Below are 144,179 nucleotides of genomic sequence, written 5' to 3' on the forward strand. Positions count from 1 at the left end.
TCACCAAGTCTGTGCATAGCATTACAACCACACGTGTCTGTGGGCCTATGCGGACAACTGCCCTCGGCCTACGCTGCGCACAAGTAGGCACAGTATTGGAACTAAACATCGATTATTCAAAGGCAGAATACATGTCATTGCACGCAAGGCGAGGTGTAAGAGGATGACGTGTTGCAGTCCGTAGGGAGTAGGATCATCGTTACGGAGGTGATCAAACACTACCGACAACTGCCCTTGTGTCACTAACTCTGTGCATCACGAGCCAACGACACATGGCTGTGGGCCCCTGCTGAGCCATGGCTCCGGACTGCACTGCGGACAAGTAGGTCACATGTGGAACTGAGACATGATTTAATGGCAGATTCTATGCCATTGTACACGCATCATCGCAGAATACATCCCCTTTCAGCACTGGTGCCACTGACTCTGTGCCCCGTGATCCATGTACACTCCCTGTTTGAACTTTGGTGGCGTGTGAGACTATGGCCTGGCTGTTGTCATCATCATCATGTAACTGATACTGATTTGCTGTCAAGTAGGTGGCTGTAGCATTCATCTCCTACATATTGCCTGTTTCTGCTTAGTTCTGCCCTCTGCATCAGGCCCTGGAAGAACACCTTCCACTGTCCCCTGAAACACTCTGCGTTATTAACCTTGGACATCGATGAGGACCCGCTCAGCTCTGGTGTCCCTATCACACTGCACCGTAAGTCACCGTCCCGTGGCGGTGTGCCTGTGCCGGCCGCACTGCATCCGGGGCCACTAACTCTGTGCACCACAACTCATGGTCCTGTTCTGCTTGGGTACTGTGCTGTGGACAGTGCACGCAACAATGTTACCTCATGCAGTGGGGAAGACCTGGGACTATGATGAGGAAGATGTGTCAAATGTTCGGACGGCAGAAGGCACAGACAATGACACAGCAGGAGGCAACAACCCCAAGGCAGGAATGCAGACTGGAGGTGGTAGTCAAGCTACACACCCGGATCTATTACTGGGTATTGCGCTGTGGACTGCAGACGCAACTGTCACCTCAGGCAGTGTGGGAGACCTGGGACATTGAAGAGGAATGTGATGCAGGTGTAATACACCCCACTGCATCTGCATCAGGACTAACACGAAGGGACACAATCCTAGCAATTTCTTCACATGAGCGCGCTCATCTCTAGTGCCCCTACCTCGGTGCACTGTAACTCACGGAACCTCCTGACTTAATTTTAGTTGACCTCTATCCTTGCTCCGTCTCCCTCCATGTTGCTCTGCAGTTGACTCTGTTATGCTGGTGTTTTCTGTTTCCATTGCACTTGTGTCCACTGTTCAAGTTGTTGCCAGCACTAAGCACTCCGTGCAGGACTAGCTTATACTCACCCCACACACATCCAGCACAGGCGTCACTGTACATGTGGCCTTGCCAATAAAGGGGCCGGGCGCATGTGCCCGTAGCCAGTTCAACAGGATATATGCGTGTGTCCTTGTGGTCTTGTTGTATGCATGGGGGCCCTGGGCCCTACGACATTACATTGTGCTGTGTACAGCGTACGCAGACTCACCGCAGGCAGCGGGTTAGAACTTGGACATGTAGCTTTGTCTTCACCCACTCAATTCGTACGGGGAGTGGACTGTGCCGTCGTACGCAGAGCCAATGTGGGTGTGTGACTGATTTGTGCGTGCCCCTGGGCATGGTTCTGTACTGGGAATATGCATTTGCATGTGTCTCTATGGCAGTATGGGTCTCCTTTGTGGGGTGTATGTGGTCCCTGAAGGATATTGAACACCCATGTATGTGTTCTAGTTCACCTTCCATGGTTTCGGACCACACCCGCACCTGTTGGGCCACCTCCTTTTTGGCATTTTGACACCTGGCATTGGGATGCCATGTGTGGGTCGGTGAAGTGTTGTGAGCCAGCCGTGCTTGCGGGTGCTCCATGCTGTGTGGTCTGTTGCAGGAGTTGGGTTCTCCTCTTAGAAGCTTGTCTGCCCTGGTCCTGGTGGTGGGTTGCGTGGAATGGCCATGGGCTGTTGTAGGGCGTCGGTGTCGAAGGTGTGGTGGTCGTCTCGGGTATCACTAATGGTTTGTCTGGTCTGACCTACTGGAGGTCTTGTTTGTCCCTCTGCAATGTGAATGGGAGATGCATGTTGACATTCTGTTGACATTTGTGTTGGCGCATTGTTCTTGTAGACATGCAGTCTGTGTGACAATGTACATTGTGACTGTTTAGGCGGTGCTGGCAATTTGAATTGGGACAGTGGGCATTTGGACTACATGACTATTGTGAGATTGTACCCGTACATATGCATCTTACATTTCCCTGCTCTGTCCAATGTGATTGGCCTGTTTCTGTGCATGGGCGGACCCAGTTGTGTCCCCTGTTCTGCAGTGTCGGCGTTGCACTTTGTGCCATATTGTCATGAGATGTGCTGTGATTGCTATGTGTGTGTGCTGCAGTGTGCCACGGGGATAGGGGACAAGTCCCTGTGTCATTGTGGTTGTGCAGTGTACTTCACATCGTTGTGCATGTGTGCCACTGTGCCCATCTTCCCCCGTCCCCCGGTCCCTGTTGGATTCTCACCCTGTTGTTGTTGTGTCAGGTCCTCTCGAGCTGTGTCTGTACTCCCACCTCCTTGCACCGTCTCCACACTGATGACTGGCCTCCGTTTCCTCCAGCTCCTCCTGTGGCGCAGTACTCCCACCTCCTGTCGCCGTTGCTGCCTTCCTGTTGGCAGCGGCTTTGGCCCTGGTTTAGGTTTTCACGTCATGTCAGTGCCTTTTGGCCTCATCCATTGTCCTCCTCGACACTCCGGCTGCATTCCAGGTGGTCTGATTGTGGGACAGTTGCTGGTGGTGATCTGTCACCTTCGTGACGCTGGTCTAGTTTTCCTGCGGACTGCACCCCGTCTTCCTCTCCCTCATCTCCTTGGCCTTCCCTGACCCCGTTGTTCCTTTTTGGTGGTCTGTGGGGCTTGGGGAGTTCGCGTTGGCATCTGCGCTGGGTCAGGGTGCATCCATGTTGCTACGCACTTTGGATTCTTTCTGATATGTATTTTTTGTAGTTGTTATAATGCATTTTCCCGCCCGACGCGTGGGATTTGCAGGCCTGTGGCTGGTTTTCGCTGCTTTTTGAATTGCGATTGGCTTCATCTCAGGATTTTTTGCGTTAGCGTTTCGCATTTTAGCGGCTTGAGGTTGATTTTAATGCGGTCAGTTGACATGTTATCTGGTGACTATCGCATGGTACCGCCATGTTGTCAATACCTGGTTAACACGGTGTAAAATTCCCGCAATCGACTGCGATGTTGGAGGTTGCGTTAAGTAACTTTTGCGATGGTTATCACACGTTCTTGAGAATATGCTCCATTGTTTCCTACAGGAGTTCAGTGAGGTGCATGTAGTAGATGGGTTGGATTCCTCCAGAAGCATAGCGGAATCTCTGCAAAACACAAGATTGGCTCCCACAGGAGTTCAATGAGAGGCTTGCAAAAGCGTTGTCAAAGATGCCTGCAAGATCTCAGTAAATTCCTGCAGAACATAATGTTGTTTCCTGCAGAACCTCAGTGAGGGTCTTGTAGAAGGATGGTTGGATCCCAGTAGGAGTTCTGCTGAATCCCTGCAGAATAGAAGTTTGATTCCTCCAGAAGCTCAGTGACAGATTTTCAAAAGCATTGTTAGATATCCCTGCAGAAGCACAACAGAATTTCGGCACAACAGAATATTGGTTCTTGCATGTGCTTCTTGAGGTACTTGTAGGAGATCAGTTGGATCTCTTTGGAAATGTAAGTGAACCTCTGTAGATTAGAGGATTGGTTCCTGCAGGAGCAAAGCTCAGTGACAGTTTTACAAAAGCGTGGTGAGTGATCTCTGCAGGAGCTTGGTTGAATTCCGACAGAATGGAATATTACCTCCTACAGGAACTAGGTGAAGTACTTATAGCAGATTGGGTTGATCAGTAAGAGATTTACAAAAGCATTGTTAGATATCCCTGCAGGAGCTCAGCTAAATCTCTGCAGAATAGAAAACTGTTTCCTAGAGGATCCCAGTGTGAGGCTTGTAAAAGCATGGATTGAGATCCCTGTAGGCAGGGCCTTCCTTTGTACAGATAGAGCCCCAGGGACAACCAAACTGATGGCCTCACAACACTGGGAGTACGGACACAGCTAGAGAGGACATGACACAACAACAACAGGGTGAGGATCCAACAGGGACTGGGTGGACGGGGGGAGATGGGCACAATGGCACACATGCACAACGATATGTAGCACACTGCACAACCACAATGACACAGGGACTTGTCCCCCATAACCGTGGCACACTGCAGCACACACACATAGCAATCACAGCACATCCCATGACAATGTGGCACAAAGTGCAAAACCGACACTGCAGAACAGGGGACACAACTGGGTCCGCCCATGTGCAGAATCAGGCCAATCACATTGGACAGAGCAGGAAACTGTGTGATGCATATGTTCGGGTACAATCTCACATCAGTTATGTAGTCCAAATGCCCACTGTCCCAACTCAAATTGCCAGCACCGCCTAAACAGTCACAATGTACATTGTCACACAGTCTGCAAGTCTACAAGAACAATGCGCCAACACAAATGTCAACACAATTTCAACATGCATCTCCCCTTCACATTGCAGAGGGACAAACAACACCTCCAGCAGGTCAGACCAGACAACCCATTAGTGATGCCCGAGACGACCACCACACCTTCGACACCGACACCCTACAACAGCCCATGGACATCCCATGCAACCCACCACCAGGACCAGGGCAGACAGGCTTCTAAGAGGAGAACCCAGCTCCTGCAACAGACCACACAGCATGGAGCACCCGCAAGCATGGCTGGCTCACAACACTTCACTGACCCACACATGGCATCCCAATGCCAGGTGTCAGAACGCCAAAAGGAGGTGGCCCAACAGGTGCGGGTGTGGTCCGAAACCATGAAAGGCGAACTGGAACACACACGTGGGTGTCCAATACCCTTCAGGGACCATATACACCCCACAAAGGAGACCCACACTGCCATAGAGACACATGCAAATGCACATTCCCAGTACAGACCCACGCCCAGGGGCACGCACAAATCAGTCACACACCCACATTGGCTCTGCGTACGACGGCACAGTCGACTTCCCTTATGAATTGAGTGGGTGAAGACAAAGCTACATGTCCAAGTTCTAACCGCTGCCTGCGGTGACATGTCTGCGTCCGCTGTACACAGCACAATGTAATGTCATAGTGCCCAGGGCCCCCATGCATACAACAAGACCACAGGGACACTTGCATATATCCTGTTGAACTGGCTACGGGCATGTGCGCCCGGACCCTTTATTGGCAAGGCCACATGTACAGTGACGCCTGTGCTGGATGTGTGTGGGGAGAGTATAAGCCAGTCCTCTCACTGCCACCTCTAGGTTGTTGCTGCTAATGATCTCAGCAGGGGGGTGGGGGCATTTGTGTTCACAGATCAGGTCTTAGCTGATTATCTCAGAGCAGTGACTGCCTGTGAACACATATTTTCCCCTCACTTGCATCACCTGTGCCATACCCGATCTTCTTTCCATCAGTGCCAAACTGGATGTGTGGAGGCAGGGAGAGGTAAAAGTCAGTATGAAGCTGAATGGGGAAAAAGAGAAATTGAGGTTTGGAAAAATGACTTTAAAAATAAATTGTGATTTGCATAACAAATTAGAAAGACAAATCTGCCTTGGGGTTTAAACATGACACACAGACATTTGGTGCTTAAAACATGAAAACACAAGGCTTTGATATTCAAAGGCATTTAACTAGATGCTTTCCCTTTAATAAATCATGCCCCGGTTTTCGAGTAGCAAAAACAAGGTATGCTGTTCCTGGGAAGGGTGTTGACTGGAGGAAAGAATTGAGTGGTGTCCCAGGTGCCAGGAGGTTTAGAGGACAACAGGGGGAATTGCTTCTATAAGGAGCAATGGCCCTCACACACCCCGGAAAGTTTCATGCTTCAGCATCGGGCAGCTCCTTGTTGGACCGGTGCAGCAAAGCCAGCGAGGGGGCTCTTTGCCGGAGGCCTTCTCTTTTTGCCGATGTGTAGTTGCAGGGGTGAGGGGGCAAAAGGATGATATGAGTAGATATGGGAAGGTGCAAGTGTGAGCTAAAAATGGCTATAAGGAACAACCCACAAGATATCCTTTATTGACTGGGTTCTTATGCTATGATAAAAACAAGGACTATGAACTCGTAGCTGGAGAGGGGGAATTACAATCTCTCGAGCTAAGAAGAGTGTATGGCAGTGAGGGGGGTCAACATGTTTCATGCCTATTTAAAGTCCAAGGGATCTCTGCATTTCGTCAAGACCAAGAGAGCCTCGTCTACTCGAACAGGGACAATTTGTGTGTGTGTGTTCTGTGAAAAGACATCCCTTAAAAAAGGACTTGTGATGCAGTCCAGTATAAATAGATAGATAAATTGTCTTGTGGATACATCTGGAGGGAGAATAAGTATAGACACGATTAAATCACCAATCCGATGAGTGAAAACCCGAGTTATAAACATGTGGGGCATGGGGAGGGTGTGTGTAGGTGGAGGCCTATGTCCCATAGTTGACTGAGTAATCGGGGCTGCACTTAGTTTAATGCAGATCAAAAATATGTGACTCATCCACCCTCTATGATAAGTGCTCTCAGTAGAGCTAGTAGGCTGGTTCTACTAGATACAGTCATGAAAGCTCAGAAATGGCTGTAAAATTGGGAAAGAAGCCGCAGTGGCCATGGTGGACTCTGTGTGGCCAAGCGGCGGCTCAATGGAACAGGGTGACAAGGGCACATGCATGGGCCTATGAGGTCAGAATCACAGGGTGGTGGTACATGGTATAATCGTGACACTTCTGCCTATGGTATGTCATTATTTAGACCTATTTGGTGTGTAGCAAAATGGTACACCCAGTGCTGTTCTGTGTGAAAAAGGGCTCTAGTGGTTATGTTGGTGTGAGCCTCGATTATCGTCCAGTACATGTCGTTTGGAGTGTGGCCCATTTCAGTGTAATGGGTGAGAATTTTGGTCGTAGTCCTACCGCACCTCACATTACTGCGGTGTTCGGTAATTTTGGCTTTGGCTGCCCTTGTAGTCATCCCTGAGCAGAATTTTTGCAAGGGCAAGTGATGACATATATGCAGTTCTTCGTGTTGCAGTTGTTGTGTTTTTTTTTAATCCATGTGTCGGTAGGGCTCAGATTGATCTGTTTAGAGGAACGTGTCACTGCACGCTCCACAAGGGTAATACCCCGTCACAGGGGGTAGACCCCACAATGATTGTTATGGTCTTAGTCTAGGAGTGGTTGGTCTTGTGTGCACGATAATGTCCTTAATTTTTGCAGTTTGTTTGTAACCACACCGGGATTTGGAGGGAGACATGGCCTCCGTCTGTAATATTGCCCAGTGTTTCCTAATGGTTTTTTGTATGTGATTGGACTGTGGTGTAAAGGAAGTGACGCAGGTCATGACGTCAGTGGATTCTCACCTGTAGGGTTTTAGGAGACCCTCTCAATTGTTGTTCCTAGCTCTCTTGTAGGCTCTTTGTACCAGTGTTGGGGGTATCGTCTTGCTACTAAATCTGTATTCAAGTATTAGGCTTGTCAAAAGTCATTGAGGATGCAAGCGTAGGAATTGCCCAAAAGGAAGGTTGTCTCGCAGGTGTTTGGATGGTGACTGTCATATCTCAGTAGACTATTGCTGTCTGTTGGTTTCTTGTATGTTGCTGTTTTTAGGTGTCCTCATGTGAGTGAGATTAGCAAGTCAAGGAATGGGATTTCTGTTGCGGTGACATTCTTGCTGAAAATCAAATACGGGTTCAATGTGTTAATCCAAACACAGAAATCATGGCATGTAGTTGTGGTACCCTGCTATAGAATCAGTATGTCTTCAATATACCTACGCCACACCAGAATGTTGGTCTGATAGGGGTTACTGTCCACAAGGATGTGTTTTGCCTCGAAGTCTGCCACATAGAGGCAGGCCAGACTCGGGCAAAGGTACTACCCATCGAGATACCCTCAGTCTGATGGTACAGTTGGTCCTCAAATTGGAAAAAATTCTCATTCAGTGCTACGGTGACGCACTCAATAATGAAGCTCACTGGGGTGGGAGAGGTCCACTCCTCTGCCATGAGGATAGTTTGTATGACTTTTAAAGTTGGATCCTGGGGTATGTTTGCATAAAGAGCCTCTATGTTTAGAGTGACTAATAGATCAATAGAGGCATCATCTGCCAGGTCCCCGAGGAGATTAAAAACGCCAGTTGTGTCCTTTAGGAAGGACGGGTTTTCATCCCCAAGGGCTTCAAATAGTGATCACAAAATTGTGAGAGTGATTCGAGTGTAGACCTGATTCCTGATAGTATTGGTCTACATGGTGGGGGTCTGGTGTTCTTGTGGATTTTGAACAGGGTATAAAAATACGGTGTTCTGGTATGATTATTGATAAGGAAGGCTGACTAATGGGAGTGTAGTAGCCATGGTTGGACAATCTTAGCCCTACACATGGATTCAAAGAACCCACACCAACTGCAACACGAAGAACTGCATATATGTCATCATGTGCCCTTGCCAAAAACACTCCGTAGGGATGACTACAAGGGCAGTCAAGACCAGAATTACCGAACACTGCTGTAATGTGAGGTACAGTAGGACTTTGACCAAAATACTCACCCATTACACTGAGATGGGCCACAGTCCAGACAACATGTACTGGACAATAATCGAGACTCACACCAACATAACCACCAGAGCCCTTTTTCACAAAGAACAACGCTAGGTGTACCATCTTGCTACACACCAAACAGGTCTAAATTATGACATACCATGGGCAGAGATGTCATGATAATACCATGTACCGCCACCCTGTGTTTTGACCCCTCTCTCTCCTTGTTGGCCCTCATAGGACCGTCCATGTTCTCCCTCCAGGTGTATCCAGAAGGTAATTTATCTATCTATTTATACTGGACTACATCGTGAATTCTTTTTTCAGAGATGTCATTTCACAGAACACACACACACAAATCATCCCTGTTTGTGTATACGAGGATCCCTTGGTCCTGATGAAATGCTGAGATCCCTTGGACTTTAAATAGGCATGAAACATGCTGACACCCCCTCACTGCACATACACTCTTCTGAGCTCAAGAAGTAGTAATTACCTCTCTCCAGCTACATCTTCATAATCCTTGTTTTTATCATAGCATAAGAACCCAGTCAATAGGGTATCTTGTGGGTTCCTTATTGCCATTTTTAAGTCACACTTGCACCTTCCCATATCTACTCATATCATCCTTTCGCCCCTTTTGCCCCCTCATCCCTCCAAATTCACATCCGCAAAAGAGAAGTCCTCCAGCAAAGACCCCCTTCGCGGGGCCCGTTGGGCATTGCAGTGCCAGCCCAACGAGGAGCTGCCCGATGATGAAGCATGACATCTTCCGGGGTGTGTGAGGACCCTTGCTCCTTACAGGAGCGATCCCCCCTGCTGTCCTCTAAACCTCCTGGCACCTGGGACACCACTCCATTCTTTCCTCCAGTCAACACCTTCCCCAGGAACAGCATACCTTGTTTTTGCTACTTTAGGAAGCTAAAACATGCACAAAAAATAATTTATAGTTAATGTGACTAATTTAGCTTCTGTCTTAACTATAGAATGTGTTTTTTTTAACTTACAGTAATGATGAAACGTGTGCAGCATTAATGTGTAGTTTGTTTTAAATAAGACAACATTTAAAAGTGTAGAAAACAGTGACAGCTAACTAGAAATAATGGTTTGTAGAAATACTGCTTGCTCGAGGAGCTTCAACTTGACCTGCCAGATAACAGTAGAATGTGCCTTTCGTTTGTGAAATAGAGATGCCTCAGCATGTAACCTTTATGATATGGTATAATTTGCTGGTAAAATGTTATCTTTTTAAACAGAGCCCCATTCATAACTGACTAAAAAGCTTCATTTATTTGCCACAGGGTACAGAAAGCACCTGTATTTCAAAATGTATTACCATATTACATATATATATTCTAATGACTTCCTGCTTAAATAAAGTTTCTTTGCAGCTTACAGACCTTATATTCAGCTAAAATAACAGTTACTTGATCAGAAGGTTTGGAATAGAAGTCTTTTTACATAGGATTCGAGCTGTGAAAAGAATGTGCCTTGGGAAGGATTTATTCATTTTCCATAAATAAAATAGCCAGCTCACACGATGGATGATGTGGTAGAACGCTGAGATGTCCATTGGATGAAGACAAGGACAGTCCACATGTTTTGTAACATTAAAATATAGCTTTATAAAACGTGTTCCTAGTTTAGGAGCTTCAGAGAGAGATTCCTTTAGCACAGCACAGATTCCACTGGAGAGACGAGAGGCAGATCAGCTGAGAATCAGAGGAGACACATCAGGCTGTGTTCTTTTAACATTTATTAAAACCCAAGCTTTATACTTTGACTACTTGACTTTGTGAAAGCTTATTTGCTCTATGCTTCATTTTCTCTTTATTGGAAATTCTGTAATTGTTAATTATTGATTTTAGCTTCATGCTACTCTCACTCTTGCCTTTATTTTTGAGCTCTTCATGGGTTCTGACTGACATCATTTGCGCTCCATTTCTTAGAATAGGAACTCTTTCTTTTAATGAATGTGCTGTATGCACATTATAATATCATCTGCACTAACTTTATTTTTCTAATATCAATTCTGTAACCTGATTGATATTTGACTAATGAATAAAGAATCAGAAAAACCTACCATTTAATAAGAAAATAAAACCCTTTAAAACTACTCATACCTCTCATCATTGACTGAAAATAAAGAACTTGACAGTTGATTATATACATGGCCTGTGCAGTCTGATTCAGCTCTGTTCAGAACACGGCAGCAAAGGTCCATTTACCTGGAGGGAATCCATCAGGATTTCCAAAGAACTAAGAGTCTGATAAGAGTTTGGCAGTGTGGGAGCAGGCCGCCATGCCAGCGCCCCACTCCGGCACTGCCAAACTCAACCGCCGGCCACCCACCAGATAACAAGGTTCCTTGTGGTCTGATGGGCGGTCCCACAGCAGTGCCTCTTAGAAAGGCACCGCAATGGGAGCACCAAAGTCCGTTCCTGCACAGGATGGACTTAACTCGGATGACTGCAGCCAGATTTCCCCAGACTGGAACACATACTGGACAGTGGACAGTGGCTACTTATTTATGGTAAGTCAGGATAGCGTGACGCCATAAATAGAACACAAATACCCTGAGCATTGAGTGGATATAGACTGACGATTGGTTTTGGTTCCTGTCCACCCAAACCTTGCAGGGAATAAGTCAGACGACTATTGTCCTGAGGAGACCCAGAGACTCAACAGGGGTCGAAGCGTCAACATTTGCTTCACATGTTTATTCTAATTAACAATTGTTTCACATGCTGCAATGTGGTACACACATGCTTTTTCTCTTTAAATATATAGAATCAGTGAACTTTTTGTTGTTTTTGTGTCTGATGTGTATAAATTGTATTTGTTTTTCACACTGGAGCACTGCATCACCTGCACATGTGTTATTAACTATAATATTATTTACATATATCATTCTTTGAAAAGATAATACAAAAAAAATAACCACAGAAACTATTGTCAGTGATTTTTGGTCAATTTATCACACTTGCTTCTATATGAAAGGCTACCAAAGTGTGTAGGTACCGCTTAGTGTATATGAGTAAATATATTGAATGGTGGCTCCCCCAAACGGATTGGAGAGGATTGCTCATTTTTTTCTAAAAAAGAGTCCCATGGTGGATGCTGTTTGCATATAAATCAGTTATGTCAACAGGCCTCCAACACAGGCCCAAATGGACAACAAACAAATGAGAGCTGCGCCAGGTGGGCAAAGGGCCCCCGGGTGCTCTGTTTGCTGTCCACGAGTAGGAAAAGGAAGGACTTCCTTCCTTCTCGGGGACTGCCACTCCAACCAATCCTGGAGCTGCCGCTCATGCTGTGAAAGCAGCCCCAGCATTGGTGGGAGCTGGCTCACCCAGCGCTCATTTTGAGGCTGGGGGCCTGTGCCAGAAGTCCCCAGCTGTTTCACAGCCTTTGAATTGCTGGGTCTACAGTGCGCATGTCGGGCTGGCCATCTCAAGACAGCCGGCCAATCAGTCATGCGCACTGTAGACCACTGCTGTAATCCTTCATTTGCAGGATTTAGCTCTTCCCCCACCCTTGCGCTGTACACAGAGTGAGCTGGTGCAGTTGAAAATACATAAAATGGCATTGGCATGCCATTTTATTTAAAAAAAATTGCATTACTGAGCTCGCAACGGCGGGGCAACGCTCCCCGGGAGGAGCCACCCCTGGGCCTAAGGCAGGCCCTGCCTGCAGAAGCTCATTTGAATTCCTGTGAAACAGAATCTCGGTTCCTGTAGGAGCTCAGTGAGGAGCTTGTAGCAGATTGGTTGGATCCGTGCAGGATACTCATAAATGTCAGTAGAAGAAGCATTAATCAACTATACTATCAAAGTGCTGCACAGAAACACTGACCGAGCCAATAGGTCTGGCTTCTTAAGTAGATGTGTTTGTGGTGTGTTTTGTTGGTCGGTGGTTATCTGCTAGTCTTTATTTATGTTTAATATTGCATGCGTTTGTTGTAGGGACATTATCGACTACGCTTACAGCCGCCTAGTCTTGCTTTGTTTCAGAAGTGGCACTTCATATAAATAAAATCTTGACACTTGTCATTTGTGGTGTCGTACTACAGGCCCAGACCCACGTGGTCAAATGAAGACTCGGGACACATGTACTGGTGGTGTTGCCGTCTACGCTGCCGTGGCCCTTCTGCCGACGCGCAGGCGTGACGTCATATTTATTAGGGGGAACAGGCTACGTGACCTGACGCGCACGCAATCGCGTGTCACGTCAGATGGGCTATCGCGACACTACATTCCTCCCCAACACACAAAAAAAACAACAAACAACAACCTACGGTAGGTGACTGCACGCTGTGGCATGGAAAACAGTCTCTCAGTGTCCCACAGTCCTGCGCACATTATTGGCATTCTGAACATAAAACAAAGGGAACAAACTGAAACAATCTTACTTGACATAGTCCCGTAACCTACAGGAGGGCGCAGGGTGTGGTCTCAGGTCATATCGCACTCCCCCACGGTCTCTACCCCCGGGGTCACCATCAGCGTCGCTCTCTCTCGCCTGGGGTACATCAGCCGCTTCGGGTGGAGCGTGCTCTGGCCGGCTCAGCAGCGGGTCAAGTTCATGACCTGGGGATTCTGCTCCTCCACTCGCCTGGTCCGCGGGTTCTCGGAATCGGTGTTCCCGCAGCCTGTCCATCGTGGAACTGTCATGGTGTCGTTCACCCGCCCCAGGGGGCCCTGGAATTTTCTTGAAGAAAGACACATTCCTCGTGATCTGGTCGGCGCCTTTCCGGGCTGTCACACATGTGCCTCGAACTTTCTCCACTGTCCATGGCTGAGGTTCAAAGTTCAACCGAAACTTGCTCCCTGGCATCCGATTGCGGATCAGTACAGTGTCACCTGGGGCTAGGTGGGAGGACACAGCCCGCCGGCGGGCGTCGGCTTGAGCGAAGGCTCCGCGTCGATGTTCATCAATGGCACTGTCATTGGGAGTTTCAGGCCTCCACTCTGGGTGATGCGGTATGGAGTCGGTGACAACCCGCCCCATTAGGAGGTGTGCCGGTGCCACTCCCGTAACAGAGTGGGGCGTTTGGCGATAGCTGCGGAGAAATGTGAAAATTGCAAGTTCCACAGGGTGGCTCTTTTCGTGAGCAATCCGTATCACCTTATTGAGTGTCCTCATGAAGCGTTCAGCTTCTCCGTTCGCTTGAGGCCATCGGGGGGTGATCCGCCGGTGATGGATTCCAAGGGTCTGTAGGTATGCCGCGAAGTCCTGGCTCTGGAACGGTGACCCGTTATCGGTTCTGATCTCTTTGACTATGCCGTGCGTTGCCATGATTTTCTCCAGCTTCGGGATTACTTCTTGAGCACTCAGAACAGTCAGTATTTCCACCTCTGGATACTTAGAGTGATCGTCTATCGCCACCAGGGTGTGCCGTCCGTCTGGCAAACTGCCAAAATCGACGCTGATCTTCGACCATGGCTTCCGAGGGCGAGGCTCCATCACCACAGGGGCAGGCCGGGGCACCTCTCCGGTGACCTGGCACGCCGGACATTCTCGAACCGTAGCCTCCACTAGTTCGTCCATGAGAGGGAACCATACTTTGGTTCTGAGCCGGGACTTAGTCTTGACCATGCCCTGGTGACCAATGTGGGCTAGATCCACTACTCTCTGGGTGAGGGACGTCGGAATAACTAGCCGGTGGCCTCTCAGCAAACATCCTGTATCGTCTTCCGTCAGCTCCGTTCTCACGTGGTACAGGCTCTCCATTATTTGCTTCGCCCGGGGCGTCAGACTTTTCCACTCTTCTCGGGTGCGAGTCCAGCTGTTGTCTCGGACTGCCACTCTCGCTCTTTGGAGGCACTCGTCTTCGCTGGTGGCCTGAGACAGGCTGGCCATGGACACTGGCCGGGGACACGACCGCGCTGTGACGCAGCGGACGTATTCCTCTGTTTCTGCCGCCTCCTTCATTTCTTTTGGAGTCGCGGTGCGAGGGTGGCGAGATAGGTAGTCTGCCGGGTTACGGGCGCCCGGCTGGTACTCAATCTTGCAGTTATAGTCCTGAAGCTGCAACATCCACTTCTCGATTCTTGGCGGCGGCTTGGTGGACGTGCCCGCGAACAGGGATACCAGTGGCTTGTGGTCCGTGGTCACAACAAAGGGTTTTCCGTAGACGTACAGGTGAAAATGGCGACATCCCCAGTGAATGGCGATCGCCTCTTTTTCTATCTGGGAGTATCGTTGCTCCGTCTCCGTGAGCGACCGGCTGGCGAATGCCACCGGGGCCCATTCCTCGGCACTTGTCCTTCGTTGTAGCAGGACCGCGCCCAACCCGACTGGACCTGCGTCAACGGCGATTTGCGTCAGCTTGGCTGGGTCGAAGAAGGCCAACGTCGTGGCTTCTGAGAGGGCCTGTTTGACTTCTTCAAACGCTCGAGCCTGGTCACTGTCCCATGTCCAGGGAGTGGACTCTTTCGTGAGCTCCCTTAGTGGCGCCGTGAGGTTCGCCAGATCCTTGATGAACCGGCCACAATAGTTCACCATTCCCAGGAAGCTCCTTACTTCCGTGACGTTGGCAGGAGCGGCCGCTTCCTTGATATCTTTGACCTTGTCCGGGTCCGGGTTGACACCATCTGCCGAGAAGGTGTAGCCGAAGAACTGGATCTTCCGGCACAGGAACTCGCACTTCTCCCTATGTAGGGTGAGACCTGCGTCCTTTATGCGTCGTAGCACCTGCACCAGCCTCTCATTGTGCTCCGCCACGGTAGTGGCATGCACCATGATGTCATCGCTGACATTGATCGCTCCGGGAATTCCTGCGATGAGCTCTTGTATCACATTTTGGAATACTTCCGCAGCGCTCGACACCCCGAAGCTCAGCCTCGTATACCGCCTCAGACCTACATGCGTGGAGAAGGTGGTTATGTTCCGGGATTCCTCGTCCAGCACTAGTTGGTGATATCCTGAGCGTAAGTCCAGCTTTGAGAACCACTTGGCGCCTGCCATCTCTCCGACAATGTCATCGATTGTTGGGGTGATGTGTCGCTCCCTTTTGATGGCGGCATTGGGGAGCCTCATGTCCACGCATATTCTGACAGCGCCTGGCTGCTTGGGTTTCTTCGCCACGACGATCGGTGACACCCACGGGGTTGGCCCGGACACCTTCTCGATGATTCCCGCCGCCTCAAGCTTCTTCAGTTCAGCCTCCACGAGCGGCCTGAGATGGAACGCTATGCGGCGATGCCGGAGGGCTATTGGCTGGACGGTGGGGTCAATGTGTAGGTGGACTTCTTTGCCCCGGAATTTGCCTATCCCGTGAAAGATGTCTTCGAATTCCTCCAGGGTGTGGTGTACTGATTCTTGGTGTACACCGAACGCAAACGTCACCACTCCGAGGTCTTCTGCCGCCCGACAGCCCAGGAGCATGCCTTGTCCATCTTCAGTGACATATACATTCGACGTGATGGAGCGCGTCCCATGGGATATCACCGTCCTGAACTTCCCCCGCACCTTTAATGGCTCCTCCTGGCCATAGGCGAACACCGTGATCGTCGAGGGCTGGAGTGCGGGCTGTGGGCGCATGGACTTGTGCATGGCAGCGGCCATGATGTTGATGCTGGCTCCTGTGTCCACCACCGTCATGACGTCCTGTGATCCTACTCGGATGTTGCATTGCGGCAGTCTTCTAGTCCGGCGGGCGGCCATGCCTATCATGTGCACCCGGTGTATGACCTTTTCTTCCTCTTCATCATCGTCCATGTCGCTGGCCCCCTGGCCGCCTTCCTCAACCGTGTTGACGGCTTGGCGGGGCTTTCGGAATTTCTTCGACCGGCACACTTTCTCAAAGTGATTGAAGCGTCCACACCCCCTGCACTTGGTCCCTCGCGCTGGACACTCGGACGGGGTGTGAGGCGAGCCACCGCAGTACCCACAGGACTTCGGTTGTTCTTGAGTGGCCGGGCCTGGTCCTCGTCGGGGCCACCTCTGTTTCGGTTTGACTGCTACGGCGTTGACCGGCTCGGTTTTCACTGGCGCCTGTAGGGCCGCTTCCATGTTCGCGGCGCGCGCTTTAGACAGTTCCTTTGTTCGGCCCATCGTCAGGATATCAGCCAGGGGCTTGCCGGACTCCTCCAGGATCCTCTCCCGCAGCTTAGCGGACGCACAGCCCTGTATTATCTGGCCTCTTATCTCCTCCGTCTCATCCCTAAACCCGCAGGTGGCCGCTAGGTTCTTTAGGCGGGCGTAGAACTTGTCGAGCGACTCCTCTGGCAGCTGGCGCGCTTGGCGAAATATGAAGCGTTCATAGTCGCGATTTGCCATTGGCTCGAAGTATTCATTGAGCGCAGCTATTAGCGTCGTGTGCGTCTTGGGGGTGGCCTCGCCAAGCGTCTTTACGATGTTGTGAATCTCCTTCCCACCTAGGTGGATTATCATTGCGCGTTTCTGATCTCTGTGGACCTTCGTGGCCTCGAAGAAGATGCGCACTCTGTCCTCCCAGTCTCTCCATCGGGCCGCCACCGTTGACGGGGACCCCTCGACAGAGAACGGCTCTATTGGCGGGATGGTCGCCATGTTGCACGTGCGCGGCTTGCGCTGGGCGGGACCTCACGCTCACGTGTGTTCTTGCGCTGGGCGAGACCTCCTCCACCCCTTGACAATGGGGTTCTCCCAGGTGGCTCCCCCGTGAGTTGTAGGACCGTCCCTTCTGTGCTGTGTGGGACTCCCTGAGGGACCTCCGGGAGGCAGGGCTCTGGGGACCTGGCAGTGCTGAGGGCTTCTTATGCAGGCAGGGGCAATCACTGTGACCCAAAGGCTGTTCATGCAGGCAGGGGCAACCAAAAGCTTACTTCTGTTGGCAGCACGTGGCTCAGGCGGTCAGTCGCTGTGTCCTCGGGACTGCACACCCGGCAGGCATTAAAGGGCACCGCAGCTCCTTCTCCCCCTGGGCGACAGTCAGGAGACAGGGAACGAAGGATGCTCTCCACTCCCCAGGCGAGGGGGCGGGGCACGCGAGGACACCGAAGCGCGCTGGGGCGACGGTGCAGGAGACGGCCCCAGCGCGAGCCAGCAGCTGATCAGGAGCGCTCCGGCGCTTCCGCACGTGTCCACTCCAGAGCCCGTGACGCGGGGCAGCAGCGCGCGAACTGGCGGGGCACGAGCACCGCGAGCGAGGAGCGCTCTCCGGCCGCCACACCAACCAAACGCACGGAGCAGGAGCGAGGGCACGTTCACCCTCGTCGCCAATTTGTGGTGTCGTGAGGTTTAGGGTCGCTCACACACACACACGTACTACAGGCCCAGACCCACGTGGTCAAATGAAGACTCGGGACACATGTACTGGTGGTGTTGCCGTCTACGCTGCCGTGGCCCTTCTGCCGACGCGCAGGCGTGACGTCATATTTATTAGGGGGAACAGGCTACGTGACCTGACGCGCACGCAATCGCGTGTCACGTCAGATGGGCTATCGCGACACTACAGTCATTATACAAAGATCACACTCATTAATACAGTCACGACAGTCCAACCAAACATATAGCTTCATCGTGAGTCGTATCAGGTAACAAGTTTGTGCATTTCCTCTTCTGAGGCACTACACAAAATAATTGGATCATGAAGTGCGTTTTATTCTCACTAGTGTCCACTAGATGGTAGTATAAGCCTAATATATCTCTCAATGACGCTCCGAGCCTAGCAACATCAACATCCTCACGTGGAAGAACCTTGTTAAAAATGTCACTGCCGAGAAAATTCCTGCAACCTATTTGTACAGAAAAATATAAATCCATTTACTGGCCTTCACGGAGCTAAATAGAAGTTTGCCCCTCGGCTTAGGTATTAGCAAGCGCCGCAAATTATTCAGACCAGCCAGCACACACAACGCTGCATGCAATCTGTCTTCATTATGCTATTTTAGAAGAATGAATTTCTGGCATTGGCTTTGCCTTTTGCGACTGTTGGCTGTCTGGGTTGCTTGTTACCTCGTGATTATGTGATGGATAATAGGCTTGGCTTGCTTTGCTACATGGCACAGACTCAGAGCATGGGCTGTTTGGGTTGGACGTTTCTCACTGTTCTAGGAATCTCCAAGCCCATAAATGCCAATAACCCCCCCCCCCCCCCCCCCACACACACACACACACACACTTCGAGCGGGAGACCCCCGATGTTTGAAGCAATAACTGGTTTTATTTAGGTGTCTCCCCCTAAAATTGTCTCTGCTGCTTCAATATTAGGCAGTAGGGAAAATATATTCCCCCGATTTGTTTTTTAAAATGTTCCACATCCCGGTTTGAAAATGTTGGCTTGTATGGAAATCTTATGTGCTATAGTTTTGGTAAGTTATGCACAGTGGCTGAAATGGATATATAGAAGTGCATGCACTCAGGGGCATATTTACAATAAAATGTCAGAGCGCTGAGTTGCTGCAAATTTGGCAGCACCGCTGTTGGACCTAAAGACCTATGGTAGCTTGGCTCAGGTGGAAAGGCCTCATTCCAGGTAACATGTCGTGCTTGCATCACACTCACCTCAGCACTCCAGCGTACCACCACTAAAAACGACACTACACCATGGAGTTAGAAAATAGTTAGATAAGCTTTATCTTGTCCTTTTATCATGTTTTTCTTTTCTTTCAGGGGAAACCAATCGGTTTTCTTTTCCATCACATTAGGGTCAAAACTTTTCAGTGTGTTTAAATTGGCAGTGCTAAAATACCTTAGATCTGGTATGAGTTCAAGCACGCCACCTGGTGGTCAAACACATCACAGCAAATTTTTATAGTGCGTTAAATAGTCATTAAATATAGCACTGCACATAGCCATTTCTTAGCACTTTAAATAGAGTCATTAAATATAGCGCTGCACATAGCCATTTCTTAGCACTTTAAATAGAGTCATTAAATATAGCGCTGCACATAGCCATTTCTTAGCACTTTAAATAGAGTCATTAAATATCATTGAGGCGCCATACGATTTCCTTTGGAGCCATAGACATTCCCAGTGAACACAGCGCTTCAATTATGGCTTTTAATCAGGGGGTCCAAGCGCTGATCATTGAACCTGATACCTCCTTGAGGGACTCGTCTTATCCGGGGAGGCAGTTACTTTCAATTCTGAGGAGCCAACGTTTAGTATTTCATCAGGCACAAGTTCAGGGGGCCATGGATCGGCCAATTCCCCACTCCAGGGTAGTTGCAGGGCCAAGCGGGCCCAACAATCGAATTCCCAGGAGGAGGGGCGTGCACTGGGCCTCTCCCAGGCCTCCCGCCCTCCTCCCCGGGGTTTACCTCAAGCTTCGGCCTTACCGGCCCTTGTGAAGATCCTCGGCCGGACGGGGACCACGATCCTCAGTGCCCCCTCCACCAGCCGTGCAGGTTTCCCGGCGATGTCCGGGTCGATCGCGCCTCTCGGGGCCTCCCGCCGTCGATGCACTGCGGCCAGGACGCGCCCGCAGCCGCCAATGACAGTGCGGCCTGCGGGGGCGCGGCCCAGTCAGCGAGTAGTGAAGCGGCGGGGGCGGCGTTTGGCAGTCCGCCCCCATCAGGTGACAGGAGTCACTGGCTTCAGACCTACGCGGCCTCGTCTAGATCGCTTGGCCTAACGAGGCCTTCCCTGAACTCTGGCGGCCTCCACAGCCCTGGGGACTGCGTAAACTCGGCTGTGACGACAGCAACGGGGCCCCGGGCTTCTCCGTGGGCCCCAGCGATAGCAGGGGCAATCTTTCTGGCTCCCAGGCCACAGTGGTGAGTTCTTTCAGGACCCCCTCAACGGGGGGGTGTGGAAATTAAGGGTAGGCCTACAATTTGAGGGGTGATGATCAGTTTGGCACCAAGCGCCCCCTACTCTCACAGATAAGCCCCAGCTCGGGGCAGGCAGGCTGGGAAGCGACAAGCCACACGTCAGGAGCAGACCAAGATAAGGGGGTTCCAGGCAAAGTCAGGGCAATGGTGGATGGTCACTCTCTTCCCCCGTTCTCTTCAGGAGTCCTGGCCAGGCGGGGAGCACAAGACGGTTAACGTGATCCCAGGGTCAGAGGCTAAAGGCAGGGCTAGGTCACAAGGTAGGGGGTAGTGTCAACCGAAGGGGGGAGAAAAAGCAGGCCCTAAGAACAGTCAGTTCCCCCCTCCTGCGCTCCTACCTCCCCACTCAGGTGCCTTACTCCTGACTACCTCACGTCACACAAAATGGCCGTCGCACCTCACCTCTATATATAGCCTGGGCCCTGACTGTCCAGAGTGGTCCAGAAGGTTCTGGAACTCCTCAAGCCAGCCTATGGCCCAGGTTCTGAGGTGACAGTTTAGGCCACCATTTTGTGGAGGAGCTCTCTCCCTCCCTCCATTTTAGGGAAGCACCTTGCTCCACACCATCAATTAGTGATAATGGGGCACCCAGAGCCTCTAAGTCAACACCAAAAAAACTAGTGGACAGAAAAATTAGTGGGTAAAGGAAGAAAAAAATGAGGAGGGGACAGCCAAAGGACTGGCAGGTCTAACACGCGTCCCCCCCAGCTGAAAGTGGGGAGAGCTACCCAATCCCTTGGGAGTTCTCTTCACTAAGGCGGAAATACCTGGAGAGACCGTCAGCATTGGCGTGGTCCACTCCAGGGCGATGTTCCACCCTAAAGTCCATTCCCTGTAGGGAGATGGACCACCTCAACAACTTAGGATTCTCGCCCCTCATTTGCATCAGCCACCTGAGGGGCCGGTGGTCGGTCTGAACCAGGAAGTGCGAGCCAAACAGGTATGGCCGCAACTTCTTCAGAGCCGACACCACCGCAAAAGCCTCCCTCTTGATCGCACTCCACCTCTGTTCCCAAGGGAGTAGTCTCCTGGATAGGAAAACCACAGGTTGGTCCAGACCCTCTTCATTGAGCTGCGACAGCACTGCCCCGATGCCATGCACCGACGCATCCGTTTGGACGATGAACTCTTTGGAGAAGTCAGGGGCCCTGAGGACAGGTGCCGCACACATTGCTTGTTTCAAGGTGTCAAAGGCTCGTTGACACTCCTCGGTCCAGATTACCCGTCGAGGGTGCTTCTTTGATGTAAGCTCAGTCAAGGGAGCCGCGATCGCTCCATACCCCTTGACGAAGCGTCGGTAGTAACCGGTGAGGCCCAGAAAGGCTCGGACCTCCGTCTGAGTCTTGGGGGGTTCCCAGGCCATGATTGGCCTGAAGGGGTTGCACCTTGCCCCGACCCACCAAGTGACCTAGGTACACTACCGACCCCTGCCCGATCTGGCACTTGCTGGCCTTGATCGTCAGGCCCGCCTGCTGCAGGGCCTGAAGGACAGCCTGAAGGTGACACAAATGGTCCTCCCAGCTGCTGCTGAAGACGGCGATGTCATCCAGGTAAGCAACTGAGAAAGCCTCCATCCCGGAGAGGACCTGGTTCACCAGCCACGGAAAGTGGTAGGGGCGTTCTTGAGCCCAAAGGGCATTACGCAGAACTGGTAGTGTCCCTCAGGTGTGGAGAAGGCTGACCTTTCCTTTGCTCCATCTGTCAGGGAGATCTGCCAGTACCCGGATGTAAGGTCAAAGGTACTCAGGTATTGGGCAGCTCCCAACTGGTCAATGAGCTCATCCGCCCTCGGGATAGGATGAGCATTGGTCTTCGTCACAGAGTTCAGTCCCCTGTAATCCACACAGAACCTGAGTTCTGGGGTAGTGCCCGGCGGGCAGCTTTAGGTACCAGTACCACCGGACTGGACCGGGGACTGCTTGAAGGTTCAATTACTCCCAGCTCCAGCATCTTAGTGACTTCACCATGGATGCTAGCCTTCACCTTATCCGACAAGCGGTAGGACTTGGACTTCACAGGTGGGCTGTCCCCTGTGTCCACATCATGGGTACACAGATGAGTCCTTCCCGGGATAAGTGAGAACAGTGAAGCGTACTGCTCCAGAACCTGGCGGCAGTCTCTCCGCTGTTCGGGAGTTAGAGATGGTGAGAGGATCACTCCCTCTACTGACCCATCCTTCTCTTGGGACGCGAAAAGATCAGGGAGAGGTTCACTTTCCTCTTCCTCTAACCCATCAGTCACCATCATCAAAGTGACCTCTGATCTCTCTTGGTGGGGCTTGAGGCGGTTGACATGGAGCACTCGATGGGGCTGCCTGGGGGTCTTAAGATCCACCACATAGGTGACCTTGCCCTTCTTCTCAATCACCTCAAAGGGGCCTGACCAGCGATCCTGGAGGGCGCTAAGCTCTCCAGGCTCCATGACCCACACCTTCTGGCCACGCTCCAGCTCCACCGGGTGAGCATTTTGGTCATACCATTCCTTCATGACCGTCTGGCTGGCTTCTAGGTTTTCGGAAGCTTGCTTCCACAACCTAGCCATTTGGCTACGAAAGGCCAGCATGTAGCTCACCACATCCGGGGGAAGTTTTCTGGGAGTCTTTTCCCATACATCCTTCACCAGGCTGAGGGGTCCACGAACAGGGTGTCCATACAACAGCTCAAAGGGGCTGAAGCCCACTCCCTTCTGTGGTACCTCCCTGTAGGAGAACAGCAAGCAAGGCAGGAGGACGTCCCATTTCCTCCGCAGGCTCTCGGGCAGACTCCTGATCATGCCCTTCAAGGTTTTGTTAAACCTCTCCACCAGACCATTGGTCTGAGGGTGATAAGGGGTGGAGAACCGGTAGGTGACTCCACACTCCTTCCACATAGCCCGCATATATGCCGACATGAAGTTGGTACCTCTGTCAGACACAACTTCCTTGGGGAACCCCATCCGGGTGAAAATCCCCATCAGGGCCCGTGCCACCGCAGGTGCGGTAATGGTCCTCAGAGGAATAGCCTCTGGGTACCGGGTGGCATGATCCACCAGAACCAGGATAAACCTGTGACCGGCAGATGTTGGTGGATCCAATGGCCCCACAATGTCGATGCCCACCCTCTCAAAGGGGATGCCAACGACAGGCAGTGGTTCCAGGGGAGCCTTCAGCTTCACCCCTGTTTTCCAACTAGCTTGGCAGGTGACACATATCCTACAAAAAGTGTCGGACGTAATCTTCATCTGAGGCCAGTAGAAGTGAGGGACAAGCCGAGCAAAGGTCTTGTCCTGTCCCAGGTGTCCTGCCAAGGGTATCTCATGCGCCAATTCCAAAAGGAAGGCTCGGTAACGCTGGGGAACCACCAAGGCCCGGGATGATCCATGCACCAGAGCCTTGGGTTCGCTATAGAGGAGACCATCTTCCCAATATATGTGGAAGTTCCCCGAATCGTTACCCGCTGCCTGGACTTCGGCCTGCCGCCGTAAGCCCTCAAGGGTGGGGCACTCCTTCTGGGCCCGACAAAACTCCTCCCTGGTAGGTCCTCCCTCCACCTGCCATTCTGCAGGGGTAGGTAAGCCCTCCAGGGAAGTCACATCCCCCTCTGTGGACTCCGGGGCCACCTCAGTTGCCCCATCCATCTTACGAGGTGCAGATGCCGGGGCAGGCTTCCCCTGTCCCCGTTTACCCTTTTTGGCAGCTGGTTGGGCCTTTGTCACAGGCTCCAACCTCTGTGAACTCCCCCTCCGGGCAGTCACGGACCGCGTGTTGGCACAAGTCCACTCAGGCGACCCCAACATCTCCATATGAGCCCTGTACTCGACCTCCTTCCAGGCCGTATGTTCAAGGTCATTTCCCAACAGACAGTCGACCGGCATGGCAGGGCTTACTGCAACTCGAAGAGGACCCGCAACCCCTCCCCACTCAAAGGGAATCTGGGCCACCGGATAGTGACCCTCTCGGTTGTCAGCCATCACAACCGGGTGGACTACGTTGGGAACCACCTGCTCTGGGGACACAAGCTGACTCCTTACCATAGTCATGCTGGCTCCTGTGTCCCTCAGAGCCTCCACCCTCTGGGCATTGATGGTGACCCATTGCCTGTACTTGGTAGTATTCGAGGGCACATGGGTCTTAGGAACCATCTCGCAATCTCCCAGGGACACTAATGTTAGCCCTGCCCACTCACCTCCCTTATCTAGAGGCAACTCCTCCCCGAGCACTACACTCGCCACCCCAGGGGTCTTTCCTCCAGTGGGAGGGTGTGGTCTCTTGGGACACTTGGTATCCCCCTTGTAGTGCCCAATCTCGCCACACTCATAACAACGGACAACCCTAGGCTGCTGACCACGGTCAGGATAAGGGGGTTTGTGGGGCCAACCTTAGGAGGGAATCCTGATCCCTTTCCCTGCGAGCTCTTTTGGGGGCCTTTAGGGAACTCCTTCTTTTTGTCTCCCCCTCTTTCTTCTGGGAAGCGCCCTGCCCAGTCCCTTGGGAATTCCCCCCAGTTCCTTTTGAAGACACCCGGGTACTAGCCCAGATGTCCGCCTCCTCTGCAAGCTTCCTAGGGTTAGTCAGCTTGCTGTCCACCAGGTGTTGACGCAGCTCCGGAAAACTTTTCTCGAGGAGGTGCTCCCTCAAAAACAGGTTATACAACCCCTCGTAGTCTATTACCTCACTGCCCTGCACCCAGCCCTCCAAAGCCTTTTTGGCGTAGTCCAGGAAGTCCACCCAATTTTGGGTGGCCAGCTTTTGGCTACCCCGGAATCTCTGCCTGTACTTCTCAGGGGTCAGCCCAAACTTCCTAATCAAGGCGAACCTCATGGTGGGGTAATTGGTATGCTCCTGTTGTTCTAGGGCTAAAAGGGCATCCCTCCCCACCGGAGGCAACTACTTGTACAGACCACCCCCCCCACCGAGCTTCCGGGATCCCATGGGCTCGTAAGGAGACCTCATAGGCAGCCAACCACTTGGCGATGTCGTCCCCAACACCGTAGCTGGCAACTACGTCCTTTGGCAAGTGGGATCTAGGTTCCCTGGGAACTTCTTTCTGTACACTGCCACCAACAGGACTACTGGGGGTCCCTAACTAAAGGGCCTTGTGATCCAATTCTTTTAAATGGAGCTCATGAAGGAACCTCCGCTCTTCCCTCTCCTTCTCCAAGTGGGCTAATTCCATCCTGAATTGCCTCTCCTCCCTCCTGTCGGCTAAGTCGGCCGAAGACAGGCTTCCCCCTGAAACGCTACTACCGGCGCTTTTAGGCGCCCTGGGTCCTGCAACCATATTGCTGCTCTCAGTGGGAAGAAGTGACTCTGCCCCTTCCGTGGTGTCCTGTCCCGGTCCCTCCTCCTCCCGTCCCCCGCTAGGGTGGGCCATCACCCAGGCTCTCAAGCTAGTTTGGAGCTCCTCTCTCTTTGCTCCCCGCTTGAAAAATACCCCCCTCTCCTGGCAGAATTCCTTTAACTGGGATACAGTGTACTCTTCTAGACTACCCAGCTCAAACTCCATCTTGCCAGGTGGGGCCCTAAACAATGCGGAAAAACACTCTCAAGGTAAGAAAAACCTTCTTTCAAAAGAAAGCTACACCACAGGACAGGGAAAATCCAATCAGGGAGACAACCTGGAGAAAACTCCAATAAAAACAAAAATCAGGTGTAGGGTGCGTGGCGCACACTGAATTGCTGATAAGTGGACGCAAGCACAAGCTCAGAATCCCACCGCTGAACACCAACTTGTTGGACCTAAAGACCTATGGTAGCTTGGCTCAGGTGGAAAGGCCTCATTCCAGGTAACATGTCGTGCTTGCATCACACTCACCTCAGCACTCCAGCGTACCACCACTAAAAACGACACTACACCATGGAGTTAGAAAATAGTTAGATACGCTTTATCTTGTCCTTTTATCATGTTTTTCTTTTCTTTCAGGGGAAACCAATCGGTTTTCTTTTACATCACATTAGGGTCAAAACTTTTCAGTGTGTTTAAATTGGCAGTGTTAAAATACCTTAGATCTGGTATGAGTTCAAGCGCGCCACCTGGTGGTCAAACACATCACAGCTAATTTTTATAGTGCGTTAAATAGAGTCATTAAATATAGCACTGCACATAGCCATTTCTTAGCACTTTAAATAGAGTCATTAAATATAGCGCTGCACATAGCCATTTCTTAGCACTTTAAATAGAGTCATTAAATATAGCGCTGAACATAGCCATTTCTTAGCACTTTAAATAGAGTCATTAAATATAGCGCTGCACATAGCCATTTCTTTGCACTTTAAATAGAGTCATTAAATATAGCGCTGCACATAGCCATTTCTTAGCACTTTAAATAGAGTCATTAAATATCATTGAGGCGCCATACGATTTCCTTTGGAGCCTTAGACATTCCCAGTGAACACAGCGCTTCAATTATGGCTTTTAATCAGGGGTTCCAAGCGCTGATCATTGAACCTGATACCTCCTTGAGGGACTCGTCTTATCCGGGGAGGCAGTGACTTTCAATTCTTAGGAGCCAACGTTTAATATTTCATTAGGCACAAGTTCAGGGGACCATGGATCGGCCAATTCCCCACTCCAGGGTAGTTGCAGGGCCAAGCGGGCCCAACGATCGAATTCCCAGGGGGAGGGGCATGCACTGGGCCTCTCCCAGGCCTCCCGCCCTCCTCCCCGGGGTTTACCTCAAGCTTCGGCCTTACCGGCCCTTGCGAAGATCCTCAGCCGGACGGGGACCACGATCCTCAGTGCCCCCTCCGCCAGCCGTGCAGGTTTCCCGGCGATGTCCGGGTCGATCGCGCCTCTCGGGCCTCCCACTGTCGATGCACCGCGGCCAGGGCGCGCCCGCAGCCGCCAATGACAGGAGTCACTGGCTTCGGGCCTACGCGGCCTTGACTAGATCGCTCGGCCTAACGAGGCCTTCCCTGAACTCTGGCGGCCTCCTCAGCCCTGGGGGCTGCGTAAACTCGGCTGTGACGTCAGTAACGGGGCCCCGGGCTTCTCCGTGGGCCCCAGCGATAGCAGGGGCAATCTTTCTGGCCCCCAGGCCACAGTGGTGAGTTCTTTCAGGACCCCCTCAATGGGGGTGTGTGGAAATTAAGGGTAGGCCTACAATTTGAGGGGTGGTGATCAGTTTGGCGCCCAGCGCCCCGTACTCTCACAGGTACGCCCCAGCTCAGGGCAGGCAGGCTGGGAAGCGGCAAGCCATACGCCAGGGGCAGACCAAGATAGGGGGGTTCCAGGCAAAGTCAGGGCAATGGTGGAATGGTGGATGGTCACTCTCTTCCCCTGTTCTCTTCAGGAGTCCTGGCCAGGCGGGGAGCACAAGACGGTTAACGTGATCCCAGGGTCAGAGGCTAAAGGCAGGGCTAGGTCACAAGGTAGGGGGTAGTGTCAACCGAAGGGGGGAGAAAAAGCAGGCCCTAAGAACAGTCAGTTCCCCCCTCCTGCGCTCCTACCTCCCCACTCAGGTGCCTTACTCCTGACTACCTCACGTCACACAAAATGGCCGTCGCACCTCACCTCTATATATAGCCTGGGCCCTGACTGTCCAGAGTGGTCCAGAAGGTTCTGGAACTCCTCAAGCCAGCCTATGGCCCAGGTTCTGAGGTGATAGTTTAGGCCACCATTTTGTGGAGGAGCTCTCTCCCTCCCTCCATTTTAGGGAAGCACCTTGCGCCACACCATCAATTAGTGATAATGGGGCACCCAGAGCCTCTAAGTCAACACCAAAAAAACTAGTGGACAGAAAAATTAGAGGGTAAAGGAAGAAAAAAATGAGGAGGGGACAGCCAAAGGACTGGCAGGTCTAACAACCGCGCTCCGACATTTTCAGAACGCAGTGATGCACCGTTTCCACCAGAAAACGGCACACCCCTGTGTTTCCCCTAGCGCTGGAGCAAAAAATACCTGCCTAGCGCCAGCGCAGGCACCCTGCCTCCATGTTGCAAGGGTGCTTGAGCTGCAGGGACAATTGTTTATGTATAGGAAGGGACACCTTCTTGCACATAAACAATAATGGCGAGTTGCACCTTCTATGTGTACTGCAGAACTCAGCACATATGGAAAGAGGAAAAACAAGGAGAAAGTAATAATTTCTCCTTGCATCGCTATTCTAACGCCTGCATTCCATGTCATTCATTTTTGGCGCTGCCTCAGCCTTGTAAATCTGGGGCAGCGCAAAAAAAACGATGGGTGTTGTGGTAGAAGGCCCACAGCAACACCCATTGCACGCCCCTTTGCAGCAGAAGGCTGCTGCAGAAAGGGGCTTACAAGGTGGCGTTAAGCCACGCAAGTTATGGAAAATGGCACTGTGCCACCGGAGCATAAAAAAAAACAATGCTCCGCTGGCAATGAGGGCTTGTAAATATCAATATCCTAGCGCACCTTTTTGCTACTGATAAGTGCAGGTAGTCTCCCATAACAAGTATTAACCCGCTTCTGGAAAGTGGAGGTACTCTTCCTTTCAAATTAAAGACGTGAATGTGATGCTGGTAGTTTTGGTTGTATTGTGACTGTGATTTTGTGTGTCCCTATTGAAGGTGTAGTGAACAAGTGTGTAATGAACTTGTCCATTCGTAGAAGAGGATCTTGTGTTATAGTTTATTAGCATTTCATAAATAAGGTACAATAAATATATAAAAACATTGCATATCTTAAAATACGTTATAGTAGAGAAAAAATAACGAATATAATTGTAAATATAAAAGCAAATGTATCAAAATCCATAGAATAGTAGAAAAAAGAAGGAAATTAAAGGCAAAACATATTATATCAAATAAAGGAAATACAAACAGAGAGTCTTGGATGTGACAAACAGCCCGGTGCCAGGTGCTGATCTCATGCCTGCTCCCTGCGCTGAATATTTGTACAAATTGTGGATTTGTTTAGCAGTGCGGTGGTTGGAGGCGTTGCTGCCACAATGGTTACGAGGCAAGCAAGGGGTTTGTGAGGGGATTAGCTGCACAAAAGTTAGGGCAGGTTGTCTAGGGACAGAGGCAGGCTATATTAGGGAAAACAAACAAAACCCTCCACCCCATGGTACCAGTGACACATTTCCCACCAGGTTGTCCTTTTTTGTTGTTAATTGTTCATGCAAGAATGCCATGTAAGAAAATGGTGGATTTGGTGCGTGGAAAGATTAGGATGACTAAACATTCAAAATTAATAAAAAAACAGGGCAAATTATATAGGTAGAAAAAAAGTCAACAAAATGGCATTGTTTCCTTTTTAATACTTTTGATTTGCAGTGTTACAAGAAAAGAAAAATGGTATAGGATAAAGAAGACAGATCAAACAAGCTGCCCATAACCTATGTCCATCGCACCACTTACAGCATTGCGTAAAAATTACAATCAATTCAGAAATTGGAGAGAGCTTAAGGGCACTACATTGAGAGCCAGGGCTAGAGCCCGAATAGGCAACATAGTAAGGACAATTTCCGCAGCAGCTGGACCCCTTCCAACAGTAGTAGTTAAGGCTGCTTTAATCCTCATTGTCTCAATCTCATTCAGTCATTTGTAAAGCACACTACATACCCGCGAGGGTCTCAAGGCGCGGGGGGCGCTACTGATGGAACAGCCAGGTCTTGAGCATCCTCCTGAGGGTCAGCAGGTCTTGGGTCTGTCGTAGGCTCAGTGGGAGGGTGTTCCATGTCTTGGCGGCGAGGTGGGAGATGGATCTCCTGCCAGTGGTTGTTCTTCGGATGCGCTGGATGGTGGCGAGTGAGAGGTCGGCAGAGCGTAGCTGGCGGTTGGGGATGTAGAAGGAGAGCCGTCTGTTGAGGTAGGCTGGGCCGGTCTTGTGGCGTGCCTTGTGTGTGTGGATGAGGAGCTTGAAGGATATCCTCTTGCTGACGGGGAGCCAGTGCAGGTCCCTCAGGTGGGGGGTGATGTCGCCGTGGCGTGGTACATCGAGGATCAGTCGTGCCGAGGCGTTTTGGATGCGTTGTAGTCGTTTGATGAGCTTGGTCGGGGCTCCCGTGTAGAGGGTGTTGATGACGAGGGCCTGAGTAACTGTCTTTCTTGTATCTGTCGGGACCCATCTGTAGATCTTGCGGAGCATGCGGAGGGTGTTGAAGCAGGAGGAGGAGACGGCGTTGACCTGCTTGGTCATTGAGAGCATTGAGTCGAGGATGAATCCCAGGTTGCGTGCGTGGTCGGTAGGTGTCGGGGCCGTTCCCAGTGCCGTCGGCCACCAGGAGTAGTCCCAGGCTGAAGGGTTGGAGCTGAGGATGAGGACCTCCGTCTTGTCCGAGTTCAGCTTCAGACGGCTGGTCTTCATCCAGTCGGCAACGGCCTTGATTCCTTCGTGGAGGTTGACATTGGCGGTGGTGGGGGTCCTTGGTGAGGGAGAGGATCAGTTGAGTGTCGTCGGCATAGGAGATTATGTTGAGGTCGTGCTGTCGGGCGATGTGTGCGAGCAGGGCCATGTAAATGTTGAACAGAGTCGGGCTGAGGGAGGATCCCTGGGGTACGCCGCAGATGATCTCGGAGGCTTCAGACTGGAATGGGGGGAGGCGGACGCTCTGGGTTCTGCCGGAGAGGAAGGAGGTGGTCCATTCCAGAGCCTTGTCTCGGCTCCCTGCGGCGTGGAGGCGTGCGCGTAGTGTGCGGTGGCAGACATTGTCGAAGGCGGCGGAGGGGCCTAGGATGAGTGCTGCGGTCTCGTCGTTGTTCAGCAGGGTCCTGATGTCGTCGGTGGCGGTGATGAGGGCGGTCTTGGTGCTGTGGTTGCTGTGGAACCCTGACTGGGAAGGGTCCAGGATTCTGTTTTCTTCGAGGTATCGGGTTAGCTGTCTGTTGATGATTTTCTCGATGACCTTGGCCGGGAAGGGGAGCAGAGAGATGGGCCAGAAGTTCTTGAGGTATCTTGGGTCAGCCTTGGGTTTTTTCAGTAGGATGTTGATCTCGGCGTATTTCCAGCTCTCTGGGAAGGTTGCGGTTTCGAGGGAGAGATTGATGACGTTGCGTAGGTGGGGTGCGATGGAGCTGCTTGCTTTGTTGAAGATGTGGTGCAGGAAGGGATCTGACGGAGAGCCGGAGTGGATTGTGCTCATGGTCTTGATGGTGTCATCGATGCTCACACTGGTCCAGGCTGGCAGGGGGTCGTGGTCGATGGTGTGCGGGGGGTCTGTTGTGTTGCTGTCTGTTGGGTCTGTCTGGGTGTTGAAGCTGTCGTGGATGTCTGCTATCTTGCGGTGGAAGAAGGTGGCGAGGGAGTGTGACGGCGGGATGTCGTTGGTGTTGGAGCTGGGGTTGGAGAGTTTCTTCACGATGTTGAAGAGCTCCTTGCTATTGTGTGCGTTGTTGTCGAGGCAGTCTTTAAACGAGGTTCTCTTGGTGGCCCTGATGAGGTGGTGGTGGTTGCGGCAGGCGTCCTTGTGTGCTGCGCGGTTGTCCGGAGTTTGTTCGCTGTGCCATTTCTTCTCTAGTTTCCGGCAGGCTTTCATGGAGGCTAGGAGTTCTGGGGTGAACCAGCTGGCCCTCTTGCTGGTGTCTCTGTGGGGGTTTTCTTCAGCGGGGCGAGGGTGTTGGCGCAGTCTTTGATCCAGCGTCTGAGGCTGTGGGCAGCGTCGTCATTGTTGGAGGGTTCGGTGGGTGGGCTGAGAGCGAGGTTTGCATGTAGTTGGTCTTCGGTGATTTTGCTCCAGCAGCGGCGGGGGATCTGTTGGGTGTGGTGGTGTGTGGTGGGTTTCTGGAAGGTGAAGTGGATGCAGCGGTGGTCGGTCCAGAGGAGTTTGGTGATGTGGCTGACGGAGACGTGCGGGCTTGAGGAGAAGAGTCCCAGAGCTTGACGGCATGTTTGCGTGCGGAGCGGGTGTTCAGTAGTATGCATCGCAGGTGGGTGCGGTCTTTCTTGGTGGGTGGTTCGTCGTTTCTGAGGCTGGTGTAGCTGCAGTTCCGGCAGGTGAAGGGACTGTGTGTGCGTTTCAGGGCGGCCTTGAAGCAGGTGTGGGTCCGTCCGGGGTTGAGGGCGTGGAGTGTGCTGGCATCGTAGCGGCGGCGGTCTGTCTGTGTTAGTATCCAAATCTGATCCCGCATCTTTACCTTTGAAGAAGTGTAATCTTGATCCCATATGAAGATAATGTAGGTGTGTAACATATTCACACATAGTCAGCACTCAAACATACTCTGTCATGACTAATGTACTAAAGGGAAGAGAGTATTATATGTTAAAAGGTGTTTTGCTTGAAATAAATGCATTTAGAATGTGATTAATAAAGTTGTGTGACAAGTTATGAATTAATGCCACAGGAGAAAACAACATGAAATGTTGCATTGTGAGATACTTAATTAGGTTGTGTGCAGCTAATGTTAAGTATTTATATGCATAATTCACCTTTAGCCTTCATTATGAAATGTATGTTGCTGAGTTGTTTCTATTGCAGGTGTGGATAAGTCTCATTAAGGAGAATAAAGAAGTTTTGTGCAAAGAGATAGCAAAGCATGAGAAGGAGTCAGAGGAGGGACTCACAGGAACGAGCCAGGAGAGGAGCTCTCATGGGAGAGAAATGGCCAAGTACGAGAAGGGATAATGTGCTATCTGGCTGGGAAAAGTAATGAAAGTATCCAGTTGTGCCAGAGCTATGGAAATTTCCCAAGGAGGAGCCACATGAGAGTATTACGTCGACGGCAGATGATAGTCTGTGCTTTGTTTAGTTAGGGAGAGAGTCCATCTTGGGTTTCCTTAGGGAGCAGACCTATGCTACTGCTTCCGTGGCTTTAAGCACTTGACCCATTTTCAGAGTTTTTCTATTGAAGGCTCAATCACTGATACCTTTCTTCTTTTCTTATGTGATTATGTCCTTACTCAGATACTTTAGTATAGGGTTGCCCTTTTAAGGTAGAATAGGGAAAGTTAGGTACTCATGCTTGTAAAAGTGAATCATCTGATGCAATTTAATCTTCATTTCTTCTTTCTGATTACTGTTTTCATTATTTTAGAGTTAGTAATTTGCTCTGTACTACATAGGGACCATCTCTTAAGTACATTTGGACTTACTTTGACCTTTTTGTATATTTATGCGAGTACACTAAGACTAATCTATATTGATTTGTTTCTGAACTTATAATTAAACCTTCTAAACTGAGATCAAGAAGTCGAGTGGATTAAAGTGTAGCCATGTTTGTTGCACTGTATTGAAATGATAACCAGTGATTTGATTCCTTTCACCGCTCACTCTACTAGAAAGACCTGTCCCTCTGGAGAGAATTGTGTAAATAGGTTTAGACTTTAACAACTTCATATGATTGAAACAACCCCAGCACCAATGCCCATTTTGCAATATCTTCCTGGGCTTTTTCATCATATCTAGCCAGCTTAATGTGTTGTTCTTAAGCCACAACCCACTCCAGGACATCTCTAAACCACATTTCTACCTGAGATGCCTGTGTACGCATCCAACAAATGGCCACCCTTGTCTCTGCTAGAAGAAGGGCAAGTTTCATAAATGTATAAGCCATTTTCCGATCTTTAGGCTGGATCAACATACCCAAGAAGCATGACTGTGGCGCAACTGGGAGCCAAAGCCCTATAGCTGCTTCGATCTGGGGCATCCCTTCCCCCAATACTCCATGAGTTTTCAGCATGCACAGGCATGTGACCACCCTGGGTGTATACATTTTACTTAGGGTATGTGGGGTAATGTACATTCAGTGAAGATAGTGGAAGTGTATGAGTTTGAATATACTGTTGCAAGATACCTTGCGGACCAACACACAGGCCCGATCCCAATCTACATCTGAGAAATGATCATACGATTCTGCCTCCCATGCATGTTGTGTCCTCAGTGATGGCTTTGTGAGATCTCCTTGGAGGGCCCCATATAAGAGCAATATCAGGTGAGTTCCCCACCCCAACGGAGAAGCCCACCCAATACTTGTGATGGTATCGAAGCAGCTGGAAATATGCACCACACCTCTCTCGCAGCATTCCCTAGTTTCCTATAATGCAGGAACTGACCAGCCCTCAACTGAAAGGTGTCCTGCACCTCTTTGTAAGGAATGAAGACTTCCCCGGGGTAGAGAACACCAGCCACAATGTGAACCCCCCTCTTCCACCTCTCCATGGACATGTGTGTGTCTATTGTATGGAATAGAGCTAAGACCCAAAGTCGTAGCTTCCGATCAAATAGTGCTCTAAGGGGGAGGTCTGTGACCACCCTTTCCCAGACCACCACTGTGTGCCGCACAACGTAGGGAAGTGGTCGGTCAGCCCTCCTCCACTCATGAGGAGCCAAGCCAATGGAACACATATGGTTGTGCCTCATAGTAAATGCTTCTCCCAATTTATCTGCATCTTTCAGCCATTTAGCCACATATTGTAGATAGGCTTCATAATAATGATCACGTTACATGTCAGGTACTGCTAGTCCTCCATCTTCCATAACTCTCTTCAGCATCGGCAAAGTCACTCTACTGAGGTGACCTGCCCACACCAAAGAAATAAGCAAGCTATCCAAGCGTTTAAACACATCCTGATATATGAGGCACAAGCAATTTTGTACAGTGTAAAGGTAATGTAGAATGATGACCATCTTGGCTACAGCCACCCTGCCCAAAATAGAGAGGGGAAGCGTGTTCCAGAACCTGGCTGACCCCCCCGAAGACCCTCCAACACTTTCTCTATATGACAATGTGTCTGTCGTGCTGCGATGTGAACCACCATTCCTCCCAAGTGCCTAAAGCTGTCGGTCTCCCATCGGAAACCAAGCACCGCCAGACGCTCTCTAGGGGCATCCACCATTCCCCCCAGGGGAAATAAAAGCATTTGATCATGATTGACCCATAGGCCAGAGACCTCTCAAAAAGCTGGCTTGTGTCACATCAGACTAGATACTGCATCCGTGGGATAGCGGACTTACACAAGGACGTCATCCGCATATAGCAATATGACATGCACAGTGTCTCCCACAGGAATCCCTCAATCTCTCATCTCTCACCATGATAGGACAACTAGGGACTCCAATGCCAAAGCAAAAAGCAGCAGTGGCAGGGGGCAGCCCTGATGGGTGCCTCTTCCCACTGACCAGTTGTTCAACACTGAAGTGCCTACCCGAAACATAGTCAGCGGTGCCGTGTACACTAACTGCACCCAGTCATGGAAGGAGGGCCCAAAAACCAGTGCCTCCAGCACACCCATTAAATATGACCAATCCACCGTATCAAAGGCTTTTTCCAAGACGATTGCCACTAGCGCCATTTCCTGCTCATTGCCTGCGACTTCATGTAACACATGTGTTAGGCTACAAATATTGAGAGCTGTACTCCGACGTGGGATGAGCCTACTTTGATCATGTACAAGATCACATATCATCCATTGGCACCTGGTCACCAACAACTTGCAGAGCACCTTAATGTCTGAATAAAACATGGTGAGTGGGCTGTATGTCAACGGGTCAGGTGTATCCCTTCCGGGTTTGAGCAATATACAAATAAATCTCTCCCACATGGAGAGGGGAGAATCTTCTTCCTCCTCGCCACCTCGAATACTTCCAGTAACCGTTCCAAGAGGAGTGCGGAGAAGGTTTGGTAAAATTCTACACACACCCCCCGTGCCTTTGATCTATTGAGTTCCATTATGGTCCATTGCAGTTCCTCCAGTGTGAGGTCTGTGTCTAGTTCCTACACTCTCTCCACCGCGAGACTAGGAAGCATCCGCTGGTGAAGAAAGACCTCCACTGCGTCTCCCACCCTGGGTTCCCTAGCCCAGTACACCTCCTGGAGATATGTCTGAAAGGTCTGTAGAATGTCAGGTCGTGCATTGACCATCTGTCCACCCTGGTTCCAAAGGTATAAGATAGGAGTTGCTTCCTGCCCCTGTCGAAGTGTCCAGGCCAGAAGTTTCCCTGATTTGTCACCCTCACTATGTAGGTGCTGCCTGTACTGAGTACTTATCTAATCTGTCCCAAAGAGTGTGCACTGTAGGTAGTTTATTGTTTAGTTAATTAAAACCATAACAATGTTTTGCAGTAAAATTACAATATATAAAAATAGTTAAAAATGTCTTACATTTAAGACAATCTTATGTGTTTTAAACAGTGCAATTATGCCCTTCCAGTCATGAAATGAAATTTAGATTTATAACGCGCGCTAATACCCGGAGGTGTCTAGGCGCAGCGGCTCTTCGTGATCTATAAGCCTGCGCAGGGAGTTCAGAAAGTGAGGACAGGCTAGTTGTTAAAAAGCTGAGTTTTAAAGCTTTATGAAAAGCCAGGAGATTGTTTTCTGTTTTCAATGCTATTGGAAGTGCGTTCCACAGTCTAGCTGTGCTTGCAGTGAAACTTCTCCCTCCCCAAGAGGCCATTCGGGCTCGAGGAATTACGAGGTTTGCGGATGTTGTGGAGCGAAGCTGCCTCCCTGGAAGATACCACTACTTGTTGTCAAGAAGTCAGGGCTGAGTCCATGAAGTGCCTTAAAGGCAATTCAGAGGGCCTTAAATTTGATCCTTCTTTTAACAGGTAGCCAATGCAAGGTTGGTAATGCATGAGCCACTGATTGATGTTTCGGGGTATCAGTCAGCAGACGAGCTGCTGCGTTTTGGAGGACCTGCATTTTGTTGAGGAAGTGTGCTCGTTTGTTAAGGAACAGCTCACTGCAATAATCTATTCTAGATAATATAAGCGCTGTTAACACTGCTTTCTGGAGCTCAAGTGGGATAAAGGGAAGGATCTTTCTGATGGTTTTGATCATGAAGAAACAGGTGGAGGTAATTGCGTTGATTTGCCCCTCGAAGGATAGCTTGGAATCAGAGTAAATTCTGAGGTTTTCCACCTTAGAGACGGGGTGGGGATTTCACCCATTTCCTGTGGCCGCCAGCCTGGTTGCCAGAAAGAGGTGTCACGACCAAAAAAAAGCACCTCAGTTTTCCCTGTGTTTAGCTTGAGGCAGTTTTGGGACAACCAATGTGCGATTTTGCGTAGACACTCTTGGAATCTCCGTGCAGTGTCCGTAGGGTCTCCAGAGAACAACGCCACAATTTGTGTGTTGTCGACATAAGTGACTGTTTTGAATCCAAAGGACTTTATGAGCAAACAGAGAGGGGTGACATACAGGTTGAAAAGTGTTGGGCTCAGTGAAGAGCCCTGCGGGACCCCACAGGGCAAGGTGAACCAGGACGAGCTGTGCCTGTCAAGCTCCACCCGTTGTTCTCTGTCAGAGAGAAAGGACTTCAGAAGTGCCAGAGCCTTGCCCCTGATCCCAACCGAAAAGAGACGGCTAACAAACCGATTGTGGTCAACCATATTGAAGGCCGCTGAGAGGTCCAGAAGGATCAGAGCTGACTTCCCACCTTTATCCAGAGCCTCTCAAATTTCTACGACACATTGATCAGGGCCAGCTCAGTACTATGTTGACTTCTAAAGCCATATTGCGCCAAGTCTAATATCTTGTTATCCTCCATGAACTTGGTAAGTTCTTTGTTCATGGCCTTCTCAATGATCGTAGCGGGCAGGGGCAAACGAGAGATAGGCCTGTAGCTATTCGCATCTAAAGTATCCAGGTTTGGTTTTTTCAACAGCTGGAGAATAGATGCCTTCTTCCAGGCGACTGGAAAGTATGCAACCAAAAGCATCCGGTTGAAAATACCTTTAAGGTAGGGGACCGTAGCCTCTGGGACCATGTGGAGAATTTGGGGGGGCAAGGGTCCCAGGGTGATCCTGATCTTGTCTGACTAAACATTGTCCTAACCTGCAATTCAGAGATGGCTCCAAAGTTGTCGAGGCAGGGGATAGTGTCTGCTGAAAAGCCTTCCTCGCTTCAAACTTCCATCGTAGTGGTGGGGGGGTCCTTTGGGTTGCTTTCCTACTACTCCCTGAGTGGAAATGAAGGAGTCCGAGACTGCTGACTTTAGCTTGAAAGACAAGCGCTAACTGGTTACAAAAGTCTTGGTTTACTCCTGTATTTTGCTGGGCGGGGAGTTTACTCTGTTTCTGCACCGTGGCGAAATGTTTTTTGGTGGAGTTAAGGGAGGCACTTATTTTGGTGGAATAAGATTGTTTTTAGTAGTTCAGAATTTTTGTTTTATAGTCTGCAATGGCTCTTTTGTACGAAGCATTGTCCTCGGTTTCGTAATGCAAGTGCCACTTCCTTTACAGCCTACGGCTGACTTGCTTCTGTTGTCTCAGACTATCATCAAACCATGGCTCGGAGGGAGAAGTCCTTTTAATAATTGTAGATTTAAGGGGCGCTATGGAGTCAACATTATTGGTGATTCAGACCTGGTCTGGAGTGGTCCAGATTTCGCGTAACTTTTGCATCCAGTGTACTTAAATTTACCTCATCGAAGACTATAAAAGTTAAAATGCATAAACTCCTATTGGGCTGCTGGTTTCACAGCCTGGTCATGCAGTCTAAAAATGTTATCAATCAATGTGCAATTCATTTGGGGGTCTTCCGGTTCTAGACCTTTCGTTATAGCAGCTCTACAAGTCTGTATTCCTCTGTTGATGAGAGCTTTACTTAGTAAAGTGACGCATGCTTGATGTAATTTCGGGCATTTAAAAATTATATGAATGAGGTCTTCTTTTTTACCACCACAAAGTTGGCATTTTGTGGGCCCTTTGTATTTCCAACTTCAGAGATCCTCTACTGATGGTAGCTTTCCCATGCAAAGTGCCATCAATTGCTTTTAGATGTGCCGCGAAGGTAGGATTTAAGTAGGCAGCAGGTTTAGGGTTTTGTAATTACTGATCACCATCCAGGCGTGAGATCTATGACTGAAGGTGTTTTGTCAAGTAGCAGGATGTGAAGTTTAGCGACCTTTTTTAATGCTTGTTTAACTGTTGTAAAGGACAGATTTTTATTCCATTACTCGACTTCACATGTTGTTAATGCTTTATTGAGGTATTGATTGTACACTGACTTTTTATCATTTTCTAGTTCTCTCCATAATTATTTATTAAGTACGGAGCACGCGAAGTTTTGTTTCAATCAGTACCAAACCTTTATTGTTGTGTACATTCTCCCTATAGTTTCATTTATGAGCCCATATTCAAGCTGCACCTGTGCCGGCGATGCTGACTGTGGTAGTTGAAAAACCTTTTTGTAGGTAGATACTATCAATTTATTCAAAGTGTCGGACTCTCTGCCGTATAAAGTGATGTTAGCAGATGTTATGGTGGGTGGCATTTTGGCCGCTATAACGGAGAGCAAGGATTTATAAAATGGACTCTCTAATGTATTTGCCAGGGTCCTAAAAGCAAATGTTAGTGCAGGGCTCTCTGTGCCATGTCATTTTTCTGTTCTTTATGATTCAGTCTGTTGTCAATGTAAAACCCCAGGTACTTGTAATAAGTTACTACTTCCAGAGGTTTACCGTCAACCCAGATGTTCTGATATTGGGTTGGACGATTGCTGATGAACATTGTCTTGGTTTTAGATACATTAATTTCTAGTTTATTAGCTGTTACAAATATCATCATTTCAGAAAGCGATCTTCGGAGGCCAACCTTAGTTAAGCTCATGAGGATCAGGTCGTCTGCGTGGAAGACATGAGACAAAGGTAGCTTTCCCAGTTGCGGTGGATGGGAGCTAATCTTATCAAGCCTGTGGGACGAATCCAACATGAACAGATTAAAAAGGTGCGGAGCCAGCACACATCCTTGTTTCGTGCCCTTATTTGTGTTGATTTTTCTTGACACTTTGGAGCCATCACCCAGCTTTACTCTTAGCCGAGTTTGAGAGTAGAATAACATTATGCCCCTTAATATTCTTTCTGGTATATTCCAGGCTATAAGTTTGTTTCACAGGAGCTACCAATCCACACTGTCAAAGGCTGCTTTTAGGTCAACAAAACAGAGATGCAGATTTAGTTTTTTTCACTTGTGTTTTTCTGCTATTAGGGAGAGAGATAAAATATTGGTGATCATTCCGATCCCCTTTCTGAAGCCATTTTGGTTTATTGCGATCAAATTAAGTTTGTTTGACCAGTCAATCAGATCTGCCAAGATCAGTGAGGCGTGATACTTTGTTTCAACGTCTAGTAACGCGATAAGCCTGTATTTATCGGATCGGTTCTGTCTACCTCTTTATATATTGGTGTGACGATTGGGCATTGCCAGCTTGATGATATTCTCAAATAATTCTACCTCTTTGTAAAGTGTGGCCAGATGGTTACTCCAAAATACTGGATCGTGTTTAAAGATTACTTGAGGGATGCCATTTGGCCCTGGCGCTCCATTACCTCTATCTTTACTTATTATGGGGCCTATGCATCAACAATGCCATTTGCGATTCCTTATTAGCGAAAAATAAGGAATCGCTACTAAGGAATAGCAAAAGGCTATGCATGTAGGAATCGCTATTCAAATAGCGATTCCTTAATATTCCTTATTACCGATTCGGTAATACCGAATCGGTAATAAGGAATACCTACCCATTCATTCCTATGGGCTTGGAGGCCCATAGGAATGAATGTAAAGCCAGTCTGTATTAGCGATTCGGTATTACCGAATCGCTAATAGCGGGAGCACTTTCAAGGGTGCCAGGGTGTCAAAAGGACACCCTGTTGCACCCCTGAAAATGATATGTGCACATATGTTGCACACACACATGCTCTAAGGGCATGTGTGTGCGCAACATGAAACTTTGAAAAATGCACAAAAGTGCATTTTTCAAAGTTTTTGCAAATTACCATGCAGTTCATCTTCATGGTAATTTGCTCCCCCTATTTGCGAAATCGCTAATTTTTTAACTTTGATGCATTGCATTTAAGCAATCTCACTTTGGGATTCCTTAAATGCAATCGCTATTTAAGGAATCGGTATTTAAGGAATCCCTATTTAAAGAATCGCTATTTAAGGATTCCTTAAATAGCGATTTCTGCTTTTGGGTTGATGCATTGGGATTGGGTATTTTTTACTTAATACCGGGAGCTATTACCGAATCGGTATTTTACCGACTGGATTTTGGGTTGATGCATGAGGCTGTATGTTTGTTATTTCCTCTACTGAGTGTAAGGGCAGGTTTGTTTTGTTTTCCTTTACGGTGTCCACTCCTTCCTTTTCACAGTGCTGTTTTGCTGTTAGTCTCCTCGGCGTTGCTCAATCTTGATAATTTGAGTCGACCAAATGCTTGGGAGGCAGTTGTACAGGGGTTGTATTCTCTGAAAATCTAAATCTCGTTGTTAGAAAACTCAGCACATTCTTGTTCTTGTATGTTTGAGGTTATGCTGTTCACTGGCCTATTCAGGTTATTTATCATTCCCCAAAAGATGCTTGAGTTGGATAGCCAATGAGTGTGCAGTTCCTGCTGCGTCTCTATAAACCCCTGCCTGTCCTACATCACCAGTCTCCCTTCGCTGATGCACTGCCAGTTGTGCCTTACACCTTGCCACCCCTGCTCTAACATTTACTTATACCCCATATGGCCCCTATGCTAGCCACTATTATTACCACCTTCATAGCCTCCCACTCGTTGGCTCTGCTGGTCATGGTATCTCAGTTGAGCTCTATGTAGTCTGTTAGTGCACCTGACAAAGAGGCCGTACATATGGTATTAATGAGGACCCTCCAGTGGAAGCCGCCAACTCCTTCTGGCATTCACCCATGTCCACCACAGGTACCTGAGTAATACTGAAGCATGGTCAGACAGGTACCTCCCCAGGAGTGCTGAATCCCCCAAGGCGGCAGGAGTGAGCCCTGTCACCGGTATGCGATTCAAGCGGCTATAGGTATTGTGCCTCAACGAATGGCAGGTATATTCCCAGTTTAGCGGATGTAGTACCCTTCAACTATCTGAAAGGCCCAAGTTTTAGATTACATTAAAAAGTGACCTGGTCATCTACTGCTTTGTTCCCATATGGGGCTGATGCATATCCCTATCTCCATCAGTCACACAGTTAAAGTCTCCTGCCCAGAGGATGGGGGGAATCAATACTATCCTGGAGCAATTCCTGCATTCTCCTAAAAAAAGTGACGATCATGCGTGTTGTGTGCATAGGTATTTAATATAGTGAGGGCCTTCCTGTCCAGTGTACATATTGTCCCTTCTCCTTCTCATTTATTCTTCACGAGGTTGCATCATGCCATGCTCCATCTTGAATGCAGTGTAATGTGGCATCTAGCCATGTGTTGCACGTCTTCGGGGGAAAAGGTTTGTGGTGGCAGCCTCTCACTTGGGGTGTGTGACTCTCTTCTTGCCTGTATCAGGCCACTGGTGACTCAGTCTTAAGCAGTGTGGGGGAAGACACTCTCGGTACAGTCTTTGGCCCACTGCAGCGTGGTGCTGGTGCATTGAAGGTGTAGAGGCTCTCTCCCCTGCATTCAGGCCACGCTAGGCCTTTCCACTTCTCTTGGCTCTGGGGGGCACTGGTGGCTCTGGCTACATGTGTGGGGTAGATGGTAGACATGTCCTTAATTAACTTGTGGTAGGTAGCATTGACAGTCTTCTTACTCATGGCACCAGTGGCATTGTGGCGTCATGCCACGTGCTCCTCCTTCCAGTGGTACAGTGCTTACAACTCAAGACTGCGCCGTTCCGGCACTTAGTCCTGCTGAGATTCGTGCTTTGTTGGCAAGTTTGTGTAACGCTCTCAATGGTAGGCCAGTGGGTGCCATTCAGTGCTGGGACTGCAAACTGGCACAGTCTCTCTCATGTGGCGATGCACTTTCTCTGCGCCTCTCGAGACAGTGCCTTCTGTTGGCTCCCTGGGTGCCTGCTCCTCTCTCTTGCAGTGGTGGCTGTTCACCAGTAGGGGCCATGTAGCGCCCATCTCTCTCACTGGGGCCTTTTCTTGTGTTGTGGCCTTTCTCTCAGCGCATACACTTCAAACCTTCTCTGAGGAAACAGATCTCTGCCAGCAGGCCGTGGCAGTGGTACTTGCTAGCTGATAAGCAGGGCCTTGAGGGGGGTTAAAACCTATCTCCGCTACTGTTCTCTCTTTCTTTTGCGGGGGTGTTTCTTTTTGGGATGAGCTGCCCCTGTCTTTACTGGACTCTTGGCAGCTTCCCTGGGTGGGGCAGCTTTGAGCTTCTTGTAGTTCTTTTCTACGTGCGCTCATGGAAACAGTCCAACTTGAACTGCCAAGCTAGGGCTAACCTGGACCGGAAACAAGCATCCTGGGACCTGTTTCGGGGTAACACCCCTCATCAGCCAGGCTAGCTTTAATCCAGTGGCCAAGTGAGCAAGGGACCCACGTCTGGGCATACCCTGCCAACTTAGTGCAAACAACGCAAACACAAGGAGATGATGGACGGAAACTTTCCAGAGACCCCCAGTAACAGATCTGGGTTTAACCCATCATCTTTCTTTAGCTCACTTCCCCAACCCAGTTCAGACCCGGCCATATGCAAATCAGTCCTGACCCTGTTCCTCATGAGAACAGTCCAGCCCGAACTGCCAAGTCAAGTTTTCCCTGGATTGGACACAAGCATCCTGGGACCGGTTTTTGTGTAACACCCTGCATCAGTCAGGCTAGCTTGAGTCCAGTTTCAAAGTGAGCGAGGGACCCCGGTCTGGGGATAACCTGCTAACTTAGGGCGAACAAAGCAAACGTAGGGAGATGATGGACAGAGCTCAGCAACTTTTCAGACATCGTGGCACTCGGTTCTGTCTCCACTTCAGCAGCCTTCGCAGGCCAGTCATACCGTGTGAAGCCACAGTTCCTCTACCTCATAGGGCTCTTTCACTCCTGGGCTCCGGTCTGTGCTGTCTGATTTTTGCACCACTATCCTTCATGCTCTCAGTCTTGTTCAGAAGCACCCCCTGCTGGTGCCCTGCGTGCCCAGTATTCACTTGGGGCGCACGTCGCTATCTCCTCTATTGCAGTGGTCTCTAACAACAACTGGGGGTGTGCTAGCAGTGCACACTCTTTTGTCCTTTGTGGACATGTTGCCTGGTTGCTTCTTGACATCAGTGGACTCATGGCAGCTTTGTTAGCTGGCAGCATTAAACTTCCTGGGGCTTCCTACCTTGGGATATATCGTCCCTTACCCCTTCACAATCCATGCTCCTGGGTGCTGCCACCAGCTTCAACCATGTGCTAGGCAGCCTTCTAAGTGCTACAGGCCTTTTCTCTCCCACAGGTGTCCTCTGCTGCTGAAGTGACCACCCAAGGCCACTAGGAGTCACTGCAGTACTCTTCATTAGCCCAATCTGCTTTTCCCCTCGAGGTCCACTTGCCTAGCTATTTTTTGGTTTGTCGTTTCCTCTACCCACTGCCTTGGAGCATGGCAGTGCTAAAACCGAGCTTCTTGGGAGCTAATCTCATCCCACCACATCTCTTTCAGCCTGGGCAGTTTAAATCCTCCAGGGGCCTTGATTCAGACCACACGCTCTTGCAGCTCCACCCCCAGGCCCCAGTGAAATGCCACTCCCTTCCTCACTGAATTTGCGGTTGGCTGCAAAACGCTTCAGGCCTTCTGGTGCATTGGAATTGCCGGTTGTGAGGCGGCATAGCCGGCACATCACATCTCCCTCTGCTGATCTGAAGCTGGGCTTCACACAACTCCTCAGATGATGGTGAGTCCAGTAATAGGTCTTTCTGTAGCCCCTCCTCTCACCAGCGGGCGGGCCCCCCGCTGGGCCACCGCAGAGACAGGTGCTGGGCTCCCACACTGGCACAGCTTCGTGGCACCAGGGTCAGACATGGGGACACCTCTCGCCTGCCACATCACCTCCTCCAGTTTTCCTCCAGCATGCGCTGCAGGGAAGCTGTTCTCCTCACCCACAGGGCATCCACACCTCCTCACGCTGGCTGTCCTCTCACCGGGACTGGGGGGCATTTTATCAAGAAACGGCGTTACAGTTATCGCCGCCTTAGCGGCAGAAAACTGCCGCTAAAGCGGCGATAATGGGTTTGATAATATACCCTTGAAAATTCCCATAGAAGCCCATGTTTTGGTGTGAACATTGGCTTCTATTGGAATTCTCTGCGGCATATTATCAAGCCCATTATAGTCGCTTTAGCGTCAGTTTTCGGCTGCTAAAGCGGCGATAATTTTAACGCCATGCTTGATAATATGCCCCTTGGTGAGTAATGACAGGGTGATGCACCTATTCTCGGGGGACACAGCTGCTCTTTTCTTCCTTGGCTGCAGCAGTCATTTTCTACCTGCGGGCTGCGTTATTCTCCGCTGCGGCACCGGTGCTTCTCTGGGCCGCTGCAGCTTTCCTCCCACTGCGGGCCATGCCTTATTTCGCAAGCACAGTCTTTGTGAATTTGAGGGAGGTGATACTCATGTGGTGACACGGCCACAGGCCTGATTCACACTACCCTCACCTGCGTGGCTTCACTCGCTGCTCTGTCTGCCCGGTGATGCCCTTCTGACTTCCTCGCTGTGAACAGTCCACTTTCCGGCCACTGTCTTCATGCATCAGGGGGAGCCCCTCATGCCCGATGTGGCCTGCTCACCGGCGGGCAGTGCTCCTCTATGCTGTGCTAATCCACAATGGGCCTCCACCACAGACAGGGTAGGGGCTGCTACATGTGCCCAGCTTCTCCACTTCGCCTGTAGTCTCAGTATACCCGGGCCTTACTACATGCCTAGCGGGTAACCAGATGCTGCCTACGACCGCTGACAAGGGGGTGCCCTCAATGCGGGCTACACTCCCCCCTCACTAAGTATCAGGGCCACTGCTGCACTTGGGTCCAACCCGCTCATTGCCAATGTAAGGGTCGGGGCCTTAGGCCCCCATGCAGTTATAATCACCACGCAGACACAGTAGTATACTATCTGAAACTGGTCCAGGGCATGTGTCTCCAGCCCTTTTATTGGCAGGGTCACCTGACCAGTGACACCTGTGATGGGTGTGGGGTAAGTGTTGAAGCCAGCCCTCAAGGAGTGGTGGGTGAAAACACATATTTTACAAAGACTAGAACGTGACCAGCCGGTCACTACATCGATGTCTTTCAATCATTTACTATGTGCTTGCTGCTCCTTCTATGTGCAGGCAAAACATTTTATTGGCATACACTTTATAAATGTCTGCAACTAAATGTTAAAAAAAGCTGATGTGTTTGGGCATAGCACAAGAGAAGTGGATGCTTTTAATATGGACAACTTATGTTTTTTTGCAAACAAAAAACGCTTCCAAAGCTTCGCTAGGCAGCTGTAAATTACATCATCCCACTTTGAGGGCTTGCCTAAAGTGCACCATTCTTATTCCTGAACATGGTGGTCACAAACATACTTAAATATTCCATTCAGTGGCATGCTATAGGCCCGCCCTTTACTATGTTGATGTTTAACTTTCATTTCGCAGGTGCCTTTAATTTTTTCATTTTGAAAGTTTCTATGTGTGGGATACTTTCAAATGAAAAAAGAAAAACATCTGCAGCATAAATGTGATAACTGACAGAGTAAGAGGGTCTTCAGCAATCCTGTTATAGGCTGCACTAAGACATTTTAACTTTCAATGTTTCAAACATATCTAAGTGAAATGAGACAGCAGAATCTGTACAACATAACTGGGTATTTGTCACCCAGCTACGAATCTCCTATGCATATTCAGTAACTTACTCTAATTGGTGACCATCACAGGAATGGTGGACTGCTGGGGTCAGCTGACTACCATGTCCATGATCACCTTTTAATAAAGTGAATGAATGAATTAATTAATTAATCTGCGGGTTTGACTTTTGGCACTTGTTGCATTGATTGAGTTTATATCTAGGCCAAATAGATTAGCTGGCTGACGGAAGAACAGTAACAGGTGACAGCGGAAGTGGGGCTGGGCGGATCTGGGAGGAAACAGCACCCAGTCATGGGGTAGGTGGCCTACAGGTTGAAGGAGGGTTTGGGGAGTCCATGAAGTGGGAGGTGGGTGGAAATCCTACTATAGCCAAGGGGGGGGGGAGTGTAATAATTTTAGTTGATTTGAAGTTAGGACTCTTAGGGAGGGGAGATCTCTCTGTTCTTAAAGGAGTGGAATGGTGAGTTGTTTTTGCTTAACACTAATGAATTAAACAATGCTTGAAAAAAAATAGGCAGTCAAAACTTGCATAAAAAGCTGTAAACCTGCTGTGATTATTTGTTGCAAGCAACTCATATTCCCCTTAATAGGTTACCCAAGTTCTACATGTTTAAAACATGGGCTGATTATGAATATTTCACTTCTGTGGGGGCAGCGCATAGGGGAGTGGCAATTTATATAAATAAGAAAGCTTAAGTAAGGATTCATAAATGGCAGTCAGATACGGAAGGACGATGGTCCTGGGTAGACTGTCCGATTAATTAACTGAGGTTATTTTTTATTTATTATTTTTAGAGTTTTCTATAGCGTGGACCAGACTCAGGGTAGGGTATCCGAGCGCTTTACAATGAGTACACAGAACGAGTAAAACAAGTAGCAAAATAAAGCAGTACATAATATCAGCATGTTTTGTCAAAGATCGGAGGGAAGTATAAGGTTGTAGAGCGGAAATGGTTCCTGGTTCCTGTGAGAGTTTACGGGAGGAATTTGCACATCAGGAATGATTTTGCTCCTCTTTTGAACAGAGGAGTAGATTTTTCTGATGTAAGGAGGGAGTGAGTTCCATATTCTTGGTGCTGCTCCGGAGAATGCTCTGTCAGATGTTTTTTTCTTGCTGAAATGTGAGGGTTTCAGGAGTAGGTTATCGACGCTCCTAGAATGTCTGAGTCATCCAGATAGGGTACGTTTTTGGGATAGGTACTGTGGCGTATTGTGGTGAAGCGCTTTGTGAGTGATGCATGCCATTTTTAGGTGGATTCGAGCTTCTTAAGGTAGCCAGTTGAGTGCTTTCAGGTGTGGTGATATCTAGTTACATTTTCTAGATCCTGTTAGGAGTCTTGCTGCGGTGTTGAGGCAGGTTTTTAGAGGGGCGTTTGAGATTTTGGGAAGCCCGGCGAGGGTGGTGCATCCGTATTCCAGCCTTGAGATGACTAAGGACTGAACTGCTGTTTTGAGGTCCGGGTTTTCGATGAACGGTTTCATTTTAGAAGGTAACTGAGGTGAAGGCGTGCGTTTTTAGCTAACAGGTTGATGTGTATTTGCAGTGTAATTCCGAGTGATTTGGTGGAGTCCACCAAAGTTGGCGTGCAGTTCAGAGCAGTGATCAACTTGGTCCATTCGTTTGTCTCCAGGGAGTTATTGGGGCAGGGGGGGGAGATTAGAAGAAATTCTGTTTTTTGCGAGTTTTTTAGGAAGTTGGTCGTTAGCCACTGGACGGTCTTTTCGAGTGCAGGGTTCATTGTCTTTATGTCTTCAATGGAGGAGATCTTGATGTAAATTTGAGTGTCGTCCGCGTACATATGGTAGGCAATGTTTGCTTGCTGAAGTAGTTCAGTTAGTGGTTCGACATATAGGTTGAATAGGGTGGGTGATAGGGTGGAGCCTTGTGGTACTCCTAGAAGGTTTGGTGAGGAGGGAGAGAGATTTTTGTTCACCATGAACGATTGTGTTCTACTTTCCAGAAAGGATTTGTACCATTGAAGGACTGTGCCAGATAAACCCATCCTGTTTTCCAGTCGTCGTAGAATTTTGTCGTGATTGACGGTGTCGAAGGCTGAGGAGAGGTCGAGCAGGACTAGTAGGCAGGTTTTGTTGCGGTCAAGAGCTAGGAGGGCATCGTATCTGAGCTGACTGGTCGGCATAAGACTGCATGCACGGCTAAGAGGTTGACACAGGGTCTCTCCTGCCAATTCTTAGAGACTGCACCAGAATTGACAACGGTAGTACAGCTAGCTCCTGAGTGAGCATTCATCATGTAATTTGCTGCACAGTTTGAATGCATGTTAAACTAAGGTGGCCAAAGGCCCAGGTATTGATTAGCAATTTATACATGCTTACGAACTTCTGTATGCGATGTAAGTTACTAAAGTGTATACTCTTTAAAAATAATAAAAACAGATTTGATAAAAAAAATTTAAAAAAAGGAGCTAGGAGGGCATCGTCAACTATGTGCAGAATGGCTGTTTCTGTACTATGGCCAGGCCTGAAACCTGATTGGTGGCTGTTCAGAAGGTTGAAGTCCATGATGTGTTGGTTCAGTTATTGCTGAACACATTTTTCCAGGACATTGGCTAGCATAGTTATGGTTCGGAAATTATTGGGGTCGGCGGAGTTTGCTGTCGGTTTCTTTAATATAGGGGTGACTTGGCCTGTTTTTAGGCAGTCTGATGCTAGCGATGCGTTGATGATTTTGGTCCAGAGAGGGGAGATGGCTTGGTAGATGTGGGAAAGGCAGTTTGAGGCGAATGGGTCGTTGAAGTGGTTGTTGAGTTTAGTAGTTGCTAAGGTTTTGGTGATGTCATTAAGATCGTAGAGTTTGAAAGTGGACCAGTGAGAGTTATTTTTTGGCAGAGGTAGCCCAGGTTGTTCAGGGTTTTTGGTTTGAATGCTTTTAGGGGTGGCTGAGTTAGTTGCTGCCGTGTTAAGCTCAAGTTGGAGGGAGTTCGCTTTTGCTGTGAAGAAAGAAGATAATCCTTCACTGCTAAATTTCAAAAAGTTTCTTAGGTCTATTTTTGGCATTGTCTAGTTCGGATGTATGTCGTTACAACGCACACTTTTACAACGCATGCACTTACAACGCATTTTTTACAACGCAAAATCCATTACAACGCATTGCATTACAACGCATGACACTACAACGCATTTTTAAAAACTACCTTTACAACGCATTCCATTACAACGCATACTACCTTTACAACGCATACCATTACAACGCATAATATTAAATTGCATTTAAGGTAAGTATTAGATAGTATAGGGGTAAAAATTACTTTTCTAACTCCAGGGGGTGCAACAGTAGGGTAAGTGTTGGATAGTATAGGGGTAAAAATTACTATTCTAACTCCAGGGGGTGCAACAGTAGGGTAAGTGTTGGATAGTATAGGGGTAAAAATTACTATTCTAACTCCAGGGGGTGCAACAGTAGGGTAAGTGTTGGATAGTATAGGGGTAAAAATTACTATTCTAACTCCAGGGGGTGCAACAGTAGGGTAAGTGTTGGATAGTATAGGGGTAAAAATTCTAACTCCAGGGGGTGCAACAGTAGGGTAAGTGTTGGATAGTGTAGTGTAATATTATGCGTTGTAATGGTATGCGTTGTAAAGGTAGTATGCGTTGTAATGGAATGCGTTGTAAAGGTAGTTTTTAAAAATGCGTTGTAGTGTCATGCGTTGTAATGCAATGCGTTGTAATGGATTTTGCGTTGTAAAAAATGCGTTGTAAGTGTAGTGCGTTGTAAAAGTTGCGTTGTAAAGGTTGTTCCCCGTCTAGTTCTGATCTAAAGAAGTCTTTTTTAGATTGTAGAATACGTTTTTTATAGGAGTTTCTAGCTTTCCAAAGTAGTTTAAGATGGAGGGGGGATGGATGTTGTCTCCATTTCCGTTCTGAAGATCTAAGTTTACGCCTTTCTTCATTCAGGGCTCTGTTAAACCATGGGTTTTTGTCTTTGTTTGGTATACTTTTGAGTATTGGTGGAGCAGCTTGGCCTAAGACCTTGGTCATCATGAAGTTGTAATGATCGGTGAGGTCATTGACGTCTGACATGTTGTTGGGGGGGATGAGAACTTTCTCACAGTGGGATGCTAGGTTGTTCCAGTCAAGGCTTTTTGAGTTTCTTATCCATTGTTTAGGCTTGTTTTGCTGCGGAAATGTTTTCTTGGTAGTGGAGGAGATATGGAAGGTGATGATGTGATGGTCTGACCAGTCACACGGGGTGATCAGGATAGATTCAATCATATTTTGTTTAGAGATGAGCCTGTCAAGAGTAGCATCCTTAGAGTGAGTGGGCTTTGAGATAGCTTGGATAAAGAAATGGTCCGCTAGGAAGGTTTTGAGGGCGATGACCTGCCTGACTAGGGGGTTTTCCCAATGGAGATTAAAGTCGCCGAGGAATATGTCGTTGGAATGAGGGGTAGAGTTTGTAGTAATGATTTCCATATGTTGGTCTGTAAATCCTGCATTCTTACCTGGGGACGGTAGAGGATATGAAGTATGTGGAAGTGGTTATCAGAGAATTTGACAGAGATCCCAAGGTATTCACAGGCGTCCATGGGTTCAGAGTGAAACTTTGAGATGGTGAGGTCAGATCGATGTATGCAGACTAGTCCTCCACCATTTTTAAGAGGTCTGTCTAGTCTGATGATGTTGTAGTCTGGGGGGACTAGAAGGTCAAGACATGGCGAGGACGATTCGTTGAGGATGGTTATGTCCGTTTTCATATTCATTGTGAGGTCGGCAATGTCCGAGGCGTGTTTTAAGGCTGAGCGGCATGTTACCATTAGTTAATCTATATGTTCCAGTTGAAAATGATCCTGCCCCATTTGTTAGACTGTTCCTAAGAATTTCTGAAGTGTGCTAGACTGGAAATAATGAGCGCATTATCTAAAGCTGTGCCCCTGGAGAGGTTTGGTCTCGGCTATGCCACCTAAGGGGTCCAGAGGTATGGAGAACAGGAAGCAACCGCAGCAGGCAGTTGTTTCCAAGTCAACCTCAAGTTTCTTCAACTTACAATAGCATCCAAGGGGAGCTCTGAAGTAGCATTACCTCCTCTAGCTTCTCATTCCATCTCATCTGCCTCAGCACCGGCCTTTCAATTATTGCGGAATTCGGGCAATGACCAATGTATAGCAGAAGGTGGCATGCCTCAGTCTGGCATGATTACAGCTGACGTCATTATTAAAGGTGTGCTGGTGGCTGATGACATTCTTGCTGCACAGGATACAGGTGTTACTGGAAGGCGAGATCTGGCAAGAGAATGGCCTGTATGCCCTAGGAAGGCTTTAAGTAATGATTCTATTGCCGATAATAATGGTGAATGTTCAATATGTCTTGAGGATAAGAAGAATCAAGCACCAAGTTTAGCTAGGCTAAGTTCAATACCTTGGATTACTGTAGCGACTCTTACAGAGACAATTGCTATCTCGGCAGGCACCACTCACTGATTGGCCGGCCCCCCAGAGAGGGATGATACTAATACTACTACTAATTTTAATATTTCATTGAACAAAGAGAGTAGAACTGGCCTTCTAGCATAGAAGTCTATAACATCTGAGGAAACAGGTGCTGAGGCTTGAAGTAGGGTCGCAGGCCATTTGACCCCTACTATGGGATTTAAAAACTCAAAGGGCAAACAACTAGGGGATCCTGTCCCCCGCAATATGTTCAATTGCTGTGCGGAGTTAATGCCTCTAGCCCTGTGTTGCTGCTGCTCAAAGAAGTTCTGGGTGAAATTAAAAGTTTAAGGCAATAACAGTTCGATTTTGCAAATGAAATTAAGTAATGCTTGGGGAAGACAGAGGGCCAAACGAATCAATTTGCTGATTGCTTTGAGGAACTGGAACGGCGGATTTCAAGGTGCGCAATACATTGGAAATCATCTCACTTCAGACCCAGAAGTATAAGAAAGAGATCAGGTCTCTTTGTGAAATACAGGAACAACTGGAAAATCACTAGAGGTGATCAAATCTAAGAATTGTAGGGATGCCCGAAGGAAGGGAGGACAACAATCTTTCATTCTCCCAGAATCTACCCAGGATCTAACTATACCATAAGGTGCCTTCTCAGATTCCTCACAATGCTAAGTACCCCAGAGCTAATCTGGTTAGCTGATTATAGGGTTAAAAAATATATTTTCTTTAAGGGGAACTGTAGGAAAGTAGGATCTGCTTCTTATAGTTACCCCCACTTCTTGCTGATGTATCACTGTTTTCGACTTAGTCTGACTAGGATCCTGCTAGTCAGGACCCCAGTCCCACGCTTTCTCCTCTAAATTGATTGCATGTACTTTAGGTACACTCCAGATTGGATTCTGGGGTACCCTTATAAGTCCATAGTATATGGTATACTATGTACCCAGGGCCTAGGTACCCCAGAGGCCTCCCAGGGGCAGCAGCATGTATTATGCCACCCCTGAGAGACCATTCAAAATTACACCACAGGAATGCTACAGCAGCCTGTGTAAGGTGGTGCATGCACCCCATACTTAGATATAGGTTCACTATATCTATACTAAATCACTGCACATATAAACCTATCAGTCACCCCTATGGCAGGCCTTATCAATCCTGAATGCAGGGTGCTGGGTTTTATGTGAGAGGGTGCACCTGCATGAGCAGACCCCTTTTACAGCCTTCGGAACCTATTTTTCCGGGTTGTATGTGATGCAGCCAACCATATATATTTAAGTCCATTATAACCTTGCGGTAAATGCTAACTTTAAAACGGCTGCATAGAAACATGTCGTGTTTGGTGTCAAACACATTGGAATCATACCTCCCCGCCAGTAACTGGCGAGGGAGGTATGATTCCACCCTCCTAGAGGGAGATATGTGACACACCGGGCTACCCGTTACCAGCTTTCTCGACCTGGGCATCACAAAATGGATGCTGCCAGCCACAGACACAAGTCTGCCCTCCTGTTGCTGAGCCAAGCTTGAGCAGGGGAAGGCTTGACAATAGGTTTCCTGTCACAGGGAGGTGGGACCACCTCCCAGACAGGCTTTAGTGTATTGGGGCTGGGTGGGTGCACTCGGAGAGTGCTTTGAAGTCTGCACTGGGGGCACATTTGGTGTCCCTGTGCATAGTCTAGCTCAAACCGGTTGCAGGAGCCATTTGCTCCTGCTCTGGTGCGAAACTGGACAAAGGACATGGGTGTAGCCACCCCTCTGTCCTGACCCTCCCATAGGTGGGTCCCCAGAGTTTGTCCCACCTCTTCCTTGGGTATAAAGTAGGAACCCCTGACTACAGGACTTTATATTTTACCTGGACTAAACTCTGCTACAGAAACCAAGTACTTCGACGATCTACACTATGCTGGATGACTGAAGAATCTCCCTTGGAGTAAAGGAGTTACTCTCCTTCAAGGCAGGCACTTTTAAGGCATCTGACCAGTTTGCATCTCCCGAGCTCCTGAAGACTCTGAAGATTTCTGCAACACAGGAGGTGGGTTCCCAAGGTCTCTGAGGTTGATCTGCGCTCTCAGCAATTCTGAGGCCCGTCTCCCTCGTGGGGACCGTGCATCCCGAACCCTTGTGCACCGCATACATTTGCAGCAGCATATGCTTTTTTGGCGATCCCTGAGGCTGTGCTTTGGTCTACGTGTAGTCCTGACCCTGAGCAGTAATTCCACTGAAGATTTCCGGCCTACACTCCACGAGTGTTCCGTGGGCTGGTATTTTGTGATTCAGCTCGAGGTCCCATCGCGATCCCTGGTCCGTCGACCGGTGGGTCCCTGTGAAGATAACTTTGACATTCCGTGGGCTTTCCTGGTTGCTCCAGATGTGCCCCAGGACCTTGCTGGTCCTCACCAAAGCATCTTTCCTCTGCCCACGTGGGTTGCAGCAGCCAAGGCTTGTTGGTGTTCAATCCGGACACTGACCCCCCAGCGCTCGACATCTTTTGTGGGACAGCTCACCTCCGGACTTTGGTCATAGTTGATGTCTCCTGGTCTCCGTGGCTGCAGAGTCAAGCTTCACCTCTTCTCACCTGAAGCACCCGACATCGGTGGGCATTCGTCTATCGTGCACCTGGTCACCCTGAGGTGACCCAGACACTGTCCCCTCTGCTTTCAGGTTCTTCTTAACTCGGATCCAGGCTTGGATCCCATCAGACACTTTTCATCTTCCCGGCACCGTGCTCACTACGCCACTGGAGTCAAGCTATCCTGGCTGAAGAGGGGTGAAACCCCGAAACCGGTCCTAGGATGTTTGATTTCGGTCCAGGGAAGACATGGCTTGGCAGTTCGGGCTGGACTGTTCCCATGAGGCACAGGGTCAAGACTGATTTGCATATGGTCATGTCTGAACTGGGGTGGCGTGTTGAGCAAAATAACGATGGATTAAACCCAGATCTGTGACTGGGGGTGAATGTTTTGCCAATGTGCAACATTCCGTCCATCATCTTGTGTGTTTTGCTGTTCGCCCTATGTGGGAAGGGTATACCCAGACGTGGGTCCCGTGCTCACTACGCCACTGGAGTCAAGCTGTCCGGGCTGAAGAGGGGTGAAACCCCGAAACCGGTCCTAGGATGTTTGATTCCGGTCCAGGGAAGACTTGGCTTGGCAGTTCGGGCTGGACTGTTCCCATGAGGCACAGGGTCCAGACTGATTTGCATATGGCCATGTCTGAACTGGGGTGACGTGGTGAGCAAAATAACAATGGATTAAACCCAGATCTGTGACTGGGGATGAATGTTTTGCCAATGTGCAACATTCCGTCCATCATCTTGTGTGTTTTGTTAGTCAGGAATTTAACATACGTTAAATTCCTGCGTTAAGGCATAGTTAACGGGATTTAAAATATTGCTACCCCTCGTTGATGATATCACGAAGCTGGGGTAGCGATATTTTCCCATGGTGTTTTGTCAAGCACGCCTCCTTTGCATTTCATTAGAGATGCAAAGCGAGGCGTGAACAAAACGGGAGCTGAAACAATGAAGCACGCGCTAGCGTGTCCTTGCAAATAATGTGATATAATTATCGCCGCTTTTCGGCCGAAAACAGCCGCAAAAGCGGCAATAATTATGTCACCAGCCCTTGATGATATGCCCCCAAGTTCTTCGAAGATCTACACTATGCTGGATGACCGAAGAATCTCCCTTGGAGTAAAGAAGTTACTCCCCTGCAAGGCAGGCACCTTTCACGCATCTGACCGGTTTGCATCTCCCAAGCTCCTGAGGACTCTGAAGATTTCTGCAACACAGGAGGTGGGTTCCCGAGGTCTCTGAGGTTGATCTGAGCTCTCAGCAATTCTGAGGCCCGTATCCCTCGTGGGGACCATGCAACCCGAACCTCTTTGCACCGCATACATTTGCAGCAGCATATGCTTTTTGGCAATCCCTGAGGCTGTGCTTTGGGCTACATGTAGTCCTGGTTGCGAGCAGTAATGCCACAGTTCGTCCTACACTCCATGAGTGTTCCGTGGGCTGGTATTTTGTGATTCAGCTCGAGGTCCCTTCGCGACCCCTGGTTCGTCGACCTGTGGGTCCCTGTGAAGGTAACTTTGACATTCTGTGGGCTTTCCTGGGTACTCCAGATGTGCCCTGACTCTCCATAGCTTGGAGAGTAACCAGGACCTTGCTGGTCCTCACCGAAGCATCTTTCCAAGGCTTGTTGGTGTTCAATCCAGACACTGACAACCCCCTCCCCCTCCCCCCACCCCCCCCAAACACTCGACATCCTGTGTGGAACAGCTCACCTCCGGACTTTGGTGGTCCTCGACGTCTCCTGGTCTCTGTGGCTGCAGAGTCAAGCTTCACCTATTCTCACCTGAAGCACCCGACATTGTGAGCATTTGTCTATTGTGCTCCTGGTCACCCTGAAGTGACCCAGACTCTGTCCCCTCTGCTTTCAGGTTCTTCTCTTCTCGGATCCAGGCTTGGATCCCATCGGACACTTTTCATCTTCCCAGCAGCAGCATTTTTTCGCATCACGCCATTGAAAAATACGAAGGTTTCCGACATCACTTGACCCCTATGCACCCGGCTCCTCTGGGATAGGTAACACGGGCACCAAGGTACTCTCAAGGGTGATGGCCTTAGAACCTTCTATGTTTGTCAGGGTTTGCTTAAAGTCCTCTCCAAAGTGTCCTTAATCTTTAAATTTCCAACCGCGACTTTCTCATAGAGTTGTACGCAGTTCGCGCCTGTGTTCACACACTGCACCCGTCTTCCGTGGGTCCCCTGTGTCACTACCTTGGGTGGTTCCTTGGGGTCCCAGCGATTCTACGCACTCTAGGCACTGTGTCTAGTCAAGTTGGGGTTGTTATACCACTTTCTTAGTATATGGTTCGGTCTCCCCCTGGAGCCCGCTGTGTATTGTGCTATTTACTGTCGTTTTAGTGATTTAATGTGTGCTTTGTTCTCTAATCTCAAAAAGAGGTTAGTAGAGAGTGTTTAGTAATAAATACATATGTTTTATATATCCCTGGTGTGGTTCTCCTTTCATTTGGTCATTTAGGAGGTTAAGATCTGGTAAAACAAGCTGCTTTACATTCCTTCGAGACTTAGCCTGTTGTAAATGATTGATCTCATACTGAATCGCTATTTAGAATGAAACCTACAAGACACCCCTTCCAGATAGCGGTTTGGTTTGGAGTTGCAACCCACTTTTAGGCGTCTGTAAAAAAAATTCTGACTCCTAAAATGCTATTAGAACATGCCAAAAAAAGTGTTTGCGGTCACAAACAGAGATTTTGCCTGTTTGCGAGTGTAAAAATGTTTACTACATCTGAGCCAAGGTTTGTGGTGCCGTCATAATGAAACAATAAAATAAATGAAATATGAATACAATAATGTATTATCAACATATAATTGTGTCTTCCAACTTCAATAGACAAAGAAAACAACATTTGTAGGTATATTAGAAACAGCTTCCCTCAGCTTTCTTACGGGGTTCCCCGGGGGTCATCCTTGAGCCCAATTTTATTTCACTTGTATGTTTCCCCTCTATCAAAACTTATAGGTTCTTTGGGGTTCCAGGTAGCTTCCTACGGGGATGATGTCCAGATCATTGTGTCTATTTCTGATGACTGGGACGAGGTGGCAGACAGGTTTAGAGCTTGTATGCAGGAGATCAGCAGTTGGATAATATACAACTGGCTGAAAATGAATGGGGGAAAACTGAGATCTTGGTGTTTGGAGCTGATAGCTCCATCTGGACCAACCGCTGGTTGCCAGAAACAGGTGGAACTCTCCCTACACCTGTGGTTGCGGCTAAAAATCTGGGTGTGATTTTTGATAACACCTTGTCGTTCAACACCCAGATTATTAGAACGGTGAGTTCCTGCTTCTGGAGTTTTGGCATTCTGAAGAAAATATTACCTTTTCTTTCAAAAGAGTTTAGGGTGTTGGTGGTCACTGCTCTTATCACCTCCCTTTTAGATTACTGCAACGCCCTTTATTTAAATGCCAACCAATATAAGCTTCAAATTATCCAGAATCCTGCCGCTCACCTGGTTCATGGCATACCCAAGTGCTCCTCAGTTAGGGAAGGACTGAGGCCTCTTCTTTGGCTGCCAGTAAAGAAGAGGTTGTGCTTTAAAACACTCTGCTTGACTCATAAAGCCCTCCACTCTCAGGGAATGAGTTATCTCAAATCAACCCTGAATTGGTATGTCCTGAAGAGACCACTACGTTCAGCTGACCAGTATATGGTAACGGTTCCTCGGTGTAAGAAAGTTAGGTAGGGGGAACGAGCCTTTACTGTGGGAGCTGCCACGCTCTGGAATGCCCTTCCGGCGCATATCAGCTGCCTTCGTTCGCACCTGTGGATTCACAAGCAGGTGAAAACTTGGCTTTTTGTTGATTAATCATGGAAACTGTAATGTTTGTCTGAAGTTTAGAAAAACGGATGGAAGCAATTGCAAATAATTTGAAATTAGGTAATTTCTTAATTGTATGGATGCATATATGTATGAATGTATTGCAATGTCCCTGTGGTCTTCTTCATTTGGGTAGCACATTCCATCAAATACCGATCAGTATTGTTTAACAGATTAATAAAACCAGAGGGAAGATGAAAAATATCCCCTTGGGATACACTTGAATTAAAAATATAACAGCTTCGCTTCTAACCTAACATTTGTAGGCAACTGTAATCAAAATAAATTTCCTAGGAGAGGAAATCATGAACTAAAGTCAAGGCAATAGGAGTCTAGCATAGTGCACAGCAAAAGTTGCAAACACGACCGTGAGGGCACTCATTGACACCGGAGCATCAGTGAATGTAATGGACCTGCTCACACCCCGTCTTCTGTATCTGACACCAAAGCCAAGATCAACACGTGTGGTGGCACAAAGCCTCTGCCACTTCGTGAATTCATAGAAGTGGACATCACCTGTGACAAGTAGGCCACCAGAGTAAAACTCCACATAACGGAAGGAAAGTAGGGCACGCTGCTGAGTTGCCACACGGCCAAAGATCTCAAACTTGTTATCTTCGCAAACCAAATACACAAGTCTCATTCAGACTCCATCCTGACGGAATTCCCACAGCTCTTCCAATAGCTAGGCAAGCTAAAGCACCAACAGATCCCACTACACATTGACACATCAGTTAAACCTAGTGACCTACAACATCGAATAGTCCCATTCCATCTAAGGGCTCAAGTCGAACGAGAATGCAAGCGCTGAAGGACCTTGGGATCATTGCAAAGGTCACCGGCTAAACTCCCTGGATGTCGCCTCTGGTCATAGCGCCCAAATTGAAGCAGCCAGGAGTGATAAGGCTCTTCGTAAACATGCGACTCCTGAACCAGGCCATCTAGAGGGAGTGCCATATGATGCCCATGATGGACGACATTGTGGCCGACCTTAACCGAGCCAAGTGATTCTCTAAACTCGACCTCAACTCCAGATACCATTTGCTGGAACTAGCCCCTGAGAATAGGTACATCACGACCTTCTCTCTGCACATAGGCCTCAGAGGTACAAGAGACTGAGCTTCGGCGTGTCATCCGTGCTGGAGGTCTTCCAGAACGCCATCAAGGAGACCCTGTCCGGACTGCTAGGGATCATCAACCTAAGTGATGACATCCTCATATTCTTGAACAGCCTGGAAGGGCATTACATTTGCCTAAGAAAAACGTTGCGACATCTATCAGACAGCGGTCTGACTTTGAACAAGCACAAATGTTCGTTCTATCAAGACTCCATTGAATTCTTCGAATACATATTCTACTAGGAGGGTCTGCGAGTGGATCTGAAGAGAACCCTGGCCATCCAAGTCGCACCCACCTCCAGAAACTCGACAGAAGTCCCCAGTTTCTTTAGAATGACCGTGTACTGCAGGCACTTTATAACCAACTTTGCCTCTCTGTCTGAACCCCTGCGGGCACTCACATGCACCAGGGTGTCCTGGGACTTGAACCACATGATGGATATAGCCTTCAAAGCAATCCAGGATGCCCTCATGGACAAGACCACCATGGCTTACTTCCACCCAAAGAAGAAGACAGAGGTAACTGTTGATGCTAGCCCTGTTGGCCTTGGGGCCGTGCTCATGCATGAAGGCACTGACAGAGAGCAGACACCAATAGCATACGAAGGCACTGACAGCGAATGAACACCAACAGCATATGCAAGTAGAGCCCTATTAGAAATTGAAATGTGATACACACCGATCGAGTGGGAAACTCTGGCAACCATGATGGGCCTGTCAGCATTTCCACCTCTACATCTGTGGACAGGAGTTTAGAGTAGTGACGGATCATAAGCCTCTTCTTCCTCTGTTCATGGGCACTACCCGGCTAGCTCGACGGAGGATCGAGCAATGGTCGATACAGCTATAGGCCTACACGTTTGATATTGTTTACCACCCAGGCCCTAACAACCCGGACGTCTACTTGTCACACCTTCCTATGCTGGAAGTGACCCCGCATCAAACCCAGGAGGAAGAGCGGACCAAGGAGTTTGTCCAGATGATCATCGAGGACGCCTGCCCGATGGCGTTAACTCTTGAGGAGATTAGGAAAGCGACAAGGCAAGACGAGACTCTGGAAAGGGCCAAAGTTGCACTGGCCCAGAGTAAATGACAGCATTTCCTCGAACGATCCAGATCACTAACCACAGACGTCCAGTCGCAAGACAAAAGCTGTGGAGGGTCCGGCATGAACTCAGTGAATGACAGCATGGATTACTACTACAGGGCCAAATGATTGTAGTCCTGAAAGGTCTGTGGAGCAGGATGATCACTTTGGCTCACCTAGGCCACCAAGGCACAGTGAAGACTAAAGCCCAGCTCCACAGCAAAGTATGGTTCCCTGGAATGGACACCCTCGTCGACGGGGCAGTGCACAATTGCCACTCATGTGAGATAACGAGTGGAGATCAGCTGCTGGCACCCTCTGTCACACAAGAACCGAGCCTAGAGCCCTGCAAAAAAGTCAGCATCGATAGTTGGAGTTTTCCTGATGGATGAAGCACTGTGGTGGTGGTAGACTCGCACTCCAAGTACCCAATTGTGGAAATGGTGCCGTCCATTGCGTTTCCACAGGTCAAAGCGGTGCTAGACAAGACCTTTGCACCAAAGGGTCTCAGAGAGGAGCTAAAGTCGGACAATGGTCCACCTTTCCTGTGGCACGAATTTCAGGGCTTCCTCACATCCCATGCCATCAAGCACAGAAAAATCACCACGCAGTGGCCACAAGCAAGCAGGGAAGTGAAAAGATTTATGCAGACTCTCAATTGCACAATCCAGATAGGAGTGGAGCAAGGCAAGGAAGCAGAATGCTGCCTACACAGATTTCTAAACACTTACTGGCAGACTCCTCACTTCACCACTAACTGTGATCAGCGTACCTGTTGTTTTGGAAGCCCACGTGGGACAGCATCCCTGTTAGTCCAGAGTGGCACCCGCCGGACTTTGACTAGGTAGCCACTCAAGCCAAGTGGGAAGTCACTAGCCAGAAGGCGAGTGATGCACGCCGGAGAGCACAAACCCCTACTCTGCAAGTGGGTGATGAATTGATCTTCAAGGACAGATTCACTGGATGTGAGTTTAGGACCCCCTATGAGCCTGAGGTCTGGAGGGTTATATCGGTGAATGGCAAGATGATTACATCACAGTGAGGTCCGTGCACAGTCACCAGAACTGTTTCCTGGTTTAAGAAAGTAGTCGCCACTCCATAGACAGTCGATGATGCAGTCGAGATGACGGCCAGAGAAGGGTATGCCAGCGAGAAATTTCCTTCTCCAGAAAGAGGGAGAGAATGTCTATCGCCCTTGGTTATTGTTTATTGCTTATGGTTATTTCACCAACCTTTTCAAAGTTTGGGCAACAAATACAGGTAACCATAGTCAAATTCTTGTGAATGACACTAATCAAAATTCAAACATGCTCAATTTTGGATAAAAACAGCTACACAAATATTCTATGCAATGCGAGTTCGTTATAGCAATTAGTTGGAGTTTACACTTAATCAAAGTTATTTTACCTGGTGTTCAAACAGGCATCAATGTATTCCTTGGTTGCAGCAACAAGGATATATTACAAAATGATTAAAACAACTACATTTATTGATTACTTTTGTTCAATGAAATCTAAACAATATGCTTCAAGATATAGGAAATTGATAAAAATGTAAATGCAATATGGTGACGGCCAATGCAATCTTATTACCCTGTGGAGAACATGAAAACGGAAGCCCCTGCCAGCAAGGAAGCAAGTCTCTGGATGGAGATAAAATGAGCATTGGCCCGCCAAGACAGGAGTCCAGAAACAACTCTTGGAGCCAGACATAATGGTTCCGGCCTAATCCTACCCCCACACAATCCGAGTGAGAGGCTGGTTGTTTTGAACTCAATAAAGAATAGGAGGGATGTAGAGAGCCACCCGGCCTCTACACAAAATAGTCCTCACTTGTGTCACTCCCCGGGCTGGACGTGGCCTGAGGGGATAAATAAATGGGCGTAAGACTGTGCTGGGTCTTCGCCAATACATGAGCACTGTGTGTATGTACATCATTGAGGCGCTACTGCGAATGGGCCTAAGCGGGGCTGGGAGAGCCTTCTACCCCACTACAGTAACCTGCTCCAGGATGTTAAACCCAGAATCAGGACCATACTCTTTTACAGATTAAACACTGACCACCACCATTGCCTGTCTCCTGGATGTCCCCAGTCCTGTTCCTTCAGGAGAACGATCCCAGTGAATACAGACAACATCCTACATGCTCAGCAGGACAAAGTGGACATGAAAGCAGGAAAGATGCTACTCACCACCATACTACTCAGGGCACAAGATGGGGGTACACGCAGGTACACGGCGTCCACCCACTATTTTCTCAGGATGAACTCCGTACACCCTGCCAAGAACTTAGGCCCCACAGAAATATGCTGAACTTGTCCTGGTGTAATTTTCAGACACCGGGACACGTTCAGCAGCGCCTGCCCGTTGTCTGCTTTCCATTTCCAGCAGCAACGTGCAGGCGGGCGGGGTTTTTTTTTCCACCTCCAGCGGGGCCGAAGTTAAGGGGCCATCAGGCCTGCTTTTGTTTGAATATCCTGACTGGAGGCATCGTGGAACCTCACAATTAAATGTAAATGCCGAGGAAGGGAACACAGCTTGTTATCTCTTCACAGGTACTTAAGAGAGGCGTGCTTTTGCCTTTGTTCAATCCCTGTATAAAAGAGATGCATGCACTGCAAGAATTTCAGGTGTGTTGGTCTGGCCAGTATTCACACAAATAACAATTTCAGTAGCACTATTTTATTCCTTTTATAGTGCTACGCAACCCAATGCAGGGTGTCAGAGCTCTCTATGTAACATACACATTATACATTAACATGTGTAAATCAATGTACAAGATGAGTTACATGATACAGGCTTACAAGGTGTAGGACTCACATGTCCTTCATAACTCAATGTGCTATATTACAAGGATTCAAATAAATGACCTGCAGGTAACAAAAGGATCTCTGTGTTAAAAGTAGGAACCCACTTTACAATCTACATAAAATAAAAAACTGTAATCTGCTTGTTACACGATGGGCTTTGCAGGAGACACATTAATCTTACACTACTTTGATTCAAATCTGAGACTTCACAAAACACAAATCTCTCCAGCAAATGCATTAACCTCCAGAGTTATCTCACCATTATTACTATTCCCTGAGATTTACTGGGCACCTTCACAGCAGATGCCTTAACCCAATCAAATATTTTAAACTGCAGACTTTTGAACCAATTAAGCAGAACCGATCTACTGCCATGCTTCTCCTTGTTGCCAATTTCTTTGTAACAGTGTTTAAAATGTTTTTATTAGTTAAGGCCCAGATTTTGCGTCAGGATTGCCCTACTTTTTTGGCAGAAACCCAACACCAAATCTCATTTGTTAAATCTCATAATGTGCTTAAATGTACTCATGATTTACCTGATAAACATAGGTGTGAGGTCAGTTCAGTTCAGTTCAGTTCATAAGGCTTTATTCGGAGCTTGGACACAAGTCCATAAAAGCAAAACAGATAAAACACAATACAATATACATAGCCATTATAAAAGAACATACAAGTTACATAGTTAAAACATACAAATAATTAAAAAAGCATACTAGGTCTTGCTTTGATAGCTAATAGGAGGAAGGTAGCAGTAAAAAAACAGACATCAGGATAAGGTTTAAAAAGCAACTTCATGGCATCTTGCATATTCCTGACTCCGTATTTTAACAGTATAGGCTTAAGGTAAGCTTGGCGTAAATTACTGTATAAATTACACAGTAATAAAAAGTGCATGGTGCTTTGGACTGATACATTGTCACAAGGACAGGGGCCAACCGGTTGTTTTTTAATACTCGGGTAGGCCACCAAAAGGTGCACTATCCCAAACCTTAATCTTGTGATGACATACCGGTGAGAGGGGCGGGTGACTATACTTAAATAAGACTGAAATCCTACTGTTTCACAAAATCTATCGTAAAACAGACATGTACTTAAGTTATTACTAGTCCTTTCCCGTTTCTCTAACTTAAAATTCATGAAAACCGATTTCATCGTTTCTTTGGGCAGACTGGAGGGGGCATAACAGTCATCTTTGAGATTAATGCCAAAAATTTCTAAATAACTATTTGAAACAAATTTAATCCATGGGATCTTTAGGTGGCCATCAGTGGTAAGACAATCTCCAATAATTACTCTGGTTAGGGATGTCTCTTCCTTTGACCACACTGAGCGCCACAGCATTAAAGGCCTTAATGTTAATAGGTCTGAAAGATGGAAAATGCCTAATTCTCTGTGGACCAGGTCATTAGTGGCTGATTTTGGCAGGCACAGTAACCTTTTGAGGAAAAAAATTTCCTCCACTTGCAAAATCCCTGCTTTACTGTGCCCCCAGACCCCGGCTCCGTAAAGAGCCACCGAAAGACATCTCATCTGGAAAACTTTTAGCATATCTTTAATCCTTTTATCTCCAATATTGGTGGCAAATTTGAACACCCCATAGGAGCTTTTCGCCATTTTTGCCTGAACACCATTGATCTCTCTCATCCAACTGCCCTTATTAGTAAAAGTAATACCAAGATAATTAAAAGACTCCACAGTTAGCACCTTGTGGCCATCAATAAAAAAGGCATGGGGTTTTTTACACCCTACACCACATTCCATAATAAACGTTTTAGATTTATTAATTAACAGCTTCCTATCCTTAATGAACAGTGAGAATCTGTCCATCAGGCGCTGTAGGCCGATAGGGGTCCTAGACAGGATTACTGCGTCGTCCGCATAAAGAAGTACGGGGACACTGAAATCCTTAATTTTTGGTGCGTCAGCCGCAACTTCCTTTAAAACTAAATCTACTTCATTAATAAAAAGAATAAAAAGTAAAGGAGCAAGCACGCACCCTTGTCTGATGCCCCGTCTGACCCTAAACGTGGGGGTGCACTCTCCTGCCTGGCCATAACGAACGGTCGAATTTAGTTTAATGTAGAGTCTCGCCAAAAAATAAACAATAGACTCCGGTGCCCCCATTTCTAATAATTTAGTCCATAAAATATTGTGGTCCACCATATCAAATGCACTGCTTAGGTCGGCAAAGCAGAGGTAGAGGGATCCTTTTTTTGCCTTTGTATATTTTCCGATTATCAAGTCAAGGTTGAGGCATTGTTCTAGTGTTCCTCTGCCCTTCCTGAAACCATATTGGGAATCAGCCAGGATATTATTGGTCTCAGCCCACTCTGTCAGCCTAACCATAAGTACCCGACTCATGATTTTCACAGAGGAGTCCAAGAGGGAAATTGGGCGATAGTTCTTCGCTTCCCCCTTGTCTCCTTTCTTATGGATTGGTACAATTATTGATTCCTCCCATGTATGGGGAACACCGTTGCATACAGCGGCATTAAATACCTTTGCAAGCAACGGACCCCAAACCTCTGGGACTGTTTTATATACGTCAATGGGAACCCCATCAGGTCCCTGGGCCTTCCCACCCTTACTAGATTTGATGCTGTCCCACACTTCGGCAGTGGTAATATCCAGGGGGATGACAGGCCACCTTTCATCGTGGTCTCCCCTGGATCTAGCCGAGTCAAAAATCAAGGAAAAGTGGGTGACCCAGCTCTCCACACTGACGTAAGCCGATCGTTCAGGTATCTTATCATCCTTTAAAAAGGGGCTGTTAACAGTTGCCCAGAATAGAGAGGAATCCGCGGTAGACGCTGCCTGGTCCAATTTATCCCATGCCTCTTGTCTTAGTTCTATTTTCCTTGACTTAATTGCGGACTGATAGATCCCTCGCAGTTCTTTAATCATACTAGTATCTCTTTTTTCTGCTGCCAACGCTGTTTTGAGACCCTTGAGTGCATTAGTGCACGCATGATCGAACCATCCCCTATACTGAGATTTCTTACCCCTAGGGTTTATAGTGAAGTTGCTATCTATAACTAAATTAATTTTATTAAAATTATCCACAATGTCGGCAGTTCCTTCCTCACTTTCTAAAATCGTGACAATTTCCGTAAGACATTTTGAGACAATGGTGCTAGATGAAATATCCGCATTATTACCTTTCCATTTAATGCGGATACCATTAGGTCTGTGTGGCTCGATATTATTAACAATACGTGGAATAGGGACAAGTCGGTCTTTCCATAGTGAAGCCTCGATGGTAATACAATTATGGTCACTAACTAAATTGTCCACAACCACAGGAACTGAACACCTAGGACTAATACCAGATGATACACAAATAAAATCAATAACTGTATTAGCATTCCTACCTGTATAGGTAGGAATTATATCACCTGTGGAATTGACCTGATTAACCAAAATATCCATGTCATATGTAGTTAGGATTTTGTTTAAGGAATTGCCATAAGAATTATGGGGGAAGTGACATACACCATCCCCCCAATGGTCGATATAACCACATACCTTATCAGCGGAAAAGGGGCATACCGTTGTGTTGAAGTACCCTACCCAGATGATATCAAATACGATATCAGATTTGGTTATAATATCTTCCAAAGCAGACTCCAGAGCAAGTACCACCTGGTACCTTGAACAGTCGAATACATTATTATAAAAATTGATTAAAAGGATATTTCTACCCTGCTCCTCTTGAAGCCATAAAATCTGGGAGTGTGCACCAACCAAGACATGTTTCTTAACTTTGATGGGTACTTCTACAGAAATCAAAACCAATAACCCACCCTTTGCCCTGCCCGATAATGAAGCCACAGCAGGTAAGTTAAAAGAAACAAAACCATTATAGTTGATTGGATTAACACACCAGGTTTCCTGAAAACATACAATATTAAAAATGTTAATAAACTCTAGCCATCCCAGACAAGTGTCCTTAGAAGCAAGTCCCGCAATGTTCCAACTAGCAATCAAACAGGCTCTCTGTCTACAAGGTCTAGATAATGGAATAGAGCTAGTAAAACCCGAGGGGGCAATATTATGAGGCTGATCCTTATCCAAGTGGACCCGTTTCTCACTGTCACAGCAACTTGGTTTTCCGTTGGTATTATCCGGGGGATTATCATTCCCGCTAACATCTACTATGTCAGACATCCTCTGGATAACAGCCCCTCCCGGGTCACCGACAATGCCAACAACATCCACTGGTTCGGACACAACTGGTACCAGTCAGTCTTTGCAATCCAGACCACTTAAAATTTCGTATCGATTAGACGTGATAATATTTGGCCCGGGGAGAATCTTAGCGGCTCCCTCTATTGACCCAAGCCGCACAACATTAGGGCGGGAATTAAGGTGCCTGTAAAAATACCCTAAAGGCCGAAGAGTTATCCCCGGTTCCTGGAGGGGGGATGATTGTGCTCTTAACAGAGCTGTCGAAGCAAGATGGGGGGTTCGGAAATTAACTATAATGCAATCACCCCCACAGGTCTTTCGCGAGCTCCCAATCCAATTAACTCTTCTGGTACTTAATATATCCCTTGCTAAAACAACTGGGAATCCGCACTCCCGATGTAGCCAATCCAAAGTTTTATTTTTCAAGGAGGTATGGGATTCACTATAATTGTTGCCTGTCTTGTTAACTGGGGGTACATTAGTAAGTACTGCCACAAATGGAGCACAGGCCGGGGGCAAATCAGGCCTGGAAGTACCAAGGTCATTAACACTAAGTTCTGACTGATTCACAATAACAGGGGTACATGGCAGACTGTGTTGTCCCTGGGTCTGCAGGGAGTCTAAAACACTTCTTCTCTCCTCGCAGCCTTCTCCATATGGAGCCCTGTGAGAATTAGTCTTGGTCGCTGGTTTAACAGTCTTAGAGGTTTGTTGAGAAACATGACTATTTCCTACGGCCTCATCATTAACTTCAGTGATTTTTTTGGCGTTAAGGTGTGATTCTACCAAACCTCCTAATCTGGCCACTTCATTGGTTACCATATCTAATTTATTAAGTAATGGTTTAATTAGAAGCTCAAACTTAGCATCGATCATACCAATTAAAAGGTCCAACTGCCTACTATCAATGGTGACCGAGTTGCTGTCCTGCATTATGGCAGGGTGACCAACAGGTTTAGTAGGCAAAGGGTCAGCTCTCTTAGATGATCGACCCCCCCCCTTTTTAGAGTGTATACTCTTAGTATGAGTTTTACTAGAACGTAGTATTCTCTGGGATGTTGGAGCCGTCTGAGTAACAGATGGTGGTTCTAAAATAATTATCGTTTCTTCGGATGATGGATCAGTGTTGCTATTTCCTTCTAAGGCGCTGACCACTATAGCATCTTCCATACCCTGATTGGGTTCACTGTACTCATTACTGACATCCTGAGTCAAGGTTACTGGGGGGGTAGGAGAGTTGGTGTTTGGGGGGGTTAGGGCAACAGATTCAGGTCGTCCCAGTGACTTCCTACGCTCCTGATTTATCTTATCAACCATTTTCACAAGGTAATTATCCATGGTCGAATTTGCCGACGCCGGTTTAGCTTTGGACATGGACATGAATTAAACTGATACAGCCCAAAACAAACAGTACGTATAGCAAGTAATTATCAGCCCTTGTGTATTCTCTGAATACCTGCTATGATATTGGCTTTAAACTGAATAGTGAATTCTCCATTCTCCTACTAACCATTACTAAATTACAAATCACAAAACTCAAAAGGCGCTGCCCCCACCTGTCCCCTCCTGTCCCGGACTGTCTCAGACTGTCCGCCCTTTGTCCGGGCTTCGTCCGGGGCGTCCCGCGGCGCGTCCCGCGCTGCGGTGCCAGTTGGAATTTGAAGAGTAGTGCAGGGGCCAATAGGCGGGAGGGAGGGGATGTTTGTCGGCGGGAGGGAGGGCCGCGACTCAGGTGCAAGCAATCACGCAATCCCGCCCGGGCTCCTGGGAACTAGAGTCCGTCCAGCAGCCCCTCTCGCCCTCTGCAGCGTCTCAGCGTCACTAAGGTCACTAAAGTTCCAGGCACAGCCTTCCGAGGTAAGAGAGTCACAAAGCTTCCAATGCCCCCAGCAGCGATACGTGTGAGGTCTTAATATCTGATGTCATTTCCTGTGATGTCACTTCGAGTGAGGTCACTTTCTGTGATATCACATGCAATGTCGCGCGTCGTGACATCATGCGCTGTGATGGCATGCGTCATGATTTCACCTGCATACTGCCTAACCTGGTTCTGTCCCCCCACTTCTTTATTTAGGACTTGTCTCCTGATGCTACTGATGGGAGCAATTGGTATTCAGTATGCTTACCAGTGGTACCCAGTCCAAAAGCTGTGAAAGGAAGACGGAGGTGAACAAGCTTCATCCAACACACTGGAGGCGCCGACAGGAATCTGCACTTTGAAAATCATTTGTTGGTTGCTATAGAAGCAGCTACGATTGTGAGTCATGCAGAGCGGAATTCCGGCGTGGAACTCCGCTCTGCTCAATTGTGACTGGCCACATGACACCAACACAGATTTTATTGGCTAGAGAAAAAGGTGGTAAACTCACTTTAGGCTTGACCTGGTCCCGCGGCTACGGCAAGGGGGAGAATGCAATGCCCCCCCCACTGTGACACTACTTCCAATTCTGTGCCCTACTCTCCCGACCCTCCTGCCTCCCCACCTCACATCAGCATATTCATACTGCCTGCTCACAGCAGAAGGGAAATGTGTGGGTTAAAACCCTCGCTTGTGAAAAACTAAGAATTCCATCCGGTCATTGCTGGTCTGTAAAGTTATATCCCATTTTGAGGCGATTATCCGGTAATTGCAGGGGTCCAAGCATACTTTCTTCTGGGTAACAGCCATTCCTGCCACGAAGAATCCCCACTCGGAATTCTGCACTACTCATAATGGCGTCCTTAATCTATCTTGGGGTTATTGGTCAAGAAGCTGAGTTAAACTCACTTGCGTACAGCTGGGATGAGAACAAGTAGGGCCAAACCTCGGCCATGGCCACGGCACCTGCTGCACTATGGGTAAATGCGCCCCTGATGACCTGAAGAAACATTTGTGCTGACGAAAAATCGAGATTGTTACAAATTGTTCTCTATTCGCCTACCAGGAATTTTCTGCTGCAATTTTTTTTATGACGACCGAGTACATTTAAATAAAATTTCTCATGTGTTCTGTGAGTTTTCGAGCACTAAAGATGGGATGTGATGAACAACAGGAAGCTACCGAACAAACTAGCACAAGTACAGCTTCACCTAAGTCAGCTGCAGCATCCAAGGGCCAGGTTGAACAAACTTAAAATGGGAGAGGGTTTGCTAATGATAAAGGGCATTTCAAGGTTTAAATGAGAGTTAGCGCCTAGATGCTTTGCATTCTTCCATTCTCCGTATGCAGCACTAAACAATCATCTGACATCAGGGGGTCACTGGCCCCAAAACAACACGCAAGCAGCAAGCTCCGGTTTGAAAATATTCCTGAAATAAAATCAGTTCTAACCCATTCTTGTTTACTGTGGGTGTTTTCAGACTCCAAACTTGGGGATTCCGAATATGGTAGGTTTGTTTGGGCAACGACCTTTAAGGTCTTTAATCAATGTACTTAGTATGGGAATTCAAGTTACCCTGTAAACAAAATGCCACGCACTATTTGTCCTTAGGGGCAAAAATCACACTGTGCAGGGGAGATAGTGTTGCTTGCCAGACCTTATTTTTAGAGAAACATTCCCTGAGTTGGCTGTGAATCTAATCTAGCTCTGTGAATTCTGCCATCTTCCCATCATGGCATGTACAGCAGGCATGGGAAGTAGCACCAGGACCTTTCTGAAAATAGAGTGTTAAAATGTTAATTTGTAGAACGTGAAAATGAGCTTTAGCTCACATAGGACAACTTAGCTTCTGTCATCCATCTTGGATGTGACATTGCCGGACACCTGGTGACTCTTACTGCTGTTTATTCTCTGCCATAACAAATACTTTTAGGCTTTCCAATACCAAGGAGACTTTCCCAACCGAGTTGAAAGAAATGTTCCTTTCCAAGGACAGCTAATTGTCCCACACTGAATAACATGCAACGTAACATTTCATGTTCTATGTGTAAAAGGGTAAATATCCTTCACAACGAATTGTTGGCCCCGCATACCATTACTACGGATTCAAGTACTACGCATGGTGTACCTACCCCGCATGCCATTACTCCGCATTCAAGTACTACGCATGGTGCACCTACCCCGCATACCATTACTCCGCATTCAAGTACTACGCATGGTGCACCTACCCCGCATGCCATTACTCCGCATTCAAGTACTACGCATGGTGCACCTACCCCGCATGCCATTACTCCTCATTCAAGTACTACGCATGGTGCACCTAGCCCGCATACCATTACTCCGCATTCAAGTACTACGCATGGTGCATCTACCCCGCATGCCATTACTCCGCATTTTTTTACAAGGAGTGTGCATTTACCACGCATGCCTTTACAACGAATTTCGTTGTAAAGGTATGTATGGTAAATGCGCATGCCATGTAAAAAAAATATAGGTGATCCACGTCGTCGTGAGGAAACAGAGGCTCTTCCGTTTCCTCACAACGATGTGCACCGCCCCTCAGAGACAGACAACGTGAAGCATGAACCAGGAGGAGAGAGGAACCACGAGGAGGGAGAGGTGCGTGGGATTGGGCGTGGGGTATGGGTTAAGTTTTTTAGGGTTTAGGGTAGTCTCAGGGGGTCCTGCTGGGTAGTGTTTCAGTGTAGGGACCAGACTGGGGGTCGGGGAGGGTCATGCTGGGGGTAGTGTTTTAGGGTTTAGAGTAGTGTCGGCGGGTCGTGCAGAGGTAGTGTTTGAGTGTAGGGACCGGTCTGCGGGTCAGGGGAGGGTCGTGCTGAGGGTAGTGTTTTAGGGTTTAGGGTAGTGTTGTGGTGTTTGTGTAGTGTAGGGTAGTGTTTTAGGATAGTGTCGTGGGGTAGTGCAGGGTAGTGTTTGAGTATAGGGACCGGACTGGGGGTTGGGGGATCGTGCTGGGGGTAGTGTTTTAGGGTTTAGGGTAGTGTTGTGGTGTTTGTGTAGTGTAGGGTAGTGACTGGGGGTCGGGGGTCCTGCTAGGGGTAGTGTTCTAGGGTTTAGGGTAGTGTTGTGGTGTTTGTGTAGTGTAGGGTAGCATTTTAGGGTTTAAGGTAGTGTCGGTGGGTCGTGCAGGATAGTATTTGAGTGTAGGGACCGGACTGGGGGTTTGGGGGGGTGGGGTCGTGCTGGGGGTAGTGTTTTATGGTTTATGGTAGTGTTGTGGTGTTTGTGTAGTTCAGGGTAGTGTTTTAGGGACGAGGGTAGTGTTGTGGGGTCGTGCAGGGTAGTGTTTGAGTGTAGGGACCGGACTGGGGGTTGGGGGGGTCATGCTAGGGGTAGTGTTTTAGGGTTTAGGGTAGTGTTGTGGTGTTTGTGTAGTGTAGGGTAGTGTTTTAGGGTTTAGGGTAGTGTTGGTGGGTCGTGCAGGATAGTATTAGAGTGTAGGGACTGGACTGGGGGTTTGGGCGGAATCGTGCTGGGGGTAGTGTGTTATGGTTTATGGTAGTGTTGTGGTGTTTGTGTAGTTCAGGGCAGTGTTTTAGGGTTAAGGGTACTGTCGTGGGGTCATGCAGGGTAGTGTTTGAGTGTAGGAACCAGACTGAGGGTCAGGGGGTGGGGGGTCGTGCTGGGGGTAGTGTTTTAGAGTTTAGGGTAGTGTTCTGGTGTTTGTGTAGTGTAGGGTAGTGTTTTAGGGTTTAGGGTAGTGTCGGTGGGTCGTGCAGGGTAGTGTTTGAGTGTAGGGACCAGACTGAGGGTTGGGGGTCGTGCTGGGGGTAGGGTTTAGGGTAGTGTTGTGGTGTTTGTGTAGGGTAGTGACTGGGGGTCAGGGGTCGTGCTGGGGTAGTGTTTTAGGGTTTAGGGTACTGTTGTGGTGTTTGTGTAGTGTAAGGTAGTGATTTAGGGTTTAGGGTAGTGTTGGGGGTCATGCAGGGTAGTGTTTTAATGTAGGGACCGGACTGGGGGTCGGGGGGGTCGTGCTGTGGGAAGTGTTTAGGGTTTAGGGTAGTGTTGTGGTGTTTGTGTTGTGTAGGGTAGGGTTTTAGGGTTTAGGGTAGTCTCAGGGGGTCTTGCTAGGTAGTGTTTCAGTGTAGGGACCGGACTGGGGGTCGGGGTGGTCATGCTGGGGGTAGTGTTTTAGGGTTTAGGGTAGTGTCGGGGGGTTGTGCAGGGGTAGTGTTTGAGTGTAGGGACCGGTTGGGGGGTCAGGGGAGGGTCGTGCTGGAGGTAGTGTTTTAGGGTTTAGGTTAGTATTGTGGTGTTTGTGTAGTGTAGGGTAGTGTTTTAGGGTTTAGGGTAGTGTCGTGGAGTCGTGCAGGGTATTGTTTGAGTATAGGGACCGGACTGGGGGTTGGGGGGGTTGTGCTGAGGGAAGTGTTTAGGGTTTAGGGTAGTGTTGTGGTGTTTGTGTTGTGTAGGGTAGTGTTTTTGGGTTTAGGGAAGTGTTGGTAGGTTGTGCAGGGTAGTGTTTGAGTGTAGGGACCGGACTGGGGGTTGGGGGGTCATGCTGGGGGTAGTGTTTTAGGGTTTAGGGTAGTGTTGTGGTGTTTGTGTAGTGTAGGGTAGTGTTTTAGGGTTTAGGGTTGTGTCGGTGGGTCGTGCAGGGTAGTGTTTGAGTGTAGGGACCGGACTGGGGGTTGGTGGATCATGTTGGGGGTAGTGTTTTAGGGTTTAGGGTAGTGTTGTGGTGTTTGTGTAGTGTAGGGTAGTGACTGGGGGTCGGGGGTCGTGCTGGGGGTAGTGTTTTATGGTTTAGGGTAGTGTTGTGGTGTTTGTGTAGTGTAGGGTAGTGTTTTAGGGTTTAGGGTAGTGTCGGTGGGTCGTGCAGGATAGTATTTGAGTGTAGGGACCGGACTGGGGATTTTGGGGGGGGTCTTGCTGGGGGTAGTGTTTTATGGTTTATGATAGTGTTGTGGTGTTTGTGTAGTTCAGGGTAGTGTTTTAGGGTTTAGGGTAGTGTCATGGGGTCGTGCAGGGTAGTGTTTGAGTGTAAGGACCGGACTGGGGGTTGGGGGGTTGTGCTGGGGGTAGTGTTGTCAGGTTTAGAGAAGTGTTGTGGTGTTTGTGTAGTGTAGGGTAGTGTTGTAGGTTTTAGGGTAGTGTTGGTGGGTCATGCAGGATAGTATTTGAGTGTAGGGACTGGACTTTGGGTTTTGGGGGGATCGTGCTGGGGTGGTGTTTTATGGTTTATTGTAGTGTTGTGGTGTTTGTGTAGTTCAGGGTAGTGTTTTAGGGTTTAGGGTAGTGTCGTGGGGTCGTGCAGGGTAGTGTTTGAGTGTAGGGACTGGACTGGGGGTCGGGGGTGGGAGGTCATGCTGGGGGTAGTGTTTTAGAGTTTAGGGTAGTGTTGTGGTGTTTTTGTAGTGTAGGGTAGTGTTTTAGGGTTTAGGGTAGTGTCGGTGGGTCGTGCAGTGTAGTGTTTGAGTGTAGGGACCGGACTGGAGGTTGGGGGATCATGCTGGGGGTAGTGTTTTAGAGTTTAGGGTAGTGTTGTGGTGTTTTTATAGTGTAAGGTAGTGATTTAGGGTTTCGGGTAGTGTTGGGGGGTCGTGCAGGGTAGTGTTTCAATGTAGGGACCGGACTGGGGGTCGCATGCGTTTTAAAAGCGCATGCGATGTAATGGTTTGTGTTGTAATGGTAGTCGTTGTTACATCTCATGTGTTGTTACGCATGCAATGTTACAACTTGCGTGGGAACAGCCTCGTTGTAATGGCTGTTTACCGTTTCTCTTTGCTTGTCCCTCATTGGTTAAAAGCCTTTGAACCATGTACTAATATAGTGAATGTATGAAATCCATGGACTAAAGACCTATAAAAGAGCAATATTTTTCCATGTAAGGACGACTCCTTTTTCCTATTCTGTGAAGGCGAATCTATGCCGGATTTGCCATTGCTAGACTTTTACTGAGTTTTGACTTTCTAATCCCTATTGAACCTATCTACTTTCATATTCCTAATTGATGGCCCAGCCTATACATTGCTGTAACTATTTTATTTAAGTAAATCTTTAAACTTTGGCCCTTGTCTGTCTTTCTTGAGCAGAACACTTTCCTTTCTTAGTTCTATTATTTAAGCCCAAAATATCAAAGAGATAGGTCCAGCGGAAGCACCAAAGTCTGATTGGGCCTACAGAGCTCCCAAGCCAAACTGCCAGCGTGCTAGGTAAGTCAACCACAGATGGGTTAGTGCGTTGACAGATCTGGTAGCTGAGCTAATGGTTCTTACTAGATTCATCAGATATTGACTGGACCTGCCAAGGTGAGGTAAATTAACCATAGAACAAATAGTCGGCACCTTAATGGTCCAGGCAGGTTTACCCCAAGATTCAAATTAACCCAGCCCAGAGCTCTGATCCCCAGAGACCGGGGGAAGATGAGGTGGATGTTCTGGTACTCTGAAGACAACGGCGTGAGTATCAATAGGGACAACTGTGTCTGTACTTGGATGAGCATGAATCAAAGTGGCACATTTTGGGACTACTAGGTGAGTGAAAAAATTAGATGCAGTAGACAAAGTTTGAATTTAACTATGATGTGGCATTGATTCTTGGACTTCTATGGACAGTAATCATTGTATCTTTGATGTTTTTTTGTTTTTTTATTTGGAGAATGGTGCTGTGTAAGTCACTCTTGGTTTAAGGTATTGAACATACAAGAGTGCAAAAAGGTACTTCAGTTGAAGTTTGAGATGTGATATGTTGATGTATTGTCTGCTAAGGTGGGGCATACTGTGAAGTGCTATCAGTCACAGCAGGATACAGATGTAACATTACTATTTTGCGATTGTACTAAACGAGGTTCAGTAGTGGTTCATTCCTGCACAGGAGTGAGTGCGCAGGTCACAGCAAGCTCCCTCTGGTCAGGAGTGTGCCAGCGAGTGTATGTGGATAGTGTTCTCCATTTTTTAGAAACTTTCTCATATAAAAGAATGAGACAATGTAAAATTTTAAGGAAGTTGGGCAAAGAGCTTAGGGGAGAGCGACAGTACACATGTTGCGGATTTCATAAGGTCCACGCAGGGATTGGCTGGCAAACGCCGAGTGCCGCTTTGTAATTGGTTGCACTTTGACAGGTTCACACTGATATTGGTAGACAAGCCACAAGCTCTATAAGTGAGAAAGGCTTGTGTGTGACAACAGTGTGATAATCATAGATACAGTTATACAGACAAATGGGGAATCCTTTTTTCAAAAATTAAGAACACTTTAGATCAGGAAGAGAAATTCCCACCTGATTAAACACCAGATAGGGAAATGGTAGCCAAGAAAGGGTTTTATGTATGTGTGTGGCTCAAACAATGGCATTAATACACTCCAAAAGATCTTGAATTGTGGTTCCTACTGTGAGGAACGTTTCACATAACTAGACTTGAGAATCTGAGGAGAATGCATGACATGCAGCCCTAAACTACACCCAATCAATTTGAGACCCTGATTTTTTGGAAACAGGCTGCGAACGAGAAGAATAGGAAGACATTTGTGATTAAGGTCCAAAATAAGACCTATTCCTGGATAAGCGCACAAGATGACAAGAGACAAAGGAAATGGTAGGAGAATGTAATCAAAATGGTGGGGGCATACCACTCAATAGATGGTGAAACTTAAGAACAACCCCAGTGCTAAAAAGAAACCCAAAGGAGAGACAGAAGAAGAGAGCGAGAAGTAGGATGTTTTTATAAATGAGATCTCAAGAACAAGAACACCCCTGTATAATGTAGCACCCATGATAGGGAACCTGACCCAAACTCCGGCAGGAAAAGAATACACCACAACACCCTCCACAGAAGGAAGTGCCCCACCTAGTTACGACGAAACCAGCATCATGTCAAAGACTCTAACCCAAATTACCCCACTGACTTCAGTAACCTTAACCACCTCCAAGACCCTGACCAGCACAAGCATTCCTTCCACCCCACAATTACCACCACACCCTGAGCTCAGCAACACTTGAGCAGGCCCCTGACCTCTGGAGACGCATCAAGCATGCTAGTCCCTCGAAGTCAAATCGAAGGGCTTAGTTAGATCCCCGGTACCAGAGAAATGGTACAACCTGCAGCCCTCAGATTAGCCCCACAGCTAAACAAAGTAGTCTCATGAAGAATAAATATTGCCCAGTTAAAAAGTTAATTTGAAGAGATTGTAAGGGTAATGTAGGATTAGACTTTCTAGGACAGTATACTGAGAGCAAATTGGTTTACTTGAGCAAAGAGGCAGCAAGAGTAGCATATGCGAAGATGGAGTAGTTGGCTGATGAATGTGGATTTAATTTGACGCAACGAAAGAAGTTGAGGAAGAATGTCAAAATGATGATGAGTGACAAGGATTTGAAGATATTAAAGGCAAAGGGGTGGAAGACACACATGAGAGAACTGATCGAATGCATCAGAGAAAGGAGCGAAATGGAGTTCAGGGAATTGTGATGAAAGAAAGAAAGGTTGTAGAAAACTTCCGGAAAATCTTACACTAAATAAAGTGACCAACAAAGAAGAAAGAATACTAACCTTCTGTTCATTACTGCATTTAATTTGTGGAAACACGTTACATACTTGTGTTATTTTAAACTGTCACGTGTGCTAAGGAGTGTTATTTGTTCTAGAAGGCTGTGGCCTATCCTGAGGAGTGGGGTGGTTCTCCTCACCTTGTAGCACCGTCAAATACAGGGTTCTTTATAATAATTTGTGTACATTTTCTATGTGGTGCCGTTTACCTAAAGCAAATACCACTGTCTGGTTTACTTAAAAGAAAGGTTGAAGGTGAAACTGAAACAGGATCCCACAGGGGAGGAGAATGAGGAGACCATAGGAGGAGTGGTAAAATAATACCCTTTGGGGAAAAACAGAGAGCAGCATACATGCATGTTCTGTGGTCTTGTGTAGTGTTAAATGGTAGCGGCAGTTTCAGTCGATAACCTTTCAAGTATTGCCCGGCGGTAATCGCCTCTTATACCATTCGATGATTTACCAATAAAAGAGGCAGGCGCTGAAGACTGGAAGGCAAGAAACAAAGGTTTATTCTCTCCGGAGGAGAACACATCAGATCAGACCCACAGGGAATCTTCTCGAGATGCTCTGACCACATCTCTGAGGCCTGGCCTCTTATACACAGGTTTATTGTTTTATTATCGGTTTATTGTACATGGCACATTCTTGAATTTGTTTTGATACATGAAAGAACATCCTCGGAATCCCCGGCTTAGATCCGCTCCCACACATAACTACAGCGGAAGTCCCCACCCCACCCACAGCAGGAGATGGCTATCACACAGCTGGGCATTCCGCCAATTCCCGGGGGGTGAGTGCGACTGATCGGGTCACAGGGGTTGGGGGCCTTGATCTACTGCAATCCCTTAGATGTGAGGTGCTTCCTTTACAGTAGGGGCAATAAAACTGCGTCCGTAGGGCTAGGTGATGGCCTGGGATCAGTTCGGACGATCAGGCGTGGAGGAAGGGATTACCGAAAGGATGTATGACCATGTAAGGGATAAAAGGAGGTGTTGGCCAGGTGCGGGATGTGGTTTCATCGCAGGGTCGCGCAGAAGGAGAGGGTTCATGGCCTATGTATGAGAGAGCGGGGGTGACCGGCTGTTTTGCAGCACCTAGGGAACGCGCTGGTGGTCCGCGGGGGGGAGGGGCAGAGGGGCCATGGCGCTTTCAAAAATGGCTACTGCTTGAGGGAGCGTGCGGGCCTGAGAGGGGACAAGATGGCGCCGATTATGTTGACATCGCAAACCAGATTTTAACAGTCCTCCCTTTTCAACATATCTAGCCAGCTTGTCTAGCCGACATTCACCTTCCTTAACCTCTTAGCCATAATATCGTAAATGCTTTCATGCGTTCCTGTTTTAAAAGTACAGAGTTTTAGGACAGTGTTAGACGGCGACCTCAGAGGAGCCTGGAAGGGGTCCGGACTACCCTGAGACCCACCCTCGAAGTATCGTAGCCGGGCACTGGCGGGAGACTCCCCAGGGGGAGGAATCTCGTATCTAGGATCGTACTTCTGGCACCCCACGACACAGAGTGACCACACCAGGTATTCTTAGAAATCAATCTTTATCAAGTAGGTTATCACTGCAAATATGTACAAGGTGAGCACGAGCTCAATGAGTCTTGGAAGGGGTAGAGGGTAGCGGGACAGTCTCTGGTAAAGGTTCAAGGCAGGGACGTATCCGGCGCACAGCTCACAATCCTCGAGCTGGGGGCTACGTGGTGGTAGTCGAGGTCCGGCGGGACCGTGAGAGTCCGTTGGAGCCGCGAGTCACTCAGCGGTCTCAGGTGCAGGTTCAGAGGTCTTACGAGGTTCAAGGAGCCGCGAGTCACTCAGCAGGCTCAGGCACAAGTTCGGAGGTCTTACGGTTCTTCGGGGAGCCGCGAGCCACTCAGCAGGCTCAGGTACAAGTTCGGAGGTCTTACGATCTTCAGGGAGCCGCGAGTCACTCAGCAGGCTCAGGTACAAGTTCGGAGGTCTTACGATCTTCAGGGAGCCGCGAGTCACTCAGCAGGCTCAGGTACAAGTTCGGAGGTCTTACGATCTTCGGGGAGCCGCGAGTCTCTCAGCAGGGCTCAGGAGGGTCCAAGTTTCAGGAGCCGCGACCACGTCGGCAGGCTCTCGTTGTTCCAGCGTCGAATCTGCCGGACAGACCCAGAGCACCCCCTGTTATAGGTCGACCCCTCTTTGATGTCCGGAGTCTGTGCAGGCAGGGGTCTTGTCACCTGGGGGTCGCTTGTCGGGATTTCCTGCTATTGTCTTTTGATCCCTTCGGGGCCGGGTCGGGAGGAGTCCCAGACACCCAGCAGGCACGGAGCCAGCCCTCAGGGAGGCCGGAGGGCCGATCGAAACCCATCGTCCCAGGGGAGTTCAGAGGTGCGATAGAAACTGCTCCTCCCTCTCTCATCCCCTGGAAGCGTGATGTCCTCCAGCCGGAGTGGCGCCTCTAGGCCCGGGTCGCGCTGGGGCCGGCGGCCATCTTGGTGCATGAAGTGGGCACGCGGGCCCGGGGTGGCCGAAAGGAGAGAGGCCATGGACGGGGACGTCCGGGTCGGTGCGTGTGTCCTGGTGGGGAGGGTCGGCTGGGCCGTGTGCTTGGGCTGCAGGTACCAGGTTTCGGGGGTGCGGGGGCACGTAGGGCCATTCTACGAGGCCGGGTCCAACACGCGTCCCCCCCAGCTGAAAGCCGGAGAGAACTGCCCATCATCTTGGGGGGTTCTCTTCGCTGAGGCGGAAGTACCGGGAGAGGCCGTCAGCGTTGGCGTGGTCCGTACCAGGGCGGTGTTCTACGGTGAAATCCATCCCCTGGAGGGAGATTGACCACCGCAGTAGCTTGGGGTTTTCTCCTCGCATCTGCATGAGCCATCGCAAGGGCCGATGGTCCGTTTGGACTCTGAAATGGGTGCCGAACAGGTAGGGTCGTAGCTTTTTGAGTGCCCAGACCACGGCAAAGGCTTCGCGCTCTATGGTGCTCCATCTCTGTTCTCGGGGCAACAGTCGCCGACTGAGGAAGGCGACGGGCTGGTCTAGGCCTTGGTCATTCACTTGGGACAGGACGGCCCCAATGCCATGCTCGGAGGCATCGGTCTGGACTATGAACTCCTTGGTGTAGTCGGGAGCCTGGAGGATGGGGGCAGTACACATGGCCTTTTTTAGGGCATCGAAAGCTTCTTGGCAGGCAGCCGTCCACTGCACTTTCTTTGGCTGTCTTTTAGACGTGAGTTCTGTGAGAGGGCCGACAAGGCTGCCATACCCCCGAATGAATCTTCGGTAGTAGCCAGTGAGTCCCAGAAAGGCTCGGACCTCTGTTTGGGTGATGGGTGGTTCCCAGGCCAGGATGGCGTCGATCTTTGGCTGTAGAGGGGCGACCTGGCCGCTCCCGACCTAGTGCCCCAGGTAGACTGCGGATCCTTGCCCGATCTGGCACTTGCTGGCTTTTACGGTGAGGCCTGCCTGGCGCAGGGCGGTTAGCACCCTCCGGAGGTGCTGGAGGTGCTCACTCCATTCTGAACTGAAAACAGCGATGTCGTCCAGATATGCCGCGCTGAACTGCTCTAGCCCGGCCAGGACCCTATTCACCAGTCGCTGGAAAGTGGCCGGGGCATTTTTCATCCCGAAGGGCATCACGCGGAAGCGGTAGTGCCCATCGGGGGTGGAGAAAGCGGACCGCTCCTTGGCCCCTTCGGTGAGCGCAATCTGCCAATATCCGCAGGTGAGGTCGAAGGTGCTGAGGAACCGGGCTGCCCCTAGTCTGTCAATGAGTTCGTCGGCTCGTGGAATGGGGTGGGCATCGGCTCGGGTAACGTCATTGAGCCCCCGGTAGTCCACGCAGAATCGGAGCTCGGGGGCGACACCGGGGGCCGCTGCCTTCGGGACCAGGACCACGGGGCTGGCCCAAGGACTGTCAGAGGGCTCGATCACCCCCAGGGTCAACATCTTCGAGACTTCAGCTTGAATGCAGGACCGGACCCGGTCAGGAACCCGGTAGGCTCGGTGTCTTACCGGCGCGCTGTCCCCGGTGTCCACGTCGTGAACACACCAGTTGGTGACCCGGGGGGTCAGGGAGAAGAGGTCTGAAAATTGTCTTAGGAGCTGGCGGCAGTCCGCTTGTTGCTGGGCAGTGAGGGCTGGGGAGAGGTTCACTCCCTCCACGGAGCCATCCTGCTCCTTGACACACAGGAGGTCCGGGAGGGGATCCGACTCATCTTCGGCCCCGTCATCGGTGGCCAGCAGGAGGCTCAGTTCTGTCCGCACAAAGTGAGGCTTGAGGCGGTTCACGTGCAGGACCCGGAGGGGATCCCGAGGCGACTGGACGTCCACCAAGTATGTGACTTGACTCTTCCTCTCAACCACTTTGTAGGGCCCAGTCCATCGGTCCTGGAGGGCGCCAGGCTTCACGGGGGCCATGACCCACACCTGCTGGCCCGGCTGGAACTCGACCAGAGTGGCATTCTGGTCGTACCAGCACTTCATTTCTTCTTGACTCGCCTCCATGTTGGCCTCGGCCAGTTCTCGGAACTTCCTGGTCTGGTTCCGGAGGGCCAGGACGTATTGGAACACATCTCGGGGGGTGGTCTGGGGCGCTGCCTCCCACCCTTCCTTAACCAAACTGAGGGGACCTCGGACGGGGTGTCCATAGAGTAATTCAAACGGGCTGAACCCTAAGGACTTCTGGGGGACCTCCCGGTAAGCGAACAAGAGGCAGGGGAGCAGGACGTCCCACTTACGCCGGAGGGGCTCTTCTAGGCCAGCGATCATCCCTTTCAAAGTCCTATTAAACCTTTCTACTAGGCCGTTCCCCTGGGGATGGTACGGGGTGGTGAACTTATAGGACACCCCACATTGTTGCCACAGGGACGTCATATATTTTGAGATAAAATTAGTGCCGCGATCGCTCACGACCTCGCGGGGAAAACCCACCCTGGAAAAGATCCCCATCAGGGCCTGGCCCACCACGGGGGCCGTAATGGTGCGTAGGGGAATAGCCTCAGGATAGCGGGTGGCGTGGTCCACTAGGACCAAGATGAAACGGTGACCTTGGGAGGTGGGGGGGTCCAGTGGTCCTACGACGTCGATTCCGACTCGTTCAAAAGGGGTACTGACGACCGGGAAGGGTTGGAGGGGAGCCTTGCGCTTCCCCCCACTCTTCCCACTGGCCTGGCACGTGGGGCAGGACTTGCAGTGGGCTTCTACCGCTGCTCTCATTCTAGGCCAGTAAAAATGGGTCACGAGACGGCTGTAGGTCTTGTCCTGACCCAGGTGGCCGGCGAGGGGGACGTCGTGGGCTAAGCCCAGGAGGAAGTCTCGGAAGCGGAGGGGTACCACCAATACCCGTCCGGATCCCAGCTCCACCGACTTCTGCTCACTGTACAAGATGTTATTTTCCCAATAGATTCGGTGCGTCCCGGTCTGGTCCCCTGCGGCTTGGCCCTCGGCCTGGCGCCGCAGCCCGACCAGGGAAGGACAAGTGGCTTGTTCCCGGCAAAATTCTTCCCGGGTGGGCCCCCCCTCGTGGCGCCACTGGGCCAACTCGGGTAGGTCTCCCAACTCGGGGACCGGGGCGGGGTCGGATGGTGCGGGTTCGTCGCGGGCGACGGACCCTTCTGATGGGGGGACGGGAGGACCCTCGGCGGGGACCGTTTTGGTCTCTTCGATCGGGGTGCTTTCGACTTCTCTCCGGGGAGTGAGTCGGGCTGACATCGATCGGGTGGTGGCGCACACCCACATGGGGAGTCCCATCATTCCTAGGTGGGCCTTGCGCTCGACGTGCTTCCAGGGAGAACTCTCCAGGTCGTTCCCTAAGAGGCAGTCGACCGGCTGGGAGGTTCTTACGCCCACCTTGAGCTTACCTATCACCCCTCCCCACTCAAACGGCACCAGGGCTACCTGACACATACTTTCTCTATTGTCTGCGGATATTACGGGGTAAAAGACGTTGGGGAGGATTTGCTCCTCGGGGACTAGGTGCCTGAGGACACCGATGATACTGGCCCCGGTGTCCCGCAGGGCCTCGACTTGGTGGCCATTGATCTTGACGAGCTGCCCGTATTTCTGGGTGTTGGAGGGTAGGAGGCTACCAGGGATCATCTCCCTGTCTCCCAAGGATACTAGGGCCATCGCTGCGGGTTCCCACTCCTCGGCTTCCTCAACCTCCTCCCCCAGGGCTACGTTGGCTATCTGTCTCGTAGGGGTGGTAGGGGAGACTTGGGTGGCCATGGGGCACTCTGGGTCATTGGCATAGTGCCCGGGCTTCTGGCAACGGAAACATGTGACGGTCACCCGGTGTCCCCGTCTCCCAGGGGGCCCTGTCACTGGTGGGGGGGGCGCCGGGAAAGGTGGAGGTTGTGTCTTCGGGGGGCTAGGCTGGGATTCTCTCGGCCCTCCCTGGTTCCCTCCCCCTCTCTGGCGGGGTGGTCCCTGACTGGCTCGGGGGTACTCTCCTACCATGCCCCGGGAGACCCGGGTGTTGGTCCAGCGGTCGGCCTCCACAGCCAGCTTCCGGGGGTCCGTGAGCTTGCTGTCAAGCAGATGCTGACGTAGTTCTATGAAGCAGTTCGCAGCCAGGTGTTCCCACAACATGAGGTCAGTGAGTTCGGCAAGGGTGGTGACTTTGCTGCCCTTGATCCACCCATCGAAGGCCCGACTGAAAAAGTTTACATACTCCACCCAGGTGGTGCCCGGGATCTTCCTGCAGTCCCGGAATCGCTGACGGTACATTTCTGGGGTGAGGCCGTATCTTGTGAGTAGAGCCTCTTTCATGTGGCTGTAGGAGGTCTGCAGGGAGAGGGGTAGGTCGAGCAGGGTGTCCCTTCCTTCGCTCAGAAACCGCCCCCACAACCCCGCCCCCCAGTCCTTCTGCGGGATCCGATGGGAGGTCATGGCGACCTCGTAGGCCCTGAACCATTGCTGAATGTCATCGTTTTTATAATATTCCTTGACCACATCCTTGGGGATGTGGACCTTCTGTTCCGCTGGGGAGGCCGTCTCTCGGTTTCCCGGGGGCCTCCCTTCCTCATTTCTGGCCTTGAGCTCGAGTTCCTTCAAGCTGCGTTCGTGCTCCAGCTGGAGCTTCCTTCCTTCGTGCTCCCGTTGGAGCTTCTTTTCTTCTAGTTCTCCTTGTACACGCATTTGTTCTACCGCTAGCTTTTTTTCCGCTAACTTTAATTCACCCTCGATTTTGAGTTTGGCTAACTCGAGTTCATGATTGCGACTTCTCTCTCTGTCCGCGAGCTCTTCCGGGGATAGGCCCCCGTCTGGTACGATGCCTCGCACCTGATTGCTGCTGCTTTCACTCTGGGGGGGTGCGGCTTCGTCGGGGCGCTCCCCCGTGCCTTCCGGGCGGGAGGCCCCGGTCTCCACCCAAGTTTTCAGTGCTTTCTGCAAATCTTCCTTAGTGTTGAGACCAGTGGTAGCGATTTTAAGTTCTTTGCAAAATTGCTTTAGCTCTTTGTGTGTATATTCTTCTAGATGCTCCACCTGGAACACCCTGTTGGCGTTGGTTTCTGCGGGGCTCACGTTGCTTCCTTCTGCCATCTTTGTCGGTAGTGCTTCCGTTGTTCACAGTACGATCTCTAGGTGATGGGCCCGAATCCCGTCGCTTGCCACCAATGTTAGACGGCGACCTCAGAGGAGCCTGGAAGGGGTCCGGACTACCCTGAGACCCACCCTCGAAGTATCGTAGCCGGGCACTGGCGGGAGACTCCCCAGGGGGAGGAATCTCGTATCTAGGATCGTACTTCTGGCACCCCACGACACAGAGTGACCACACCAGGTATTCTTAGAAATCAATCTTTATCAAGTAGGTTATCACTGCAAATATGTACAAGGTGAGCACGAGCTCAATGAGTCTTGGAAGGGGTAGAGGGTAGCGGGACAGTCTCTGGTAAAGGTTCAAGGCAGGGACGTATCCGGCGCACAGCTCACAATCCTCGAGCTGGGGGCTACGTGGTGGTAGTCGAGGTCCGGCGGGACCGTGAGAGTCCGTTGGAGCCGCGAGTCACTCAGCGTGCTCAGGTGCAGGTTCAGAGGTCTTACGAGGTTCAAGGAGCCGCGAGTCACTCAGCAGGCTCAGGCACAAGTTCGGAGGTCTTACGGTTCTTCGGGGAGCCGCGAGTCACTCAGCAGGCTCAGGTACAAGTTCGGAGGTCTTACGATCTTCAGGGAGCCGCGAGTCACTCAGCAGGCTCAGGTACAAGTTCGGAGGTCTTACGATCTTCGGGGAGCCGCGAGTCTCTCAGCAGGGCTCAGGAGGGTCCAAGTTTCAGGAGCCGCCACCACGTCGGCAGGCTCTCGTTGTTCCAGCGTCGAATCTGCCGGACAGACCCAGAGCACCCCCTGTTATAGGTCGACCCCTCTTTGATGTCCGGAGTCTGTGCAGGCAGGGGTCTTGTCACCTGGGGGTCGCTTGTCGGGATTTCCTGCTATTGTCTTTTGATCCCTTCGGGGCCGGGTCGGGAGGAGTCCCAGACACCCAGCAGGCACGGAGCCAGCCCTCAGGGAGGCCGGAGGGCCGATCGAAACCCATCGTCCCAGGGGAGTTCAGAGGTGCGATAGAAACTGCTCCTCCCTCTCTCATCCCCTGGAAGCGTGATGTCCTCCAGCCGGAGTGGCGCCTCTAGGCCCGGGTCGCGCTGGGGCCGGCGGCCATCTTGGTGCATGAAGTGGGCACGCGGGCCCGGGGTGGCCGAAAGGAGAGAGGCCATGGACGGGGACGTCCGGGTCGGTGCGTGTGTCCTGGTGGGGAGGGTCGGCTGGGCCGTGTGCTTGGGCTGCAGGTACCAGGTTTCGGGGGTGCGGGGGCACGTAGGGCCATTCTACGAGGCCGGGTCCAACAGACAGACAGGAACAATCTGACACAATTGTACATAGTTACATGTGGTTGATGTGACAGGCGAGGAGGTAGCGTATACAAAATTACATCAGCTGCGTCATATGTCAGACCCGGAGATAGGTGGAGGGAAGCTCGCTTGAACACAAATTTGATACCGTAAGAGGTGGCCCGGCAAGACAAGGAATATTATGCACATTACTCAAGGCCTAGACTTTGTGTGGATCAAACCAAACAGCATAGTCAGGTGTACGGCTGATGCTATACAATTGTCATTTATACCAAGCTAATGTTTCTTAGATATTAGTGTGTAGTTGGAAGTGACCGATAAAGGACCTTGGAAACTTGATTGGAAGATAGTCAATTCATAAGTGGTTGGGAGAGGAATACAACTCAACATGAGTTACAGTCAGGGAGGGGGGGGGGTTTCTTCTTTCCAGTGTCTTATTGCATCGAGCCATCACTGGTAAGCTCTCATTGTTCTTCTTTCGTTGGCACTGTTGAGCACCGGCGGTGGAGCTAAGGTCCAGCTCAAATCCAGGCTTTCGCGTTGCAGGGTGTGACCATTCTTTGCTCTTGGATCACAGTCCTGTTTTGTCCTGTCCCTTGACTGGTCTTATCATAGGTACCTTGAGACGGAGTACCCGCTTCTCATTCTTCTTTTGTCAAGTCAAGTTCAAAATAGGGGTGCTTTGGGAGGCCGAGGGAAGAGGGGGTGGAGTGGGATCGGATCAAAAAGTGGGCCAAGGAGAGCAGAATCTTTCAGCACTGGGCCCATCAATCGGGCCCGACGGGTTGGGACTTCAGGCACGAGCTGATCAGCGAGCAGGGGGCTTCGGGATAGCCCTTCGTTCTATCGCTTTCCATGCTGAGAATGGTGCCTCGTCCCGCATCCTTTTGCTTCGTGGCTCCCCCTTGGTCGATGCCATAGGTGTTCCATGATCCGCAGCCAGGCTGTGCGTCACGTCCGACCCCTCTCTTCCGATGACTGCATGTTATCTTGGAATGAGTACAAGAAACAAAATCTTAGAGAACTGGCAGGGAAGACATTTACGCACTTCATTCTCTCTCCCAACCACCGAGTAGTCGGGGAAATGTTTTATCGGTCGCTCTATGATGGATGTCTATTAACTCTTATGTCAGTGTATGTTACTAACTTATTAATCATTGCTGTGGTGCATGTTTTGTGCGTGTTCCTGCAAATTTCCATCGTCTGGCCTGCTAGGTGTCTATTCCTGTACCTTATAATCGTTGCAGGAGGCCTGACATCTGTCAACTTTCTGGTCTATCAAAATTCGAACCGGCTTCTCCGGTAGAAACTCGTTCTTCTAACACAAGCTCTGTTAATTCACATTTTTCTCCGAGGACTGCTAAGTTTATGAAAAAGTGCGAGGTGCTACTGTCATGGGTTCACCAATATCTATTTCGGGGAGGGACACAAGCTAAACATTTTTTCTTGCTGGAGACAATAGGTAACCCTCATTAGTTTAGGCGATGTATCTTCAGAAAATAAAGTCATCAGGTGTATTATTCAAAATACCCTGGGACGGCTAGTACAGAACTGGGGCTATTCTGGGAGGACGGGGTGCTTAGACGTTCCAGTTCTGAGCAATTGGGCGGGGCGATTCTGAGCGGTGGAGGTGGTGTCGTTAGAGCTCTAAAACGAAAACCACTGACATATAGTCCCCGTGATGAGGGCCAGATTGGGAGACATCAGTCGTCGTACCTGTCCTTTCTTTCTCAGCCAGTTAAGTTCAACATTTTACAGAAAGGAGAGGTAGTAATGTGGTAAAATACGGTCGTTTTGCTTCTGTCAATTTGTTCGAACACTGTTGTGTTTTAGGCCAATTATACACATACTGAGGAGGTATAGTGTCGTTAATTTATTCAAAAAGAAAGAGGGCAAGAGAGAGAGAGAGAGAGAGAGAGAGAGACGTGCGCATCAAGTAGGCTATTTGGTATACGTACGACATAAAACGAGAGAGAGAGAGAGAGACATGTGTACGATAATAGGCTACTTGGTGTACACACAACATGGAGTAGCACGGGTCAGTTCTACGTAAGAAAACACAAGCGGGGGAAAAACATAAATTCGGCGATCACGTACACACAAATACCGGATAGGGCGTAACAGTACATACATCAAGCACAGAAACTTAAGACGAAGACACAGAGCTACGTTGAGTACGGGGACCTCTCCTTTCCTGTCCTCTTTCCTATGCATGCTACGTATTTTCAGTATTTTCCGTAATTCATTTTGGGGGGGGGGGGTGTCGGACTTTTTACTCCCCTCCCTTTGATCGATAGACAAGCACTTCAGTCATAAGATGATGTTCTCTTCCAGCGACCCAAGCACATGAAATGCATACACATTCATACCGTACAATCAGGGCACATACGCACAGTCATACCATACAGTTTTTCACGTTCCCAGTGGTGGTCTGCACTTCACGCACCATCCCACAACATTTGTCTATGTTTTTCCCTACATTGAGCACGGTGCGGTCCATGTCCACTCCATTCTTCAGTTGGAACTCCGATGTGACCTATAGAGAAGAAAAGAAGGGGGGGGGGGGTGCAGCATTCAAAGTACGTTAGCGCGCGTAGACACGAAAAAGTTCTACTTACCACGTACCAGGCTAGCTGCAGGAGCGGGTAATACCACAGACCTACTATATCCTTCCTTTCGACTATACAAGATGCTCCATTTTATTCGTCTCCTAAATTCGGGTTCCCTTGTCGTGCATTTGTTTCTCAATCGGTCGCATATTATGGGGCAAGGTACCGTACCTTGCATTCGGCAGATACCTTAAGCTATAGTCAACCATTTTCTAACAACTCTGAAAAAGACAGGCGTGATGGGTACAAATTTCATCAATCCAAAATTCAGGCAAAAAAAAAAGAAAAAGGGTCTGCATTATCTGCCTTCTATTGCTTGGGAGTAACAGTCATTAAAAAACCTTTACCAACCTAGATGATTTGTTATGACGCTGATTCCGTAATTCCTTCAAAAAGCCCTTTATTGAAAACAATGTCAGTATACAAATACGGGCCTACAACCGTTACAGGCCGGCCACGGTGTGAGAGGCGTCGAGTATCATGAGCAACACTACCTTAACACGAAAAAAATAAAAATGATAATAAAAATGGGAAGGCCAGCATTAATAAGGTTGTTCGTATGCCCGATCAGTACCCTCCCCGTCCCCCCGCCCATCATGTGTGAAAACATCGCATACATATCCTTCTAACATAAATGTCAAGTAACCGAAACGCCATAAGGAGTTGTAGGCCCCTCCTACATCGGCGCCATTTTGGGGCGAGGTCGGGTGGGTCCAGGGTACAGTCTAAGTCCTTCCACTAACTGGCGGCCGGACCAGAATCCCTTTCGGCAGTTCGGGAACTTTCGTTAGTGCCAACGGAAAGAACAGACAGCATGAATCGTGATTCGGGGGTGGGGAAGCACAGTTTTTGTTCCGACCGGGTCATGTTGAGGTTCCACCGGAACTGATCCGAGCGGCTAGGCTACAGTGTCTCCTGATAATTCAAACAGAAGCTTGCGTCAGCATGGCGTCACCACGGTCTCGCAGCAATGCCGTGATCCGTTCTTAGGGCGGGACAGCAGGCGGGTCTCTCTGCCGACGCCTTGAATCAGTCTCTCTCACGGCACCAAAAGGAGGCAGGATGGCTGCCGCCCGGGGCAAAGACAAGTTAATGTGGAATGATCGAGCAATAGCGGCGGTTGCCCCCACCGGAAGTCCGCGGGAGTCGAAGGCCAATGACTCCCGCTGAATCTGCAAAGCTGAGAGGACGTTTCCAAGGGTGTGGCCCACGCCCGAGCAGGCAAGCTTCCGAGTTCCAAGGTAGCCCAGAGCCATATTTTAGTGGACCAGGCCTGAATCTGAAGAGCTGACCGCCATTTTGAGAGTCCAGTGGCAGCAGCAGCTCTTCATTACAGCCACCGGGGTGGGTCCCCCCGACCACTTGGCTGCGGGGGCCCACTTCTTGCGTTGAACGCTAATGGCAATCTTGGTGCAGAAAGGAACCCGCGCCTGGGTGGTCGCCCGGCAGGTGAGACGTAAATGGCTGTCCTGCTGCAGCTGGCCGGTGAGGGAAACGGCAAGGGGTGCCTTCTCAGCTAATCGGCGAGTGGAGGGGTGCCTTCTCAGCTGGTCGGCGAGTGAAACGGCAGGGGTGCCTTCTCAGCTGGTGAGCCTCCACCTGGGGAGGCGGGGGAGGCCCGTTCGCGTCGCCTCCCCCCCAGGGCACCCTTCGTTGTCGATCTGTGCAGCATTGTAGGTTGGCAAGACCAGCACAACAACTTGTTGGACACCACTTCTTATGCCGTCCTGGTCTTGGCGCGTCGTGTTGCCTCCGGCCTATTCGAACAACATTCCGCCACTGATGCCGCCTCACAGGCCGATGGATTTTGCGGGCCTTTTATAGCCCAAAGCCGACTAAAAAGACCGCCCAAAACAGGCCAATGTTGCTACTTCGAGGAAGGAGGGGCGAGGACTGTATCACGCGGACGTGAATGCTTTGGGATGGGTGTTGCAGCAGGCTGTCATGTAAATAGTTGTTAAAAACGTGTTTTAACGTGCTTACCCTGTTGGAGTGTTGCATATATCTATAAGTTATTAAAACGTCTTAATTATACTACTTTGTTGGAGTGTTGTATATATTTGTAATCTGGCAACGAGCACAAGGATGTCACTGCGTAACCGGAAAATGACATAGCCCAATTGTGCGCGATCTAGCCCAGTTCGGTAACGTCAATGGTGGGTATCGGCAGACTTCCATTTGTGCAGGATTTTGTTGGGTTTACTGGGCGGGTGGGTGGTAGGGCAGGCATGTTTAGACAACGAGAGCGACGGAGCCGAGCTACCTCGTGGCCATCTCGACCGTGAGCTTGGCTCCTTCCCCTAGTTTCATATTTTTCGCAAAGGGCTATTTCCTAGTGTTTCTTATTTTTGTAGGGTCAAAAGGATCCCATCAGTGGTCTACTGGTCTCTCTCGATTATTTTTGTTTCTCTATAGCAATTTTTATGCCCTAGTTTGTTGTAGGCTACAGCGACTGATCCATATTTAGTAAATATGTCCTTATTAGGGGTGCCTTCCAGTGGAGCCGGATGGTTCATCTCTAACAAGCGGTCCGGGCGGAACCAACTACCAATCAGTGGGGAGAAGATAGGCATGACGGGTTACAACGGGGACAAAAGTCTGCACTACCTATCTTTTCACTGCTTGCAATGACTAGACAGAATATCTCTATTTCGCGTTGTTTGCAAGCAGAGAATACCTCCAAAGAACCAATATCGAACAACTAGGGCCCGATTCACAGAACTAACTTAAGACAAAATCCTAAACTTACTACCATTTTGGTATTCACAGAAGGCACTTACTCATTTTGGTATTCACAGAAGGCACTTACTCATTTCGGTATTCACAGAAGTTAGGAGTCCTAACTTTAGGAGTCCTAAATGCCTTCTGTGAATACCGAAAGTCTTAAAATTAGGATTTTTCTCAGTTTAGTAGTAGTATAGTTAGGACTCCTAACTTTAGGACTCCTAAATGCCTTCTGTGAATACCGAAAGTCTTAGAATTAGGATTTTTCTCAATTTAATAGTCCTAAGTTTAGACTTAGGCCTACTAAATTCACTCTTTCAACTGTTAGGATGTTTGAGGTCCCGAACCTGCCCCTCTTGGGACAGGAGGTCCAAGTCATTGGTATAACAAATCAGTAGCACACAAGCAAAGATTCAAACCTTGTACTAGTAAAAAGAGGGACCATAAAAGACCGTCACCAGTTTGTAATCAGTGGTTCAAGTCCTGTGAACACTAGGAAGGGATCTGCCCTGCAAGCTCAATTGCGTGATGTATTGCACGCCAAAAGAAATTGAGCTAGAAACCCAACCAGCTAAGGCCGAGTTCATGCTTAAGGCCCAACAGTCCATTGTAAGGCAGTACCCTGTTTTCACCAAAGAAGACCTACACCTTGACTTAAAGAAATCAGTAAGAGAGGAGGCTTGGACTTTACAAGAAAAGAAAATGGCCTGATCAAAGGTGCTAAACTATTAAAGATTACTGTCAAATCCAGTACAGCTTTTTCTTAAATACGACCCTACAAATTAACACCTGAAGCTATAACAGGAATAACTTCCATCATTGAGAGCATGATAGAACAGGGCAACTTTAAGTAGGTCGTTGGGCACTGTTCTCAATATGAAGTTCCCAACTACACAGAGAGAAGTGCGAAGGAGTTGAACTAGAAACCCAGGCAGCTGACACTGAGTTCAACTTTATGTCCTACAAGTCCGTACTAAGGCTGTACCCTGTTTTTACCAAAGAGGACCTGCACCTTGACTTGAAGGAATCAGTCAGAGAGGAGGTATGGGATTTTACAGTAAAGGATATTGTCCTTATCAAAGGGCCTAAGCCATTAAAGAGTCCTCTCAGATCCAATACAATTTTTCCTCAAATAAAACCCTACAAATTAACACCCGAAGCCATAGCAGGAATAATTCCATCATTGAGAGCATGATAGAACAGGACATCCTTAAAGAGGTCATTGGGAGTCCATGCAGCTCTCTGATTATGGACTTGCGAAAAAGCAAATAAAAAATGGAGGGTCATGCAGGACCTAGAAAAATAAAACAAACAGTTGTTCCATGCTATCCTGTGGTACCAAGCTCAACAGTAATCCGGTTCCAAATTACCCCAGAAGCACCGTGATTTACGGTCACTGACTTATGTCAGGCATTCTTTTGCATTCCCCTTTATGAAGAGAGCAAGTATCTCTTCGTGCTCTGTTTCCAAGAGGAAACTCTTTTTTGGTTCCATGCTCCTCAGAGGTATACAGAGAACCCCTCATTTTTCAATCAGATGCTGAAAAAACATAGAGACCCTACAGCTGCCATGCAGTTCAACCCAAGTGAAATACATCAATGACCTACTTATGGCATCAATAAGAAAAGGCTTGTAGTCAATACACTATTGCCCTGTTCAACCACCTTCCAGAGAACGTGCGTAAGGTTTTTCCCACAGAAAATGCAGTCCTGTCATAAAGAGATCAAGTAAGTGGGACATCAGATTGAGAAGGGAGCTAGGAGAATGTCCCATGAGCGCATTAATGCTGTCCTGAAATACCCAACCACAAAGAGTGAAGTGCAGATGTTTGGGCATGGTTGGCTATTGCCAACAATAGATCCAGAATTCTTCCCTTGTGATGAAGCCCTACAAGAAGTTCACACCCACACTGATGTCAATGATCCAATATCAAAGGATGACAAGAGCTTGAAAGCCTTCCAAGAGCTCAAAAATTTACTCTGCAGTGCACCCACTCTTGGAATTCCAGACTGTACCAAAGAGTTTGTGCTGTTCAGCAACGAGCCAAATGTGTGTGCATTATCTGTGTTAACACATACCCATGGCAAATCAAAATATGTGGTTGCCTACCTATCAGCTACCCATGATCCAGTAGCCGAAGCATTACCTGGTTGTCTCAAAGCGGTTGCAGCAGTTAGCCTAGTATACAACAAGCCAAAGGTAATGTGATGGGCTACCCTCTCATTGTCATGGTACCCCACTCCATTGAAATTTTTATGACTCATACAAGCACACAACGCTTGGCCAATAGCTGCTTAATCCGCTATGAGTGAATCGTTTTGTCTCCAGAAACTGTGTCACTGAGAAGATGCAAAGCCCTCAATCCCCCAACCCTGTTACCCACCCCAGAGGAAGATGATGGGTAAAAGTTTGACCACAGTTGTGCACAAATCTGAGATCAGTTATACTGGATGTGCCCCATGTTAAACCTGACCATACCCTGTTTGTTGAAGGATCTTGTCTAAGAGACAGATGTGGCATTTTAAGAGCAGCGCTAAGTGGAGTAGTGGCAGCATCCTATCTGTGCTGTGTAACTTATGCATGTGTAGCTGAACTGATTGCCGTCACCCAAGCCTAGTGTACATCCAATGGATCTAGAGTCACCAACAATACTGACAGCAAGTATGGAATCAGTGTTTTGCACAAATTGGGGCAGTTGTGGTCCCAGAGAGTATTCTTGACCTTGTCTGCTTCGTCAATTAAGAGCAGCTTGTACAGCTTGTACATCCTGAACCTTTTAAATGCACTTTAGCTGCCAAGGGAAATTGCAGTAGTGAAATGTGCTGCACACAGGAGTGGCAACAATTTTGTGACAAGAGGCAATAGGTATGTGGACAAGATTGACGCTTTTGCACTCTTCTGTCCAGCACATTGGACTTAGATGTGCCATGTAGTGGAGAAGGAGGGATAGTTTTGAACATGATGTTACACCCACTGAAAACATTCAACGCTCTAAGGGAACTACGCGGTACAAAAGGGGGTGGTGATGGACGGAGCATCAGAACCAATCAAACACTCACACCCAGTCAACAGATCTGGGTGTGATCCATCACCGTTCTTTAGCCCACTCTGCCACCCCAGTTCAGACATGGCCATATGCAAATCAGTCTGACCCTGTGCCTCATGGGAACAGTCCAGCCCGAACTGCCAAGCCATGCCTTCCCTGGACCGGAAACAAGCTTCCTAGGACCGGTTTCTGGCATTTCAGCCGTCTTCAGCCAGGCTTGCTTGAATCCAGTGGCAAAGTGAGCAAGGGACTCACGTCTGAGCATACCCTGCCAACTTATGGCGAACAAAGCGGTACAAAAGGGGGTGGTGATGGACGGAGCATCAGAACCAATCAAACACTCACACCCAGTCAACAGATCTGGGTGTGATCCATCACCGTTCTTTAGCCCACTCTGCCACCCCAGTTCAGACATGGCCATATGCAAATCAGTCTGACCCTGTGCCTCATGGGAACAGTCCAGCCCGAACTGCCAAGCCATGCCTTCCCTGGACCGGAAACAAGCTTCCTAGGACCGGTTTCTGGCATTTCAGCCGTCTTCAGCCAGGCTTGCTTGAATCCAGTGGCAAAGTGAGCAAGGGACTCACGTCTGAGCATACCCTGCCAACTTATGGCGAACAAAGCGGTACATGATCTCTTGACTTGGTAAGAGTATTCTGCTTCATTCAGAAACTCTGTCCATCACCACCCCCTTTTTCCCAAATCGATTTTATCCACACTCAGTGTGGGAGGGTATGCTCAGACGTGAGTCCCTTGCTCATTGCACCATCAGGATTCAGGCAAGCCGGGCCGATGAAGGCTGTGATGCCAGAAACCGGTCCCCGGAAGCTTGTTTCCTTCCCAGTATAAGAATTGGCTTGGTAGTTTGGTTTGCCCTGTTCCCATCATGCACTGGGACAGGTACAGACTAATTTGCATGTAGCCAGGTTCTGAGCTGGGATGGTGCAGTGAGCTAAAAAACGGTGATGGATTAAAACCATGATCTCTTGACTTGGTAATAGTATTCTGCTTCATTCAGAAACTCTGTCCATCACCACCCCCTTTTTCCCAAATCGATTTTATCCACACTCAGTGTGGGAGGGTATGCTCAGACGTGAGTCCCTTGCTCATTGCACCATCAGGATTCAGGCAAGCCGGGCCGATGAAGGCTGTGATGCCAGAAACCGGTCCCCGGAAGCTTGTTTCCTTCCCAGTATAAGAATTGGCTTGGTAGTTTGGTTTGCCCTGTTCCCATCATGCACTGGGACAGGTACAGACTAATTTGCATGTAGCCAGGTTCTGAGCTGGGATGGTGCAGTGAGCTAAAAAACGGTGATGGATTAAAACCATGATCTCTTGACTTGGTAAGAGTATTCTGCTTCATTCAGAAACTCTGTCCATCACCACCCCCTTTTTCCCAAATCGATTTTATCCACACTCAGTGTGGGAGGGTATGCTCAGACGTGAGTCCCTTGCTCATTGCACCATCAGGATTCAGGCAAGCCGGGCCGATGAAGGCTGTGATGCCAGAAACCGGTCCCCGGAAGCTTGTTTCCTTCCCAGTATAAGAATTGGCTTGGTAGTTTGGTTTGCCCTGTTCCCATCATGCACTGGGACAGGTACAGACTAATTTGCATGTAGCCAGGTTCTGAGCTGGGATGGTGCAGTGAGCTAAAAAACGGTGATGGATTAAAACCATGATCTCTTGACTTGGTAAGAGTATTCTGCTTCATTCAGAAACTCTGTCCATCACCACCCCCTTTTTCCCAAATCTAAGGGAACTACAGCATGAAGTCCCTGAAAGTGAGAAAGACATAAGTGAATAAACAGGCCATATGAAGGATACTAACGATCTATGGGTATTAAGTGAATGACCTGTTTTGCCCAATTCCATGTTGTCTGCTGGTAAGACACATGCGTGGGTCAACCCATGTAATTCGGGATGGAATGCTGATGACTTTCAAGGGATAGTGGTACAACCCCAAGTTTAGAGTCATGGCCATGGCCGAAAGCTTGGTCTAGCATTGCACCACTTGCCAGAGGCAAAATGTAGGCATGAAGGTTGCTGTGACTATGAGTCACGTATGGAAATCAGATGGGCCCTTCAAACATCTCCAGATTGACTTCTTGGAGATACACCGATTTGATCCGTTGAGGTATTTATTAGTTATTGTGTGTTTAGTTAGTGTAGGAGATATGACAGTCTGAAAGTTGCCAAACTACTATTACGGGAATTGATCTCACAATTTGGAATACCAGTTCACCTCGAATCAGATCAAGGAAGTCACTTCAAGAACGAAGTCACGCAGCTTTTGTGTAGTACACAAGGGATTGACCAAAGATTTCTTTGTAGTTACAGACCGGAAGCTTCAGGTAAAGCGGATAGGATGAATGGCAGGATCATAGCAAATTAGCTAAAGCTGTGGCTTGACATCCCTCAAATGGCCCGATACACTTCCCTTGGTACTCGAGCACTCCATGCAGGAGAATGTTGCTCACCCCCCACAGAGTATTTGTGGGGAGAGCCTTGAGAATCCCTTTAGTTGCAGCAGCCGCTCTTGTGAATATCAAAGATGACCTGGAACTCGAATATTGTAAACCATTAGCTGATGTGGTGCATTCTATCTCCCAACAGGTCGATGTTGCAACTCTGTCGGTGAAAGTGACTCCCTGTCATGATTTGAGCCCTGGTGACTGGGTTTGTGTGAGAAACATGTCTGCAAGTGGTGCTGGGAGGAGTGTTGGAGAGGACCCTATCATGTTATCCTGATCACCAACACTGCCGTGAAGTGTACCAGACTGCTGAACTGGATACATGCTTCTCATACCAAGTGGGTGAGATGAGCAGAGGAAGAAGTGGAGCCAACATCCACGAATTCCCCGAGTCTGCCCCGATTTGAGGTTTCTGAGGGATCTGAAGAAGAAGAGGGTCAACCTGAGGCTTCACAGTCTTCTCCAGCAGTGTCAATGCAGTCACTAAAGAAAAATAACGGTGCAAAGCCCACAGACATAATCAGCATCAGACACTCTAGAGTGACGTTGCTGATTAGCAGAGAGAGCCAAACCTTCTGGAAAGTGGAGACTGGTCGGCCCGCAACAGGCTTCTCTGAATCAGACAGTGAAATTGAGAAAGAGCACTCTGGTTCTGAGAACAAAGCAATCACTCATGAGCCAAAAATCACCAGTATTTCAGGGGAAAAGTGCATCGCAGAGAAGAGTGGCAAAAAAGTAGAACTAGGCAAAAGAGAATGTTGACTGAAACTGAGAGACGATTAGAGAAGTAAGGGGCATATTATCAAGCATGGAGTTAAAATTATCGCCGCTTTAGCGGCAGAAAACGGCCGCTAAAGCGGCGATAATGGGCTTGATAATATGCACTTGAGAATTCCAATAGAAGCCCATGTTGTCACCAAAACATGGCTTCTATGGAAATTCTCAAGGGTATATTATCAAGCCCATTATCGCCGCTTTAGCGGGAGTTTTCTGCCGCTAATGCGGCGATAATTTTAACTCTGTTTCTTGATAATATGCCCCTAAGCGAGTTAGAGCAACTGTTAGGAACTCTGGTAAGGACTGGTGGCAGGGAAGACCACGTAGGCAGAAGATTGGGTACAGAGCTGCCCAAGATCACACCGAGAGTCAGAGGAGAGAGGGGATCCAAGGGGAAGCTCTGCACAAGGGAACAAGAGGTTTAAGGCTCAGAAAGGACAGGCACTTAAGAGGCAATTTGGCATTCAGACTAACTAACACCCAGGACAATAAAGAGAATGTGGTATAAGGAACTCAAGAGCTCCACACGGCAATACTGAAATTCAGTAAGTTCCTCACCCACAATTCCTATTACAGGTACTGACTGAAAACACCCACATATAGGATATATTTGCAAAGGTAGGGTCTGAGGAGCTGATACCTATGGAGATGTCATGAAAGAAACACAATGACAATACTCACAGGGGACAAGAAACACCACCTAGGTTGTCAGCTGTGCCCATGGATCCTGGCCATCGAAAAGGAACACACAAGGCGGTAACAGCTAGAGTACAGAACTAAATATCCAGCCACGAATAGACAAGGAGCAAGCAAGCAGGAGTGCTTACCAGGAAAGATAGGAAAATGAAAGGCACACTTGGCAGAAAGAAAGTACAACGCACACAAGAGAAATGGAAGCTAAGACAGCCAGAACAGGAATGTAGCTAACTAGAAACTGGTACTAAGGTAAAAGGGAAGAAAGGCGGGGATTAGTACAAAAGTAAATACAGAAGGAATGAAAGTTGAAGAATGCACTAATTAGTGCTGGCTCAGAAATCAAGGATTCAATCAATCAGATAGAATTTGTATAGCGCTGCTCAACACCCAGGTGCTGTGCTTCAGGTCTCAGTCGAAGAGCCAGGTCTTGAGTCCCTTTCTGAAGTGGTTTAGCGAGCGTGCGGTGCAGAGGTGGAGAGGCAGGGTGTTCCAGGCTTTGGCAGCGAGGTGGGAGAATGAGCATTCTCTGGTGCGACAGCAGTGGATCTGTGGCGTTTCAGTGAGGACGAGGTGTGCAGAGCAAAAGTTTCTGGAAGGGTGGTGGAAGGCCATACAGTGGTTCATGGAGGGCTTTGTAGGCGTGGGTTAGGAGCTTGATCTCTTCTTTGGGAGGGAACCAGTGGAGGTCTTTCAGGTGAAGGGTGATGTGTGTCCTCTTGGGCAGATTGAGAATCAGCCTAGCTGCTGCGTTCTGAATTGTCTGGAGTCTTTGTGTGAGTTTGGTGGTGGTGCCGGCATAGAGTGGGTTGCTGTTGTCGAGCCAGCTGGTGATGAGGGCCTGCGTCACCATTTTCCTGGTGCTGATAGGGAACCATCTGAAGATTTTTCAGAGCATGCGGATCACGTGGAAGCAGGCTGAGGTGACGGCGTTGGCCTGACGTTTCATGGAGAGTTCGCTGTCAAGTGTGATGCTGATGATGTGATCATGATCTTTCAGTGTGGGCGTAGGTCCGAGTTCTGCTGGACACCAGGAGTTGTTCCAAAGAGTGGTGTGTCTGCCAAAAATCAGGACGGTTGGGTTTGAGGCCATTGTCTATAATCCATGTTGCAACATTATTCATGCAGTTGTAGAAGTTGGTCCTTGTTGACTGGGGTTCACTGAGAGTGAGAGGACAAGTTGGGTGCCGGCATAAGAGATTATGTTGATATTGTGTGATCTGATGATGTCTGCAAGTGTTGTAATGTAGCTGTTGAAGAGGGTGAAGCTGATGGTGTGCTTGGGCTGCAAGGTGAAGGGGAGAAGGTGGACTCTCTCGGTGCGTCCCATGAGGATGCCATCCATCTGAGCTCATCGTCTGTGATTCTGATCTGGCGAAGATGATGGATGCGTGTGTGGTGGAAGATGATGTTGAACAGTGCCGAAAAGTCCAGGAGGATGAGGGCAGCCAATTCTCCTCTATGAAGTAGGGTTCAGATGTCATCTGTTGCTGCAGTCAGGGCTGTTTTGGTGCTGTGGTTGGCTCAGAAGCCCGATTGGGATGGGTCCAGTAGTTTGTTTCTTTCTAGCTGATGGGTAAATTGGAGGTTGATGGCCTACTCCAGGACTTTGGCGGTGAACAAGAGGAGGGAGATGGGATGCCAGTTTTGGAGATCTCTGGGGTCTGCTGACAGTTTCTTCAGTTCTTTCATGCATTAAAGGTAATACTGCAAGCAGTACTAGCTCAAGGAAGACGAAGTCAGCTTCTTAATATGGAAAAAGTCAAAGCTAATATGTAAAATGATACATTCATGTATGAGAATGAAATTGCATCTTTATTAACGAATTTTCCCATTGTGAACTCCACATCAATTTCGAACGGACCGAAGACTGGACGTCCTACAAACGTGGCTAAGGTATTGATGACGGGCCTACACACCTGAGCCCTATCATGGAACTGTTCCATATTTGGTTGTAGCAGCTCTGGTTTTTCAACATGAAACCATGGGGAGATAAAGCAAGTTACCTGTGTTTTGATTTACTTCTATTCTCGCTACCTCAAATTTGATTTTTGACCGATTTTACATTTAAGCCCTGATGAAGTTCAATGCCAATTGAACGAAATGCACTGGCTGGAGTGCATTGACACTATTTGAATAAAGGAGAAACAAAATAAGGAACTCTTGTCCGTATATTATGTACCTTGGGAAAGAAGCTCAGTGGTGCACCATTTCAATATAATCCATATTCTAGATCTGCTTTGCAGTTGCACCCAGCAACGGCAGGTGCAGGGTTTGTTGTGCACACTCTTATTGATCATTGCAAGACATTTCTACACAAGGAACGTAGCAGTGAGGTGCGGCTATTATAGTCCGCCGTCGCTTTGCCCTTTTGTGAACTCCACATCAACCTCGACTCACAAATACGTAGTCAGGCAGGCTCAGAGACCTAGGCCAGAGGTCACTGATTGATAGGTCACAGTTGGAGTGGCTCGTAGCTGGCAGACAAACGGACAAGCAGGAAACTCTAGATCAATCCCACGAATTGGTTAAGCGGCACTACAATGATCCAGGTTGATTGGCCTCAATAAAGAATACATAGCCAGAAGGGTATGATAAAATCAGGTGGCACACGAGTTAGGAACATATATCCAATCAGGACACAGCACACGCAATGATCATTCACTCCCCATGCCAGACATCTGGAGACATTACCCACTAGCCACATTGTGTCAATGCAATGTTGAAGCCCACCTTTACTTTCCATTAGACAATTAATTTATGACTCCAGAGGCAGCAGCTTACATTCCCCACCGTACATGGACTACAGGAAATACTTTATTGTACACAATGAACTGTATAAAAAAAAGGCTGCAGACCGATTGTGAATTAAGACAGTCCTCAGATCCTGCCCCTGTAACTGTTCTCCTGGCAACTTTCTTTAATTAAACAAACTGTTCCTGTTTTGCCAAATGACTCTTATCTCTTATTTTTTAAAGGTATTTCATGTTCAAGTAATATTTTGGCGAGCCTGAAAGGAGCTGATTGGTAACTCGAACCTGTCTGCAGCCAAAGGAAGGAGACCCTTCCCGGACAGATTCACATTTGTGCCTCAAGGAAGGTGAGCAGACACCGCAATTGACTGAAAGTTCTGCTGAATTTGCAGGCAGAGGTCTGTCCTGAAGCAGCCATCACAGAGGGTAAAAGACTACATCAGAACCTAATCTAAAGCATTTGGCACATGGCAAACTAGGGAGAAGCATAAAAAGATAACCTGACCACCCTGCCACTGACAGAATTTGGCATATTACCTATTTTATAAGTCCTTGCTGAGTAGTCGCAAGGTGGCCTCCAAGGCGATCCCACTGCAGTCACCCTTTTTTCGATAGGTGAATATTTTTTGTATAGCCCTTTATAGGCTCACAGGACATGATTTTTGTGATAAAGCTATCCTGATTGGCACAGTTGGTACCTCAATCTCATATTCTTTAGTCTAAAAGGGTTCCTCAGTGCTACTGGTTTCTTAACACCATTGTTATCTGAAAGGAGTAAAGGATGTTGGTCACTTGGCCTGCCGTGTGTGACATAGATGGTACGCTTTGCCCTTAGGTCTGACACAGGGTGCGATTCGGACATTTAGGAAAAAAGATTTGGACCCAGGAAACTAGGTATAACTTGCATGTGGCCAAGAGGGGCCTGTGGTTTCTGACATTTCTTTTTCCATATCTATTACCATTATCTTTGTCCCAGAGCCAATGTTGGCAGACTATCAGGCTCACAGTACTGTGTACCGCAAAGAGCTCCCCCTAGTCACAGGATAGCATGCGCTAGGAGCAGCTAAGAGATTTTTTACAAGGAATATTTTTTTTTCTGTCAGCTTTATGTTGAGTTGGTGTAATGTACATATAATGTTATGGTGCTTCTATTTACTAGAATTGATATCATGAAGACACTGTCCTAATGTTTCATGTTTTTTCATCAATGTTTTTATACTTCATATGAGCGTGCTGTTATTCATTGCAAACTATATTTTGCGAAAGGTTGACATTGTGTTGATACTGTTTCTACTACATCATTTTTCACCTATGCCACAACCCCTCATATGCATTGTCATCTGTGTCTATTTAAATGTTCATTTTGAATTGTCTGATGCATCTGTAGATAGCGCTGAGCTCATAGTATGTAAAACTGTAAGACTTTACCACGCACATCTGTATCGACCATCAGATCAAAACAAAGACTCCCCAAAAAGAGTTACATCGTATTTTGTCCACAAAATCACCCAAATTTTCATGGATACCCCATTAAAACACATGGAAACCAGGTTCCTCGCACAGGAAAAGAAACGTAATAAGTTTTGCCAAGAACAACACGCACACACTTAGGCACACACATTTCCCTGGCCTAAGGAGGGAACTTTTGACATTAATGCAATTGAACATACTAGAACACACATACAAACTAAGGGACAGATTTATAAGCCCCATGCACCACATTTACGCCGCCGTTGTGTCACTTCTGTGACGCAGTGGCGGACTTAAACCATGCGCCACGTTGCGCCTTATTTACAACGTGATGCATCTAGGGAGATGCGTCACACTGTAAAGCCCTGCGCCTCATGATACCTGCGTTAGGTTTCATGTGGGCGTTCCGGCACCGGAACGCCTCGTAAAAGTGATGCAGTGAAATCGACAAGATATCACTGAGTCACTTTTACTTCCATGATGTGTCAAAACCCTGCGCCTGCTTGAAGCAGGCATAAGGAGTGACGCAGCATGTTAGGCATAGGGCGCCCCTGAGCATTGCTGGAGCCGCGTCGCGCTTTTGACACAACTCCAGCAATGCGCTGGCATTACGCCACAGGATGCGACACGCATCGCCCTACCCTGGCGCCGCGGTGCACCGCATTGTAAATGAGACGCATTTGTGGTGGCGCAGGCAGGGAATTGCATGTCGCATCTTTTCTGTCGCATCCATGCTGATTTACAGAGATGCGCCAGAACTCGTAAATCTGCCCCTAAATACACAGGTCAAAAGAGAAACAGGAGAGAGGCATTACTAGAGTTATGAGCCATCTTCAAAGAGGCCCAGATTGATAACCCTACACCACCGATAGCAAGCAAGGCGTCAACGCCACCCCCACCACATATAGGAATAGAGGTGCTCATGCCAGCTACCCCTGCATTAGGACATTCCAATCCACCAATACTGGGAGCTGATGAAATCCCCACCGGAAGACGGATAGTTAGGCCCAAGTATGAGAAACCAAAAGGCCAAAAAGGCCAGACGATTCCAGCACAACCCAAGTGCCTTGAAAAAGTCCCCAAAAGCTGGATTCCCCAGTCTACCAGGTCCAACACATAGAACCTCAGTAGCATGGAGAGCATGTACTCCCACTTGTTCGAGCAAATATACACAAGTGACAGGGAGATTTGTGGCGGTTCTAGTAGGGGTGAGGAAGGGAGCCCTATTCTCCCAGGAACAAATGATGAGGGTCAGGCTACAGGATTTGCCCTGTTAACCATGGGGGAAAATCAGGAATTGATGCTCGACAAAGAAAAGGCACACAACCACACACGCCTCGTACTGTCAACCACGGGCCGGCCAAAAGAAGAACCCATAGTTGCGGAACTCATGAACAATACACCATACAGCTACTAATGGACACAGGGCAACAAGGTCATGCCTGAGGGAAGGGATAGTCCCCTTATCGAAAGACACTACGGTTATGCAAGGGTTTGCAGGTACAGTGACAAGGATCGACTCCACGAAACCCCTTGAACTGGATATAAGTAGTGAGAAGAAAGCTATTATATTTTCCCTCATCCCCAACCAAGCTATTAGGAAGAGACTTGATGGCTAAACTAAAAATGAACATCCAGTTTTCTGACAATAGGACTATGGACTATTCCTCCCCTGGAACCCTTCCCTGGGACCTGTGTCATTAAAACACCCCCACATCACAGGCAAACAAGCGGAGACATCACCACCCAACGAGACTGCCTTCACTGAGGAAGTCTTGGAGAACATGAAAAAAATCTTGTATCTTTGTAAATTTGTTAGGTAGTGGGTATGTCATGCACACCGTTTCCTACTTGAGGCTACAAAAAAAAGCCTTCATAGACAATAAAGTATTGGAGCAGGAAGAGAGTTGAGATTCTGCTACTTTCTCACCCACTGAGACCCCTGGGACAAATCAGTATACAGGGGTAAGGCACACGGGGACAATGGCCATAACAGCTAGAACCCACGGGCCTTTAGAAACGCTGAGCGCAGCCTATGTCACCACCACAGTGCACTGAGAGGTGGCGTAGACAAGGCTCCCTAGTGCTATGCAGTGCACCCCTTTCAGCTGTCGATTATTTTATCAGAACGCATAGCTGTAGTAAAGTGTGCTGCGCATACAGAGGGGCAAAAACCCATAGCCTGAAAATGTCCCCACCAACCGCATAGTGAAGAAGGCCATGTATGGAACGGGCAGGCGGTCACACGTATTCCCCACTTAGTGACCCACAGGGACGGTCCCCAAACAGGAGCAAGCCCAGAAAGAGGCTGCTAAATTGGCTCAAAACAAATCGAAAAAGGCCAGCCTTGTGGGGGCCACGTTGGCTGCGACCGTGCAAATGGCACCAGTCTCCAGGGGAACAACACATCAGAACCCCAGAGGGTTCCAACCCAGCTATGGTGGTAGAGACCAAGGAGGTTGGCAACAGCTGGACCCTAGGAAGCTTAACAAATACAGGTAACTGGCGCAATTTCTCTTAAAGAACACATTGTAGCACAAAATGTTATTCACAGACCTTCACGCTCATGCACCAAGGTCTGATTTGGAGGCAACTGTAAGCGTTGTACTGAAAGGCACAGGAAGAACAGACAGTCTGTAAGGGATTAGCAAATCACTAATTACCTGGTAAAAAAGACATCCAGAGAAAAATTGACTGCAGCAATAAAATATCTATAATGAAAATACTTGCTTGTGAGTCATAACTCCATTCCTTTCATTTAAATGGGAGAGTGCTTTATCTATTCTGCACGGGTTTGAGTAGAAATTAAGGGTGTTCAATTTGACTCGTACACTTGCTTTAATGTCACAATGTCATATTTTCACCCCAGGACAGAGATCTGGGCCCAAATCCATAGTTATTTTTGCTCCCCATGCCATTCAAGTTTGTACCCAGCTATATGCAAATCAGTCTTGACCCTGCACCCAATGGGAACAGTCCAGCCCGAACTGCCAGGCTAGGTCCTCCCTGGACTGGAAACAAGCATCCAAGGACCGGTTTCGGGGTTTCACCCCTCATCAGCCAAGATAGCTTGTCCAGTGGCATGGAGACCACGTCTGGGCATACCCGTCCCACTCGGGATGACTAATGCAAAAAGAACAATTGATGGACAGAATTCAAAACAATGTTTTGATTTGTTCCGCATTCCATCCATCAATTGTGTGTCTTTTGCTTCCTCGCCCTAAGTGCGTGGGGTATGCCCAGGCATGGGTCCCGGCCTCACTGTGCCACTGGAACCAAGCTATCCTGGCTGATGAGGGGTGAAATCCCGAAATTGGTCCTATTATGCTTGTTTCCGCTCCAGGGAGGACCTGGCTTGGCAGTTTGGGCTGGTCTGTTCCCATGAGGCAAAGGGTCAAGACTGATCTACAAATGGCCAGGTCTAAACTGGGGTGGCATGGTGAGCAAAAGAATGATGGATTTAACCCAGATCCTTTGACTCAGGGTGAATGTTTTGAATTGTTCTGCATTCCGTCCATCAATTGTGTGTCTTTTCCTTTCTCACCCTAAGTGCGCTGGGTATGCCCAGACGTGGGTCCCGGGCTCACTGTGCCACTGAAATCAAGCTGTCTTGGCTGATGAGGGGTGAAATCCCAAAACTGGTCCGCGGATGCTTGTTCCCGGTCCAGGGAAGACATGGCTTGGCAGTTCCGGCTGGACTGTTCCCATGAGTCACAGGGTTAAGACTGATTTGCATATGGCCAGGTCTAAACTGGGGTAGCATGTTTGAGCAAAAGAATGATGATTTAACCGAGATCACTTGACTGGGCGTCAATGTTTTGATTTGTTCTTCATTCCGTCCATCAATTTTGTGTCTTTTGCGTCCTCGCCCTAAGTGCACCGGGTATGCCCAGACATGGGTCCCGGGCTCACTGTGCCACTGGAATCAAGCTATCCTGGCTGGCGAGGGCTGGAACCCCGAAACTGGTCCTCTGATGCTTGTTTCTGGTCCAGGGAGGACCTGGCCTGGCAGTTCGGGCTGGACTGTTCCCATGAGACACAGGGTTAAGACTGATTTGCAAATGGCCAGGTCTAAACTGGGGTGGCATGGTGAGCAAAAGAATGATGGATTTAACCCAGATCCTTTGACTTGGTGTGAATGTTTTGATTTGTTCTTCATTCCGTCCATCAATTGTGTGTCTTTTGCGTCCTCGCCCTAAGTGCACCGGGTATGCCCAGACGTGGGTCCCGGGCTCACTGTGCCACTGGAATCAAGGTATCCTGGCTGATGAGGGGTGAAATCCCGAAAATGGTCCCAGGATGCTTGTTTCTGGTCCAAGGAACACCTAGCTTGGCAGTTCGGGCTGGACTGTTCCCATGAGGCACAGGGCCAAGACTGATATGCATATGGCCATCTCTAAACTGGAGTGGCATGGTGAGCAAAAGAATGATGGATTTAACCCAGATCCTTTGACTGGAGGTGAATGTTTTAATTTGTTCTGCAGTCCGTCCATCAATTGTGTGTCTTTTGCTTCCTCGCCCTAAGTGCGCCAGGTATGCCGAGACATGGGTCCCGGGCTCACTGTGCCACTTGAATCAAGCTATCCTGGCTGATGAAGGTTGAAACCCCGAGACTGGTCCTAGGATGCTTGTTTCCGGTCCAGGGAGGACCTGGCTTGGCAGTTCGGACTGGACTGTTCCCATGAGTCACAGGGTTAAGACTGATTTGCATATGGCCAGGTCTAAACTGGGGTGGCATGTTTGAGCAAAAGATTGATGATTTAACCCAGATCTTTTGACTGGAGGTGAATGTTTTGATTTGTTCTGTAGTCCGTCCATCAATTGTGTGTCTTTTGCTTTCTCGCCCTAAATGTGCTGGGTATGCTGGGACATGGGTCCCGGGCTCACTGTGCCACTGGAATCAAGCTATCCTGGCTGATGAGGGGTGAAATCTCGAAACTGGTCCGAGGATGCTTGTTCCCGGTCCAGGGAAGACCTGGCTTGGCAGTTTGGGCAGGACTGTTCCCATGAGGCACAGGGTCAAGTCTGATTTGCATATGGCCAGGTCTAAACTGGAGTGGCATGGTGAGCAAAAGAATGATGGATTTAACCCAGATCCGTTGACTGGAAGTGTATGTTTTGATTTGGTCGGCAGTCCGTCCTTCAATTGTGTGTCTTTTGCTTCCCCGCCCTACGTGCTCTGGGTATGCCCAGATGTGGGTGCCGGGCTCACTTTGCCACTGGAATCAAGCTACCCTAGCTGATGAGGGGTGAAATCCCGAAACTGGTCCCAGGATGCTTGTTTCTGGTCCAAGGAACACCTAGCTTGGCAGTTCGGGCTGGACTGTTCCAATGAGGCACAGTGTCAAGACTGATTTGCATATGGCCAGGTCTAAACTGGGGTGGCATGGTGAGCAAAAGAATGATGGATTCAACCCAGATCCTTTGACTGGGGTGAATGTTTTGATTTGTTCTGCATTCCGTCCATCGATTGTGTGTTTTTTGCTTCCTCGCCCTAAGTGCGTGGGGTATGCCCAGACGTGGGTCCCGGCCTCACTGTGCCACTGGAACCAAGCTATCCTGGCTGATGAGGGGTGAAATCCCAAAATTGGTCCTATTATGCTTGTATCCGCTCCAGGGAGGACCTGGCTTGGCAGTTTGGGCTGGTCTGTTCCCATGAGGCACAGGTTCAAGACTGATTTGCATATAGCCAGGTCTAAACTAGGGTGGCATGGTGAGCAAAAGAATGATGGATTTAACCCAGATCCTTTGACTGGGGGAAATGTTTTGATTTGTTCTGCATTCCGTCAAACAATTATGTGTCTTTTGCTTCCTTGCCCTAAGTTTGCCGGGAATGCCCAGACGTGGGTCCTGGGCTCACTGTCCCACTAGAATCAAGCTATCCTGGCAGATGTGGGGGGATACCCCGAAACTGGTACTGGGATGCTTGTTTCCCGCCCAGGGAGGACAAGCTTGGCAGTTCAGGCTGAACTGTTCCCATGAGGCACAGTGTCAATACTGATTTGTATATGGCCAGGTCTAAACTGGGTTGGTATGGTGAGCAAAAGAATGATGGATTTAAACCAGATTCTTTGACTGGAGGTGAATGTTTTGATTTGTTCTGCAGTCCATCCATCAATTGTGTGTCTTTTGCTTCCTCGCCCTAGGTGTGCCGGGTATGCCGAGACGTGGGTGTGAGAAGTTGGCCTGGTATATGCTGTCCATTAGTTATAGTGGGCACCTTGCACCAGTCCAAACAACCCCTTATTGATGATAGGTTAAAGACAACCTTATTTGAAAGCTATCCTAGTGGTGGCCATGGAGAGCAGCCTTCAGGCTAAGTCTTGAAGGAATGTAAAGCAGCTTGTTTTACCAGTCTATAATCTCTTGAATGGCTAAATGAAAGTGAACCACACCAGGTACATATATAAAACATATGTATTTATTTCTAAACACACCTTACTAGTCTCTTTATGAGGCTAGAGGTAAAAGCACATATGTTACACTTCAAATATCACAGTAAATTAGCACAATATACGATAGGCCCTAGGGGCGAACCAAACCATATATTAAGAAAGTGGTATAAGAACCACGACTTGACTAGACACAAGGCCTAGAGCCTGTAGAATCACTGGGACCCCAAGGAACCACCCACGGTAGTGACACAAGGGACCCATGGGGGATGTGTGCAGTGTGAGAACACAGCCGCAAGCTCCCGTTAGCTTCTATGGGGAAAGTCGCGGTTAGAATTTTAAAGTTTAAGGACACTTAGGAGTGGACTAGGAACAAATCCTTTTGGACTTAGATGGTTCTAGGGCCAACACCCACGGGAGCACCGGAGTACTCGTGTTACCTCACCCAGGGAAGCCGGGTGCATCGGTGTCAAATGGTGTCGGGTTGCATCGTCGTTTTCAATGGCAGGAGACTGAAAAGTGCTGATGCCGGGAACAGGAGAAGTGTGCGAAGAGATCCAAGCCTGGATTAAAGATGTGAAGAACCTGAAAGCAGAGGGGACAGAGTCTGGGTCACTTGCTAGTGACCAGGGGCACGATAGATGAATGCCCACCGATGTCGGGTGTTTCGGGTGCGAAGAGGGGAAGTTTGACTCTTCAGCCACGAGGACCAGGAGGCGTCGAGGACAACCAGGAGCTGGATTTGAGCTGTCCCACAAAGGATGTCGAGTGCTGCAGCATCAGTGCCCAGATTGCACACAACAAGCCTAGGCAACTGCAACACACGCAGGAAGAGGAAAGATGCTTCAGTGTGGACCAGCAAGGTCCTGGGGACTCCCCAAGTGATGGAGAGTCAGGGCACGTCTGGATCAACCAGGGAAGCTCAATTAAAGTAAGAGTTGCCTTCACAGGGACCCACCAGTCAATAGACCAAGGATCGTGAAAGTACCTCGAGCGAAAACACAAAGGGTCGGCTCACCGAACACTCATGGAGTGTAGGCCAGCAATCTTTGGTGCAAAAGGTGCTTGGGGTCTGGGCTACAAGTAGCCAAATGCACAGCCTCAAAGGACGTTGAGAAGCCTATGCACTTTCAAATGTGCACGGTGTCCAGGGATTCCGGGTCCATGGTACCCACTAGGGCTAAGGGTCTAAGCTTTGCTGGGGACTCGGGTCAGCCTCTGGGAAGTCAGGAAACCCACCTCCTGTGTTGCAAATACTTCAGAGTCCAGCGGGAGCTTCGGAGATGCAAACCGGGCAGATGCGTCTTTGGTGCCTGCCAAGCAGGAGAGTAACTCCTTTACTCCAAGGAAGATTCTTCAGTCATCTAGTCGTGTAGATCATCGAAGTTCCAGGATTTCTGTATCAGAGTTTCGTCCAGGTGTAATCTAAAGTCCTGTAGCCAGGGGTTCCTTTCTTATACCCAAGGAAGGGGTTGGACATACTCTGGGGACCCACCTATGGGAGGGTCCTTTGTCCAGTTACATGCCAGAGCAGGGGTTGGTAGCCCCTGCAACCGGTTTGAACTGGACTATGCACAGGGACACCAAATGTGCCCCCAGTGCTGAACTTCAAAGCACTCCTGCAGTGCACCCACCCAGCCCTAATCCACTAAGGCCTGTCTGGGAGGTGGTCACACCTCCCTGTGACAGGAAACCTATTGTCCAGGCCGCCCCTGCCGGAGTTTTGGTCAGCAACAGGAGTCCAGAGCCGTGTCTGTGGCTGGCAGCATCCATTTTGTGATGCCAGGGCTCTGTTAGCTGGCACCGGGTATACCGGTGCTGTCATGTCTCTCCCTCTAGAAGGGTGGGATCATACACCCACAACAGGTGTGGGATATGATTCCAAGGTGTTTAACACCAAACATGACATGTTTCCATGCAGCTATCCCAAAGTTAGCATTTACCGCAAGGTTATAATGCACTTAAGAGTATATGGTCAGGCTGCATCACAGACAACCCTGGAGAATAGACTCTGAAGGCTGCAGAGGGAGTCTGCTCATGCATGGGCACCCTCTCACATAAAACCAAGCACCCTGCCTTCAGGATTGATAAGGCCTGCCATAGGGGTGACTGATAGGTTTATATGTGCCGTGATATGGTGAGATAATGAACCTATATCTCAGTAAGGGGTGCATGCACCACCATAATCAGGCTGCAGTAGCAGACCTGTGGTGTCATTTTGGAGGGCTTCCCAGGGGAGGCATAATACATGCTGCAGCCCCTGGTAGGCTTCTGGGGTACCTATGCCCTGGGTGCATAGTATACCATATACTATGGACTTATAAGGGCACCCCAGAATCCAATATGTGGTGTACCTAAGGTACATGGAATCACTTTAGAGAGAAAGCAGCTAGTCTGGGGTCCTGAATAGCAGTGCCCCAGCCAGACTAACGTCGAAAAACAGTGAAACATCAGCAAAAAGTGGGGGTAACCATAAAAAGCAGATCCTACTGTCCTACACCCCCCCCCCCCAAACGCAGGGATATTAAACTAACCTTGACCAGTTGAGTCTTCATGTTCTAAGTGGAAATATCTGGAGAGTCCATCTGCATTGGCATGGTTACTCCCAGGTCTATGTTCCACTGTGTCGTCCATCCCCTGCAGGAAATGGACCACCTTAAAAGTTTGGGGTTTTGACCCTTCATCTGTTCTAGCCATAAGAGGGGCTTATGGTCTGTCTGAACAATGAAGTGCTTGCCAAACAAGTATGGCCTCAACTTCTTCAGAGCCCAAACCACAGCAAAGGCCTCCCTCTCAATGGCTGACCAACGTTTCTCTCTGGGGGTCAGCCTTCTGCTAATAAAAGCTACTAGCTGATCCTGACCTTCATCATTCAACTGTGACAGTACAGTCCCTACTCCCAACTCAGATGCATCTGTTTGCACAATAAACTTTTTGGAGTAATCAGGACTTTGCAGAATGGGAGCAGTGCACATGGTATGCTTTAGGTCATCAAATGCCTTTTGACTGCTAACTGTCCACTGAACTTTCTTGGGCATTTTCTTAGAAGTAAGGTCATTTAATGGAGTCACTATGGATACATAACCTTATACAAATCTTCTGTAATACCCAGTCAGGCCCAAGAAAGCTCTGACCTGAGTCTGGGTGGTTGGAGCAACACAGTCCATGATGATCTGGATTTTGATCTGCAATGGTTGAACCTGGCCTCCACCTACAAGGTGGCCCAGGTACACAACCTGACTCTGCCCTATCTGGCACTTAGTAGCCTTGATAATTAGGCCTGCTTTTTGCAGGGCCTCCAAAACTTTCCTCGGGTGGATCAGGTGATCCTCCCAGGCAGAGCTAAAGACAGCAATATCATCTAGATATGCTGCACTATAGGCTTCCAGGCCTGTAAGGACTTTATTCACCAACCTTTGGAAAGTGGCAGGTGCATTCCCAAACCAAAGGGCATCACCACAAATTGGTAGGGCCCACTAGGGGTAGAAAATGCAGTCTTTGGTTTTGCATCATCAGCTAGTCTGATCTGCCAGTAGCCAGCTGTCAAGTCAAATGTGACGCATTCCTTTGCTTCCAAAGTAACGCAGAGCGCCATAGCCAAATGGCTTGCGGCACCGCGCTGCACTACTTTGTGGTAAATAAGGCCCACAATATGTTTGCTTGAAGTTGAGGCAAGAATTATAGAGTAAGTCACTATGGGCCCGATTCACAGAACTAACTTAAGACAAAATCCTAAACTTACTACCATTTTGGTATTCACAAAAGGCACTTACTCATTTTGGTATTCACAGAAGGCACTTGCTCATTGATGAGTAAGTGCCTTCTGTGAATACCAAAATGAGTAAATGCATTTACTCATTTTGGTATTCACAGAAGGCACTTACTCATCAATGAGTAAGTGCCTTCTGTGAATACCAAAATGAGTAAATGGTAGTAAGTTTAGGACTTTGTCTTAAGTTAGTTCTGTGAATTGGGCCGAATGTTTGCAGTTCAGTAGTCACTTCAGATCCTCGGTACATAAGTCAGCTTCAAGGTTTTTTTTTTAGACCACATTCTTCTGTTCAGTTTGGAATTACAGTGTTGCCAAATCTGGAAGATTATGATGTTTGATCACTTTATTAATGTCATCCAAATGAAGAGTACTGTTTTTACATTTGTTTTATTTAAAATCCTCTGGATTTAATCCTTTTATCGTAAGCAGTTAGCATTAGCACAGACGCATATGCAATGCACTGTTGAAGCATAATGATGACTAGGCGAAGGTTTTATATGTAGCTCTGGCCTTATTTAAACAGTGAGGAGTCAAGGTTCGCAAGTTCAAAAGCTGTTGAAATATTTTGCATATAAATTAGTTTTAGCTGTGTTAGTATTTTCTGATTAAATACCAGGGATGCATATAGTAGTAAGTTTTGATCTTAGTGCTGTCAAAGATTGACTTGTTTCTCTTCCATACTGGAGCTTTGAGAACCTTCTCTGAGATTTTGTCGTTTGAATAGACTTTTGCTTCTTAGGGCCATATTCACAAGGATCTATCACCGTCTTAACAGCACTTTATCGCAACCAAAGTCATGATAAACTTTTCGCCCCAATCATAAGCTGGTGTTAACATCCCACAGCACCAGTTTACCCGCGATAGCAGCCGCAAAAATCATCGCAACAGATGACCCCCGCAACTATCGCTAATGAGATGCAGAGTAGGCGTTGCCGTGCCAAAAGCCACGACAACACCGCTCCACAACATACACAACGAACAGCCAGATCTGCAATGAGAACACAAAACAGGCGATAAGGCGCGTTAGCACCAGGAAAATAACACCTGCTCCGACCTGGTGCTAAGTCGGACCACAGCCTACACCACAAAAGGAAGACCAGCCCAGAGCCACACCTGAAGAACGACAGACAACTGAACATGCAGCCCGGAGGGCTGTAAGGGAAACAACACCCACCGCAACCACCCCAGGACCCCCCCTCCCCGGCACCCCCGACCAAAGTCATGCCACATCAGCTACACCCAAACACGTACGAAATAATCCGCCTGATGTCGCAGAATCACAACTGGTGACATGTATGTGTCATCACAAAAATGAGCATCACACATTCATTTCCGAAGCTACAAATCAAACTTTATTAATATGAACACAGAAATGAAATGCAGACACATGGAGGCTCTCCTCGGGACAATCCGTAGGTCAAAGCCTGCAAGACAAAAATCATGATGAGAAGCTGTGTCCTGCACACATCAAAGGACAGAGAGAGAGCGAAGGGGAGAGAGATGAAGAGAGGGAGAGAAGGAGAGAAGAAGAGAGGAGGAGAGAGAGGTGGAAGAAAAAAGGGGGAGAGAGAGAGAAGAAGAGAGGGGGAGAGAGAGAAGAAGAGAGGGGGAAGAGAGAGAGAAGAGAGAGAGAAGGAGAGGGGGAGAGAGAGAGAGAGGTGGAAGAAGAGAGGGGGAGAGAGAGAGAGAGACGAGAGGGCGAGAGAGAGAGAGAGAGAGAGAAGAAGAGAGGGGGAGAGAGAGAGAGAGAGAGAGAGAGAGAGAGAGGTGGAAGGAGGGAGAGAGAGAGAGATAGAGAGTGCCGCCCCTGCGCACCCAGGCCACACTGCTCACCTGCTGCCACCGGTGTGTCTCCAACCACTTGCCGGTATGTAGTGCAGTTCATCAGGTCACACATCTGAGAAAGACCCGTCATCTGAAACAGAGTCCAGATACATGATTGGCACAGTACACACAATTGCACAAGACAACATCGCCTGCCCGCCCATGCACACCCAGACAGAGGCACCCCAGCCCCTCCCGCCGTCCATCGGAGCATGCCCACCCATGTACACCCAGGCGGCACTGCTCACCTTCCGCCACCGGCATGCAGACAGGAGGTCCCACCATGTGCCGCTGCTAGCCACAAGCCCGGGGCCCGCAGACATGGCACACTCCACACCATGCTGCCCTGCTCCGCAGGCCACCAGGTCTCACGTTTGGTGCTGGGTCTTGATTACTCCATAGCAGAGGACATACCAGTGCACAGGGCATCATTGCAGGCTGCACACCCGCTCAGCCCAATAGGTGCCACTAACTCTGTGACCCGCGAGGCCACGCCACATGGCGGTAGGCCTGCGCTGCCTGCTGGCTCTGGCCTACACTATGGTACAGCAGGGCACACAAAACCTGAGCTATGCGGACTGCCGGGACGGGGCATCATCGTAGGCTGCACACCCGCTCACCAGCTCAAGGTTCCCCTAACTCAGTGCACCCAAAGTCACTGTCCCATGGCGGGATGCCTGTGCCGGCCGCAATGCTCCAGGTGCCACTATCCCTGTGCTACCCCATTCAGCGCCACATGGTGGCAGGCCCGTGACGGCCACAAGGCCTCGGGTGCCACTAACCCTGTGCACAACAACTCATGGGCCCTTTATGATTGAGAACCGTGGAGCGTCCGTCATTCAGTCACCACCGGCAGAGGGGAATGTGACGTTGTCGGCCCCTTATGTTGGCGGAGTCACATGGCCTGTGACACCTGTGCTGGATGGGTGTGGTGGGTGTGCAAACCTGCCCTCAGGGAGTGGCTGTGACATTCTGACAACTAGACCAGTGACCTACACACCACCAGCGAGTACGCCTGCGACGGGTAGCAATGAGGACCCCCCTCGGAGCGTAAGCGGAGTGGTCTGGCCTGGCGTTCGCCGGACCAGCGCAGGGCTTGCAACAATGACTCGTGGGATCTGGCCGTGGTTCAGTCCATGTCCGGACATGGAGGTGACTGATGCGTGTGTCCCTGTTGTAGTGTTCACGGGACCCAGTACATAATATGCAATGTAGCACCCTCTGACTGGCATCCCACAGGATGAGCATCATTGACGTAAGGGACATCACTGTCCCTACATTCACCCACACAGTCATGCATAAATGATGAAAGACATAACACAGCAGTGCATCACTGGATGTTTATTGCACATCCAGTGCAGTTCTGCAGCTGGAGCGGTACAGGGCAGTGCCGAGCACACTACACAATATAGGCCCATGGAGGGCCAGCCGGAGTCCATCCGGGGATGACAAGTACTGCGGAAGAGGAAGGGTACAGTCCGCCTTCAGGTTGCCGTGTCCTTGGTCATCAAACAGTATATTGAAGTCCATGTCGCTGTCCAAGGTGAGTGCATCGGAGTGTATAGGGGGTCAGTGGAATGTCATGGGGCCATGTGCGGCACCAAGCAGGAACAGGCCAGGTGGCGGAAATGAATGCTAGTGCCTCCTGATCACAAACCCATCCACATCCTCGTCCCCGAATGTGTGCTCTGCCCCACCTGTGGGTGTTGCAGTACCGGCTGAGGCACTGTGTGCCACTGACACCTCAGGGGCCGGAGGAGGATTGTCGTCCGCACTGTGCAGCAGTGACACATCAGGTGCCGGAGTGGCAATGCCTGCTGCACTGTGGGGCACTGACACACCAGGGGGCAGAGATGTGGATGGTGTGGGGTCAGCAGCATTCATCTGCACCATGCCTTGTGGCAGCAATGCCATGATGATGATCTGCAGGGCATGGTAGATCCCAGCAGTGTCTGTCAGGGCTCGTTGGAGGCCATGGAGCGGATCTAGACACCCATGGATGGCGTCCAGTTTGGTAGTCATGGTCTGTAACCCCACCCGCACCTGCTCAGCCGTCACCCTCTGGGCCTCCAGCACATGACGTTGGAAGGCCATGTGTTGTTCCTGGGGGTCTTGGGAGACTGCGGGCCGTGGGTGCCTCCTGCTGGGTGGTTTGGGTGGTGGGTGGGGTCTCCTCAATGCAGCTGGTCAGCCCTGATCCTGGAGGTGAGTCGTGGATGATGCCAATGATGTATAGGAGGGCTTGGGTGTCGATGCTGGGGTTGTCCCCCTCGTCATCAGTGAAGAGTGGCTGGGTCTGCTCTGCAGGGGGTGTTGCTGCTGGCCCTGCAATGTGAAGGGGAGATGGTGTATTGCAACGTGTCCACATGTATGTAGCCACATGGGACATGTTGACATTCAGATAGCATGGCAGTGTACATTGTGACAGTCTATGAATCTGGGTGATGACCCAGAGTTATTGAGAGTGTGCACTGTGCTGTACTTGATTGTGCATGTGTACCATCGTGGCCATCCCCACCCGTCCCCCGGGTACCTGGTGGTCACTCACCCTATTGCGGATGTGTTGTGTCCTGTCGAGCAGTGTCCGATCCCCCGACTCCCGGCACAGTATTCACCCTGAAGACTGTCGACACCAGCTCCTCCATGTCATCCAGCAAAAGCTGTGGCGCTGGGCCCCCACTTCCAGTCTGCATTGCTGCTTCTGGTTGGCTGCGAGTTTCTCCTTGGTCTCCCGCTTGATGTAATTCCATCGCCTCTTGACCTCGTCCATTGTCCTCTTGTGCTCTCCGACGGCATTCACCTTGTTCACGATGTACCGCCATATTTCAGTTTTGGTACCCAATGACAAGTTGAAGGTGACGAACAGTTGTTGATGGTGTTCCATCACCTCCGTGACTATGATCCTGTTCGCCTGCGGACTGAATTTTGTCTTCCCTTTCCCCGAGGTCCCGGGCTGGTCGTCCAGGGTGTTTGTGGGGTTGCGCTCGTCCTCTGCACCTGCTCCAGATGCCTCCATGGTGCTTGGATGTTGGTTAGTTTGTGTTTGGGTGTTTTTTCTACTTTTATGGTGATTTTTCCCGCTGGCCAGTTGTGTGTTGGAGGCCTGGCACTCCTTCTTGCTGATTTCCTCATCGCGCTTAAGCCCATCGCAGGTGTTGTGGTTTGTGTTTTTATCTCCATCAAGGTGGTTTTATGGTGGACATTGTCCGTGGTTTCGGCAGACTATCGCATGGTACCGCCTTGTTGTGAATTTCACATTGACATGGGGTTATTTTCCCGCGTTTGACTGCGATGTGTAAAGTTGCGTTGCCATTTTTTGGTGATGTTTAGCACACGTTCTTGTGAATATACCCCTTAGTTTTCAAATCAGCTCATCAGGAAACATTTGGATCTAACACCAGTGGCGTAACACAAAATGATGGACCCCCCCTGCAGAATGTGATGAGGGTCCCCCATGTCTCCCATATCTCACAGATATTGATCAGCCTTGTGCTGAATGGGGCCCTTCATAAAGGGTTGGGGGGCCATCTGCACCACAGGGGCCTGTGTCACTCCTCTGTCTAACACCCAAGTATCCGTAGCTGTCTTCTGTTTTTTTTATAATTGAGTCTTTTTCCCAAGTCGTTGGTTTTACTTTTTTTCCTGAATATGATAACTTTTGTTTTTGCAATATTGGCATGTAAGTCGTTTTGTAGATTGTAAGATTGAGCTTAGACAGCTGGAACTTCAGGCCTTCTGCAGTTAGGTAGAGCATGACAATATCACCAGCATATGCCAGATGGGTGATACCATAATTACTAAGTTTTGGAAGCAGACCCTCAGAGCCATACAAATACCTTGGGAGGTCAGAGATGTAGAGCGAAAATAATTACGAGGCCAAAATCCAGCCTTGTTGTTAACATTTTTGGTGACAGGATGTTTGTTGAGGTCAATTTAACTCTTACCCAGGTGTCCTTGTGTAGTTCTACTAAGAGGTATAATAGATTAATGTCCCAGTTCAGCAATTTGTTCCAGAGGTTTCCAAAATTCATTCATTTTATTGAAGGTGGAACTGTAGTTGATGAAACAAGCATGGCGGGTGATGTTTTTCGCTCTTCTTTTCTTCAATTAGAGAATGGTTAATGCAGCAATATTATCAGTTGGTGAGGAGTCTGGTTGGAAGCTTGTTTGGGTGAGTGTAATTAAATGTTTTACCTTTACCCAATCCGTTAGTAAATTAAGCAAATTAAACAAATGTTTAGTGAATAGTTTCCCTTCACAAAGGCTATTAAGGGATAGTTTTGTGGGTGAGACTTCAGTCCTTTTTTTAAAAATAGGTTGAATGATACAGCATTTCCAGGAGCTGGGGATAAACCCTGCAGCAAGCTCTTGAGAAAATAGTTTGAATAACACAGCGCTCCAAAAGTAAGGGTCCATTTTAATACATCTGTTGGTAGCCTATTTGGGCCAGCGGCTCAGGAGAAACGAGATCTCTTTATCAAAGTGATCATTTCACTAGCAGTGATAGTGCAGACAACATTTTCATAAGTAATGTTTGATGTGGTGGCCACAATGGAAGAAGTGTATAGTGTTCCAATATGAGATGACTACATTTCTCTTGAGCTAAAGGGATCATTTGCTAAGTGTTCCTATACACGATCCGATCATTGACCATCATTGTTTGGTGTCATTTGTGCTAATGCAAGTCACAAGCCTTGTCCACGCCTCTTCCTGTAAGTTCCTGAATAGATTTTTGATTAAGTTTTGTTGCTGACTTGATGTTTTTATTAGTTATTACTCTCTAGGGAGCTGGGTTTTTTTAGGAGCGCCCTTAATAGTTTACGATGTCCTGTTTTACGTTTGCAAGTAAGTGAGTAGTATGATTGTGTAACAGGGCAGTCTGGTTTCTTGAAATACAAGAACTTGATTGAGTTGAAAGATGTCTTAGCATACATTTTAACAGTCTTTCCCATTCAGGATCAAGTCAATTGGGTATTCATCAATTAAAGAACAAAATGGGCTATTGCAACAAAGTCTAGTTCATACAGAAGAAAGGACAGAGTTAATTTCAGTTTTTTACTGTTTATAGCAAGAGGAGAACCATTGCTAATGTTCCGTTTAATCTTTAGCTCTAGTCATTTAAGACCAGTGTAATCACCAGAGGATTCGGAGGCATCTCTAAATGGGGTAGAATTTCAAAGGGCTTACACAACGGCAGTCGATGCAGATCTTCGTGTTGTGGTCCCGCTCAAGACACCAGAGGCAGAAAAGAAGTGGGTCTGTCATCGACATCTGTCGGTGACGGGCGCTGCAGGGCTTGACGCCAGCTTTTCTAGTGGACATCCCTGCCACACCCATAGAAAGATCTTAAACAACTGTGACATAAATTTTAAAAAGGTCAGTCAAAAAATGACTGGGTGTAGCTCTCGCCAGATCTGCGCTGACTGGCGGGGAAAGAAGAAATTATGGCAGCATGCTGGGGTGGCAGCTACATAGACACTGTGCAGGTCACTTACGGTGCAGACAACGATGCCACGCAGAGTCAAACGACGCCACCCACTGGCGCTCAGGAGTACTGCTCACAAACAAATTCCGGATCCATTCTAATGTCCGGGGATAATTCTATGGTAAGGAATCTGCAGCTGGAAGTCTCTATCAGATCAAGTATACTGGTTGCTTTTGTACAATGAAATGTATATTTTTCTGGTGGAGCCATTATAAATCTACTTTTTGAGGCTATGTAACCTAAATCATAGAGCAGGTCATATGTGAGATTCCTTACCATTGAATGCGTAAACTGAGGAATGATAGGAATATTTACAACTGTGGATTGTATTCCGATGTACATACATGGTGAGGCTTACATTGTAGGGGAATTACTTGAAGGGAGCAGAGATTGATATAAGTACTGAGATTTGTTTTTTTAGTAATATTGGAGGAAAGTATATATTTATGATTACAATATTGTTTTTGGAAGAATCTTCAAGCAGGCAGCTAGGATATAGCGTGAATTGGGTCTAACACTGGTGAATTTCATAACTAAGGTGTCACGGATTAAAGTAATAAGGCTGATGAATACAGGCCCCAGCTAGGCCCGCAAGACACAAGGGTTCGCTCTCCTGTAACGGAATCTATAAGGAAGTTGGCACGGAAACTGCAAAGTACAAAAACAACGTTTATTAACCCTTAAGGGTGGTCCTACAATCCACACAACACTCTTCAGTATTGCATGGAGTAGCACACAGAACATTCGTACACAGTCCCCTTTTATACACAACAGAGGGGCTCATAAGTGGGTGGATACAACATGAGGCCGAAGAACATTACCATTTATGGTCATTCTCGATACTGAATCAATACATGGGCGGAGCCAACACACTCCTTGAGCCCGTGAAAGGACATGGTCAAGCAAGGCTAATTATAACAGATGTGGTCAAGTCTGGGCATGCGCCAGATGGACAAGAGAGAGCTATTTATAAACTGTTGCTAGGCAGATTAAAGAGCAACTAACACAGAGGTCGGACTCTCCTCGTGGTGAACACATGGCAGCATGCCAATACAAAATGGAGTCCGGACTTCGGTCAACATAACGAAGAAAACATGATCGCAAGGGAAAGCATTAATGTTTTCAGTAAATGCTTAATCACATTCTGCCTTAATTTACAACAGACGACCCTTTCAGCATTTACTGAAGACATCCGGTTTCCAAGAATAATCATCATATATGTCAATTGTCATCATTCCTTTAACCTCTTTAGCTAGACCCCTTTGGTGAGCAACATCGGCAACAGCTTTCTTATCTGGAATGCAGAATGAAATGCATACAGAACAGCACAATGGTCCACATTGAATACACATACAGAAAAGGAACAGAATTGCTATAATAATACAGAGACCAGTAAAGACCTTCCATCCCCAGGCAGTAACCAACGCCCAAAACCATCCAGAAAAGGACCAAGTGCCGTTTTCTGTGTGGATTTCAGCTGCTATTTTATGCAGCTTGTTAATGGCGTTATAAACGGATGGCGTATGATCAGGGATGAACACACAGCAGCTACTTCCAATAATTTTACAGGCTCCTCCTCGATCAGGTAGCATTACATCTAATACCATACGATTCTGCAACGCAACAATCCTAGTTATTTGTAACTCTTCCGTAAGATTCCCAAGAGCAGCGGCAGTCTGATTGGTCACAGCTTCTACCACTCTTGTTAATCTTCGGATCTTCCTACTATTCAAAGCGGCTCCAACAAAGAAAAACAGTCCTAAGTTAAAATCAATATACTGTTGCAAGCTGGTATCGGTCTGATCCACATCATCAATTGATAGAGTACGTTTGTATCTATTTACAGTCACATTATTCAAAAGTTTCAAATCCTTATGATATGACGCGGGTGCTAGGAATACAGGAGGTAATAGGAATGATACATAGCATACCCCAGACCACCCAGCCGGCAAACGGTAATAACCTTTATTTCCACACACAAAGTAGGTATTATGGGACGCTAGGAAGGTACTGTTATTCAACCCGTCAATGTTCAATACGGTTATGCAATCACTGACACCAACAGGGATAAAACCCACACTCTGGACACACAAGTCCGCTTGAGCTTGTGCTACTTGGATTACGAATTTGTCCTTCCCCACAGTGTCTCTGGTGTTCATGAAGATATAGGGAATGGATTCATTGTCCGGTCGGTACTCTTCCCATTCCCAAATTGTCCCATTCGCTTGTGGATACCCATTCTTGTCCTGATGGCATTCTTTATTAAGTCTAAAAAGCAATCGTCCCACTGTCGGTTTCCGAGTGGCAAAAAGCAAAGTGTACCATGCTCTACAAGAGCCATTATGAGAGAAAGGAAGTGGTATGAATGGCGTACCTCCTTTCTTCTGATGGGCCGGCATCATCCCACATATCCAACAGTTCGTAGCGTTCGTAGCAACGTGGGTATGATGCAGCATCTGGATGAAAGTGTTGTTCAAGTAAGATTGTCGATGCTTCAACTCTTGATACGGTAATGTATAAAAGTAGTGCTCCTCAGGCACCGGAGTTGTCAACACAAGTGTTTTCCGAGCAGGAGTTACCTCCTCCACAAACCATGTGGTTATCCCAACAATAGCTACTGTTAGCATGAACCCCAACGCACAAAGGATTTTCTTCTTCTCCATGTCAAAAGAAACAATACCCTGGTATCTTCCTGAAACTAAAAAGTCTGTCAGAACTCTTCCCCTTGGGCAGTGGTTGATTTCTTCACCAGCGGGCCAAGACGGGTGTCGCTACACTAATGCAGGGCTGATCCCCCCCCCTTGCCTCATCGGCTCTCCGTTTCACTAACCCAAGGGCCGTTCTGACAGTATGTCCCGGTACTGGAAACCTTACTTTCTTGGTCGAAGATGATATCGCCTTCCTCCAGAAGTCGTGTGGTCCGGAAAGAGCTCCTCAGTGTCTCGTGGCTCAGCAGCACGGCCTGTCTCTGCTGCTAGGATTTCTCGTTGATCGGTCAGCACGGCAGACTCCACCAATCCGGGCGGTACCTTTCGACAGTGCAAGGAATGGATCCAATTCTTTCGGTTCGAGACTCGCACAGCCGTCCTCGTTGCAAGGAGGACTTGTTCAGGTCCTACCCATCTCGGCTCCAAACTGTTCGTTCTGTCGAAGACCTTCACCATAACATGATCTCCAGGCCGGAGACCATGTCCTTCGCCGGTAGACCGATCAGGGAGCGCCTCTCGGACCTGTTGATGAATAGAAACCAAGTTATCCGTTAACTGTGCCAGATAATCGCTCATCATTACACAAGGTACATCATACACAGCCTTAGGCCTTGGTGGACCCCAAATGTTCATTGGGCGTCCGAATACTATTTCGTATGGCGTAAGGCCGGTTCGAGAGTGTGGCACTGACCTAATTGACAATAACGCCAGTGGCAGGGCGTCTGGCCAAGTCAAAGACGTTGAAGCTTGGATTTTGGCGATCTTAAGCTTCAGTGTACCATTATACTTCTCGACTAGTCCGGCAGACTGAGGGTGGAACACGGCATGAAACTTCTGAGTGATGCCTAGGCCCTTCAAGACATACTTTATAACATCCGCTACAAAGTGAGGGCCATTATCACTCCACAGAAGTCTACAGACGCCGTATCGAGGGAAAAACTCTTTTAGCAGTAGCTTCGCCGTGGTCATTGCAGTATTGTCTTTAGTAGGGTACGCCTCAACCCATTTGCTGAAAGCGCAAACCACTACTAGAACATACTTCAAATTGTTACAGCGCTCAAGCTGGATGTAATCCATCTGCAGAACCTCAAAGGGTGCAGTGGGTGTCGCAAATCCTCCTGCTGGAGTTCGAGTGCCTTTCCCTGGATTATACTTCAGACAGATCATACAGGTCTGCACCACCCTCTTTGCCGTGCTAGCAATCTCTGGATGCTCCCAGACTTGGGTAAGCAATTTCACAATTGCGGAAGCTCCAACATGTGCTAGCCCATGTGCCATCTGAACCATAGGTTGTACGAAAGCCGTGGGTAACTTCCATCTATCCATCTGTTTATTTCTCCAACAACCCTCGTCATCCAGTTCTCCTTCGCTAGCCCATTGTTCCCGCTCTTTGTCAGAAGCGGTCCTTTGCATTTCTCGCACTTCCTCCTTCGCATCACGCCATCTCTCCACCTGTGACTTTACTACATACATGGCAGTAGCGCCGGGCTGCATCGCAGTCTCCCGTGCTACTCGATCCGCTAACGCATTCCCTTCTCCAACTTTATCAACCACTTTCCTATGGGCGCTACACTTAACGATAGCAATTTTCTTTGGGTATGTCAATGCAGTTAAAAGATTATGAACTAACTCTCCATGCATTATCTGTACTCCATGTGACGTTAAAAACCCTCTCTCCTTCCAGAGTAGGCCGAAGTCATGCGCTACTCCGAAGGCATAGCGGCTATCTGTATAAACATTCACACATAATCCTGTACTGAGCTCACATGCTCGTGTTAATGCTATCAGTTCCGCTGCTTGAGCTGATTTCTGTGGTATGCGTGCTGTCTCCACTATCGTGTGTAATGTGGTAATTGCATACGCTGCTGAAGTCGTACCATCTGGTAGCTTCAGGCATGATCCGTCTACCCACAACTCTCCATCTACATCTGAAAAGGGCGTATCCTGGAGATCAATACGACCCTTTGTTTGTTCCTCAGTCACAAGAATACAATCATGCGCTTTCTGCGCCTCAGGCTGGGTCTCGGGGTATGGCAACAATGTGGCCGGGTTTAATGTCACGCACCTTTTCAACGTAATATGAGGAGCCAAAAGCGTCAGCTCATATCCCGTTAAACGGGCACTGGTCAAATGCTGCGTCTTTGTTTGATTAAGCAGGGCATCCACAGCATGGGGAACTAACACCAACAATTTATGGGACAACACAATTCCTTCACTTTGGCGTATTGACACAGCTGTCGCCGCTACCGAGCGAAAACACCCTGGTAATGCTCGGGCGACAGGATCAAGCACAGCCGAAAAATATGCACAAGGGCGCTGCTTATCGCCGTGCATCTGCACTAAAACTGACAATGCACATCCATCTTTCTCATGCACATACAACGAAAAGGGTTTTGCATAATCAGGGGTCCCTAACACTGGTGCTGAACAAAGGGCCTGTCGCAGTTGCTGAAAAGCAGCATCACACTCATCTGACCAAGGGATTGGGATAGGCGTGTCTTTTGTCAAAAGAGCTAGTAATGGCTTAGCTATGTGTGAAAACCCCAATATCCACTGTCTACAAAAAGAAACAAGGCCCAAAAATGCACGCACATTCTTCTGCGTGGATGGTCTCGGTGTGTCCAAAATTACTTGGATACGATCTGGTGTGAGTGCACGCCCCTCCTTAGACAAAAGGTGACCTAAATAAGTCACCTTTGGTCTACAGAATTGCAATTTCTTCCTAGATACTTTATGGTTGTGGGAGGCTAAAAAGGAAAGTAAGGATAGCGTGCTTTTCTCACACAATTCCAGGGTGTCAGCCGCCAACAAGATGTCATCGACATATTGAATGAGGGCGACCCCCTCGAGTAAAACAAAGGAATCCAACTGTCGTTTCAAAGCCTGACTGTAAATACTAGGGCTTTCTGTATAGCCTTGGGGAATTCTACAAAAACGATAAGATCTATTGTTTAATGTGAACCCAAAAAGAAATCGGCTATCAGGGTGAATGGGAATGGAAAAGAAGGCATTCTTCAAATCAATCACTGAAAACATGGTCGCCGTAGGCGGGACCAAGGTAAGCAACGTCGTGATATCGGAAACCACCGGGTACTGAGGTATCACGATCTTGTTTACCTCCCTCAAATCAATTATGAACCGATAGACCTTTGCATCCGTGTCCTTTTTCAAAATTGGGAGAATCGGACTGTTACAGATATTATAGGGAACTTCTTCCACTACCCCTACTGCGATCAAGTCTTGCACAATCTGTATGAGAGCCTCCTCGCCCTCCTGGGAAATACGATACTGCGGGAGGCGTGGTAACACCGCCCCCTCCTGGACGCTAATGTGGACCGGAGGAATCACCATTTGTCCCACATCTGTGTCCGAAGTCGCCCATAAAGCTCGGGGGAGGGTAGCCAACAACGCATCCTCTGATATCGTACACATCCGCCCAGACCGGGGGTAGTTGTCATTTAATATCACCCTCACACCCTCAGGGGAGCAGCGGATTGTAGCCCTAAAATACTTTAACATATCAAGGCCCATAATGTTATCCGGTGTATACGGAGCAAGCAGAAACGGACAGGGCGCAGAAAAAGAATCAACCTTAAATGTAAGGGGCTGTGAAAGAGGGCTTCGGGAGAGTGTACCGTCAAACCCTACCGATGTAACCACTGAGCCGGATGGGGGAGCCCCCGGAACCAAGTACCTAGACAATGCACTACGTGTCGCTCCTGTATCTACTAGGAACTGATCAGTAGAACCTAAAACTTCAGCCGATACATAAGGACCCGTCTGATCGACCGGCACCTCAACTGATTCAGACCCCCATCCAACGCATTCCTATGCATGCTGCGAATCGTGATATCCCGATCGATCGATGTCCGATACATGATACTGGTGCTGGCGATCGAAAACATTTGAACTATCTCGGTGCTGCCCAGCAGTATCGAAACGGGCATTGTCATTAGAATTCCCTCTAAAGTTCGAGGAACCCCCTCTACCTCTCGGGCCACCCGGAGTATGCCCCTGACGTGAAGCACGCAACACTGGGCAATCCCTGGCCCAATGGCCCAATTGCTTGCAATATGCACACTGGTTCCTATTCAAATCAGATCGGCCCGGAGGGGGACCATAAGATCCGCCCCGTCCTCTATTATTACCCCGTCGGGGCGGGCCATATACTTGTGCTAACATCACCTTAGTCTTGAGGTCTTTCGATTTCTTCTCTTCCTGGCCCTTCGCCTCGTGCTCCTGACGCTCATAATACTGAGCGATTGTCAGAAGGGCCGTCGGCGTCGCGGAGGACCAGGAACTCTCGCTCGCTTTTAACCGGGCTGCAACTGCCGGTAGCAGATTAGCCACATATTTGTCCGCAAAAAGGTGGCGGCCCGTGTCGTCAGTAAGTGACTGGCCACTAAAATCATGAAACGTCTCCTAAAAGCGCGTAAAGAAGTCCGCAACTGACTCGTCAACTTTCTGCTTACATGCAGCTAACATATTCCAGTCAATCTTTTTAGGGGGGATAATCGTCTTCAACTTAGCCACAATAGCCGCAGGGAGATCTAAAATATTCTGGGGTGGTTTCTGTGCGGGCTTCCGTTCCCTATCCTCATCCTCAAGGTCAGACCACCGGGCCTTGAAGGCAACCGCATCATCTACCTTTCGGACAGAGCGCCACGTATCCGGCGGTAGGATAAGGCCAAAGAACAGGTCTATATCCGCTAAGGTCATAATGCAAGAATTCAAGGCCCCCTCGACTTCTTCATAGAAGGCCGCTGGATTCTTGCGGGGGTCAGGCAGCGCATTCTTTAATGCCATAACATCGGCCCTATGCCATGGAGTGTAAACCCAATTATATACAAAATATCCCCTTGCATCGGCGGAGTTAATATCCGAGCTAGTCCCTGCTCCCTTAGGAGGAACATACAAAGGCGCCGCCTCTCGCATTGGTTTAGCATGCACTATGTCATCCTTATCTGACTGGGAGGCGGATGGGTGGCCCCCTGCTGCAGACGAATCCGACTGCTTCTCCTCCTCCGTTTGTTGGCGTGCTTTCTCTCTAAGGGCCAGCACCTCGTCCCGCAAAGCGAACAACCGCCGAGCCGCCTCAGGAGCCTTAGGGGGAGAAAAAACACCATTACGTAATGCTCCGGCATCCGAAGACACTTCGTCAGGCTCAAGGACACTAGAATATTTTCGGAAAGCAGCAATTACTTCATCTGCGAAATGAGACAGAAAATACACCCTCTCTCTATCTTGCCACGACCCCCAAGTATGGAACAACTCCTCCTTAGACATCTTGCCCTTAAGTGCACGGAGGGAAAGTTTCCGAAGCTCAGCCATATGCTCGGCCGATAACATGGACCGTGTGTCGACCTTACCCGGAGCCGGGCCAGAATCTTGCGGCCGCGGAGCAGATGCGCCAACATAAGGGGGCGGAGAGCGATCTAGTAAATAAAAATCATCATCAGGATTATTAAGGACAGGATAAAGTGGCTGGCGAACAACATATTGACCCGAGACCTGTAGCCTACGCTCTTTCTCTTGTCTGTCCGTGTGCTCTTTGTCCTCCCGACGCTTCGCTTCCTGCGCTCGCACATGGTCATTCTTCCGTTGCTCTTTATCAAACAGCGCTTTCTCACGTTTCTCTCGCTCACGCACTTCCTTCACCCATAATCGCACACACTCAAACATATCCTGACGAGCACGTCGCTTACACATACACTGTTCCACATACTCAATCTTACGTATATCAAACGATCCATACAAAGGCCATCGCAACTCAGGATCCTTCCTCGTGTATTTCCTCCATAGCGTGCTGTACATTATGGAAGAAAGACCATGCTTCACATACATATCCCTACTAGGAGTCCCCTCTGGGGGAGCTGGAGCAGATTCCTCGAGGTTCAACCGGTTACCAAAACAACAGCACCACTTACGGAGTGCGCTAAAAGCAGGCATGCTAGGAATAATGCAAAATATGCAATATTATAAGGAAAAATGGCACTTAATCGTTGCGCCGTTCAAAGTTTACACAGCTCCGGAGAAATCTCTCCACATTACCTGCCTATATGTGTTGCAACGCATATATTTTCACAAAGACAAATTCAAAATATGACTAGTCATCATCAATCAAACTCAAATAGCCAACCCAGGCTTCAAAAACTCGGAGCAAGTACCGTACAACGGTTCTTACCAATCAAGAGTCCAGGTTCCAACTGCCAAGCTCCACAATCGCCCAAACGGCTCTCACGGCAGGACCGACAGAAGAGGTCTCAGTCGATGACCGGCGCCACCCAGACGGTCAGCTCGGAAGGGAAGGAAGAAAAACCTCGGGATGCCAGGGCTAAGACGCCGCTGGCAGTGATCACGTCCCCGGCCAAACTCCTCACCTTCGTCGCGACCAGTCCTTCGAGCATCCGAGTCGCCGATGAGCCCCACGTGACGGGCGCCAATTGATGAATACAGGCCCCAGCTAGGCCCGCAAGACACAAGGGTTCGCTCTCCTGTAACGGAATCTATAAGGAAGTTGGCACGGAAACTGCAAAGTACAAAAACAACGTTTATTAACCCTTAAGGGTGGTCCTACAATCCACACAACACTCTTCAGTATTGCATGGAGTAGCACACAGAACATTCGTACACAGTCCCCTTTTATACACAACAGAGGGGCTCATAAGTGGGTGGATACAACATGAGGCCGAAGAACATTACCATTTATGGTCATTCTCGATACTGAATCAATACATGGGCGGAGCCAACACACTCCTTGAGCCCGTGAAAGGACATGGTCAAGCAAGGCTAATTATAACAGATGTGGTCAAGTCTGGGCATGCGCCAGATGGACAAGAGAGAGCTATTTATAAACTGTTGCTAGGCAGATTAAAGAGCAACTAACACAGAGGTCGGACTCTCCTCGTGGTGAACACATGGCAGCATGCCAATACAAAATGGAGTCCGGACTTCGGTCAACATAACGAAGAAAACATGATCGCAAGGGAAAGCATTAATGTTTTCAGTAAATGCTTAATCACATTCTGCCTTAATTTACAACAAGGCCACTGCTCAAATGACCTGAAATGTTTTCTGTTGCTAAGCTGTCATGCATGGTAGGAAAATTGCATGCAGAGTTTTCCAAGATTCAAGGAAGCAGATTATTTGATAGGATGTTAAAAACTCATGTAGATTGGTGAGGTCCGGAGGTGTCGTTCCTAACCGACAATATTCCATGAACAAATTGTAAATGCTTGATCTTGGGTTGATGAAGGAATAAATAAGAGGCTAGGAATCCTGAGTAGAATTGGAGCCAGGTAATCCGATGCGATTAATAGTACGTGGAGTCATAAGGCTCTGTCTAATTAAGGGAAATTGATTTGTGGAAATATTAAAGTTTACATAATCATGATTGAATTCAGGGCCTTTAATATTGAGCATTTTTTATGACGCTGGTGAGATAGATAGATGTGGATATATTGGTTTTAAGACTAGAATGAATATAATGCCCCATTGTGCCAGGTCAGATCTTTTAGTGCAAATGTTTTAAATGATAGATCAAGAGTTCCACTTTGTTCATGTGACATTTCTTTTATAGCTATGGCTATATATGAATCGAATACTGATTAAATTTGCGGAAGTTGTAGAGTGTAATTCTTAAAAATGATTTATTATTTGAGGATATTCTGGCGATTGAAGACATCATGGTGACCTTTGGTCTTATATGTTGGACGTGGGTCGATCTCAGTGGGTACATAGTTATCTTCATTATACACCTGACTTTATTTTTGCATTGCCAGTATTAAGCAAGTTGGGTGGATTGGTATGTGCATGATAAGACCTCTGTAGATTGCTGTTACCTATCAAAAGCTGAGGTTTAAGAGCCTCTTGTAAGGGCTGAAACTGAACACCAGATGTTAACGCAGCCATTTTAAAATGATCTACTGAGGTCAAAGTGTGCTGGGGTGGTGACAAACTAACAATGTTACTTTCTAACTGGGGATTAACCTGGTGGAAAGAAGTCAGTTTGTAAGGTATACGAGTTGAACCGTCAGCAATATTTCTTATCATATCTGTAGAGACAGCCGAATCAACGTAAGCCACATTGTCATATATCGCTTGTACAGGACTTGTTAAATGTACTTTTGATTGAAGCTGTCTTCTGACTATTTTGTAGTAAGCAGGTGTGGGGGAGGTCTGGGTCTGACAAGTTGAATTGTGTAACAAAGGTTCCTCTGGGATCAATCCCAGGGGAAGGATTATTGATTATTTCATTTAAAGCTGAATTAGGTGGTCCTGTAGGTGGTCCTGTATTGTTGTTGATGAACTGAAAATAGGATAATGCTCAATTGATGTGTCAGAAGTGCACATTTGCTGCACTTAGCATCATTAGCTGCCAGATTTGTATTAAGCTTTTTCATAGTTTTCAGTCTCCTTTTACTTACATACTGTTGGAATCCATTGTTTCCATCATCAGTAGCGTTGTTGCATTCTAGTTCTAGTGAACTGGCTTTGGCATGGGTTTGGTCATTTATAAATGCTGCGCTGCTGAGGTCAAGATCGTCTGTCGCAGCTGTCATAACCTTAACAGATGCGTGCACCTCTCTGACGTTTTTAGACATCGTTAAGGCAGCCAGAGGTGGTGATTTGCATAGTGTTTTGCATACTTAAATCTTGATTAGTTACTAAGGGGCAGATTTATGTTAGACTTGCGCCACTCTTACGCCGCCGTTGCATCACTTTTGTGACGCAGCGGCGGCGTAAACCCTGCGCCACGTTGCACCCTATTTACATCTCCATAGATGCGTCACGGTGTAAAGCCCTGCGCCACATTAAACCTGCATCAGGTTTAATGTATGCAGGGTGGGCGTTCCAGTGGAAAAAGCCTCAGAAAAGTGACGCAGTGAAATCTACAAGATTTCACTCAGTCACTTTTCCGACGCTGCTGCGTCAAAACCTTGCGCCTGCTTAAAGCAGGCGTAAGGCATGACGCAGCATGTAAGGTATGGGCAGCCCCTAAACATTGCTGGAGTTGCGTCGTGCTTGCGACACGACTCCAGCAATGCGCCGCCCTTACGCCATCAGATGCTTCACGCATCTGTTTATCCTTGCGCCACGATGCGCTGCATTGTAAAAGCTTAACAAAACAGAGAGAGTGCCAATGCTGCACTTGACTTGCAAAAAAGTTTAAACCATGAACTGAATAAAACAGGTTCACTCTTGGCCACTTTTTGGTTGATTTTAATCAAAATTATTTTTATGCAATAAATTAACTTATTCTTTTGCACGGTTTCATTGAAACAATTGAAACATTTCACAAAAAATCAAACAATACATTATTGATATTTACATTACATGAACACATATAAGTGACACCAACACTAGCGTACTCCAATCACTCGGACAGCAACACTCAAACTTAACAAACACACTAACTATACACTATTAGACAAACGATTTACACTTGAATGTACAAAATACATCAGGCCATCAGCAAATATCATTTGCAGTACTTCTAATAAATTGTATCTAGTTGTTTAGCAGATGATTGGCCAAAAGGCGAAGATAGGTCTACGCGTTTCGAATCCCTTCACCTATGGGGATTCTCATCAGGACCAACACTCTCTGGAACAAAACGGACACAACACTGAATTAGACCAATCGACCCTACCAAAATCTGAAAAAAATTAGCTGTTCACCTTTCTAAGGAATCTTACCTACAACTTGAAAGTGCACAACACAGGCTTTAAATATGAAACATGGGTCCGTCAGGATCCCTACGAACAGCAAGAGGAGAGAAAGAGAAGAAAGGAAAGATAAGTAATAAGTCTAGGCTGATGCCCAACGACTTTGAGGTGCAGATGTCTAATGATAGAAATCTTACTTGTCATGCACATGTGGTGTCTCACAACAAACGCTTCTGTCCTCTGGTATCCCAATAGAAGTTAACAGTGCTCACGATTTAGGTCAGCGACATGCTGTTTGTAGAAATCCCTCTTAGGCTGTGTGCTCTAAAGCGGATGAAAAACGAAGACGTGAGCCTTCGGTTATTTGAACTGTTTCGCCGCTACCAGGTTCTCTCTTAACGCTACACTTAAAAAATCTGTGTGCCGCATTTACCTGTTCAGCAGTTTTCACATCGCCACCGGAGCAAACCCGAACCGTGCAGAGAACGCCATAGTCGTGTGCTTAGAACAGGAAGTGGTAACCGTTTTAACCACCCGTGTAGCCGCCAAGGGGGTGGGTGGGGAACTTGGGAATTCTGGGATATGTAGTTGCGGCAAGTCTGTGTTCCATCTGTCGACTTTAGACATTAGCGTAATGGTTACTGGGGCCTGCGGCGATTGATGGGATTATATCTATTTGTTTCCAGCGTAGTCACCCGTAGAATCTCCCAAGACCCGCCAGGGAACCCGATCTGAGTCTTGGAGGATCAGGGGGGATGTAGTTTCGTGACGATGTGTTCGTTGAAAACCGCAACATGGAACTTTATTGTGCAATGTATACAAACAAAAAATTGCGTAAAGATATGGGCAAGTTGTGTCGGAACAGCAATTTTGCAAACGCCTCCTCTTGTAAAAGCGGCGCATCTGTGGTGGCGCAAGGGTAAACTTGCGTCGACGCATCTTTCCTGGCGCATCCCTGCTGATTTGCAGGGATGCGCCAGGAAACATAAATCTGCCCCTAACTGTTTTTTGATTTTTGACTGTAACAATTGAATTAATTCAATGATATCGTCAATGCAAAATGTGAAAGAGAGATTCGCTTCCAGATTGGAAAATAAGTTCTCAATTTGTACTAAAGATTTAGGGCCAGATGTACTAAGAAACCAGTTTGTGATTCCTTAATTGCGCATCCTTGCGATTCAGAATTAGGAAATCGCAAAACGGCATGCACGAAAGTGTGTTGAAGACTTTCTGAGGTTCCCAGTGGGTCGCAAATAACTTACCTCATTATTATTCATGAGGTAGGTCGCAATTTGCGACCCATTGGGAATGGCTAACACTCATAGGGATAGTAGCCTGCGGTGGTCAGCAGGCCACCATGTCTGTGACTGCTTTTCAAATAAACTAGTTTTTTTTGTTAATGCAGCCCACTTTGTTTTGATTTTTTATATAGCGCGAACTAGACCAGAGACATCGGGTATCAGAGCGCTTTACAAGAGCACCAGTTTCGTTACAGACGGACATATTCAATTTTGGTAGGCACGGGGAGATTAAGTGATTTGCCCAGAATCACAGGATGTTGAGCGTCGTTGCCGAGACTCGAACCCGGTTCCCCAGCTTCGAAGTCTACCGCTCCAGCCGTAAGGCTACATCCTCTCCCCTTTGCTTAAAGGAAAACAGGATGCATTCAAAAAAGAAAAATGAAAAGTTTCCTTTTCATGTTTTAAGAGTAGGCAGTGGTTCGTTGGCGCCCAAATGCACAATGGGGAAGGGGTCCCGTGGGGACCGCTTCCCGTTTGAGAATGGTTTACCACCAACTTGAAGTTGATGGTAACAGCGAATGTTTTGTGGCCACCTTCCCGGTCGTAAAAGATTCCTACGTACCAGTGCAACTTGCTATTAGGAAGGGACACCCTTGGCATGCCTCTTCCTAATAGCAACTCGCAAACCCAATTTGCGATTCGGTAATACCTTACAAAATCTAAAAAAAAGAGCTTTGTTCATTTAAAAATGCTTTTTTCAGGTCTCAAATGGCCCGATTCTGTGAATCTGGCTGTTTGAAAGCTGAAAAAAGCTTTGTACATCTGCCCCTTATACTCATTACTGATTAAAATTTCTTAAGATGAATACTTCTTTGAGAACAACTACAATATCACATTTGCCCCAGAAAATGCCAGTTAATTGGATCTTGTCAACTGGTCAGCAGCCTCCTCTTGTCCTGTACTGTTTTCAAATTCCTTGACCAAAGCTTACAAGTGATAGTTCTCATGGCAGACAGGCAGCTTTCGCTAGCGGCATCCCTACAAATAGTCCCATGGGAGAGTTCAGGTAACTTATTACTCTAGCTCTTGAAATCATGTGTTGCTTGGCAAATATTCAGACATAGGTAAGCACAGATCGCATGACAGACAGGAATCCTTCTAGCACAGTGTGCATGAAGATCTTCCCCCTTCTTTCTCTGATGTGCCACAGGGCCAAGCATGTTTTTCAAAGGACAGCTACCATGCCATTGGTAGGTTATCCTAATTCAAACCCTAAATGTTTCTCACACTCTATGCGCCTATTTCTTTTACTAAAGTCTGATATTGTTTCTGTTCTGGGGATGTTCGTAGTGACACTAAAATCCCTCTAAAATCCCTGACAGATGAAACTCCCACACAACTAAGGACAACCTTGAGCATAAGTAGCACTTGATTCCCTTCAGCTCCACCCACTATTAACTAGTTCAGCCCTGTCCACTTCAAATGCATTTGAGCACTTTTAGATTGGTGGAGACAGAAAGTCAGAAGCGGAGCCTTTCTTGAAGAGAAGAAGATAGGTCAGCACCCAAATGTGTACCTTTCCCAGGCCTGCAAGCCTCAACCAGGAACATTTTGTAAAAGGGTAACAGGAGGCGCTCAAAGCTAAGCAGATACAGAGTGACGAGCTTGTGGCTATGCGCTGCAGTGGAAACATTCCTGCTGAAGCTCAAGGTGTCTTTTCAGTACCCATGTTTTTGAAGACACTTCACCAACTTTGAGGTCTTCAAAGATCCCACAATTTTTAAAAACATTGGAAAGTTGTGAGTTCTAGGACTTCAGCCATATCTACAAAATATCCCACTCCCAAATTCCATTTTTGACACATATTCAATAGGAAGGAGGCCCACACTTTCTCTTGCCTTACTACTGGCTAGTGGTTAATATTTCATTATTCTTCTGTGTCACACTGAGGCTGTAACATGGAGCCAGGCCAGCCCCAAGGTAGCATAGTGTGCAGTAGGAGAGCCAAGCCATGCTAATTTAGTAGCAGAGACGTGAACATGTTGTGTCTCAGTCCTCTGCAAAGGCTATCATTCCAGCGTTACAAATATGGAAAAAAATAGGAGTAAATACACTGTGTGGATGGAGATTCTTAACCCAACATATGAATCACAGAGTCATAAACTATAAACATCCAAGCCCAGATTTACAAATACTTTGCATTGGGTTTGTATTACTTTTTTAACGAAGACCGATGCAAAATGTTGGGTTGGCATTTACCATCCAATGTAAAGCAAGTAACGCAATGCAGCACAATGTATTGACTTGCGTTACTTTGTGCCAAGAAGGTGTTCCATGGGTAGTGCTTGGACGTTCCTGCGCATCCACTCATGGATTTTGGCATAAATTAAATTGTACAAAGACTCGTAGACTTGGATTTGCACAAAATCCTGTGCCTCCCTGAAGAGCCATAAGGAGAAATAGTTTTATTTCTCCTAATTTTTTCCTCTTTGCATGTGTACTGTATTGTGCAGCACACATACAAAGAGGGAACTGGCTTTCAGCATAGTTTTTGTGGCGCAAAGGACCCCTTCCTGCACAAAAACTACGCTTACCACAATGTACTTTGGTGCAGGTGTCTACGTTGGTGCATGGCTGCTGAAAGTCCACCAGGACAGGGACAGGGCGGAACAGCACCACTTCTTTGTAGATATGCCGCTGTTCTGTTCTCTTCTGTTCGCGCAACAGAGCATAGCAACTTCATTTGCTGAGGTGCATCGAGTGATATGTTTGTAAATTTAGTCCTTGATTTGTGCGCTGGAATTGACCTTGGAGTCTTCTAAATTCTGCCCTTTGTCCATCAACTACTTCAGTGTGATTGCAGTCAGTATAACAAAACCTAAATATTCTGCTGTTCTCTGGTCATTGTTTAACAAAGTGGGACTTTTACCAGAAAGTGGAATTCATTTGAATGTCATAAGGGTTCTTAGATTCAGATCAAGTACGAGTATCCAGCAATGAGTAGAATTTAAGGCCCTCTGTTTGGTGCACAAGGCACTGTATGGAGGTGGTTCCATTGATATCCAGAAATTGTTCTCATGGTACACTCCCACCAGAAATCTTAGATCCACAAATGCGGGCCTCATTCATATCTACAAAATTTGCAGAGCAGGATGGGGAGGTAGGAGTCTTTCACACTGTGCAGCCAAACTGTGGAATCAGATGCCTATTGCAATGAGACGACGGGGCTTATTTACAACAGACGGCGATAAATATAGCAAAGCGCGCTTAGCGCTTTTATATTTATCGCCATCTATCGCTGGAATTTATCGCCATGCTTGCACTATATTTACAACGCATAGCGCAATGGCAATGTAAATTCCAGCGATAGCGGGGTAGTCGCTGTTTTGCAGGGAACATCACTGGTTTTCCAGCGATGTTCCCTGCAAAACGGCGATATGCTTGTTGATACGACCATGTGGTCGTACAATAAGAATCCACCCCCCATGTTAGGTATGGGTTAGTCATGATTTTAGCAGACGTTAGTTTGGGGCGAAACTGTGGTTTTCGCCCAAAACTAACGTATGCTAAAATGCGTGGGCCACCTTGTAAATATCGCGATGTGCACATCAGCGATATTTACAAGGTTGTACTGACCAGTGACGCCCACTTTGCATCTCATTAGAGATGCAAAGGGAGGCGTCGGAAAAAAAGGATGCTAACATGCGCTAATGCATATTAGCACCCTCTTGTAAATAGGGCGATATTTTTATCTCCGCTTTTTTTGCTTTAAAAGCCAAAAAGCGGAAATATGGCCCTTGTAAATATGCCCCCAAGTCGCCGGTGTCAAAGGTACAGTCCCTCTACACACTTTCAGCGCCAAGACGCCGTGTCATTCGATCGCTTTACAAAATGTATCTTATCTTATCTTAAGTACAACAGTCACTGCCTCTTTTACAATAAGACAGTCACAACATTACCTCTTCACAGCAAGGTAGGTTGAAGGTTTGAACCAGTGAGACCTACATAGCGTCAATGTTTATAACTCTTGATTATGTAAGAGAATTTTACAAAATATAAGCTGTCACTTGACAGCATTTATACATTACAATGAAAACTCCAAGCAGCCTTTGGAAACACCTGTATCCGATTTCCTCAATTCAACTAAGAAATGTGTCTGAGGCTAGACCGCCCCCTGCATCTGAAGTCAAAAAAGACTTTTTAAATCTGCTATTATCTGTTTCCGCGGGAGATTGTGAGGTGAACAGAATCTTATATCAGTAAGGAGGAGATTTCCTGTCATCGTGATAAATTGTGCACCTTAAAACATAACACGCCAGCAGCACACACGCTCCAAGAACAAAATGTTTTCTTGATTGCAAAATAGAGTGGAACGGCATTTCGTTTTTAGTAAAGGAAACAGTGTCATTTTTCAGCCCTGTCAATAATTACACGAAAACAAGAAACTGTTGTAAATTACAGGGAGTAGTTTGATCCGACAGGTCTGCACTATGAAATTCAGCAAGCAAACAGTAGCATTGACATGAAACTATATTTTTCTAAGAGCTTTTCTTAGTCTTGTCTGTTTGTGTTTGAAAACTCTCAATACTAACAGGGGCAGCTCCTCTGTTTGAGTATAGGAGCGTCGCCCCGCCTGCAAACGGATAAGGAAAATGGTATATATCAATGCCATTTTAGTTAAATGCCACAGTGCGAGGTCAGGGGGTGGGAGATAAATCCTTTCATTCAAGGATTACAGCTGGCACTGCCGTACGCATGTCAGGTTGGCCAGCTGTATTGCTACGGCCAGCCTGACATGTAAACCCAGCGATCCCCAGGATGTGAAACAGCCGGGACATAGCTGGCTCAGGCCCCCAATCTCAAAATGAATGCTGGATTAGCTTGCTCCCACCAATCATGAAGCTGCTTCCAGCATGAAAGCTGCTCCAGGATTGGTTATATCGGTGTCCACTGAGCAGCACCTTTCCTGCTCATGTACGCTGATCAGGGAAAGAGGTGCGCACACGGGGGAGCAGTATATGGTGCGTTTGGCGCCGTAGCCCCCAACAATATTTTTATAGTTGTAGCCGCAAGTGAATACTAATCCTTGTTCCATACTATCACCCTCATTATGAATCGCCAGTGCAGTATCTTTGAGCATGGCAGACAGCTTAGTGCATTTCTAAGGTGTCCATTGTTGCCACACCCTGGAAAAATACCAGTAACTCCGGGGAAGTGGTTGTGGGCAATAGCTAGCCCAACCTCCTCCATCACCACCAAGAAGCAAGCTATAAGCCTTTAACCAATAGGGAACCTGCTCTGCTGCCTGATTCCCCTGCCCCCAGGGTCACGACCCACGTGACCTTCCTGCTTCTCTTTACCGCCAGCTCAGAAAAGCTGATACCCAGTATAGGGCTTAGACCAGGATATTATGGGCCTCATTTACAAGGCCATTGCACCGCTGGTGTGTCAGATTGCCTGTCCATATTTACAAGGCCATGTAAAGTCACCCTGCATGACCTTTCATGGCCATGCAAATATAGGCCCCTTTCATGCATTACTCTGCGTGAAAGAGGCATTCCATGGGTGTTGCTGTGGTTGTTCCATGCAACATCCATGGAACCTGACACATTCCATGAATTACAAAGTTTTGTAAAGCTGGGAATGCGTCAGAAACCCCAGAGTGGCTCAAAGAGGAGAAATACTTTTATTTCTCCTCATTTCTTCCTCTTTCTATGTGTGCGGCATTCAGCAGCATGCGTAGAAAGAAGAAAATGTCATCAAAGATTGTTTTTGTGCATGAAGGTGTCCCTTCCTGTACAAAAACAATCATCCCTGCAACTCAGGCACCCTTGCAACATGACGCAAGGGTGCCTTCGCTGGCACATGGCAGCCAATTGTACACCAGCACAGGGGAAAGCACAGGGATGTGTCGTATTGTTGTGAATGTAACGCATCCCTGTGCTTATAAAATGATGCAACTCGGCGCAGCACAATGACTTTCGGCGCCGCGGTGTGTCATTGTTTTGTAAATGAGGCCCAGAGTGTGAAAATTGATCCTGTAATACTGGGTCACAATTTTAATGCTCATTCCTGCCTAATAACTAATGATTTCTGGAGTTTGGTGGGAGATACCTTCTGCAATCAGTAATTTCAACCCACATATTTCTACCTTCATACTCAAAGTATCTTGTATTCAGGTCCTAAATATTGTTCTTTGGACAGTATTGTCAGGTAAGTGGTTACATGCATGCACACAACCAGGCCGATGAAGTGAACTCCAGTGTTACTTTGCGGAACAGGCTTTTGCCAGAATTAGATTGTTTTTTGTCATTTATTTTGTATTATATGCTATTTACTAACCTGTGTGCGGTAAGTCTGTGCATCCGCCTCTCCTATGTTTTCTGTGCGGTGATTTCCACCCTGACTGCGTAGGGCTCCCCACATACCCCTTTAATTCAGTAGTTGATGTGAGAGGGATGGGGCAGTGATTGGAAAATGGAAAATGTTTACAGCTATATGGGAGGGGTTTTGTCAGCTACTGTAGCTCTTCTCCATTCTGAGGATTCTGAGGATACCTCGGAGTTGGTACGATGCACAAAAGGGGCCCACCTCTTGATCGTCTCAATTCTGCTTGCTCTTACAGCACAGAAGGTTGATATGATCAAGCGAGAGAAGGAAGGGATGGGGACAGCAGGGAGGGAGTCCTGGAAGAAGAGAAAGATGCCTTTAGTACAATGCTTGACTAAGGGAATGTGCTCTATCACATACACCTGTTCAAACATCACAGGGGATGGCATCACCAATCCCTGAAAGATCCCTGTTATATAACAAGGCATGAGAAAACATGAATGAGACATCACTGTAAAAATAAAGCCCTTAACTCCTTGTCATAGGTACTCATAGCAGACAGTATCCATGATCCCTGGTATTCATAAACATTCCTTATGATAGTAACAACTTTCACAGTATACCGAAATCAAACATATGTCACCAAAAGCAATATGAAATATGTAGTAGTCAATCATCCTGATAAGAAAGGGATCCTGAAAAGACTCCCACCGTTCCCGTCAAGGCATATGTTAATTAGACCCAAAGGAACAAGTAATATGCCGTTTCTAAACATGGCTTTGTCAAAAAATAAAAGGCAACTGTACGTTGGCCGTTTCTAAACACGGCTTCGGCAATGATGTAACAAAATGGTGGTACAAAAGGCCGTTCCCCTCACGGCTGAGAGTACCAGGATAATAGTGCCTGTAATCGGCAAGTGTCTGATACCTCCTCTGGCAGAATGGAAGGCATGGGAGCAAAGGCAAACAAACAGAAGTTCAGAGACTCCGCGAGAAATAACACAAAAGCAATCAGGAACCTCTGGCAACACAGAACCAGTGCCGTAGCACCCTTACCCAACAGGAGAGAGAGAGAGGTCCGCTTTGGACCGTCCTTCTTCAAGCTAGCAGGCAGGAATAATCTGCAGCGTCTGTCCACTCCGGCTTCCATTAAATCCCCGCACTTCCCAGAAGCACGTCCTCATGACGCCACCTCTGCCCCGGAAGTGTTTACACAGCATTATGGGAAATGTACGGGCCGATTCACAGAACTAATCTTTGATAAAATCCTAACCTTACTACTTTTGGTATTCACAGAAGGCATTTAGTAGTAGTAAAGTTAGGACTCCTAACTTTACTACTACTAAACTGAGACAAAATCCTAACTTTACGACTTTTGGTATTCACAAATGGCATTTAGTAGTAGTAAAGTTAGGAGTCCTAACTTTACTACTACGAAATGCCTTCTGTGAATACCAAAAGTAGTAAATTTAGGATTTTATTTCAGATAAGCTCTGTGAATCGGCCCCGTAGTCTTTCAGGGGGTGGAATCCGATTCAGACCTGACAACATTCGGCGCAGGTCGTGCTAATCGTAGCAGGTTTAGGGAAGCGTTAGGACAATTTAAGGGAGGCATTGGAAGGGGTTTTGTAAGGGACATGCACCCATGGACAAAACAGTTAAGCCCTTTCTAAAGTGCACTTCTAAAATTACTGCAGCCAAAAAGTATCCAAAGCAGTACTAAATGTCCTCCAGCTCAGACCTAGAGTAAGTCGAGCACCACACATGGTCACTCACAGGTACGGCAACACTTTCCCACAGAAAATAATGGAGAATGGACTTAAAATTAAAAAACCCATAGAAAATAATGTGAAAATAAATATATACACATTGGGGCCAATTCACAGAAATAATCTGAGACAAAATCCTAAACTTACCACTTTTGGTATTCACAGAAGGCACTTACGATTTTTGGTATTCACAGAATGCACTTACGACTCCTAACTTTACGTCCGCACTCTGGCCAGAATTTCCGCACCCGGAGCGTACTCTCTGCACCCGGCTGTACTCTCCGCACCCAGACCGTACTCTCCGCACCCAGACCGTACTCTCCGGCTCGAGCCGTAATCTCTGGCTGGGGCTGGATAAAGTGTAATCAATGGGCCGTATTGCAATTTTTACAGAAAGGAACATTAGAAATGTGTGATAAATGTTTAAACAAAAACAAAGGTGCACCACCAAAGACCCAGACAAGGAGAAAGAATTTTTAAATCCGTGTCCACGAATATATTCTTCAAAATTCTTCTTTTATTTTGATACAGGATTAAAACACGAAGAGCAGACGCAAGGAACTCAAATACCGACTGATCACAGCCGGTTACAGCACTCTTGCCAACTACATTGTTTCCTCTTTTCACTTTGGACCATGGATCGTTCCACCATGAAGTGACTATACAAAAATGTACCTCACTTGACAGACAAGACGCTGACTGTACACAAAATAAAATCAATTGAAGCGTTCTAGTAATCTGATACCATTAGTGGCACTAATTTTCGTTTGGTTGGACCACTTTCTTCTCTCAACATATGTGAAGAGCTCTCTGTCTGCTCTATAAAATAGACAAGCTGACGGGAGTATACCACATCCCTGGTTACTCTCATTCCTTGGATTGTTCACCGTCTTGTTTAACAAACAGACTTACTGTGCCCTGAAGAAGTCCTTTTGTAGGGACGAAATGCATCGGCTGTTTTTTGATCGTCCTGATCGTGTTTTAATCCTGTATCAAAATAATAGAAAAACTTTGAAGAATATATTCGTGAACACGGATTTAAAAATCCTTTCTCCTTGTCTGGGTCTTTGGTGGTACACCTTTGTTTTTGTTTAAACTGTGATATTCCTGCATTGGAATTGCATTGTGACAGTGGGTGCTTTACAGCGTGCACATGGATTTCTGGGTAGTTCCAGAGTATATACATATGACTTAGGGAGAGCGGGTCAGGTGCTGTGGCCTATAGGGTTCCATTGTCTAGCTTTACTTCCTCTAAATGTGTGATAAATGGTATAGAAGGTCATAAAAATTTTGGGTAGGGAAAAGGGTATGGCCAGACACTACATCATAACCCAGAAAGGTTTTCTCCTTTGCATCATGGTACATGCAGTGCACAATTTGCGCTCCCCTCAGCGTTGACTATGAAGTCAACACTGTTAT

This window comes from Triturus cristatus, chromosome 6 (genome assembly GCF_964204655.1).
Source record: "Triturus cristatus chromosome 6, aTriCri1.1, whole genome shotgun sequence".
NCBI lineage: Eukaryota > Metazoa > Chordata > Amphibia > Caudata > Salamandridae > Triturus > Triturus cristatus.